The sequence below is a fragment of the Ascaphus truei genome, chromosome 13, assembly GCF_040206685.1.
Source record: "Ascaphus truei isolate aAscTru1 chromosome 13, aAscTru1.hap1, whole genome shotgun sequence".
In the NCBI taxonomy this organism is placed as follows: Eukaryota; Metazoa; Chordata; class Amphibia; order Anura; family Ascaphidae; genus Ascaphus; species Ascaphus truei.
In genome coordinates this window covers 49,168,083-49,312,261 of record NC_134495.1, presented here as the reverse complement: position 1 = coordinate 49,312,261, position 144,179 = coordinate 49,168,083, and the positions used below count along the sequence as shown (strand labels likewise).

The 144,179-nt window shown below is 48.7% G+C and overlaps 1 protein-coding gene and 1 long non-coding RNA gene across 6 annotated transcripts; one reads left to right on the top strand and one right to left on the bottom strand.

The window, feature by feature from the left end:
- Positions 1–66,293: 66,293 nt before the first annotated feature.
- LOC142465177 (Fc receptor-like protein 5) lies at positions 66,294–114,112 on the top strand. Of its 5 annotated transcripts, none has more exons than XM_075569146.1 (11): positions 66,294–66,582; positions 68,741–68,781; positions 69,051–69,086; positions 101,744–102,022; positions 102,172–102,456; positions 104,985–105,266; positions 106,819–107,103; positions 111,196–111,483; positions 112,830–112,892; positions 113,192–113,282; positions 113,797–114,112. In XM_075569146.1, exons 2-11 carry the CDS (start codon positions 68,754–68,756, stop codon positions 113,828–113,830), a joined length of 1,671 nt encoding a protein of 556 aa, XP_075425261.1. In that variant the 5' UTR covers positions 66,294–66,582; positions 68,741–68,753; the 3' UTR covers positions 113,831–114,112. The 5 variants fall into 5 exon arrangements, with proteins under 5 accessions (XP_075425261.1, XP_075425260.1, XP_075425262.1 ...); XM_075569145.1 differs by having other exon boundaries at positions 66,295–66,582; positions 101,741–102,022; XM_075569147.1 differs by lacking the exons at positions 66,294–66,582; positions 68,741–68,781; positions 69,051–69,086 and adding an exon at positions 92,849–93,938 and having other exon boundaries at positions 101,741–102,022.
- A 12,153-nt stretch (positions 114,113–126,265) lies between these two features.
- On the bottom strand, positions 126,266–129,363 carry LOC142464554 (uncharacterized). The gene is made up of 3 exons (XR_012787687.1): positions 129,240–129,363; positions 128,615–128,681; positions 126,266–128,527 (listed from the first exon to the last, which is right to left on the bottom strand). It is a non-coding gene; the product is annotated as an uncharacterized LOC142464554 (long non-coding RNA).
- Positions 129,364–144,179: the final 14,816 nt, after the last annotated feature.

Here is a 144,179-nt window from a genome sequence, read left to right as displayed (position 1 = left end):
TTAATATATATATATATATATTTCATTACAGTATATATTATTAAATAATATTCTCATAAATGTGCATTAGTCATGTTTCCCCATGTTTTACAAATGTTTTCTAAATGTTTATCCAATTTCAATCTGCCAGAAGAACTTAATAAAGACTGCATTATGTATTATTCATGATTATTTTTATATTTGTATTTTTTGGTTCCTGATAAAATAAAATAAATATTTATTTACATTCCTGCTAATCATAATCATTGACAACACCCACCCCCCCTCCCACACCAACAGTACACCAATGAATAAGAATGAATGACAAAACAACATGAATCAGGTAATGTTTTTTTTAACTCTCAATTCTCACAATGCTGTGCAAATCAGATTTACATTTCAAATTCGAGAAGGGATTTTCCAAAGCGTTACCGTAAACAAAGCCTCAAAGGGTTGGGGGGGGGGGGTGGGCTGAGTCATGTGCAGTAATCAGCTAGCTCCCATCTCAAAGAGGATTACACGCAGGCGCAGTGAGGTTTTGTAGCTCGGCTATGGACGGATTAAGAATACAATGTCAAGTTCAGAAAATGAACGACTCTGTGGAGAGGGGGGGGTTGGGTGACTCATGCGCAGTAAGCAGCAAGCTCCCATCTCAAAGAGGATTTGAGTACACGCAGGCGCAGTGAGGCGATTGACGCTCGGCTAGGGACGGATTAAAAACACAATGACTAACTTCAGAAATTTTATGACTCTGTGGAGGTGTCTGTCGATAAGAGTTTGTGTGTGCGTGGGGGAGGGATGAAGGATTAGTTGTGCATCAGTTCAAAGAAATTACATAGTGTGTAGTACAGTACAGTAATTTCAAAAGGCAGTTCATCATAGTACTGTAATTTGATCCCTACACCCCCAAATACAGTACATAAAAAGCACACAAATCAACCATGTGCAGGCAAACGCACAGATTGAATATCGTAATATCAAGATTGTTTTTGCAGGCTTGTGGATATAACAGTTAAAAAATCATAATTAAAAAAAATATTTGGGGGCACTCAAGCAAGCAGTGGTGAGTGAAGTTACAGGCGCATGAGCAGGAATCAACTAGCTCCCCATCCAAAAGAGGATTACACACAGTCGCATAGAGAGGTGATGCTCTGTGCAAATCAAATTCGAGAAGGGATTTTCCAAAGCGTTGCCGTAAACAAAGCCTCAAAGTTCCCATCTCAAAGAGAATTACACTCAGGCGCAGTGAGGCTTTGTAGCTTGGCTATGGACGGATTAAGAACACAATGTCAAGATTCAGAAAATGAACGACTCTGTGGAGAGGGGGGGGGGTTGGGTGAATCATGCGCAGTAAGCAGTTAGCTCCCATCTCAAAAAGGATTACACGCAGGCGCAGTGAGGCTTTGTAGCTCGGCTATGGACGGATTAAGAACACAATTTCAAGATTCAGAAAATTAACGACTCCGTGGAATTTCAAATCTTTGAGCTAGCCTTGTGTGTGTTTGTGGGGGAGAGGGGCTACAGGGTACAGCTGCAGGAAGTTCAAAGATAAAGACATACTTTAATTTCAAAAGACAGTTCATCATAATAATACACCCCCAAATACAGTATGTAAAAAGCACACAAATCAACCATGTGCAGTCAAACGCACAGGGTCGCAATCAAAAGCTACAGCACAGATTGAATATCGTAATACAGTAAGATGGTTTTTGCAGGCTTGTGGAGAAAAAAAAATTACAATAAAAAAAATTTTAACATTTTTTTTTGGTCACTCACTTAAGCAAGCAAGCAGTGGTGGGCGAAGTAACAGACGCATGCGTAGTAATCACCTGCTATCAAGCAGGAATGTGATTGAAACCAGACACACGTACAAAGGAATGGTGTGGGAGAGATGTACTGCATTGTAGAGAAGATAAGAAGTTGAAATACCCTGCAGTGCAGTTAATTATCCTGAGCAAGGGGAGAGCGCTGTATATGCCGAAATGTGACACTGTTACAGTACTGTACACGCCTATGCGTTTCAACAACTTTCAATGAGACATACTGTACAGCAGCACAGCACTGCAAATGAATGTATACTTTAAATATGCAAATTTACAATTACTGCGCGCGCACACACAGACTGTGTACTGACGTAGGTTGAACCGCGAAGGTATTAGACTTCCAAGACAACAGCTCGCAAACGCCCCCCTGAGTTTTTACACGGCATTGCAGTATTGCAGACGGTGAGAATAAAATGCTAAAATCATGAGCGCTAAAATAACGCAGTTCACTCCGGGCGAAACAAACAGAAAACCGCACTTAACCGGGATAATCTGAGAGCCGCGGATCTAGCCGACTTAGGCTCAGGTCGGCCGCCACTGTAGAACACTTTATTTTTTTTTTATTATTATTATCATTAATCTTCCAACGTTTTAGCTAATAGATACCCATTAAAGGAATGCAATTAAGCATTATTAGAAATATACAGTTAATATCTAGTGTTTATTAAATTGTACATGTATTTTTATTTAGTATTATTTTTATCCATATTTATATGCTGTTTAGATTGGTATTGCAATGGTTAAATTAATTTGGTTTATAGTTTAATATTACTATTGTTATCATCAAAGTATTATTTTAAATTAGTTTGTTTATGGTAATCTATTCATATTTGTCATATTTGTTATGTATTTTGTATGAAATGTTTATAGTGAGCATTTTAAGCAGTATTCATTACATGATAACATTGAACAAGCAGCAGGTAGTTTTTGTCGAATCAGCATTCAGCTTATTCCATTGACTGAAGTTACTTTTACCTGGAGGCTCTACTATTTAACTAGCCACTTTGCATAGACCAAATCTCTCCTGATGAAGTCACTAAGCGTGACGAAACTCGCAGAGACATGGTGACGTCATAGCATGCGGACGTGAGAGAGGTGTCTCCGAGTCTCCTGCAGTTCCAGCCAGCTGATCCTCCCACCGTTGGTATCTAACTTCACACGGAGAAAAAACAGTGAGGCATTTTGAGACGCTGAGATGCTGTGACTCCTGGCAGGAACTGTATGCTGCATTAACTGATGACCAGATGCTCTGTATCTATCTGGGACACCGTCCATGTTGATGACTCCCCATAGAGATTTCTCTCCCACATATGTGTTTTTTAAACATCCTGTAAGTGCAATTCCTTGGGACAGTTTGTTTTAATAAATATACCTTATTTTTATACAGTTACCCGCTATGGAGCTTGCGTTTCTTTTTGTTTTTTATCTATAGGTTCATTAGTGGGAGGCTACACCACTTTTTTTTTAAGCTGCACAGTACTCCTAGGATGTGATTGCTGGGATACCTTTTGGACTTCTCTGGAATATCTTCCTAGTTACAGTTACATAGTAGATGAGGTTGAAAAATGACATACGTCCATCAAGTTCAACCTATGCTAAAATTAGACAACAGATATTTTATCCTATATCTATACTTACTTATTGATCCAGAGGAAGGCAAACAAAAAACCCCAGTGACATATCATCCAATGATATCTCAAAAGGGGAAAAATAAATTCTTTCCTGACTCCAAGAATTGGCAATCGGATTAATCCCTGGATCAACATCCTTCCCATGTATACTTATTTGGTATACCCCTGTATACCTTTCCCATCTAAAAAGATGTCCAACCTTTTTTTGAACAAATCTGTTGTATCTGCCATCACAGTCTCCATGGGTAATGAATTCCACATTTTAATTGCCCTTACTGTAAAGAACCCTTTCCTTTATTGCTGTGAAATCTCCTTTCCTCCAACCTTAAGGGATGGCCCAGAGTCCTTTGTACTGCCTGTGGGATGAATAGTTCTTTTGAAAGCTCCTTGTACTGTCCCCGAATATATTTGTATATAGTTATCATATCCTCTCTTAGATGCCTCTTTTCTAATGTAAATAAATCTAAATTAGCTAGCCTATCCTCATAAATTAGATTGTCCATCCCCTTTATTAATTTGGTGGCTCTTCTCTGCACTCTCTCTAGTTCCATAATGTCTTTTCTTAGGATTGGTGCCCAAAATTGTACTCCATATTCAAGGTGTGATCTTACTAATGCTTTGTAAAGGGGCATAATTATGTTTACTTCCCTTCCATCCATTGCCTGTTTGATGCAAGATAGGATCTTGTTTGCCTTTGCAGCTACTGCATGACTTTGGGCACTATTGCAAAGCTGTGACGACTCAGGAGATTCCTTCCCCTTCTTCTCCCTCTCTCCCGTCTCCCGTTATTCTTCCTGCTCCTCTCTCCTCTCCTTCACCGTCTAACTCTTCCCCCTTGCCACAGCGCGTTCCCCGCAGGTCTCGCGTACCCACGCGTTCCCACAGTCCCTGCCATAATCCTCCCTGCTCCCCCGCGGTAGCTCCCTTACCTTCCCCTGTAGTGCCTTCCATCCCGTTGTCTCCTCCGCCTGCAGTGCCTGCAGCGCGGCATTCCGCACGCCTAGTGACGCGTCCGGTGCGCATGCCCCCTCTGCCCATGGGGGACGCACGTGCATCGGCTCTCCTCTTACTGGCCATCGCGCGGGTGCAGTCCTCGCCTGCCTTTCCCTGCTCCGTGCGGGCCGCACTTGTGTTACAGTCTGTGCGCGCGCATCCCCAGTTTACAGGGGACGCGCGCACAGACTCTCCATATCAGGATTTCCCTGTCTCCGCCTCCCAAGCTGATCAGGTTATTCCCAGGACTTCCCCTTCTGTCTCCTCCTCTTCTCTCCTTGACCTATCTCTTGCTTCTCCCACTTCTCTCTCTACTCCTCCCCTCTCAACCATTGGTGCACCTCCCATTATAATCCCTGTCTTTCCACCTCTTCCTCGCTCTGCATAGTTCCTGTTTCCCTGTGTGTTACCTTTCCTATGCTGTGCTCCCTCTGTACTCCTGTGAATACCTGCTCCTGTGTTATTTGGATTTCCCTGGCTTTGACCCCTGCTCTCCCTGGATTACTCTGCTCTCTGGTAACCCCTTGAACCCTGCTACGCATACGACTTTGCTGACCTCTGGCTACCTAGGACCTGGCTTGCTCACCGACGACTCTACTCTCTGGATCCCCTGAACATTGGCTAACAGACACGACGATTCTTACGGACACTCCCAAGCGTTGCAAGTATAAACTTAACAACTCTCTCTACAGGCCCAGCAACGCTATACCACACTCCAGGCTTGCTCCCACTGCTGTGGGTGTGTGGTACAGAGGCGACCAACTTTATTCTAACTCGGCTAGTTCCGCGAATTTCAGAATATCCCGGTGATGTGCGGTTTTGTGTCGTTTTCGCCCGGAGTGTATTGCGTTATTTTCCCAGCTGTGATTTAAGCATTTTATTCCCGCTGGCTGCAATACTGCAAGGCCGTGTAAAAACGCATGGGGGCGTTTGCGACCTGTTGTCTTTGAAGCCGTCCCCTATAACCCCTAACATACAGTACTGTACACATACAGTACTGTATATGCACATCAATGATACTATGGGCCGGCGGGGGCGAGATGTGTTTGCAGCAGAGAGAGATCCACTGCTCTCTCTGCGCAAACATCGGCACATTAAAAATTATTTTAAATACATTTTTATTCATAGTGTACATGTGCAGGGGGTCTCCGGAGCTGAACCGCGTTGGTTTCAGATCCGGGGACCCCCTGCTTCCCGAGATACAGCCCCCTTTATGAGGTGCCGGTATCCCTCTGCATTTAAAGGTCCCGATCACCTGACCGCGGCCTGTAAACCAAGCAGAGGGATACCGGCACCCCCTAAAGGGGCCTGTATCTCGGGGAGCAGGGGGGCCCCAGACCTAAAACCACAGCGGTTCAGCTCCAGAGACCCTCTGCACATCTACAGTATGAATAAAACACATATATAAATAAACACTCGTTCCTTACCTTTGCGGCTATGTGCTATGGTAATGAAGCAGCATTTCTGTATTTTTAATAATATTGTACAGTGAGCAGGGGGTTCCCTGAGCCAGAAATCAAAACTCAGGGGACCCCCTGCTCCTGCACAATATTATTAAAAATACAGAAATACTGCTTCATTACCATAGCTGATAGCCGCTAAGGCAATGAAGGGTTAAGGCACAATAGCATGTTTATTGGGGACATTTGCCCCCAATAAACATTGCAATAAACAACATACAGTACACCCCTGTGTATTTAAAATACATAAACAATAAATACATTAAATACATATTTTTAATGTGTGTATTAAACCTCTCTGCCTTGACTGTAATCTATGTGAAACCCCCTCCCCCTATTGTGTGTGTTAAACCTCCCTGCCTTGACTGTAATCTATGTAAAAAACCCTCCCTCTATTGTGTCTGTTAAGCTTCCCTGCCTTGACTAATCTGTGTAAGCCCCCCTCCCCCTATTGTGTCGGTTAAATCTCCCTGCCTGTGTTTCTGTGAGTGCAGTGTATGTAAATGTGGGGAGGGGGAGGGGGATCCCGTGTAAATAACCACACCCACACCCACTACCCACTACCCACCTGCCCATGGCCCCTCCGCTGCTGTAAAACAGAGATAAAAATTAAAACATCCAAAGTAATGTCCCCTAACCCCTTAATCACCATAGTGGTTATTAACCGCTACAGTCATTAAGGGGTTAACCCATCCTCACCCACCACTCGGGATGCCTACATACCCTCCCACACTAACCCCCCACCCCTTCAGGCCTACCCACCCTCACCCACTAACCACAAGGGAGGCCTACCCACACACCGTTGGGAAAACCCCTCCCCCACCCCCAGTACCCACAATAAAAACAATACACGGGCCCACAATAAACATCATTATATTTATTAAATACATTACCCACCCCCTGTGCCCCCCCATAAATACAAGATTTATCCTTTTACAAACAGGGTTCATAACGCAGCCCCACGCGAGTCCCCGGTGGGCTGGCGGGGCACCTGACAGACCTACAGGGTACCAGCAGCCCTTTTCAAACAGGTTCTGGAGGCCTGCTGGTGGGTCCCACCAGCACCATGGCCCCCAGGTGGTCTCCTTGGGTCACCGTGGGCCACAATTGGGTCCCCACAGTAGGCCCGCGGATGTCTGGGAGCCCCGGGTCAGACCCACAGGTGTCTGCGTGGCCTCGGGTGGTTCCCATGGGGGTCTGGGGAACTCACGAGTGCTCACTACGGGTCCGCGGTGCCCCCACAGAAGTGGGACCACACATCATCATCCTCGCACCTACGGGTCGGCGGTGCCCCCACAGAAGTGGGACCACACAGCTTCATCCCCGCAGGCTATGGGTCGGCAGTGCCCCCACAGATGTGAGGCCACCGCTTCATCCCCTCATGTGTCACCCGTGGAACCACCAGCATGATACCCGTGGGATACCCGAGGAGATCCACAGGTGGTCTCCAGAGGTCCCACGCAGAACCACGGAACAAACCCTGAATGTAAAAAAAATAAACCTGGCCTATACATTCAATACATACACCCCCCTCCCCCCCCCCCCAACACCTACAGTACAATAATGTGCAAAATAACTATTATCCAGATATGGATAATAGATTAATTGCCCATTATTAAAAACATTAACTAGCATATTCAAATAAATAAAGTACTACTGACCTCATCAATACGAAGTGTCCGTCGCCAGCGACATCCTTGTCTTGCCCACAAAATACATAGCAAATACAAAGCCAATACATTGCAAGTACATTCAGATATCAATTAACCCCTTAAACACCTTATCAGATAATAACCGCAAAGGTAATTAAGGGGTTAAGCCACACTGGCCCGATACCCACCCTTCACCCATGAATTTGTACAGTGGCTTCATCATGCAACTATATATACAGTATATATATATATATATATATATATATATATATATACAGAGATAGAGATATATATATATATATATATATATATATATATATATATATATATATATATACAGTATATACTGTACACACACATGATGAACCAATATACAAATAAATGTAGAAGGGTTATCAAAACCATACTGTCCTACAAATAACACTTCTCCATACAGACACACTACATTACAATGAATTTCCTTTAATAATCCTAACTGATCTTACAATCTAAATCATCAAATGCCAATGAAAAACCTCACATTCCAATCAATACATAGCATTTACATTGTATAAATGATGCATAAAATCTATGCACCATATACATTCTGCAAATGAATGTTAACAATATCATTGCAAGCAAAATACAAATACCTCCAAAAAAGTAAACTATTTTAACCAATCAAGTAAACAAAAATCAATTAGCAATCATTATTAACTGCTACGGTCGTGAAGGGGTTAAGTGCACCCGCAACCCCCCCGCAAGTCCTAAACTCACACCAAGGCCAAATACCACCTTCACCCACCCCCGCTACCCACAATGAAGCGGGCACGGTGGGTTAACCCCTTCATTGCCTTAGCGGCTATCAGCTATGGTAATGAAGCAACATTTCTGTATTTTTAATAATATTGTGCAGGAGCAGGGGGTCCCCTGAGCATTGATTTCTGGCTCAGGGAACCCCCTGCTCACTGTACAATATTATTAAAAATACAGAAATGCTGCTTCGTTACCATAGCACATAGCTGCAAAGGTAAGGAATGAGTGTTTATTTCTATATGTGTTTTATTCATACTGTAGATGTGCAGGGGGTCTCCAGAGCTGAACCGCTGTGGTTTTAGGTCCAGGGCCCCCCTGCTCCCCGAGATACAGGCCCCCTTAGGGGGCGCCGGTATCCCTCTGCTTGGTTTACAGGCCGCGGTCACGTGATCGGGACCTTTAAATGCAGAGGGATACCGGCACCTCATAAAAGGGGCTGTATCTCGGGGAGCAGGGGGTCCCCGGACCTGAAACCAACGCGGTTCAGCTCCGGAGACCCCCTGCACATGTACACTATGAATAAAAATGTATTTTAAATAATTTTTAATGTGCCGATGTTTGCGCAGAGAGAGCAGCGGATCTCTCTCTGCTGCAAACACATCTCGCCCCCGCCGGCCCATAGTATCATTGATGTGCATATACAGTACTGTATGTGTACAGTACTGTATGTTAGGTGTTGTAGGGGTTGTTGTTATACAGTATATATATATATATATATATATATATATATATATATATATATATACACTGCATTACAATTCATGAATTTATGCCATCTGGCGGACACGCGAAGCATTGCAGCCTATTAAATCCTGAACCATTATCAATTAACACATCAACCGCGCGTCAGCCAGGCATGACCCGTGGCTGGGAACACAAAAGGAATGCGGCATGCTCCAGGTGAACAGCGTCGCATTCCAGGAACCAACCAGGGACAAACAGGTGATTTGTTAGAATAAAGTCTGCCGCAGCAGTATCATACCGTTCCCACCTCAGTACTGGGGTCTGGCTTGGTCTGCGGGCATACAGGCGTGACATAAGCCTGCTGTCTACAAGCACTCCTAAATCCTTCTCCATCAAGGATTCCCCCAATATATCTCCATTTAATTTGTATGTCGCCTTTTTATTCTTGCATCCCAAATGCATAACCTTACATTTATCTGTATTAAACCTCATCTGCCATTTACCTGCCCATGTTTCCAGTCTCTCCAAGTCCTTCTGAAGAGAAATTACATCCTGCTCTGATTCTATTACCTAACACAATTTAGTATCATCAGCAAAGATGGAGGCTTTGCTCTCGATCCCCACCTCAAGGTTATTAATAAACAAGTTAAAAAGCAGGGGTCCCAGTACCGATCCTTGAGGTACTCCACGCACGACTTTAGCCCAACCTGAAAAAGTTCCATTTATGACAACCCTCTGTTGTCTGTCCTTTAACCAGTTTTCAATCCAGGTGCATATATTATTACTGAGTCCAATTTTCTTTATTTTGTACACCAACCTCTTGTGTGAAACCGTATCAAAAGCCTTTGCAAAATCTAAGTAGACCACATCAACTGCATAACCCTGGTCTAAATTCCTACTTACCTCCTCAAAGAAACAAATAAGGTTAGTTTGGCATGATCTATCTTTCATAAATACATGCTGACTATTACTAATAATTTTGTTTTCCATTAGGTATTCCTGAATATTATCCCGTATTAAACCTTCAAGTAGTTTCCCTACTATTGAAGTCAGGCTTACAGGTCTGTAATTTCCCGGTTGTGACCTAGCTCCCTTTTTAAATATAGGCACCACATCTGCTTTACGCCAATCTTGTGGTACTGAGCCTGTGGAAATAGAGATCTTGAATATTAAATATAATGGTTTGGCTATTACTGAGCTTAACTCCTTGAGAACTCTTGGATGTATGCCATCAGGGCCAGGTGCCTTATTTACTTTAATTTTTTCAAGTCGCTTATGAACTTCTTCCTCAGTTAACCAATTGTTCATTACTATGGAGGTTGTGGCTTCCGCCTGCGGCACTACTATTGAACTTGATTCTTCCCTGGTAAACACAGAGGCAAAGAATTTGTTTAATACCTCTACTTTTTCCTTATCTCCAATAATCTGCCTACCCATCTCACACTGAAAGGGTTCTATATTTTCTTTTTTCATTTTTTTGTTATTAAGGTACTTAAAGAACTTTTTTGGGTTGACCTTACTTTCTATGGCAATCCTTTTTTCATTATCCATTTTTGCTAATTTGATTGCCCTATTGCAATTTTTGTTACATTCCTTATAATTGTGATACGATGTCTCCGTCCCTTCTGACTTAAAGAATCTAAACGCCTTCCTCTTCTTGTCCATTTCCTCCCCTACCTGTTTATTTAGCCACATTGGTTTTGACTTATTTCTTTTATACTTATTACCCAAGGGTATACCCTGATAAGTGTGCTTTTCTAACAATGTTTTAAAGACTGCCCATTTATCTTCTACATTTTTCCCTGCAAAAACATCATCCCATTGTATTACTACTAGATTATTAAAATCTGTATCTCAGTTTATTAAAATCTGCCTTTCTAAAATTTAAGGTCTTTGTTGAACCCAAGTAATCTGTTTTTTGATACTTTATTTCAAATGAGACCATGTTATGATACATCCATGCCTCATTGCCCATTTGTTTTTGGTGCTTTCTTTGGGAGACGAGCATAGGAACTAGGGAAGTACCATTAGAAACCCTGTGTCTTTAGGGAATGGGCCTGAAGAAAGGGTTCATACCCCCCTTTTCCCTTATACTTGAACCCAAGTAATCTGTTTTTTGATAATTTATTTCAAATGAGACCATGTTATGATCACTGTTACCCAAATGTTCCAGGACTTGAATATTTGTTATTACTTCTACATTGTTTGATATGACCAAATCCAGAACTGCCCCTCTCCTTTTTGGTTCCTCAATAATTTGGGTCATAAAATTGTCTTTAAGCACCCCCAAAAACCTGTTTCCTTTTGTTGTAATGCTAATCTCATTGCCCCAGTCTATATCTGGATAATTAAAATCCCCCATTATGCAAACATGACCCAGTTTTGATGCCTCCTCCATTTGCAAAAGTATTTTAGCTTCCTCAATCTCGCAACAGATTGCTCTATCTACCTTTTTAATAATGGAGTCCTCTACCACCACAATCTTTCTTTGTATCTGAGCATCCTGAGTCCCCACTGTGCTGGAGGAACTATTCCCCTGGCTGCTAGAGGAATTAGTCTCCCCCAGCCTTGCCATTTCTGCCCCGATATTCCCAATATCTTCACTCAACATGGCAAATCTATTGGGATATGTCAGCTCAGAAACGACCTGCCTCTCCCTATTGCCCCTGCTTCCCCTTCTAACTGTCACACAGCTACCTACCTGCTCCTCACTAACAGCAACCAAGCAACCTACCTGCTCCTCACTAACAGCAACCAAGCTACCTATCTGCTCCTCACTAACAGCGCCACCATCTGCACAACCAGCTGAAGCAAGGGCCTGCTCAGTAAGCTCTAAACCCCTTTCAAGATTGCCAATGTCCCCCAATATTGCAAGTTGCCTCTCCTGATCAGCAATCTCTGACTCTAAAGAGACCACCCGCTCACACTTCCCACAGCGGTATGCTCCTTGGAACAGCTGCTCCAAGTGCACATACATGTGGCAAGATGTGCATTGAGTGGCATTTTCAATCCTGCTCATTCTATCAGCTATGAAGTTTATAAGCACTAACAGTAAACTGTACTTCAATATACTAAACCTTGTTTAACCGCGTCCTTGTTCAAACTGCTTCTGGTTCTAACTGCACACACTTTAAACAACCAGCACTTCAAATCAACCACACAGATCAGTCAGTACATGCAAGCTCAAGTTGAATCAATTGGACTTTATCCTTTTTGGAGATTATAACACTGTTTTCACATTTTCATTGTGTGGTTTACACGTGTACAGGCAGTCCTCGGTTATCCGACACAATGCGTTACTCAAAATGGCGTTGTAAAGCGAAACGTTGTAAAGCGAAACACGTTTTCCCATAGGAACACTGTTTAAATGAAAGGTTCCGTTCCTCAAGGCATTTTTAACACTAAAATACACCAAATATTTTATGCAGGCAATAAGATATGCAGCACACACATAAATTATACAGTGTACATACTGTATTATATAATATAACATAATAAATAATATATTATATAGTATAATATAATATTATATAGTATAATATTATATATATATATACGCTCTTACGACGCTTTGCAACGTTGTTTATGTGAATGTGTATATTATATACACATACACAACGTTGCAAAGCGTCGTAAGAGCGTTGGATAAGCCATTTTGGCGTTGTAAAAATGAATATAGGTATGCATTGCATAGCGTTGGATAAGCCATTCGTTGTAAAGCGAAGCGTTGTAAAACGAGGACTGCCTGTATATATATATCAATTAATTTTTATGAGTATAAGTTCACTAGTAATATATTATTTAGTCAATAGTACATTTTACACAATATATATTTTATTTTCACCTATCACTTAACTAATTAGCGCTACTTTTGTGTGTTTTTTATATTATATGTATGAATGTGGATATATGATTAGCAGATGTTCTCGGCTCTGAGAATCCATCTACTATTTTTATTATTTTTATTAGTTTTAAGTTCCTTTGTCTCTCCCATCACCCGCATACCTCACTGTATATATTGGGTGATTCATAGATATATTCATGTAGAATAGGTCATCTTTTGATTACTGTTTGTTTATTTTATTTGCTGCGTTTCTTAGGTTTTAGTATGCCGTTTACTGGCTTGGATACTATCAGTTTTGTATATGCTACTTTGGGTGGATCTTACCTGTTATACACCATTGATTGACAGAAGAAGATGACACGTTTATGGACCACTACAGATGAAAACCGAAGATCAGCTAATCTCCCCTTCACTTTCAGGATTGCAGGTAGAATGACTCATGCATGCGCAATGACTGACATGTAGTCTGCACTTTATGCGTTCTAAAAGGACAAGGGATGAAGAGGATCGATCGGACAGCCACCGCGCATGCGCGGACTTGAAACGCACGAGTTGAGACAACGTGCTTGAGCAGTGCAGGACCCGGATGCGTTCCAACTGCTGAAGACCCAGATTGATGACGTCAACAAGATGGATGCCGGACAACACGGAAGTGGGGAGGATTTGAACACCACGATGAACAGAGGAACACTAACAGCTGTTGCGGATCACCTACCCAAGGATACAGACTGGACATTGGCTAAAGGGGCTGATTCAGCACATGGATACCATCACCGCAAATTGAACAGGTTGCATTGTGGGGGTTTGGGTCACTATTTATACATTGTTAGAAGGGATTGTGTTTATGCCATTGTCACTTGATAAAGACCACCATGGTCGAAACGTTGTGTTGGCGCAATAAATGAGTTTGGATATGCTAAATCTGTTGTGCCCTAGGTTCCTTTGTTCATCTATCCAGGACTGATTGCATTTCTAACACTGGAGCACCGGTAACTGTATCATTATTTTTTCTACTTTGAGGTGTGCAGCATTTCTCTCAATTGTCTGGACTGTTACTACCTGTATTTATGCTTGCACCCACCCGATTGCTTTTATTAGCATAATTGTTTATCTTACTGATTAGCTTTTTAGCTTTAGGTCAGTATCTATCTGGTTATTACCTCATCTTCTTACACCTGTTGCTACACAGGAGCTTTGATCCGCATTTGGATATATTTTTTTGCTAGTGGCAAGTGGCGAAGAATTTTAATATATGGAAGGTTTGGATAATTTGTCAAGTGGATTGTCTAATAGAGCAGAAATAAAGACTTTTAATGACGAAGAAATTAGTAAAATTTTGTTTAAATCAACCCCACAGGAGGCTTTTGGGCCGGATAGACCCACAGATCATATCAAAGATCTAGAAAGGCTTAAGAAAAAAGAAATGGAACTTTACTCTCATGGAAATACATTAACAGAGCACTACAAACAGAAACTCATCCCTAGGGGGTTTTGTATAAAAAATCGCCCCACAATTGGAATTGACAGTAATGTTTTTTGTGACAATTGGTGCAAAATTTTGAATAAAGCATCACTTGATTTAATACTACAGGTGATAGAAGAAGTGGGTCAGCAACTCACTACTGTGAGGCATGAAATTCTAAAAATAGACATTGTTATTGAGCAGACACATCAAAATGATATTACTGTCCAATCATTAGATGAGCTTAAAACAAGCTACATAAATTTAAGGATGATTTAATCCATTTAAAAAAACAAAAGTTTAAGAAGGTAGTGACAGATTATAAAGATAATAATGTCTATTTTTGGAAAAAAGCAGATAGACGGTCAAAAAATTTAATGAAATCAAAGAAAGCGGCTAAAAAAGCCACAGGCTTCACAAGTGACTCTGATACCCCTTCATCAGCGGAAGGTGCAGTAACCCAAACCCCAGGGAGGTCTTTTTTAGACAAGGGAAGAGGACAGACATCAAGGGCCAAAGACGCAAGACAATGAGGGGCCGCAGAAGTGCAAAGAGCACCTCCAGTTCTTCGTCCACTACCAATATGAGTAAGCATTATTTGATCATCAACTTGTCTTCTCATGAATTAACTGAAATGGATATCTGTGTTTTATCCAAAGGTCCCTCATTCGCCCCTACCACAAGACCCGACCCCTTTGAATTAGAGGTTGAACTGTTTCAATTTGAAAGAAATTTGAATTTAAAATCGTTTTTTTCTAGACCCACAGATCAGCAAGATCAGCAGTGGCAGCAACAAGAGCAGGTAAACCCTAATCGGTGTAGATTAAAATCAAGGTTTATTGCACCCTGCAAAAGTACAGGTGTGAATGTATTCATGCGCCTTATAAAACATGATGTCAAACAATATTTTAAAAAGCATCATTACACAAACTACAATCTGACAATTGCACAAAAGGAGGCTTTAAAAACACTCAGGGAGAACAGTAACATCATTTTTTAAAAAGCGGACAAGGTAGGAGCACTTGTAGTGCAGGACTACAGTGTGTATAAAACAGAGGTCTTGAGGCAACTGGAGAATCAAGAGTGTTATATTAAATTGACATGGATCCGACTTTAAGGTATCAAACAGAAATCAAGGGGATATTACAATTAGGATTAAACAATTTATGGATTAATGAGGAGATAGTAAACTTTCTTACTATGAAAAACCCAAGGCGCCCAGTCCTTTACTTATTGCCAAAGATCCACAAAAGTTTACAAAATCCCCCAGGTAGACCCATAATATCAGCCACATGTTCCATCAACCAACCACTAGCAATTTTTATTGATATCTTTCTTCAACCTTTGGTAACTAAAAGTAAATCTTACATACAGGATACCTTTGATTTTCTTAAAAAAAATACATACAGTACCTCTGAGTGGAAAAACCATCACCATGGTAACTATGGATGTAACTAATTTATACACCATAATTCCTCACGACAGTGGTTTAGATATCATTCGACAAAACCTTATCAATTCTCATAAATCAAATCCACCTGTGGATTATATCATGCTCCTCCTACACTTTGTCCTATATAAAAATTATTTTAAGTTCGAGCAGACCTTTTATTTACAAACAGCAGGGACGGCTATGGGCAGCAATGTGGCCCCGTCCTATGCTAATTTATATATGACTGACTTTGAGGAGAAATTTATTTATCCCACAGAGCATTACAATAAGATGTTATTTTATTGTAGATATATTGACGATCTGCTATTTCTGTGGAAGGGTACAGTTTCTGAATATCTCTACAATATCATCCTAGATGGCCCTACGCCGACTTAACATGGCAAAAACAGAGCGCCTCATACTTCTTACCAAACCTGGCCCTACTACCTCCTTCCACATTACTGTTGGTAGCATTATCATTCACCGAGTAGCCCAAGCACGCTGCATACGGGTCACACTCGACTTCTCTCTCACATTCAATACGTTTCTAAAACCTGTCACTTTTTCTTCCGCAATATTACAAAGATACACCCATTCCTCTGTTCCTCGACTGCTAAAACTCTGACTCAGGCCCTCATTCTCTCCCGTCTCGAATTATTGTAACCTCCTGCTGTCCGGCCTTGCTGCCTCTCAACTGTCTCCCCTACAATCTATCCTAAACGCTGCTGCCAGAATCACTCTACTCTTTCCTAAATCTGTCTCAGCGTCTCCCCTGCTGAAATCCCTCTCCTGGCTTCCGATCAAATCCCGTATCACACACTCAATTTTCCTCCTCACTTTTAAAGCTTTACACTCTTCTGCTCCTCCTTACATGTCAGCCCTAATTTCTCGCTATGCACCATCCCGACTCTTGCATTCTGCTCAAGGATGTCTTCTCTCTACCCCCTTTGTATCTAAAGCCCTCTTCTGCCATAAATCTTTCTCACTGACTGCCCCGCACCTCTGGGATGGCCTTCCCCTCTATACCCAACTAGCACCCTCACTATCCACCTTTAAGACCTAACTGCGTAAGGAAGCATATGAGTAGCACTGTGATTTTATTTGTTGAAATACATGCAACATAAACAATACAGAAACAGACTAAACATTACATATTTACATCGGGAGGGGAAAAAATACAAATAAAACAATAGAACACAAAATCAGTGCAATTATTTCAAATATTTACATTTCTCCACAGTTTTTCCCACTGTTTCTGTTCTAATCTGCTTTCTTCCCTCTGTTTCTGCCCTCTGATCTGAGCAACCATCCCTTGCAATGTTTCATCCTCAGAAAGTTCTTTATTATTTACTGACACAAGAACCCTTGATATCCAAAGGTGATACAAAATGGTGGCATTGATCACTCTCAGGGTGCTGGTGTTAACACCCAGATATGTAAAAGCAAACCCAAACACTATCTCTGCATATGTCTGTGTATGCAAATGTGTCATTCCCAGTCTGTGCGAGGCTTTTTCCCAAACTGCCTGTGAGAAGCTACAATCCTTTATAAGATGCTCTACGGTCTCCAAATGGCCAACACACCTCTCCCTGGGACAATCCTTGGTCCCATTCTTCTGGTGCCTCAGATTTGAACCGACATTGGTCTTCCCATGACTTGTCAACCACAAAACATCTCTCATTTTCCAAGGAATTTGCTTCTCCCTGAAAACCCCCCTTGCCTCCTGAGCTCTGACTGACGGACAGTGGAAAAACCCAACTGGCGTAAAGAAGGACCTACCTACAGTAAGACCAATTTGTATAACACTTTCCTGGGAGTGTGCATTAGTTCTTTCGCAGTTAAATTCCAACCTCTTATTTGTCTAGCAACTCTCCTTATGTAAACTGGAGGATTATATATTTTAGCTATTATTTTTCTTACCGGGCCCTCTGTCAACCAGTCTCTTAGCGTCCAAAACCTTGTTTTCAGCATTGATGGCCACAAGAGTGTCTGTGTTGCCGACTACTGGAACTATATTCTGGTATAGAAAATGTAGACCAAAAAACAATTCTGCATTCACCATGTTTTTACCCCCTTGTTCAACTCCTAAGGAAACCCACCAGCTAACTGGAAATCAGGATCAGGAGACCCTACCCAACAGGAGACACATTTCTCATGATTTATCCTTGAATTTGACACAATTCCATATTTATCAATAAAAGTTCTCATTTCCTCCACTTCTTAAGAACTGGTTACAAATATTGTAACAGCATCTGCATAGGCAAGACATTTTATTTTTTCCTGAGAAGGGACTGGTAACAAAAACCCTTTAATGTTCATATTGCCCTCCAAAAGTCTTAGTAAAGGATCTATTGCAAAAACATATAACAGGGGACTTAAAGGACATCCTTGCCTAACGCCAGATTTTATATAAAACCGCTCTCCTTGACACCCATTCACTATTGGAATTCCTGATGCTCCATTATACAAAGTCTTAAGCCACATTATAAATGTATTGGGGATCCCATACCTTTTTAGGACAGAAAATAGAAACGTATGATTAACTCTATCAAAGACTTTGCTTTGATCTATACTTAGTACATATCCCTTCATAGAGCCTGTCCTGCTGTAATCAAAGATTTATCTTACCAATAACAGGTTATTCACTATCTTTCTCCCTTTCACTGCACAGCCCTGCCGTTCACTAATCCGCGTACCTGACACGCTACTTAACCTAATAAACAGAATCTTAGCTAAAATCTTGTGATCAACATTTAATAATGCTTTAGGCCTCCTATTTTTTTAAATCATACTGTAGTCCTGTGTAATTTTGGGTCTACATACCTCTCTCATTCTGTGCAGTAATCCCTGTTAAGAGGGCAGGTTTGCCAGAAGTCATCATGGAGGTTTGCCCTCAACCCTTGTGATGTGTAAGGTGTAGCAAAGGAAGTGACAGTATGCTCTGTGTCCACTACTAGTGACACAGGGGTGGGCCTTCTGGAAGCTATATATTACGCATCACTTCCTAAAGTAAGTGGTTCAAGTCTGCTCTGTCTGGAATCAAGTCTGTGAAGTTCAAGTGTCAGTAGTGACAGGGTGACAAGCTGACCCACACTGTGTCCAGGGCTCTGGCACAGCTGGTGGCCCTCCCTTAGGGGAGAGGTGGCAGAAATATCCCTGTCTCTATTACACAGTCAGGAGGGAACTTCCTTGAGGTGTGCAGCTATATGATGTGCGGCTAAGTACCGGCTGCTATGATGGGCAGTCTACCATGTAAGATCACAATAAAGATGCCCTTGATTCAAAGACCCTTCTTGCCTGTGACTGGAGTTAATCAGGAAGAAGATGCACCCAGGAGTTCTCTTCCAGAGACTCCTCCCTGCTATCGTGAAGATCTGGAAGGGATGGAGGCACTGTACCAACTGTGAGTAGAACTCAGCACTACCTCATATGCCTGTCATGGTGAAATCCCCACTACCAACGAGTGGGAGACTCAGGAGTCCTGTGAGCCAGCAGGTGCACCACACTGCACTGACATGTAATGGGGGGCAGTTTCCACACCTAGGGGCACAGATGAGATTGGGTAGGGGTCGAACCGTTACATTTTTGGAGGCGCTGCTGAGATGCATCAGGACAGGCTTTTGCTAGGCTACTAGGAAACAGGGAATGTATGCTGCCAGGAAGTGCTGTGGAATGGAAGGGAGGCTAGGGGTAGTCAGGGGTGGGATGCCTTCTCGCAAAGCACACCCTAGGGCCTGAAATGGAGTTAAGTAGGTCTGGAGACAGGGCTATAGCTGTTCTAGTCACCTTGAGGCAGCTAGTCGTAGGATGCCTTAGGGGGTATCCTGGTTAACGTGGGCCAGGAACTCCTGGGTGTGTCTGCACTAGGTGTAGCCAACAGTAGGTGATGCCCTAGTACTGCATGAGAGAAGCCAGAGTACTATAGCCAGTAACCAGACTACTTACCACAGAGCACATACTGGAGGATAGTGTGTACAGCATACAGAGAGAGAGTTAGCCTAGCCTGAGGTAGTGCATACATCTGAGAGACACACATGAGATACATGTAAAGGTGCACTGGCATTCTTTATTGCATCAGAAATGGCGGATGCCCAGCAGAGAGGAGCACCGTGTGCGATTACAGCAGAGGTGAAAAGATGGCGATCGCAAGTAATGATGTCCTGCGCGGTGCGGAGAGTCCAAGAAGACGGCTCGCGCCTGATGGAGAAAGCGCACGTGGTGTGTGTACCACGGAGGAACAAACTACAGAAGTGACTTTTGCTAGTTTGCTGTGGAGTGGTGCTAAAGCAGTGGCTGCACCATTCTTGTCCTGCCTAGGTTCCTGGGGTGTCACCCTGGAGGAAAGTTGCATTGTAATTATGTGCGGAAATAATGGAGTATCTGGTTGCCAGACGGTGATCACTACGGAAGTAACCCCTGCTGCTAATGTGGATTGCAGCGTGATCCAAAATAGCGGCTCCCGCTTCCCTGGGAGACCGCGTGGGATGTGTGCAAACAGTGATGTTGCAAGAAGTTGGCCGGGAGAGGCGTGAAAGAGAGAACCCCACCCTGCTGGGGAAAGTGGCGCGAAAGCTGTGGCCGCTCCCTCCTGGACTGTGACAGGCTCAGAGCCAATTCTGGGTCATGATGTGCAGCTGTGGGACCCTCCTCTAATATCCACCAGAGGAAGGGGTCCTTGTATCTGCCAATGGCGAACGGAGCTGATTGAGGGAGAAGCTGGATGTGCGCTTCCTGTCCCTCAGTTCCGAGGAGCTGGTGAACAGGAGAGACTGCTGTGCCGTGTGTGTCCGTTGCTAAAACCACTACCAATTGTGCCATGGACATTGCCATACACCCCTACCAACTGCCAGGAGGCTTCCTGGAAGTGAAGGCGGGTGGAAAAGAGACCTTGTGGTGCCTGTGCATGCAGTGCCGGCTGCCGGGCGGAGAAGCCAGCACCACGGCGAGATGCCAGCAATGCGGTATACACTACTTGTGGGCCGTGGAGTCGTTCGTGCCTGGGCACGTCGCGGAGGCGGGAGAAGAGACAGCCAAGCTGACGGCTGGAGCCTCGCCCAGAGTGAAGAGAGAGAAGGTCAATCCCGGAGAATGGGGATCGCTGCTGATGACAGTACCTGACAAGAGTGGAACTGGGGCCTGCAACCGCAGCGAGAACCCGGAACCTTGCTGTCAGTCCCCTGAGGAGGTACCCTTACTGGCATCGGAGTCTGCCTTGTTGGACGACGAGCAGGGAAGTCCTACGTCGGTGGTGATGCGCCTACCGGCGGGCCACTACAGCGGCGCTGAAAGCAAAGACAAGCGACTTACCGGTGGTCTCGAGGAGCTGAGCCTCGAGATTCTGCGACAACCTGCGCTGGTGCGGCCGGAGCAGCGGAAGAGTCCCACGGCCATGGCGACTCCCAGCGTGAAAGGAGAAGAGGACCTCATCGCAAGCCAGCAGAGTGGTGAGATACCCTCTTACCTCCCACAGGCTCCGATGGAGGCGGCAGAGAAGAAAGGCCCTGCCAAGGCCCAAGCGGAGCGAACCATCGTATCCGGCACCGGATGTTGAAATGGAGGAAGAAGTTCCGGTGGGGTACCCTACCCAAAATGGCGCCTCATCCTGCGAGACCGATGACGTCACTTCCGGTGGCCTCAGCGGAGCCGACCGGAAGCAGCCATCGCCGCCAATGATCAGCATCAGCCTGTCCAAAGAAGATATGGACAGATACCGGGAGGTAGTGAAGAGTGCCAGAAGACAGGTGAGCCTGATCTGCCCAGCGTTGCCACCGGCCAGGGCATCGCCAAATTGCGGATCATAATACCACAGCGTAAGAACAGTTCCCCCTTCCCTTTGCCCAAGGCCACTGCCCAAACCCCTGCCCCTGTCACGTCTTCCTCTGGGTCCCAATCTAGCCAAGGGTGGTCTGGGGAGTCACGGGACACGTCTGAAGAAAGGACTGGGTCAGCTATGGACTGGGGTGAATGCTTTACTTCTAATGAGCGGTCGGGGAGGGAGATGATTCCTGCTAGGACATCCCCGAGAATGAATCCTACTGGTTATAATACTACTGAGAGGGAGAGGCCTAAGCGTTATGGGTCGGCCTCTAGGTCAACTAATACATCAGGTGTCTCTTCTGGGGGAGAGACTGAGGAGAGTGAGACAGCAATGGCAGTAAAAGAGCATGCTGTGGAGCCAATCACCAAGTGGTGGGCTCCCCTGTTTGAAGGATAGGAAGCCTGGCTAGATCGCACCCGATTCATATTAATGAGAGGAGAGGTGGTTGACCACTGGTGGGATGTGGGCGAATACTCTGAGGAGGAACGCCAGGAAGAGTTAGTCAGAAGAGTTAGTACGAAATACAGAAGGGACTAGCCATTCCAAGGGGATCCTCTATACTGTATGATGTAATTGCCCCTGAAGAGCCCCTATCTTGGGTTCTGCCAGGCAAGGCAGGCAATAAGAAACTGATTAGAATCAGCAGGGCTGAGAGAGCCATAGTTGCACGCTATAAGCGGTCCCATGGATTAGAATACCCCTATGTCCCAGAACCCCTTATGTAGGAAATAGAGGACAATAGGGATGCTTGGTTAAGGGAGTCTGTGGAGGACTACATCAAGTCTAAGTCTAGTCATGTGGAGCAAAGGATAGAGGCTAGAATTTGCTACCTAATGAGAATCTGGAGTATTGGGCGCAACATCTATATGCACAAGATGGAGTACCGGCCAGAGAACGGGCAGCCTAGATGCTATAGCATAGCAGTGTTAGATGCTAATGGGAGGGAGGTAAAGAAGCCTGATCCGAGACATTACTACTGAGGTTTAGATTCTCCTAAGGAGTAGTCCATAAAGTGTAATTCTGGATGCCATAATGTCTTATGTTGATTATGTACAGTGTGGGAAGATGTATTCCTGTATTGATATTCTAGTTTATATTTTACAGTTGCCCTTTTGAAGGAAGGTTCCGCAAATTTAGGTCCAAGCGGGGTCGTTGGATTCCACCAGGGGGAGATTGTAGCCCTGTATAATTTTGGGTCTACATACCTCTCTCATTCTGTGCAGTAATCCCTGTTAAGAGGGCAGGTTTGCCAGAAGTCATCATGGAGGTTTGCCCTCAACCCCTGTGATTTGTAAGGTGTAGCAAAGGAAGTGACAGCATGCTCTGTGTCCACTACTAGTGACACAGGGGTGGGCCTTCTGGAAGCTATATATTACGTATCACTTCCTAAAGTTAGTGGTTCAAGTCTGCTCTGTCTGGAATCAAGCCTGTGAAGTTCAAGTGTCAGTAGTGACAGAGTGACAAGCTGACCCACACTGTGTCCAGGGCTCTGGCACAGCTGGTGACCCTCCCTTAGGGGAGAGGTGGCAGAAATATCCCTGTCTCTATTACAGAGTCAGGAGGGAACTTCCTTGAGGTGTGCAGTTATATGATGTGCGGCTTCAAACTCTCAGTGCCAGTGCAGGGGAGCCTGGTTCAATTCCCAGTGTCGGCTCCTTGTGACCTTGGGCAAGTCACTTTATCTCCCAGTGCCTCGGGCACAAAAAACATAGATTGTAAGCTGCACGGAGCAGGGACCTGTGCCTGCAAAATGTCTCTGTAAAGCACTGCGTAGAACTAGCAGCGCTATACAAGAACATGCTATTATTATTATTATTTACCGTAGAATCTTGAGACTAGATCTAATATCTCCCTATTTGTCTGCATCACTACACCTGAATCTCATCCTGGGAGTACCCCTATAGCCCCACCCCCTCCCAACATTGCCCACAATTTTCAATTTGGCCCAGTATTCGAAGAGGAGATTACACAAGCGCTTCTCAAATTAAAACTAAGCAGCCAATGTGGACCTGAATTACTACAATCTAGGTTCCTAAGACTTGGTGCCCCAGCAATTTCCAAACCAATTGCTTCCATTGTCAACTCTATCCTGTCTGCAGGCCATGTCCCTAAGACCTGGAAAGCTGCCAGAGTTGTCCCAATCTTCAAAAGTGGGGACAAAAACACTGTCTCAAACTACAGACCAATCTCCCTTCTCCCAATTCTATCCAAAGTCATGGAAAAATGTGTCCACTCCGAATGAAGCGATTACTATAACAAGACAAATTTCCTTAGCCAATTTCAATCTGGGTTTCGCCCCAAACACTCTACCGTAACTACCCTGCTAAAAGTTTGCAATGAAATCCAGTTTGGAATGGAACGGGGTCAACTCACTGGTGCAGTATTCCTAGATTTTGCAAAGGCTTTTGATACTGTTGATCATACTATCCTGCTCAACAAACTCCAGAGCTCTGGAATAGGGAAGCATGCTTTAAACTGGTTTCAGTCCTACCTATCAGGTAGATCCCAACATGTGTCCATCTCTGGCTCTAACTCTAACCCCCTGGATATCACCTGTGGCGTCCCGCAAGGCTCTGTTCTGGGGCCCCTACTCTTCTCAGTGTTCATCAATGATCTTCCCACAGCTTGTCAGGAAGCCTCAATACACATGTATGCAGATGACACAATCCTATACGCACACAGCCATAGCCTCTCTGACCTTCAACACATACTTCAGTCTGACTTTTTCAGACTCGAAAACTGGATTTCCCAAAACAAACTGTTTTTAAACACTGACAAAACTGTAACAATGGTGTTTGGGACCAAGACTGAATTTTTAAAGCTTCCAGCACTTCCAACACTAACACCACCCTAACTCCTGTTACTAGTTTTAAATACCTGGGCATATGGTTTGACACTCACTTAACATTCGGGATGCACATTGATACCCTGACAACCAAGACCTATGCCAAACTAGGGGTACTTTACAGGAACAAATCCTCCCTAAGTCTCCTGGTCAGAAAACGTATCACACAGCAGATGCTAATGCCAATTATTGACTATGGAGACATAGTATATGGCTCGGCACCTCAAACCCACCTTAGCAAACTTAGCACCGTCTACAATTCAATTTGTCGTTTTGTTCTCCTATGCAACTATAACACACATCACTGCGAAATGCTCAAAGAACTAGATTGGTCATCACTCGAGTCTAGGCGCAAAGTTCACCTTTCCTGTCTTGCCATCAAATACTTTCTGGGCAAGCTACCCAGCTACCTGAACAAGCTCCTCACCCCTACCACATGCAGCACCTATCACCTGAGATCAGACTCCAAAAGACTGTTCATGGTCCCAAGCCTCAACAAAGTATCCGGCCGTTCCTCCTTCTCTTACCGTGCACCCAAAAACTGGAACAACCTACCAGAGACTCTCACATCCACCACCAGTTTAAGCTCTTTCAAATCTAAGGCTGTCACACATTTTAATCTGGTCTGTAACTGTTTCATTCGCCCATAATATAAATTATCTTTAACTGTGCATGCTATGTCTTGTATATAATGTATACCCTGCTCATTATGTAACTGTATTTGTAAACATGTATTATTTGTCTTAACTCTGTGCCCAGGACATACTTGAAAACGAGAGGTAACTCTCAATGTATTACTTCCTGGTAAAATATTTTATAAATAAATAAATAATTTAGTAGACCTGGAATTATTTTCCTCTCTCTCTCCTCCCCTTACATGCCTCAAAGGGGTCTGGAGAAGAGGAAAACTGGTTCCCAAAACTGCTTTCCTCCTGTAGGGTTTTATACCTGTTATACTGAAACTCCAGCACTTTCTTCCTTGTTTCTGCTATCTCCTTTCCCAAGCCTTCTCTCCCCAGTTGTAGTTCTGAATTCAGTTTTGTCAGTTTATTTCTCAACTGAATATACTTCTGCTGTGCATTTAAACCAACCCTCGCTTCTTTTTTGAAGAACATTTTTATATCTGATTTAACATTTTCCCACCATTCTGCATAGTCTGAAAACAAAAACTGTGTAGAAATCCTATTTATCAGAAAGGTTTCAAATTGCTGCCTTAAGGATTCCTGCTCTAACAGTTTAGAGTTTAATTTCCAAACTCCTCTACCAATACGTATGGCTTCGTTAAGATTAATAGTGGCCTCTAATAAGAGGTGGTCAGTAAATGCTGCTGGTTTTAAAACAATTGAACCAATTTCAACAGCGCTGGTTACATAAATTCTATCCAGACGACTGCTGTGTTCCCCCAACTATAGGTATACCCAGGCTTGCCTGGAAACATCACCTTATATCCATCCTTAAGGTTGGCATCTCTACACATTTGATTTAAAAAAAACTCCATCACTTGTTATTTTTCCTTTTCCCCCTGACCTATCCTGAATACATGTTACACAATTGAAATCTCCAGCTAATAGCACTGTTTTACTTGTAAATAAATACAGCTTTATTTGTTCAAATAAGAGTTTCCTCATACTTAGTTTTTGGGGTCCATAAACATTAAGGGGGCTATGCACTAAGCAGTGATAAGTCGTTTTAAGAGCGCAAAGTGCTTTTAGAACGTGAAGTTCCGCCGAGCGCTATGCACTAAGCCGCGCAAACAGGCACTTTGCGCTCTAAAACGGGCTTTTCCTTGAAATTTTTTCTAAGTCCAACTTTGATCGTATGATCAGCTGTTTGCACTGAATCCTGCCCTTCTTCACTAAGCAACGCAAACTGATCGTACGTTAAAGTTGCGCTGAATAAAGCTCACCAGCTAAAGGCTGGTGATAAAAAAAGCTGGACTTAGAATAAATTATTTGTTTACCTTTTTGCATGCGCAACACCAATACAACAGGCCGGCGGGTGTCCCCGGCTGACCCCACAGGGGTCCCGAGGGAGGCCGAGGGTCGCGCTGGTGTCCCCGGCTGACCCCGCGGCCGTCCCGTGTCCCCGCGGGAGTCCTGGGGTACCCACGGGCCTGCGGTACCAATGTTGTGCCAACAAAAATACTAAACATTATTTCTAACTAAATACACCGCCCTAACACATACAGTAAAATAATGTGCAAAATAACTATTATCCAGATATGGATAATAGATTATTTGCCCATTATTAAACACTGCATTAGCATACCTAAATAAAGTCAATAAAAACAGCAGCCAGCTAATCCAATCAATACAAGCAGTAACAACATCAACAATTATTTAATTAAACCATTAACCAATGAAACCAATTAATTCCTAAACCAACTCAAAATGAATAGTAACACTAACCATTCAAACCAATTAATTACAACAACATTAATGAATGTAAACATTAAAATACAAATAAATACATTCAAACAATCTCTGAAAGAACCATAAAACGCATTAGCCAACATAGTACAACATTAACTACAAACGAACACCAATCGCAAACATTTTATTACATTAAGCAGGAAAAATACAAACAATGACATCCATATAAGAAACTGACATAAAAAAAAAACAACAGAGAGGTGCATGCTGGGAAGCAAGGAGCATGGAAGCTTAACCTGATAGCTCTGTGCCTCACTCCCTGTTTTTCTAAAGAAAAGAACAACAAAAAAATATTTTTTAACTACTGTAAGCCTTACAGTTCCAAGATACACAACATCTTGGGTTTTACAGTTTGAGCTAATAACATGGCTTCACTAGAAATTTCCTGTCCATATAGATATATATGCTTCCAAATTTCACTGGCAAATTATGCTAAAAGAGCATACTTTATTACATGGTGTCTCTGCATATACAGTACCCAGGAAAGGGAACAGAGTAGCCCACACAAGAGGGGATCCACAAGGGAACTAGACCGGCAAGACGGCGATCACCGCCAGAGGTGGAGGGTCCTAGAGAGTGGTGGTCCACACGCAGTCACACCGGAGGAGGCGGGTGAGCCTGGAGCTAACCATTTTCTCTCCTCAATCACAATCATTGTGATACATGCTTTAACCACTTGTTTTTATTGTAAGTGTTCATTTTTACCCTATAAAGTTGAGTTTTTTACTGTTACTGGTCTGCACTATGGTTATCATTTCTTTTACATACACACTGCTGCTGAGCTGAAAGCCGGAGATCCCACTACCTGGTTGAGAAATCCTCCTAGCAGAGACCATTGTGTGTCAAAACCGCTTGTTTTTGACTTACATCCTGTAAGTAGGCAACACATATGAGCCAAGAGAGGACACAGAATTTATACACCAATTTAAAAACTGTCTGCACTTAGATAGTTTTTTTTGTCTTTTGTTCTATTTCCCTTTATGCTCCCCCTGGATTACAGTTGGAGAATACTTGAATAAAAACACCACATTATAACAACTAAACATCCAGGATGTCCAAGAAGATAGCTAAAACCCCTAAGAAAAAGGGGCTCCCAGAGTATTTTGGCGGAGGTAAACCGAGCAGAGCCATGGCAGCAATGGCAGCAATGGCACCCACCTCCCGCACTGGATCAGAATCGGAGGAGGAGGGGGATACCGGGGATGATCAGGGTCTGCTACCTGTAAAACGCTGTGATTTTGAAAGGCTATACACGGACTTAAAATCCATGCTGCAGGCTGAAATCAGAGCCCTGGGAAAGGAGGTAGGGAGCCTGGGGGCCAGAACGCAGGAGCTCGAAGTAAAGGTGGATGCTAACGCTAAGGTGGGCCTGCGCAATACAAAAAAAACGGCAGACCTGCAGGCACAAATGAATGAATTAAAGGACAAACAAGAAGACGCGGAAAACCGCGACCGACGAAATAATGTCCGCTTACGAGGAGTCCCAGAAAATGTGGGGGACTGTGAGGAGTTCGTGGCGCGGTGGCTCACCCATATATTTCCAGATTCCCCGCAAAATAAATTGGGGATGGATAAGTGCCATCGGGCGCTCCGGTCCAAGCCGCAACCGACAGAACAACCGCGAGACATTATAGTGCGGCTCCATCACTATAAGACCCGGGAAGCGGTGCTGCAGCACGCGAGGAATGCACCCCTTAGAGAATTTGAGGGCACTAAAATAGCGGTGTACCAGGACATAGCCCCAACTACTATAGCCCGGCGAAGAGAGCTGTGGCCCATAACTAAATGCCTCAGGGATAAGGCAATCCGATACCGCTGGGCATTTCCTTTCGGGCTGATAGTGATCAAAAATGGACGCCCAATCAGCATGAAAGCCCCAGGATAAGGTGAGGCGTTCCTGAAGAAATTGGGGCTGCGGCTGACCCCCACGAGCGCCGAGACAGAAGAACCGGCCCCGGGCCCATCCTGGACCACAGTCGGAAGCACAGCTGATGAAGGGGCCACTCAAGGATGAGGAAACATATAATTATCATGTTTCACCACAGTTTGTACTTTATTAAAGTTGAAAGTTTGATGTTCGAAAAGTTAGGAAATATACACCTTTGCCCTGGACTAATGTACCTCGCCCCCCCCCCCTCCTACCGGAGCGGGTGTATGCCGCATACCCGGGATGTCAGGCACCTGTTAAAAAACTCTTTTGGACTTACCTCGTGGAGATGGCATGGCACCCAAGATGGCGGAGACAGCACAGGCAGCATGGAACGCAGAACCAGGAAGGCGGGAAGATCGAGGTGAGCGGGAAGCCATGTAGATGATGCGTCTGCCTCGGTGAGTTGTCAAATCCAAAATGGCGTCCAGAGGAAATACGTCACCGGAAGGGGCAGGACCCGAAGCGGCCATCTTGGAGGTGGCGAGGAGCAGAGGAGACCCTGACCGCGACGTCATCCTGATGAGCCGGAAGTAACAGCGCCGGCGAGTGAGGGAACGGACATCAAGAGGAAGGGACCACCTGGAGCAGCAGTGACCCCAGACACCTGCACACAGACCAGGAAGCCGGAAAGTGACGGCGACGGAGCACCACGCGGGGATCGACATGGACGGCACCGGCGGACAATAAAATAAACTTTTGTAGACGTGATTCATTACGGAGCTGAGGGGGGCAGGGGGGGAGAGAGCTCAGACAGCCGGAGAAACAGATAAGAGGGGTACGGGTAGCGCAGATAGAGTGGGTAATATAGGGGAGAGGGGGGAAAGTGAGGTGGAAAGGAAGGAAGGGGACGGGTAATAGGGCAAGAAAGGATGGGGTAAGTAGATTAAGTAGGTGGTTTAGGGTAAGTGGTTAGAAGGAGAGAAGTAGTAGGTAGATGGGTTGGAGGAGGGAGAGGGGAGGAGTAGGGAGGTGAAGCAGCGAGAAGTAGGTAGGTTATTGGGAAAGGAGGGGGATGTGAAATATTGGAAGGTAAGAGTAGGTTAGCTTAAGAGAAGGATTTATGGAAGTGATGGAGAGAGATAAGGGATGGGGAAGTGATTAAATTAGAGAAAGATAGAGGTTGAGAAGGCAATACACACACGGGAAGTTAGATGGGAGGGAGCGGGAACAAAAAGGAGATCAAAAGGCCCCAGATAACCGATTTATGCTTGATTCCGGTGCAGTCGGTTCATTTCTGTATAGGGTGGTCCCGATCATTGAGGTCAACAGCCACAGAAAGTGGAGGGATAGATGGGACCAGGCCAAGCAAAGGCCGGAGGCGCCACATAGAGACACAGAGGCGTGATTATTAGCTCCAATTAGGGGTACAAGGATAATGTAGTACAAGGGGGAGAGGCAGGGTACCGTAAAGTGGAGTACGTAGAGCATAGGAATGATCCTAGGAAAGCATTGTTTGCTAGTTGTTGTTTGAAGATTTTGTAGGAGGGAGGCCGGACAGCAGGGTTTGAGCCTGCTTCTGTTCCTGCATGGGCCGACCACCGGAGCGGGAAAAGACATCAACCCCATTGGCCGGCAAAGTCCCTTGGGAGGGGATTTCAGTGGGGGAGGGAGGAGGGCTGGGGGAATGGGAGTACCTGACCGCCTACACTGAGTGCCCAAGGGCGTTGGTCTCACAGCCAGGGTACTGGTACCGAGGCTCTGAGATCACTGTTTATATGTTTTGTTTATGTTTGTCTAGTTGTTTCCCCCCCCCCTCTCGTCTCTCCACCCCCCATAGTACACCAACCTACAGGAAGAGGGAGACCTGCAGATACCCAGCAGCAGATGGAGTTTGTGGACCAACAAAAGGCCCAGATCACCTTGCTATCGGAGCGCACCATTCCCGCAGACAAGATGAGTAATGAGCTAATAATGATCACACATAATGTTAAAGGGTTTAACAGCCCGGTTAAACGTAGAATCGCATTCAAAGATTATAACCGACTGAAAGCCGATATAATTTTTCTACAAGAAACCCACTTTTCCCGCTCCAATCACCCGAAATATTTAGACAAAAATTACAGAACATTTTATCTTGCCTCAACCAAGGCAAAGAAAAGAGGGGTGGCTATCTTAGTACACAATAACCTAGCGCTAGATATAAACAAACACTATGCGGACCCAGAAGGTCGGTATATCATCCTTACGAGGATGATACGAAGCCAACCTCTGACATTAGTGTCAGTATACGCCCCATGCGAGATGAGTTCTGCATTCTTTACGCAGTTCTTTAATAAATTACACACGGTCGCGAAGGGACATATCTTTTTAGCAGGCGATCTTAACCGCACATTAGACCCTGACCTGGACAGATGTACAAGACCTAACCCATCCCACAAACAGGACGTACTAAATATACATAAGGGCATGCAAGACTGTCAGTTGATAGATATCTGGCGGGAACAACATCCCAACGCACGGGAATATACCTTTTTTTCCCACCCACACAATCGTTACAGTCGGATAGATTACCTTCTGGTATCCAATAGAGTGGTTCCAGTGGTGGGGCACACAGAGATGCATGGAATCTCGTGGTCCGACCAGGCACCGGTAGAGCTGCGGTGCACATTAGACGCCTTAGGCAGACCTGGAGCAAACTGGAAGCTCAACGAGCTCCTCCTTAAATGCCCCATAACTGCAAAAGAAATTGGTGAGCGAATCAAAGAATATTTTCGGGACAACACAGGCAGTGTGACGGCTCAGTCCACGCTCTGGGAGGCCCATAAGGCTACCATGAGGGGGGTGTTGTTGAACATAGCAGGTAAAAGAAAGAGAGCGAAGGAGGCGAAAGTAAAAGAGCTACGGGAGAAATTGGCACATCTCACTGCTCAACACAAAATTCATAAGGATAGGTTGGTTTGGAAAGAACTGAGCGACACTAAAATTAAACTTAACCTGGTGCTGTCCTCTCAGGCCAAGAAGGAGTTGGCATGGTCAAAGCGCAGATTCTACGAGAAAGCTAACAAGCCAGATACCTTATTAGCCAATAAGCTCCGAAACAAGCTTCCAAATTTCCGCATAGCATCCATCAAAACTCAGGGGGGGGACCTTACCTCTGATCCTAGACAAATAGTGGAGGTGTTTAAGAATTATTACGCCACACTATATGACGGAGATAAGGTCAGCCACACACAAAAGACCGCAGCAGCTCTGAACAAATTTCTAAAAGAGGCAAATCTACCTACCTTGAGCAGGGAGGATAGGGAGGCACTCCAGGGTGACTTCACCCTTGAGGAAGTAACAGAGGTAATGAAGTCCCTTAAACCCGCTAAAGCCCCTGGTCCAGACGGATTTTCAAATTTATATTATAAAAAATTCGTCAAGATTCTGGCTCCCCACTTGCTGTCCCTATTTAATGGGATTCTAGCAGGAGAGCCCCTCCAGGCGCAGATGCTCCAGGCGTCTATCTCTGTGATCCACAAACCCGGTAAGGACCCGGCAGACGTCAAGAGCTACCGGCCAATATCCCTGATCAATTCAGACACTAAAATCTTCTCAAAATTATTAGCTAACAGGGTGGGCATTGTCCTTCCGGAGCTGATTCACCCAGATCAAGTAGGCTTTATTGGGGGCAGGCAGGCGGCAGACAATACTAGGCGGATTGTAGATTTGATTGATCTGGCAAAAAAGAAAAATATTCCGTCTATGTTATTGAGTCTGGACGCCGAAAAGGCCTTTGATAGGATTGATTGGCCCTTCCTCAGGGAGACGCTGGGGGCGCTTGGGTTCGGGGGGCGCCTCCTAGAGGCAATACTAGCCCTTTACAATGGTCCCACTGCAAGGGTGCGACACCAAGGGTTCCCCTCGGAGGTATTTAACATCCGTAGCGGGACAAGACAAGGATGCCCACTTTCACCGTTACTATTTGCTCTCTGCATAGAACCGCTAGCGGCTCATATCAGAGCAAGCCCAGATATAACAGGGATAGATTTATGGGAGCAGAAACATAAAGTAGCGTTATACTGCTGCGGCCAAGTTTATTCGAGCATTTGCCCGTTCTTGGCCGCAGCAGTAGCCTGGCGCGCGCCCGAGTGTGATGGGCGCGCGCCGAAGCAGCGGAAGAGCGCCCTCCGATCGGGGCGCTCTCCCTACCGCTGCCGGGTCCGCCGGGTCCCCCGGAACCCCCTGCCGCCGTCCCGCAGATCGCGGGACACCAGGGCTCCCTCGGGGAGCCCTGGACGCGCGTGCAGGGGGCGCAGGCTCCCGAAGACGCGTGACCGCGCGCCTATGACGCGCGGCACGCCGAGGGGCAGCCACAAGCAAGCCGGGAAATATCCCGGCTTGCGGTACCGACCACACTGCAATAAAGTGTGTCGGTACTGTACGCAGACGATGTAATCTTGACATTGTCAAAACCCCTCACCTCCTTGCCCAACGTCTTGGCGATCTTGGGAACTTTCAGCTTGGTGTCGGGGTTTAAAATTAACCAGGCCAAGTCGGAAGCGCTTAACATCAATCTACCCAAGCCGGTCGAAAAATTGATAGAGCTCAACTTCAATTTTAAATGGCAACCCTCCGCTATCAAATATTTAGGGGTATATATCACAAAGGACTACAACACACTATACAAAGCAAATTTCCCCAGAATGATGAAGAAACTGAAGGAGGATCTCAGGGTTTGGGCGGGCTATGGCATATCATGGTTTGGGTGGATCAACAGCGTAAAAATGAACCTGTTGCCTAAATTGTTATATCTGTTTCAAGCCCTCCCAATACCTCTTGTTAGGACTGAGGTCCTCACGCTGCAGGCTCACATTATTCAATTTATTTGGAATAAAAAAAGCCCACGAATTGCGAAAAACATACTGACAAAGCCAGTAACAAGAGGAGGGTTATCGGTGCCTTGCTTGTTGGCATACTACAAGGCGGCACAATTATGCCAAATTGTCCAGTGGCACTCGAACCCAGCAAAAAGAAGATGGGTGGCCCTAGAAACAGAATGCTGCGCACCAGTAAAACTACATGATCTGATTTGGCTTCCAAAACAGTGCAAGAAATCAATAGGGTCGCCACTCTGTGCAATTGCGAACTCGCTAGCGGTCTGGGAGTCATCTAAATTTAAAGCTAAATTGACCACACGACAGTCTTTGATGACCCCCCTGGTGGGAAATCCGGATTTTGCTCCAGGGCTGTTAGGTGACAAATTTGTAAAATGGACGCAAGCGGGATATTTATGATTAAAGGACCTGGAAGGAAGTAAATATATCAAGACGTTCGATATGATTAAGGATGAGAAAAAGCTACCCAACACAGAATTATTTAGATTCCTCCAGGTCAGGGCATTCTATAATAAATTCCCGGTTCGCCCAGCACGAACCAATTTCGAACAGTTGTGTTCCAGAGAGACAGACACAAGGGGACTAACTTCTCGGATGTATAGGGAGGTGATCTGTCAGAAGACTTCCGACGCCCCCCGACTGAAATACATGCGACAGTGGGAGACAGATTTAGGGGAGACGCTAGAGGACGAGGAATGGGAGCAAATATTACAGGCAGCAACCAAAAGCTCAATATGTGCTACGTTAAAGGAGAACGCATATAAAGTCCTAATGCGGTGGTACCATACCCCATTGAAATTATCTAAATTTAACGAGGGCTATTCCCCGCTCTGCCCAAAACAGTGCGGGGAAACTGCTGATTTAAAACATATGCTGTGGTCTTGCCCGAACGTGGTCCCTATTTGGGAATCTTTTAGGGAATGGCTAGAAAGGATCCTCAACTTGGAGGTCCTCCTGGACCCGTGGCTGTTCCTCGTGGGCAGACGGCCTCAGGGCGTGTCCAACGCGACACTCAAATTGGTTGCACATTTCGCAACCGCCACGAGGTGTGAGATCACAGCAGTATGGAGACAACAGGGATTACCCACTATATCCAAAATCAGGAACAGAATTTGGCATGTCTGCCAGATGGAACAGTTGACGAGTTGGATCAACGACTCTGGCCCCAAATTTCTAAACGTATGGGCCCCATGGCTGGCCCAAACAGACATCCCGGGGGTGGACGCCGCCACAATTTTGCACTAATATATATAAATGCGCTCTCCTTGGACAGAGCAGACCCGACGTGACGTTGACATAGCGACAGAGAACGTAGAACTATTGAGACATCCACAATACACCCTAGCGTACACACAGAGCAAAAAGCAGTTCCTCCGCTCCGATGCAGCAGCTCCAGGTGTCTCCCCCCCCCCCACCCTACTGTGTCCCACCCCAGTTTTGTTCGTCCTGTCTGTCTTAGTGATGTGGTTTACGCGTGGTTCGTTACGTCTGTCTAATGTCCTTTCTAAGTGTCACTGTTTGGATGATAAAATTGTGTATTCTGTAACGTATGCCAATAGGTGGTGATATTATGTAAGCACTGTAATACCAAATAAAAATGAGAGTTATAAAAAAAAAACAACAGCAATTCCAAGCCACAAATGCCCCCCCAAATATTGTAATAATAATATATTAATTTGTACCCTAAAGTGGTACACATTAATATATTATCAGTCAATGTGCCTCCCCCAAAAAATAAAAAATCACATCCAATGAAAAAACCTGTAAAAAGAGACATTTACAAACATTGAATATATTACTTACCATTAGAAGCGCTGGCCCTCCGACTCCCGGGGTAACAGGAAGCTCACGTACCTTGAAGGCCTCCAACAGCATCCGATGCCATCCGCCATGAAGATCCAGCAAAGGTACCCAAATCTTCTTTTTTCTTTCTTTACTCACCGTCTTCTATCTTCATCTGTCTTGTTCTTCTTTATCTTCTTTCTTCATCTGTGAATCCAAAATACCCCATGTTAAATCCCAGCCGATGCTGTCTCGTCGGCTTCTTGGGCTCAAATGAGGCGTGACGGCTTTAAATATGGCTTGTGACGTCACATTTAGCCTCAAAATGGTGAACAGCCACCTGATTGGCTGTTCAAACCATGTTCCGACTTTAATTTTTTTTTTTACATGACGTCACTTAAAGGGAATGATGCCAGCCAATCAGAATGGCTGTGCTTCATTTGCCTTTAAGATGACGTCACGAAGCCGGCGTCACATGGTATTTCAGCCAATCAAATCGTGGGAAACAATTCCACACTCTAATTGGCTGAAATACCATGTGACGATGGCCATCTTGGATTTCGTGACGTCATATTAAAGGCAAATGAAGCACAGCCATTCTGATTGGCTGGCATCATTCCCTTTAAGTGACGTCATGTAAAAAAAAAATTAAAGTCGGAACATGGTTTGAACAGCCAATATTTAATGATTCAAGAACAAACAAATTTCTATTAAAAACTAACACAAGGAGCGCATGTTTGTCTCAGCGAGGTATGGAGTGCTAACTACAAGCCTATTCCCGGATATGAACACTGTAATAGTGATTCAGGCAAAAGGCTAGGTAGTGAGGACCTGGTGGTGATAATAGTGGAGAGTGGTATCTGCACAGGTAAGTATGGAAACTATCATCACGTATGTTTGCACTTAGTCAAAAAATGAGACAGGTGCACAGAGCCAGATATGGTGCTGGTGTGCCACTTTCCCCTCAAGGAAAGAGGGGGGGGGGCTATTTTTGGCCTTTGTGCAGCTCTGTTCAAATGAAGGGCAGGATATTAAGTGGGTTTGGCTGACGTTATAGCCGTTGTGATGCTGTAATCTGTTGCCTATTAGTAGTGTAACCATGCTGTAAAATGGCTGCAGTCATCTCTCCTGCTGACAGTAAGGCCTGGTAAGTTATGGGCATGCCAGCAGTTATCATGGAGGTTTGCCCTCACACCCTGGTGAGGTGTCATATGTCCCATAGGAAGTGACAACATGCTGTGTGTCCACGGTTAGTGACATCAGAGATGTGCCTGTTCCTAGGTGATATGACACAGCACTGTCTAAAGTTAGTTGAGTTCCTGTTGCTGTGCTGCCTCTGTTCAGTAAGAGGCACATGGAGGTCTGCAACATTGTTGCAGTAGTCTGATGCAGAGCTGTGAGGCTAAGGCCCCGGTCACGGCGCTCTAATGCGCGCCCGCGCTTTCGGCTGCGCGTTCCGGCGATTCCCCGGTCTGCAGCTCACTGCAGGAGCAGAGACCGGGGGGGCGTGCCGGAGGAGTGACGGGGGCGCGGCCATGACGTCACCCGGCAGGTTCGCACTCATTGGCTGAACCGCCGGGGGGCGTGCCTAGCCGCTCGACGCGAGTTCCTGCTCTCAATTCTATTGAGAGCAGGAGTAGCTCTCGCGCGAGCGCTGCGGCCCCCCCTCGCAGCGGGCCCGGCGCCGTTGCGGGGAGGGCTCTGGTGAGCGCAGCGTCCGCTGTGGCGGACGCTGTAGCATGCAGCGGGGGCAAGGCCTGAGTCTGGCAGCACAAGGCAGACAGAGAAAAGCTGTTGGAGTGTTATGTAAGAGCTATGAGACAAGGAGCAAGTCTGAGTGCAGGCTTGGGAGGAGACAGCTTATAAGACTGTGACCAGGGACCTGGCACAGGGACTATCTCCCTATAGGGGAGATAGGGAACCCACCAATTAAGGGAAGAGATACCTTTCAAAGGGAAGTGCGGTGAACAATGGAGGGCTGAATACACCCCATTGTGGAGGGCAGCTGGCCCACCGTACTAATAAAGATGATCCTGATTAAAGACACTCTCGTGTGCAAGTGTGGAATCATTGCACAGAGAGAAGCACCACAGAGGAGTTCCTCATCAGAATCATCCCCCAGCGGACGCCGGGATCCTGATGAGGTGGAGGCGCTGCACTGGATCTAGGTAGGACTCAAGCACACTACCTCAGCTGCCTGTCTGGGTTGGCAAATCCCCACACACCATCATGCGGGAGACTCAGGAGTCCTGTTGCCAACAGGTGCACCACCAGACATCACACCGTAATGGGGGCTGGTTAGACCACAGGGGCCAATGTGAGATTGGGTGGGTCAGGCCAGTCCAGAAAACGCATTACATTTGGAGGCGCTGCTGAGAGATAGACCTGTCAACAGGACAGGCTTTTGCTAGGTCACTTGGAAACAGGGAGAAGTGTCTGCTGCCACTTTGTGCTGCGTTGGGACGGACCTAGGGGTGGTCAAGGGGGCTGATGGCGTGTGTCAGTTCGCAGGGACGACCTAGGGGCCTGAAAGGAGTTGGGGGGTTGGAGCCGGGCTATAGCTGTCCTAGTCACCTTGAGGTAGTGCTAGTTGGTAGGATGCCAGAAGGGATAGCCTGTTAACGTGGTCAGCAATCCTGGAGAGGGTCTGCGCTAGGCTAACCAAGACAGGTAGACGCCCAAGTACTGCATGGAAGCCCCAGAGTACTCTAGCCCATTCCAGACCACTCACCGAAGGGAGCACAGACTGGGAGGAAGGAGATACAGCAGACACTGAGAGAGTGAGCCTAGCCTGAGGTAGTGCAACATGAGTCCAGCCTACATTAGGTACACAAGGTGGTGCATCAGGGCAATCTTTATTGTACCGGTATGGCAGCTGCCCCGCAGAGAGGAGCTCCATATACAATCAGAACAAACACCGCAACGCAAGATGGCGACGGCGTTGGAGTCAGTAGTAAGGCTCAATCAGTCCGTTGTGTGTAAAGAGGACATGGGACAATTGATGAAGAGGTACTACAGTCTTCATCAGAAAGACGGAGAGGAGCTATCTGAGTTCCTCCTGCGGATTGGAGCAGTCTTGTGGGAGATGCGGAGAAGGGATCATATTACGGCCACCGAAGTGGATGTGTTCTGTTGTGATCAATTTCTGAGAGGAGCGATACCTGACCATCCTGTTGTGGTCATGATGAGGTGCTCTTGGATGCGGGGTGACCCCCTTTCCTGGAAGTGGCTAGTGGAGAAGATAGAGAAACACGAAGTTACAACTGCTGCTAATATGGATAGCAGAGCGACCCAAAATGGCGGTTCCCGCTTCCCTGGGAGACCGCGTGAGCCAGTTGCAGAAAATGCTGCAAATGCTAAAATTGCAGAAACTTCTCCGGGATTGGCGGGAAAACCTAAACTCCACCCCCGCCAGCCGAGTGACGCCGTGCAGAGCCAGAGTCACTCCTTGAAAGAGTGTGCCGCCCCTCCTTTAAATTCCACCAGGGGGAGCGAGAGTTTTGAGCAGTCATCAGCCATTTCTGTTCACCAGGAGGAGGAGCCGGGACTCTATATCACTATGAGTCCTGCTGAAGTTCAGGCTGTCTTCAGGGAGAAGTTACTTAGTGCTTCCCATGACCAACACCCAGCTGTGGTGATGCCCCAGCCGGCGGACCACACCAGTGAAGCTGGAGATAAGGAATCACCTGCCCCGTTATCTATGGAACAGGAGAGACCACTGTGCAAAGTGTCTCCCGTAACCAGCACAACAAAGAGCGAGATAGACATTGGGGTATATCCCTATTTATTGCCAGGAGGCTCCCTGGTAGTCAAGGCGGGAGCGGACACAGCCATGCTGACGGCTGAAACCCCGCGTGTGGCCTGCACCGAACCAGTTGATCCCGGAGAATGGGGATCGCTCCTAATGATCACTACTGAGCCTAGAAAGAAAGGGGTCTACAACCGCGGTGAGAACCCGGAACCTCACCGTCGGTCCCCTGCGGAAATGCCACTACTAGCGTCGGAGTCTGCTTCATCGGACGAGGAGCAGGCAAGCCCGACATCGGTGGTGATGCGCCTACCGGCGGACCACTACAGCGGTGCTGCAAAAGAACCAGCACTTACCTGTGTCGCAGCGGAGCGGAGTCTCGAGGTGCCGAGATCGCCTGTGCGGAGACAACCGGAGCGGCAGAGTCCCACGGCCGTGGTGACTTACAGCGCGGAAGGAGGAGAAGATTCCATCCCGAGCAGACGGAGCGGTGAGATACATCCTTACCCTCCCCAGGCGCCGGTGGTGGCAGCGGCGGAGGAAGGCCTAGCCCAGGCCCGAGCGGAGCAGAGAGCAGAACCATCACTTCCGGCGGCGGATGTCGTTGTGGAGGAAGAGATCCCGCATGGGGATCCATCGCAAGATGGCGGAGTATCCGGTTCCGGTGATGACGTCACTTCCGGCGGAGGTAGCGGAATGACCAGAGAGAGAACCACAACGCCTCGGCGATCGGGCAGTGCTTCCCGATCACCTGTGACAACAAAGAGCTGGCAGGCAGCGAGGAGAGCCGAGAAGGGTGAGGCTCAGCCAGCGGAGAGTCCTCGCAATGATACGGGACTATCCGAAAGCAGAGAGCGGGTCGGAACCCCGCGGATGCCCATTTCCTGTCCCTATGCCCAACCCCATGCCCTAGGCAATGCCCCTGTCCCTGTCACCTTTTCCTGTGGGTCCACATCTAGTTTGGGAGTGTCGGAAGGGTCCCAGGGAATCGGTGAGGAACGGACTGGGGAGAGACTGAACAGCTATGCCTCTGATGGTGGGTCGAGGGGTGGAGGGCAGTTGGGAAAAGTATCCGAGTCCCGATGGGTACCCAGTGTGGCCGTAGTTAAGTCTGAGGATAGCTCCAAACAAGAGAGGTGGTCTAGGCCTCTTTCATCAAGGACCTCTGGGGTATCTTCTTGGGGGGATACAGAGGAGGGGGACTCACTGGAGTGGGGGTCTGAGGAACGTAAGGAGACCCGATGGTGGGCTCCCTTATTTGAGGGATACGTGGGGTGGATGGACCGCACACGGTTCTTACTACAGAAAGAGGACGTAGTGGACTATTGGTGGGCGGTGGGGGAATTTACACCGGCCCAGAGGAAGAGGGAGATGCAGGAACGATGGTTTCAGATATGTCAGCATAATATAGAGCCTATGGGGCCTGGGATATTATCTGACCCCGTGGACACAGATAAGCCCCTGTCATGGGTGTTGCCAGGGAGGGCAGGGAACGCAGAGCTGACTAGGAGCAGCCGGGCCGAGAGGGCTATTATAGCCAAGTACAAACACTCGCATGACCTGGAATACCCATACGTCCCTGAGCCCCTCATGGAGGGAGAAATTGAGTTTGAAATGAGTTCTACTGATGAGGATAGGGGATATGGCACTGATGAGGAGGAAGGATCAGGGGAAGAAGATTGGGATCCTGGCGGGTTACATGAGAAGTGTCACCCAGAGGGTTACAGCATTGCTGCTCTAAGCCCAGTGGACCATGCTTTGCTCAAGCCACCTTAAGAGGGTATGGGGGGTACCAGTAATGGATACTCCAGCAGGGAGTAATCCTGGTTGTGACACATCTACGTTAGGATGTATCTGTTACTATGTATGATGAAGATATGTACTGTAATGTTGTGACTAATTATGTGTGCTTTCCATTTTACAGTGCTTCCTGAAGAAAGGTACTTCAAATTTAGGTCCCAGCCGGGGACAGTGGGATTCACCAGGGGGAGAATGTAACCATGCTGTAAAATGGCTGCAGTCATCTCTCCTGCTGACAGTAAGGCCTGGTAAGTTATGGGCATGCCAGCAGTTATCATGGAGGTTTGCCCTCACACCCTGGTGAGGTGTCATATGTCCCATAGGAAGTGACAACATGCTGTGTGTCCACGGTTAGTGACATCAGAGATGTGCCTGTTCCTAGGTGATATAAGACACAGCACTGTCTAAAGTTAGTTGAGTTCCTGTTGCTGTGCTGCCTCTGTTCAGTAAGAGGCACATGGAGGTCTGCAACATTGTTGCAGTAGACTGATGCAGAGCTGTGAGTCTGGCAGCACAAGGCAGACAGAGAAAATCTGTTGGAGTGTTATGTAAGAGCTATGAGACAAGGAGCAAGTCTGAGTGCAGGCTTGGGAGGAGACAGCTTATAAGACTGTGACCAGGGACCTGGCACAGGGACTATCTCCCTAAAGGGGAGATAGGGAACCCACCAATTAAGGGAAGAGATACCTTTCAAAGGGAAGTGCGGTGAACAATGGAGGGCTGAATACACCCCATTGTGGAGGGCAGCTGGCCCACCGTACTAATAAAGATGATCCTGATTAAAGACACTCTCGTGTGCAAGTGTGGAATCATTGCACAGAGAGAAGCACCACAGAGGAGTTCCTGATCAGAATCATCGCCCAGCGGACGCCGGGATCCTGATGAGGTGGAGGCGCTGCACTGGATCTAGGTAGGACTCAAGCACACTACCTCAGCTGCCTGTCTGGGTTGGCAAATCCCCACACACCATCATGCGGGAGACTCAGGAGTCCTGTTGCCAACAGGTGCACCACCAGACATCATACTGTAATGGGGACTGGTTAGACCACATGGGGCCAATATGAGATTGGGTGGGTCAGACCGGTTCAGAAACACCGTTACAGTAGTTTAGGCGGCTGATTCTGCTGCATACAGGTCAGACAAGGTTAAGAGAGCTCCCACTATTTTCCAGTGCCCTCGTGGGAAATAACACTGACCATAAAGGCCGCGGTTAGACAGAGGCAGTTGGTCATATAACCCCTCATACCCCAGGACGTATCATTGGCAGAGAACCTGAAAATGCTGTGTAGTTTCCACCGAAATCCTTCACCAGGTGGTAACGCAGATAGTGCTGTATCTAACTAGTGGGATCCGCATTTGGCCCACATCAAATTTAGCTACAGTACAATATTGCACTCCACGCTGTGATTACAAACTGACCGGACTACTACCTAGTCGGTCGCGCTGATGACGTCACACGGGACGTCGCACCCGACACGTGTTTCGTTCCTTGCTATGGAACTTCTTCGGGGGTGGGCGGACCCTGGAATGTGCTGACCCTAGATCCAGTATTGAAACCACACATCATTTTGGGTCCCAACGTTGTGTATAAACGAGCCAAAACTTTGTCCAATAGCCTGTCCCCAAGTCTCTTTGAATCTAATGATAAAAAAAAGCAGTCCCCAATTTACCCCTCGGTACATACTCTTGTACACATTGCAAGGTATGTTCAAATATGGAAAATGGCAAACAATTTTGCTCATTTAATTCTGGTTTAAATTACAATATAAAATCTTTCATAAATTGTAACTCCACATTTGTAATTTACCTTCTGCAATGTGGATGTGGGCGACAATATGTCGGGAGAACAACAAGATGTCTAAAAGTCAGAATTTTAGAGCACTTACGTCTTATACGGATGGGTGATCAGAATCACCCAGTGTCTAACCATTTCCATAATTGCTCACTAGGTAATACTAACTCCTTTTCATTTCAAGGAATTGAAAAAATACCTATCCTCCCAAGAGGTGGTGACAGGACTAAGTATCTAGACAGACGTGAATCCTATTGGATTTTCACCCTAAAGACCAGAACACCCCTGGGTATGAACACAGAGTGGGATCTAAGTCATTTTTTATGATTAATTTTATGAATATATCATAATAATTGATCTTAATCCCCCCCTTTTTTGATTAACAAATGTATTTACCAATTCAAAAATTAATATTAATAAGTTAACAATTCTGATTGATTATACCTGTATTTTATTAATTTTTTCTTTAATAGATCATTTTCTAACTAATCAAAAAAAATTTTTTATTAATCCCAATTTTATAAATATTTTTTATATTGATTTTGTATATACATGTTGTTATAAAATGGGCCCTCATTGATTATAGTTATATTAAATATTGTTTGGTATTGCCTAATATTAGTTATGCAATCCCAGTCTGTGTTCATGTCGTAATTAAAGTATATAAGACACATAATAGGTATCATATTTCTCCTCTTTTAGATGTATTATAAATTCAAATGTATATTGTACTTCAAGTTTTCCATTTCAACAAACTGTTTTTGATTATGATGTAATAGTACTATATATACATCTGTTTTGCAAGCCTCCATGAACTAGCAAGGTTCTATTTCGGTCCCAGGAATGGGTATGGTATTGTAATTGTATCTGTTTATTATTATAATATATTATTCAATGAAAGTATATAGATTAAATCTTTACAATAATATATATTATACCTAGACTGGGAGTCTGTGACTTAATGTTCTAATGAGTCTCTTGGTAAAACTCAGTTTGTGAAATTATATTAACCAGCCATTGATTTGGTTTTTTACTGTTTGTTTATATATTATGTTTCACTAATAAAGTTTTGTGTTGTAAAAAAACTATTAGGATCACGTGACATATCCCGAACTAATGGAGATGGACGCTGCGTCAGCGTGATTAGCCTACGTGCCGCACGCTGATGACGTCATCCCTATGATGCGACGGAGGTCACGTGGCAGCCCCTGTGTACTGCCCGATACACCCTGATCCCTGTGAATGCGCGTCACTCTGCCGCGACTGCTTGCAGCTGTCGGCGCATGACGCCGCAACCCAGTTGATTAGAAGTGTTTAAGGTGGGTATAAATAGGCTGTTATTTTACTCTTGCTTCACCTTGATAAAGTACTATTGTACGAAACGCGTAGGTGCGTTCTATTTGTTCTATTTTTGTTCCCTGTATGTGTTTGCTGGCTTAATACACTTTTTGATAATACTACTGCGGAGTGGCCTGGTTTTGTTTCCCCTGCTTCACATTGCAGGGCGTCTGCAGCTGTGCTCTATCTACACCAACTACCCTCCTGGACTTCCTATCTGATAGACTGCACGCTACTGATTCTGAGAGTGCCCCCCCGGATGCGCAGGTAAAGTGCCAATGTGCCTTATCTAAACCCTGCTATTCAATGGACATAGTTCTTTCCTTTATATACTGTTAGGGTGATTATTGTGTACATCACAGTGGCTGTCCCAACTGACTCCACTTGTCACTTCCCCTACAGTTATTACGCATTATTGCTTTATTGAGGGGCACTCCGTCGTCGCCAGACCACCAAGCCTATGGTCTCAATTACAATTATGTTACAGAAGTTACCGGTCTGATTCTGAGCACCACACATACCATATCTCCTTGAATTTACCTCTAAGTGGTCGCTCATTGGACTTGTATCAATTATATGTGCCAGACCACTCCTTACTCATCCCAGAGTATTATAACAGGTCAATGGTTGACATTGCTGCACACATACAGGGGATTACCCCCCCCTTTTTTTTGTTCCATCTGGGGAAGACACATGATATAAGTTTTTTTCAAATTTTTCAATTTTTGATTTATTATTAATTTTTGAATATCATTTTTTGAATTTTGTTTGAAAATTCGTTTATCAATCAACAAAGATTTGCATATCTACATTCTTATATTCCTTATATCTGTGTAATGGACATGGAGGAATTAGAGGAGACTGATACCCCCAATATCACCAGTGATTATGTTTCCAATTACTTGGACAATACTCAAAGATCAAAAAAAGCAAAACGTATGTTTGAAAATTTACCAAATCCAGATTGTGAGGACTCATCGGATCTTCATGATCTGTTCCTAAAATTTGGTAAATTACTTATTACTGATACTCGAATCTATTGGGACCTCATATTTTTGGAAAACTATCTACTGTTGAAAAGAATCCCCAGGGGGTTACGGGTGAAAAAGTCCCCTACATTTGGCTTTATCAATCAGGATTTTGAGAGAGAGTGGAAAATGATTCTCAATGATTGCTCCTCCAAATTAATATCCCTGATTGTTAAGGCCAAGTCTAAGGAAAAACTAGACTTGGAAAAAGAGATTAAGCTATCACAAAAACATCTAGCCAAGTTCTCCAAAATGGAGGGTTTCAGAGCATTGGACACTAATTTGGCAAAGTCTGTTAAAGATTTTGAAAAGGACATTTTAGAAAAGAAACAACAAAAATTTGAACGAGATAAGCTTGACTACGAGCGCAACCAAGTGTACTTATGGGAAAGGTCTACACCCAATAGAAGGTCCAGCCGCACGACACACCCTACTCACTCTACACCAGAGGACAAAATTAATAACCCTTGGGCAAAAAAATCTATCCTGAAATCTAAAGCAGACTCTGATACCTCAGATACAGAATATCTGGGTCACACAGTCTCCTTCTTTAATGCACATGAAGAGGAGAACATACAGTCTGAGGCAGAAGCACCTAAGGAACAACGCCCTTTCTGGGAACGTAAACAAAGGGATAGATCTTCAGATTACAAACCGCGTCCATCTACCTCATCTGAACCTACAAACCACACAACAGCTTCAAAAAACTCAAAAGAACAAGACGGGGCAAGAAAACCAAAAGCTCAATACAAGGGAGCACCCTCCAAAAGAAAGAAGAATTTTTAGGAGAAGAAAGTGCAGTTATCAATATTTCCAATGTAACGTTAACAAAAGATGAACTATCATTACTTAATAAGGGTATGGGTTTTGTACCAGATACCAACTTTGACCTTTTTCAAACAATGGTTGATTTAAACAAATTTATCAGAAAATGTACACTGAAAAAGTTTTTTAGTGATAAGATTATCAACAAGGCTGAGGATCAATTTGTTAACACTGTATCAGTTGAACCTGAATGTATTACTACTAATGTTGATACACATTTTTCAGATGTTACAATGCATGATTCTAATTGTATTCAATCTAACATTTTCTCATTTAAGGAACAATGTCTTATCCGGGACTTAGAAGACCTAGATACTAACCCTATATCTGACTCTGAATATCATTACAATTTCTTGGGAAGATCTAGCTCGGGTCTTAAGAAACAATCATTATTCTATCCCACCTTTGTCAAAGGCAAACATCTTTCCACTTTTGAAAACCTTGTGGAAAGAGACTTAAGATTATTACAGAAAGGTTTTTCTTTCAATACAGGTTACTGTGATACAAAAAACAGTAATCTCAGTTATGATGAATCTATAGCTCTTAATAATCTAAAATGTAATAAATCCTTAATAATAAAAAATGCCGACAAAGGAGGAGCAGTGGTAGTGCAGCATAGGGATGACTACCTTAAGGAGGCATTGCGCCAACTTCGGGATGTGTCTTCCTATGCTGTACTACCATCTGATCCTACCATAAGATACCAGAGGGAACTCAGACACTTGTTAGACTTGGGTTCAATGCTAGGAGTCCTGAACGATAATGACATTGATTATCTGTACAAACCCTTCCCTGTCACACCCGTGTTTCACCATCTCCCGAAGATTCATAAGACATTGGTCTCCCCAACTGGGAGGCCAATTGTCTCCAGTATTGATTCTTTGGGAGATGGTGTCTCACGGTATGTGAATCACTTTCTCCAGCCCATGGTACAAGAGCTCCCGTCCTATATTAGAGACAGTACTCATTTAATAAATACACTGGAAGACTTCAAATGGAAAAGCAATCTACTCTGGGTGACATTAGACGTTACGTCTTTATACACCGTGATATCCCACGAACATGGTTTGACAGCTGTGGATTATTTCTTAAATAAATCGGATTTATCACCAGCACAAAACACTTTTATTTTGGATGCAATTCACTTTCTACTCACTCACAATTTCTTTTTGTTCAATGGGGTTCATTATCTCCAGACACGTGGAACGGCGATGGGGACAAGCTTTGCCCCCTCTTACGCCAACCTTTTCATGGGTTGGTGGGAGCGGTTCCACGTGTTTGGAGACCTGAACATTTATAGGGAGCACATTTTATTTTATAAGAGGTATATCGATGATTTGTTGTTTGTTTGGGAGGGTGACGTCACCACTTTACACAAATTCATTTCATTATTAAACACTAATAGCTTTAATCTCACTTTCACCTATTCGTTTCATATACAACACATTAATTACTTAGATCTCTGCTTATATGTGGACACAACTTTAAATATTCAAACTACACTATATCGGAAACCCAACTCCAGAAATACTTTTTTGAGACCCAGCAGCTGTCATCCTTCAAACATGTTCCGGGGAATACCCAAGAGTCAATTCATCAGAGCTCGGAGAAATTGCTCGAGTGAGTCTGACTATAATCATCAAGTAAATGACCTATATTCAAGGTTCCTCAAGAGAGGTTACAAAAAAGCGGATCTGGACAGATCATTAAAGGAAGTATCCAACTTAGACAGAAGTTTATTGTTGAGGAAAGAACAAAGACCGAATAGGGACAATGTTAGCCCCTCATTTATTACCCCGTATTGCAAACAAGCACCAATAATTAAAAATATTCTAAAAAAACACTGGAATGTGCTGACCCTAGATCCAGTATTGAAACCACACATCATTTTGGGTCCCAACGTTGTGTATAAACGAGCCAAAACTTTGTCCAATAGCCTGTCCCCAAGTCTCTTTGAATCTAATGATAAAAAAAAGCAGTCCCCAATTTACCCCTCGGTACATACTCTTGTACACATTGCAAGGCCCCTGTGTACTGCCCGATACACCCTGATCCCTGTGAATGCGCGTCACTCTGCCGCGACTGCTTGCAGCTGTCGGCGCATGACGCCGCAACCCAGTTGATTAGAAGTGTTTAAGGTGGGTATAAATAGGCTGTTATTTTACTCTTGCTTCACCTTGATAAAGTACTATTGTACGAAACGCGTAGGTGCGTTCTATTTGTTCTATTTTTGTTCCCTGTATGTGTTTGCTGGCTTAATACACTTTTTGATAATACTACTGCGGAGTGGCCTGGTTTTGTTTTCCCTGCTTCACATTGCAGGGCGTCTGCAGCTGTGCTCTATCTACACCAACTACCCTCCTATCTGCGTTACCACCTGGTGAAGGATTTCTGTGGAAACTACTCAGCATTTTCAGGTACTCTGCCAGTGATACGTCCTGGGGTATGAGGGGTTGTATGACCAACTGCCCACCTGCATGCAGCAGAATCAGCCGCCTAAACTACTGTAACGGGTATTCCCTCTATCCCAATCACAGATACAGTGTGTGTGGGTGGAAACCTATGTGTTACCAGGTGTGGTGCATATACCTGTAGGTTCACAAGAGGCCTGAGCCTCCGCTTGTTGGGAACCTGGGGTGAGTCCGTCAGCTCGATCTGATTTACAGCGCCTCCACCTGTGCAGGGTTCTAGAAATGTAGAAGGTTGCCTACACCGGACCCACATATACAATAAGTACATACTGTACACGAGGATGTATATAACCAGTTTATATATATGCAGCAAGTAACACACTCTTAATAACATACACTACTAACACTCCCCCTAGGGGGTAACTCCACCATGTAACTCAGTCCTCACAGTGTCTCTCAATCCACTAGGAGTGTACCTACCCGCCACCGTGTATCCCCACACCATGTCCATAGCTTAACCCCTTTGTCCCGTGGTCAGCGCTGCCACTATGTGTAAGGATAATGAGTATGGTATACGTTGGTGCACTTATGGGGGTACCTGCCGAGCGCTCCTGCACTCGGGCCTGCAAGCAACTTCGCAAAGGATCTGTCGCTTGGTGATTCCGTCTGATCCTGTGTTTCCTCGCACAGGGTCCGCCAGGGGCGATCCCACCCTGGAGATAGTCTCTGTCTCTGGGGCACAGACTTGAGCCCAAGTCTCTTTTCAGGAAGCGCAGCGTCCGCTGTGTCCCTATCTATCACTGGTACTACTGTGACAGGGTCCCTAACCTAGGGCCTGTCCCTGTAGCACCACAAGCTGGGGTGAGTGAGAACCTATCTGGGGCCTAGGGGGTTATCTGGCCTAATGCAGTGGGTCACAGACCCCTGCACTCACCTCCTTCCCCTAGCTCTCCTGGTTCAGCACTGACTAGCATGGGCTCAGCGCGCGAAATGTATCAAGTAAGCCTCTCTGCAGGGAGATCCTAAGCCCTATTGGCTCCGTGGGGTGCACAGAGGCTCATGGGACTCGTAGTCCCTGCTTAGAGCCTTCCCTGGTAGGTTAGGGTTTCGCGGGCTCTCCTCGCGCTTTCCTCGCACATGCGCAACTCGTCCGGCCGCTTGAGCACTCACTGCGCATGCGCGAACTCATTCGCAATGGCGGCGCCCTGCACGGGAGCTGCCGGGAACCTCCAGAGCGCCGAAGCACTCCCTGCATGGCCCCCACCCTTCGGAAGTGCTGGCGGGTGTGCCGAATGACCCCCGGCAGCGGAGGTAACGAGGAGGGGGGTCGCGGGACACAGGGGACCTGGCTACATCCTCCCCCTGGTAAAAAAACCCCAACGCCCTCGCTTGGGATACAACTGAATATAACTATGTACAGAAGTTATATAATGAAAATATGCATGGCACCATTATATAATAAAAATTTCAACAATAAATGCGATCTTAACTTATCATCTCTAGATCAGATTGCACATTTCAGTGAACATCACAATGACGGACTGCATTCTGCTGCGAGCCCACTGCTGAGCCTCATAATGGGGTGTCCCAATTTGATCATAGGTTACCCGGTTGGGAGGGTACCTTATTCTTTGTCTTCTGTGGAGCTGTTCTTCCGCAACTCCCTCTGGGGAGTAATAAGTATAGTCCTGAGGCTCAGCCTCTTTCCTTGAGGGGAGAAATGTCTCTGAAAAGTCTCTGTTTGGCACAAAGCACGGGCTCTGTGGATCCAAAGGCTGGTCTGTTGGTGTCACCATAGTAGGCGTTGGCCTACGGGGCCCTTTACCCATAGCTCCTCTGGGAGATGCCCCTCCATTGGGAGAATCCCTTTGAGAGGGTCCTTCCATGGGATCTTCCAGAGTCTCAAGATTGGTAGGATCAGGTACAGTCTCTTGGCCAATCTCTGAGGAATCGGACTCACCGTTGAGCGGTGTGGCCAGTATCTCTGCTTCCTCATTTCCCACTTGTGGAATGGGGAGAAGATGATTACGGTGCCATACCTTTACCCGGCCGTCAGTGTCTTTGATGCGATAGACCGGGAGGCCAGGCATTTGAGATTCTATTTCATATACCCCGTCTCTCCATCGGTCAGCCAATTTATGCTTGCCCGGAACACCCAGATTGCGAAGCAACACAGCGTCTCCAGGACGAAGTTCCTGATATTTGACCTTATGGTCATATCGCCTATTATTGTCAGCATTCAGCTTAGCTGGATTTCTCAGCCTGTTGGTACGCATGTTGTTAGCTGTCTTTGAGTCGTTGCACATATTTGAAATGGGTAGCGTTGTGTATCCCATACGTCGATACTCTAAGACATACATCCACGGGCAGTCTCGCCTCTCGCCCAAACATGAGGAAGTATGGGGAGAATCCAGTTGACTCGTGTCGGGTACAATTGTATGCATGCACCAGGGCCTCCACGTGTCGACTCCATTCAGTCTTCTGAGCACTCTGTAGCGTACCGAGCATGTCCAGTAAGGTTCGATTAAATCGTTCTGGCAGCGCATCTCCTTCGGGGTGATACGGGGTTGTTCGTGATTAGACAATGTTCAGCATTTTGAGCAGTTCTCGGATCAAAGTGCTCTCAAAATTCCGACCTTGATCTGAGTGAAGGCGGTTTGGAAGACCGTAGTGCACAAAGTACTTCTCCCATAATATTTTTGCCACCGTGATGGCTTTCTGATCTTTAGTGGGGAAGGCCTGGGCATACCGGGTGTAATGGTCCGTGATGACCAGCACGTTGTATATTCCTCGACTATCAGGCTCAATGCACAGAAAATCCATACACACAAGGTCAATGGGGCCAGAACTTTTCAGATGGCCCATAGGTGCTACTCAAGTAGGCAGGGTCTTGCGTTGGACACACCGAGTACAACGGCAACAGTGTTGTTCTACGGCCTCTCGCATCTTGGGCCAGAAAAGCGGTCTCTGACCAACCCAAAGGTCTTCTCTACACCGAGATGTCCATGCTCATCATGTAGCGACTTCAACACCATGTATTGCAAGTTCTTAGGGAGGACTAGTTGTCGTCTATCAGGGTGGTTGTGGTATTGCACCACCCGATAGAGTAAGCAGTTGGCTATTTCAAATTTGTCCGCTTCCCACATGAGCAACGCGACCAAGTCCTTGGGAGCACGCTTCAAGAGAGCTGGATTCCTCTTTTCAACTGCTTGCCTAATAATACTAACTACAGGATCCTGTATTTGGTAGTCCACTAGATCTTTCCACCGCAGCACTTTGTCATGAGTTATATTCATTCCTTTCGGGTCGCAGTAGGCTGTGGGGACGGCCTGCGACTGGCCTCCCAAGGAATCTGCAACCCGTAATTCGGAGAAGGCCACTAGGTCATTGATGATGGCGGCAGTGCTACACATAGCTCGCACCCCTGGCCCTGGGAGTTCTTCCCATTCCTCATCATCTGGAGTAGCACTTAGCCCTGGTCTTCGAGATAGGGCGTCAGCTCCTACATTCAAAGGCCCCGGCTTATACTTCAGGGAGAATTGGTAATTGTTTAGAGCTGCCAACCATCGGTGCCCTGCTGCATCCAATTTGGCCGTGGTATTGATGTACGTGAGGGGATTGCTATCCGTCCTTACCTCAAACATAACACCGTACAGGTAGTCGTGGAGTTTTTCCGTGATGGCCCATTTGGGAGCCAGGAATTCTAACTTGTGGACAAGGTATTTCTGTTCACTGGGTGTCAGACTGTGACTGATGTAAGCCACAGGGCGAAGGCCCTCGGGGTGCTTCTGGTGCAAGACGGCGCCCAAACCATTTAGACTGGCATCCACATGCAGAACATATGGTTGTTCTGGGTCAGCATACGCAAGCACCGGCGCTTCGGTCAGACTTTTCTTCAACTTCAGGAAGGCCCGTTCACACTCAGGCGTCCATTTATCGCCAAACGGTTGACGGGCCGACGTGGCCTTTCTTCCTGTATCTTCGGGGTATATCTTCAACAGATTGTTCTGGGGTTTAGCTCGACTAGAGTACCCGTCCACGAAGCGACGGTAATACCTGCAGAAACCCAAGAAGGATCGCAGCTCCGCTACATTCTCGGGACGAGGCCAGTTCACGACCGCTTCGACTTTGACTGGGTCAGTGGCGATTCCTTGAGCTGACACGATGTGTCCCAAGTAAGTCACTGAGGTGTGACAGAAGCGACACTTGTCAAGGGACAATTTCAACCCTTCTTTCCCAAGACGGTCTATCACTTTCAGCAATCTCTCTTCGTGCTCTTCCAGAGTTCTTCCGAAGACAATGATGTCGTCCAGGTAGACTAGACACTCCCGAGGGTTCATGTCTCCGATAGTCTTCTCCATTAGTCGTTGGAAGGTAGCAGGAGCCCCACATATACCTTGGGGCATACGCGTGAATTGGTAGAACCCCAAGGGACAGACGAAGGCTGTTTTCTCCTGTTCCTCTGCGTTCATGGGTACCTGATAGTACCCGGATCGTAGATCAAGCACGCTGAACCACTGGCTTCCGTTTAGAGCATTCAGAATCTCTTCAATGCGAGGAAGGTTGTACTGGTCCGGGATCGTACGGTTGTTCAGAGTCCGATAGTCGACACACAGCCTTACGGACCCATTCTTCTTCCTCACCATCACTATGGGAGAGGTGTAAGGGCTCCGAGACTCCGTCAATATCCCAGCGATCCCCATTTCTTGAAAGACGTTCCTTACATCGTCCACATCCCTAGGGGCGATGCGACGAGAGCGTTCACGGAACGGAGTGGAGTCATTCAGTCTAATGGTATGTTGCGCGCTGCGACTGCACACCACATCCATCTCACTCGTTGAGAACACCATCCTTCATTTATTCAACTGGGCTGTCAGCCGCTCTTTCCACTCAGTGGGCAATGTCGACTCACCGAAGTTGAAGTCCAAATCGACTAACCGCTCACTCGCTGCCGCCGCATTCACCTGGGGAGTGGTTTCCACAGGGCTGACCGGATATATGCTACCTAGACTCTGTCCAGCATCAAGTTCCATCGGGAATGGAGAGATGTTCTGCACATACTCGTAAGTTCGTGGAGGAATTTTAGTCGTCCATTCCCTCACTTCGGGTAGTACCCTATACCCTCTCTGAACTCCTTCCTCAGGGGTACTCTCCAGAGAGAAGAGCTGATCGTCCTCCTCTCGTTCGGGGTAACAGCACCAGATGGCCATTCTTTGCACTCCCCCTGGTAATATGGTCGTCAGTCCACGTTGACGATTGTAGAGATCCCCGTGACGCTCCAAGGCATATACCCGGTTACACTCCTCTCATAGGACGGGATCTAGGAGCGAATTGGCCAGCGGTAACTCGTTGGTCTCTTTCAGGTATGCTCTGATTACAGCTTGTACTATATCAGTGTTGGTTCCCAAGATGATCGGATACTTGCACTGGTCTTGTGGCTCCGGGCATAACATTGCTGCCACATGCATGGGGCGTTTCTTGCCGGTGTTCAGTTGGAGTATTTCCAGTTGAACCCTTACAATCCCATCGATGGGGTAGTCTTCATTACTTAACCCCCTAACCTTCATATGTTCGGCCGACCTCAGGGGGCAGTGTCTAAAGTGCTGGTCATAGAACTTGAGGTATATTATGGTCACTTGTGACCCCGTGTCCAGTAGGATGTGTAGATCCCTTCCAGTACAACAGGCACGATGGCCGCAGGGCCTACTTGACTGTAAGCTTCCCTTGGTGAGGCATCATCACTGGGGCCGGAGTCAGAAGGGGCATCTTCGGTTCCAGGAGAAGGGGGTTCTGGGTCAGATTCCGCCATGTGTATGCGGCAGACCATTGACCGGGCTGATTTCCCTCTATCGGGAGGGTTTTCCTCTGGATGGCCCTCCATTTCTGGACAGTTACTGGTGAAGTGACCCTTCTTACCGCAGTTATAGCACACAACCTCGCGCCTTTCCGGACGAACCTTAGACGGGGAAGGTGGTCTGTCGGTGGGTCTTGGCTTGGACGGGGGCAGCAGACTTCCTTCTTCTCCATAGAGCCCTTTCCCTTTGAGACGGAGGGGCTCTTAGGTTTTGTGGTAGAGTGTAGCATAGCATGTGCTTCCTGCATTTTCACTTGGCGCAGCAACTCGGTGAACGTAGAGGGACCCCCGTCCATTATTTTGCTGCGGAGCATATTGGCTATGGGGTGAGTGGGGCTTGATCCCCTTAGGTACTGCTTATGAAGCGCTTCATCCATCCCAGAGGCAGGAATCAGCTTACGATTGAGTAGGATTCCCAAGACCAGCTGCAGGCGGTGTATAAAGGCCGACAAGTCCTCTCCCTCCTTCTGATAAAGATTGAAGTACTTCGTCCAGATCGCTCCTTCATCTTCTGCTAGTCCGTACGCTTCCAATAGGAACTCCACCATCTCCAATGCCGTCAACTCTGGGTGTTGGTCCCTGTGGTTGGTTACAATGGTAGAAGCAGGAGGCCTGAGACACTCCATGATACGCTGCGTTTTTACAGTGTCAGTGCACGACCATTAATCCACGACTTTTAATGCATTCTCCCTCCAAAGGTCTATTCCTTCCTCCCCCTGTGGTGTTGGAAGTACTCCCGAGAAAGCTTTGAGTTTCCGGTAGCTTTGGGACTGTGCGGCCATGGTGATGGCTTCTACGAATTGAGGGAGTGTCACCCCCATTACGGAACCTTCATTAATTACCGTACTGTCTCTGATAGGCCGTGAGTTCACCTCACGTAGGCAGGGTGTGGGTGAGGGGGGTGGACTGTCAGCCCAACTAGTGGCTCGCGTGAGAGCGCTTGGGGTAAAGGAGACTTTGGGTGGGGCAGGGTCTACCCGGTTTGGAGTACTTAACACTGGTGTAGTTAGTGGCCAAGTACTGGCGGATGGTTCATCGGGAACCTGAGTGGGACCCCTTGATGAAAACATTTCCCGTATGACTGGTAATTCCGAGTATATAAGGGGGTAACCTTCTGGTGGGCACTCAGGGGCTACGAGAGTGTTCGTGGCCGTTTCTTGGCATAAGTCCCGCCCCACAGTGAATAATATGGCGCTCCTATTACAAGTAGAGTCGTACACCCTGCCCGGCGCCATACTTTATCTGGTCCCAAGAGCTTACTCAGCGAGTCCTGGATGTCAGTTTCCGCCACTAACGCTGGGACATTCCCTACGGCCACGACGTGACTAGGTGGTTCCTCGACTGAGGTGGCCCACGCATGGACCTCTTGACGTGAGGGAATTACCATGTTGCTGATCTCTTATGATACTGTTTTGAATAGGGCACCCCAGGTCTGAATCTCAGCAGCGCCTCCAAATGTAACGGGTATTCCCTCTATCCCAATCACAGATACAGTGTGTGTGGGTGGAAACCTATGTGTTACCAGGTGTGGTGCATATACCTGTAGGTTCACAAGAGGCCTGAGCCTCTGCTTGGTGGGAACCTGGGGTGAGTCCGTCAGCTCGATCTGATTTACAGCGCCTCCACCTGTGCAGGGTTTTAGAAATGTAGAAGGTTGCCTACACAGGACCCACATGTACAATAAGTACATACACGAGGATGTATATAACCAGTTTATATATATGCAGCAAGTAACACACTCTTAATAACATACACTACTAACACTCCCCCTAGGGGGTAACTCCACCATGTAACTCAGTCCTCACAGTGTCTCTCACTCCACTAGGAGTGTACCTACCCCCCATCGTGTATCCCCACACCGTGTCCAGAGCTTAACCCCTTTGTCCCGTGGTCAGCGCTGCCACTATGTGTAAGGATAATGAGTATGGTATACGTTGGTGCACTTATGGGGGTACCTGCCGAGCGCTCCTGCACACGGGCCTGCAAGCAACTTCGCAAAGGATCTGTCGCTTGGTGATTCCGTCTGATCCTGTGTTTCCTCGCACAGGGTCCGTCAGGGGCGATCCCACCCTGGAGATAGTCTCTGTCTCTGGGGCACAGACTTGAGCCCAAGTCTCTTTTCAGGAAGCGCAGTGTCCGCTGTGTCCCTATCTATCACTGGTACTACTGTGACAGGGTCCCTAACCTAGGGCCTGTCCCTGTAGCACCACAAGCTGGGGTGAGTGAGAACCTATCTGGGGCCTAGGGGGTTATCTGGCCTAATGCAGTGGGTCACATACCCCTGCACTCACCTCCTTCCCCTAGCTCTCCTGGTTCAGCACTGACTAGCGTGGGCTCAGCGCACGAAATGTATCAAGTAAGCCTCTCTGCAGGGAGATCCTAAGCCATGTTGGCTCCCTGGCGTCACGTGGGGTGCACAGAGGCTCATGGGACGCGTAGTCCCTGCTTAGAGCCTTCCCTGGTAGGCTAGGGTTTCGCGGGCTCTCCTCGCGCTTTCCTCGCGCATGCGCAACTCGTCCGGCCGCCCAAGCACTCACTGCGCATGCGCGAACTCATTCGCAATGGCGGCGCCCTGCACGGGAGCCGCCGGGAACCTCCAGAGCGCCGAAGCACTCCCTGCATGGCCCCCACCCTCCAGAAGTGCCGGCGGGTCTGCCGAGTGACCCCCGGCAGCGAAGGTAACGAGAAGGGGGGTCGCGGGACAGAGGGGACCTGGCTACACTACTAATAGGCAACAGATTACAGCATCACTACGGCTATAACGTCAGCCAAACCCACTTAATATCCTGCCCTCCATTTGAACAGAGCTGCACAAAGGCCAAAAATAACCCCCCCCCTCTTTCCTTGAGGGGAAAGTGGCACACCAGCACCATATCTGCCTCTGTGCACCTGTCCCATTTTTTGACTAAGTGCAAACATACGTGATGATAGTTTCCATACTTACCTGTGCAGATACCACTCTCCACTATTATCACCACCAGGTCCTCACTACCTAGCCTTTTGCCTGGATCACTATTACAGTGTTCATATCCGGGAATAGGCTTGTAGTTAGCACTCCATACCTCGCTGAGACAAACATGCGCTCCGTGTTTTAGGTTTTAATAGAAATTTGTTTGTTCTTGATATCATTAATATGTATTTATTTTGAGTTCCATTCCCAGTGAGTGCATCCTTTGGGATTCTTTCCCCTGTTCTCCCGTAACTACAGTATCTGTCTGTCCACTGAGCTAACCAGCCATAGAGGTGCCAGATATACTGTATATCAGTGGGCCACCCTAACCTCACGGTACTATCTATGCACCTTTCTCTAATGGTCTCACTCATCCACCCCAAAATACAGCAGTATTAACTCGTCCTACATATAGTCCTTCTATATAGGACGATATTACAGTATACTGCAGTATTTTTAATTCCAAGTAAGTTGTATGCACATGAAATATACTTTTTTAACTCCCATGACGGGTGTATGCAACCGCCCGTCTATGTATTGTAGAAGCTCAGGAGCGAACTTGACTCGATGTGAGGGCACACACTGTGCGTCATCACATACAACTTGGGAGAGACTATGGGAGGCACTAGTTCCATGGACTACAGAAGAATCGGCGGAGAGCAGGCGCTCTACTTTAACAACAAGCCTTCAACAATGAGGGCGCAACCTGCAGTCGTCACAACAAGCGCCACCCGCAGGATGCGCACGCATCCCACAAGATGGCGGCTCTCCGTCGCGCAGGAAGATGAAGTCTTAATTGGGAATCACAGAGGACCGGCCTGGGTCTATTTAAGGAGACAAAAACTCAGCCATTCTACTTTCCACGAGCCTGAGGAAGCCCTGTTCAGGGCGAAACGCGTAGCTCTTCATTAACAACAGCATGCAGCGTGCAGCAATCAGAGAGGAACCAGAGGTGCTGTGGGAACTCTTCATCGGGACGTGGAGACAAGAGACTTTTGTCCACTAACCACCAATTGATTCCCTATGCTGCTAGTTTTCCCCCCCTAGAAGCAGTAGCTGCTTCTTGGTTTTTAATCTTTAAAAATCTTTCTTATACGTTTTTTATCCATTTGTCATAGTACCTGTTATTAGTGTATGCCAGTTTGTTCAATAAAGACATAACCACCCTAGTGCAGAGTGTCCCATAGTCCATCTATTACTGGATCAAGCCCCTAGGGGTTCTTAATCATTTCTTTTGGAGTTCCAAAGATACCACTACGAGTGTGCGCTCACACTGGCCCGTGTGAGTATTTTGATATATCAATCCACTTACCCTTCACCATTGTCATACATTGAACCTCTGGTCTGTGTTTGCTTATTTACCTGAAGACCTGTTATCTATACAGGTTCTCAAAAGATACGGATATAGGAGATCACTCACATTAGGCCGTGTGAGTGGATAATTATCATATATATGCAATAAGATATTGCTTTACCTCCTTCCCTTGTATCGCAGCCGATCTATGTATACATGTGTCTAATTGCCTTTTCATTTATGTTTACATCTACATGAGAGGCGAATTACTGTGAAGAATCCATTCATCAGAAGACAAACATTAAGGACGAAGAAAGAGGAAAGGACAGGAAGAGAGGATCAGAAAGAAAGATGAACCACCTCCTATAAGAAAGATACGAATGCAAAAGAAACCTTGATGGGATACAACTTACACAAGGCCGTGTAAGTTATCCTTTTATTTATTTATTTTATATAGCGAACATAGACACACTTATCCATATACGTTAACTCCCCATCCAAGGGGTATCCCATCTCACTTTGAGGGTTCATTGAAGGTGTGAGCACCCCATTGACCATCAACAAGATAAAACATACTCCACCCCCATCTTTCCTCACGTTGTGCTCCCCATCTCTTCTTGTGTTCCGTATTTATCAAGGGTCCTGGATAGACCCTAGTGGGGTCTTTTGAGTCACACGAGGACATCTCAAGCAAATTCTAACAAGGTTGTATTACACCTTTCTCATTTTTATAAGAGATTGAGATCTAACACAAACCACGGTCAGAGTTAGCGCCCGGGTAATACACTATAGCTCCTATTCCTAAACTATACAGCAGTTTATTGACTGGTCTTCCGAATGTCTTCAAACACTGGACAGGATATGCTATGAATGAGAGTGGTAAAAGCAGCACAATGCTCTGCATTTTCACCTATGTTGCAGCTTGAAACGTTGACAGTTATAATCCAAACAATGATTTTATTTCGCCTTCAAATACTTTGAAGTAGGTTTATAGAGACCCTGCAGTGCGTACAAAATACATATTCTCAATAAACCTGGTGTTCAAATCCACCTGTGGCTCAGTGTTCCAGGTGTGGATCCGTGTTCCAGGTGTAGATCCGTGTTCCAGGTGTGGATCCGTGTTCCAGGTGGGGCTCCGCGTTCCAGGTGGGGCTCAGTGTTCCAGGTGGGGCTCCATGTTCCAGGTGGGGCTCAGCGTTCCAGGTGGGGCTCAGCGTTCCTGGTGGGGCTCAGTGTTCCAGGTGTGGATCCGTGTTCCAGGTGGGGCTCAGTGTTCCAGGTGGGGCTCAGCGTTCCTGGTGGGGCTCAGTGTTCCAGGTAGGGCTCAGTGTTCCAGGTGGGGCTCAGTGTTCCAGGTGGGGCTCAGTGTTCCAGGTGGGGCTCAGCATTCCAGGTGGGGCTCAGCGTTCCAGGTGGGGCTCAGCGTTCCAGGTGGGGCTCAGCGTTCCAGGTGGGGCTCAGTGTTCCAGGTGGGGCTTAGTGTTCCAGGTGGGGCTCAGTGTTCCAGGTGGGGCTCAGTGTTCCAGGTGGGGCTTAGTGTTCCAGGTGGGGCTCAGTGTTCCAGGTGGGGCTTAGTGTTCCAGGTGGGGCTTAGTGTTCCAGGTGGGGCTTAGTGTTCCAGGTGGGGCTCAGTGTTCCAGGTGGGGCTTAGTGTTCCAGGTGGGGCTCAGTGTTCCAGGTGGGGCTCAGTGTTCCAGGTGGGGCTTAGTGTTCCAGGTGGGGCTTAGTGTTCCAGGGGGGCTCAGTAATCCAGGTGGGGCTTAGTGTTCCAGGTGGGGCTTAGTGTTCCAGGTGTGGCTCCCTGTTCCAGGTGGGGCTTAGTGTTCCAGGTGTGGCTTAGTGTTCCAGGTGTTGCTCCCTGTTCCAGGCGGGGCTCTGTGTTCCAAGTACCATAGAAGTAAATAAGGGGACACGCACAGGAAAAACCTGTTGCTAAATTGCTTCTGTATTCAGGTCGTATCGGGAGCAGGTATACAAATAGTGACGTTTTGGAGTCGCAGTTGCTGCTTCAGACAAACACGTGGGGGTGTGTGTGGGGGTGTGAGTAGTATTTGTTCTGCATACTGTGACAAACGGCTTACTCCGGGGCTCCGCCGTCTGTCCGGGACTGTTAGAACACGGTCTTTTAGGGTAGGTTAAATGATGAGACGTCACGTACTGTTCCTTTAAACAGGCTATGCCTGGTTTATTCAGTCCCAGGCACTGGGACTGCTACAGTGTAAACAGAAAACAAAGCCAAACAAAAAGCTGCTCGTCTGAGCGATAACTTAAAACTTAGATGTCCCTGACTCAGAGTTGGAAGTGGCTTGTCCACTTCCACCAACAAAATAAGTACCTTTGCAGTCTTTAGACAAACTAACAGAATGATTGAAGCGATTTGGGAAAGAGGCTTTCTCACCCCTCTGCAGTTCAGCAGCCTCCCAGGCTCTTGGGCGGGGCCCAGAGGAAACAGGAAACAGGTCTTATATACCTGAACTCTAATCAGCATGACAGGTGACAGAAAACAGGCAGCAGACAAACTGTGGAATGGAGTGCCTGTACTACGAGGCTGCCCTGTTCAGCTTAGACAGGACAGAAACTGTTCAGTATCCTGGGAGCCCTGTATATGGAGTTTATTACCAACCCCTGGTTTCTGTCACATATCCTCCCCCCCAGCTCAGACCTCGAGGGGTGAGCGACCATGGATATTAGGGAGTGCATCCTTGACAACCCGTCGGCATTGCCATGTTTGTGCCCCGACCTGTGTTCCACAGAAAATTTAAAGGGCTGTAGGCTTAGGAACCACCTGGTCACCCTAGCGTTCTTCTCCCTATTTTGACACATCCAGGTAAGGGGTGCATGATCTGTGACCAATCGGAACTTTCTCCCCAACAGATAATACTTGAGTGTCTCTACAGCCCACTTTATTGCGAGACACTCTTTCTCGACTATGGAGTAATTTTTCTCCTGGGGATTTAGTTTCCTACTTAAATAAAGGATGGGGTGCTCCTCCCCTTGAGACTCCTGGGAGAGTACCGCCCCCAGCCCTACCTCAGATGCGTCGGTTTGGACTACGAACTCTTTGGAGAAGTCAGGTGTGACCAACACTGGTTGGGCACAGAGAGCTTCTTTCAGGCTTCTAAAGGCCTGTTCGGCTTCGGGGGACCACTTTACCATTAGCGGTCCTCTTGCTTTTGTGAGGTCGGTTAGTGGGGTTGCCTTAGTTGCAAAATTGGGAATAAACCTCCTATAGTAGCCAATTAACCCCAAAAAGGTCCTTACTTGTTTTTTTGTGACTGGCCTTGGCCAATTTTGTATCGCCTCTACTTTGAGTGTTTGTGGTTTGAGTAACCCTCTACCAATAGAATACCCCAGATACTTGGCCTCCTCCAGACCAATAGTGCATTTAGCGGGGTTAGCAGTTAGTCCAGCAGACCGAACTGCGTCGAGCACAGCTTGGACCTTTGGAAGGTGGGACTGCCAATCTTCACTATGGATTACCACATCATCCAGGTAGGCGGCAGCATACCGAACATGTGGTTTTAAAATTTTATCCATCATTCTTTGGAATGTGGCGGGAGCTCCATGTAAGCCAAAAGGCAGCACCTTATATTGAAAGAGGCCGTCTGGGGTTGAGAAGGCTGTTTTTTCTTTTGCCCTTTCTGTGAGGGGAACCTGCCAGTACCCTTTTGTTAGGTCTAGGGTTGTGAGATATCGGGCTTTGCCCAGTCTCTCTACAAGTTCATCCACCCTGGGCATAGGATAAGTATCAAATTTTGACACCGCATTTAGTTTCCGGTAGTCATTACAAAACCTTGTTGTACCGTCTGGCTTTGGGACTAAAACTATAGGGCTGTTCCACCCACTTTGGGATTCCTCAATTACGCCTAGTTTTAGCATTTTTTTAACCTCTAAACTTATAGCCTCTCTCTTGGCCTCTGGGATTCGGTACGGTTTAAGGTTAACTCGGACCCCCGGTTCAGAGACTATGTCATGTTTAATTACGTTAGTTTTACCTGGCTGTGTAGAGAAGATTTCTTTGTTCCTTCTCACTAAACTCTGGACCTCTCGTTTCTGATGCACGGACAGTGTTTCAGCTATGCTAACCTCTGGGTCAGTTTCTTGATTCTCTGACGGACCTGGGGGTACTAGGGTTAACAAGACCTCTCTATCTTTCCAGGGCTTGAGTAGGTTTATATGGTAAATTTGCTCAGGTTTCCTCCTACCTGGCTGCCTTACCCTATAATTTACTTCTCCCACTCTTTCCAAGACCTCATATGGCCCATGCCATTTAGCAAGGAATTTACTCTCCACGGTGGGAACCAGAACTAGTACCCTATCACCTGGAAAAAAAATTCTGACCCTAGCACCCTTATTATACGTATTCCTTTGTGCTTCTTGAGCTTTCTCCATGTGTTCCCTCACTATGGGTAGGACTGCAGCAATGCGGTCCTGCATCTGGGCAACATGCTCTATTACACTTCTGTAAGGGGTAACCTCGTGTTCCCAAGTTTCTTTGGCTATATCCAGTAAGCCCCTTGGATGTCGGCCATACAATAGTTCAAACGGGGAGAAGCCTGTGGATGACTGGGGAACTTCCCTAATGGCAAATAACAGGTATGGTAACAAACAGTCCCAGTTTTTCCCATCCTTATCGACCGCCCGGCGTAACATGCTCTTTAAGGTTTTATTGAACCTTTCCACTAAACCATCTGTTTGTGGATGATAGACTGAGGTTCTGAGATGCTTGATTTTTAGGAGTTTACATAGCTCTTTTGTTACTTGGGACATAAATGGTGTTCCCTGGTCAGATAAGATCTCTTTAGGAATTCCGACCCGGGAAAACAGAAGTACTAACTCTTTTGCTATGTTTTTAGCAGAGGTGCTACGTAGGGGAACTGCCTCCGGATATCGGGTAGCATAATCTAATATTACCAATATATGCTGATGTCCCCTAGCAGACTTTATTAGGGGTCCTACTAGATCCATAGCAATCCGGTCAAATGGTACCTCTATTATGGGAAGGGGTACCAATGGGCTGCGGTATGCTTTGAACGGGGCGGTGATCTGACATTCTGGGCATGAGGAACAATAGTTTGTAATTTCTGCCAGAACCCCAGGCCAATAAAAGCTTCGGAGAACCTTTTCTTTTGTCTTTTCCACCCCTAGGTGTCCCCCCAATGGATGACTATGTGCGAGGTGTAATACTACGTTACGGAATGTCCGTGGTACCAACAATTGTTTAGTTGTAACTGATTTTCTTTTATCAACCCGATATACTAGGTCGTTCTCTACCTCGAAGTAGGGGTAAGCAAGTGACCTATCTGGTTGGCCATGAGTACTATTCTGGTCCCGTATATTTCCCCTTGCTACCGCTAATGTGGGGTCCTCCCACTGGGCCTTCTTAAAACTCCCAGGACTGACCTCTAGGTCAGCGAGGGTCTTATCCTGTACTGGGGTGGTAAGTGCCTGATCAACATCTTGATTTGGGGTATTCCCTACCAAAGTAGTGATGGGGAAGGGAATTTCACAGCACTCCTCCTTTTCCCCCTTCTTATTTGGGCCCTCGTCAACATCCATTTCTGAAAAAGGGAAAGGATTTGTTTCTTCTAACACTTCGTTATGGTCCGCTATTGAACTCTGGGCGCTATTCTGAGCTGGGGACCACATTTTTAGAAAATGGGGAAAGTCGGTCCCTATTAACACATCATGTGCCAGTTTGGGTACAATACCCACCTTGAAATCTAAAGAACCAAATTCTGTTTCAAAAAAAACATCAACAGTGGAATATTCATGATTATCCCCATGTATACAACAAATTGCCACTCTTTGTGAACTGTTTACCTGTTTCTTCTTAATGGGCAATAGGTATTCGGACACTAGTGTGACCATGCTCCCAGAGTCAAGAAGTGCCCGAACCCTCTTACCATTAACCTTTACAAATGCCCACAGATGGTTATTCAAGGGGTCCTCTGGGCTAGGGCCCATACATTGGGACAACAGCGAATAAGGTTCCACGCTGTTGCATTGCATGGGCTCATCATTTAGTGGGCAGATTTTTGCTGTGTGGCCCCTCTCATGACAATTTACACATTTAGGTACATAGTCTGTGTCCCACTTAGAGCCTTTTCCCGGCTCCCCATGTTGGCTATTGCCCTTAGTGTGCGAACCACTGTTGCTGGAGCGGCGTGAAGGTGGTCGCCGCTCTTCAGCGCCCCTTAACCCCGGTACCCTTTTACCGTCTCTGGAAGAGTCCTGGAACCTCGGGTAGTGGGGTTGCTCCACGACTGTGGGTTGCGGGTGCTCTTCTGCTGCACTGTACCTTTCTACAAGGGCCACAAGCTCATCCGCATTGTGGGGGTCACTCCGACTGACCCAACGACGTAAGGCAGAGGGAAGTTTCCTCAAGAACTGGTCCATGACCAACCGTTCCACGATGTGGCTTGCTGAGTTGATCTCGGGTTGTAGCCACTTCCGGGCGAGGTGGATGAGGTCATACATCTGGCTTCGGGTGGCTTTATCCATCGTGAAGGACCATGCGTTAAACCTTTGGGCACGAACAGCCGTGGTTACGCCAAGGCGGGCGAGGATCTCGAACTTCAACTTTGCATAGACGTTAGCTTCGGCTGGCTCTAGATCAAAGTAAGCCTTCTGGGGTTCGCCGCTTAGGAAGGGTGCGATTAGACCAGCCCACTCAGCTTCTGGCCATCCCTCTCTCTGTGCCGTGCGTTCAAACGTGAGAAGATAGGCTTCCACATCATCCAAGGGTCCCATCTTCTGAAGGTAGTGGCTTGCCCTGGTCATTTTCGGAACTGGGGCTGCCGCTGCCAGTGGAAGGTTACGGATAGTCCCCCTCAGGATCTCGAGTTCCTGCTGTAAGCCCTGAGCGAACCGCTGTTGCTCCTCTCTCAGCAAGCGGTTTGTCTCTTGCTGGTGTGCATTCGCGTTTTGCAGGGCTTCATTCGTCTGTTGCTGGTTTGCATTCGTCTGTTGCTGGTTTGCATTCGCCTGTTGCTGGTTGGCATTAATCTCTTGCTGGGCTATTAGCAGCTGTTGCTGGGCTGCATTCGTCTGCTGCTGGTTTGCATTAGTTTCTTGCTGGGCTATTAATAGCTGTTGCTGGGTTTCATTCGCGTCTTTCTGGGCAGCGACATTGCGTACCAGCGCACCCACCACGTCTTCCATCTTGTTTGCAGAGGATGAAAAAAACTTTTTTTTTTTTTTTCTTCAAAGTTCTTCAACCCGCAGACCCCCTAGTGCTCTGCCCGCATTCTCCACCATATGTGACAAACGGCTTACTCCGGGGCTCCGCCGTCTGTCCGGGACTGTTAGAACACGGTCTTTTAGGGTAGGTTAAATGATGAGACGTCACGTACTGTTCCTTTAAACAGGCTATGCCTGGTTTATTCAGTCCCAGGCACTGGGACTGCTACAGTGTAAACAGAAAACAAAGCCAAACAAAAAGCTGCTCGTCTGAGCGATAACTTAAAACTTAGATGTCCCTGACTCAGAGTTGGAAGTGGCTTGTCCACTTCCACCAACAAAATAAGTACCTTTGCAGTCTTTAGACAAACTAACAGAATGATTGAAGCGATTTGGGAAAGAGGCTTTCTCACCCCTCTGCAGTTCAGCAGCCTCCCAGGCTCTTGGGCGGGGCCCAGAGGAAACAGGAAACAGGTCTTATATACCTGAACTCTAATCAGCATGACAGGTGACAGAAAACAGGCAGCAGACAAACTGTGGAATGGAGTGCCTGTACTACGAGGCTGCCCTGTTCAGCTTAGACAGGACAGAAACTGTTCAGTATCCTGGGAGCCCTGTATATGGAGTTTATTACCAACCCCTGGTTTCTGTCACAATACTGAAAGCCTTTATATTTTCACACATATACAGTATTTCTCCCCTGGAATATCTTCTCATGACCTTCATCTGCTACCATGAAAATGGGCAAATCATTACAGAGATCTGGAAGACCATCTGCCCCTGCCCAGGACACACATGTTCCTGTCAACTCAGTGTAGGGTTAATTCCACATTACACGTGGGGGAGGGGGTTAATCACATGGAAGGAATAGGGAACTTGTGTCACCTCTTGGATATTTTCCACACAAGACAGACTCCAGAAGAGAGGAGAAGCGACCGTGCAGAGAGAAGGGACATCTTAGATACAGAGAACTAAACAAAGGTAGGAAGGTACCAAATTACCACTATTGATGCAAAGCTCTGCCGATACGCAGTGATCATTAATCTGATAAAGATACACACTGCTCTGCGTGTTACAGATACACACTGCTCTGCGTGTTACAGATGCACACTGCTCTGCATGTTACAGATGCACACTGCTCTGCATGTTACAGATACCCACTGCTCTGCGTGTTACTGATACACACTGCTCTGCGTGTTACAGATGCACACTGCTCTGCGTGTTACAGATACACAATGCTCTGCGTGTTACAGATGCACACTGCTCTGCATGTTACAGATACGCACTGCTCTGCGTGCAACACATACACACTGCTCTTTGTGTTACAGATACGCACTGCTCTGCATGTTACAGATACACACTGCTCTGCGTGGTACAGATACGCACTGCTCTGTGTGTTACAGATACGCACTGCTCTGCGTGTTACAGATACAAAAAACTCAAAAATAGGAGCGCATGAAATGAAACCAAGAAAACCCCAAATTAATACATATACTTTATATCATAGAAAGAAAATTGATCATATAAACACACATATACAAAAACATAGTAAATCAAAAACTGTCTAAAATGACACTAATAGTAAGTACATATAGAGCCCAAGCAACGTGGAGTGATGGGGTTAACACCTTAAATCACAAATGTCCTAGTTGTAACAGGAAGGGAGAATGTGCTGGGATTGCTAGATGGAAAAACACAGACCTTAAACACTCTAATTCTCCTGTGAACTCCTCCTGGTATAGCTGAGCTCTGCAACAACACCAACAGACCATTGTCACGTTTGTGTTACAGATACACACTGCTCTGCATGTTAGATACACACCGCTCTGTGTGTTACAGATACGCACTGCTCTGCGTGTTACAGATACACACTGCTCTGCATGTTATACACACTGCTCTGCATGTTACAGATACACACTGCTCTGCGTGCTACGGATACACACTGCTCTGTGTGTTACAGATACGCACTGCTCTGCGTGTTACAGATACACACTGCTCTGCATGTTATACACACTGCTCTGCATGTTACAGATACACACTGCTCTGCGTGCTACGGATACACACTGCTCTGTGTGTTACAGATACGCATTGCTGTACGTGTTACAGATACACATTGCTCTGCGTGTTACAGATACACACTGCTCTGTGTGTTACTGATACGCATTGCTCTGCGTGTTACAGATACACACTGCTCTGTGTGTTACAGATACGCATTGCTCTGTGTGTTACAGATACGCACTGCTCTGTGTGTTACAGATACGCATTGCTCTGCGTGTTACAGATACGCATTGCTCTGCATGTTACAGATACACATTGCTCTGTGTGTTACAGATACGCACTGCTCTGTGTGTTACAGATACGCATTGCTCTGCATGTTACAGATACACATTGCTCTGTGTGTTACAGATACGCAATGCTCTACGTGTTACAGATACACATTGCTCTGCGTGTTACAGATACACACTGCTCTGTGTGTTACAGATACGCATTGCTCTGCGTGTTACAGATACACACTGCTCTGCGTGTTACAGATACGCACTGCTCTGTGTGTTACAGATACGCATTGCTCTGCATGTTACAGATACACATTGCTCTGTGTGTTACAGATACGCAATGCTCTACGTGTTACAGATACACATTGCTCTGCGTGTTACAGATACACACTGCTCTGTGTGTTACAGATACGCATTGCTCTGTGTGTTACAGATACGCACTGCTCTGTGTGTTACAGATACGCATTGCTCTGCGTGTTACAGATACGCATTGCTCTGCATGTTACAGATACACATTGCTCTGTGTGTTACAGATACGCACTGCTCTGTGTGTTACAGATACGCATTGCTCTGTGTGTTACACATACACACTGCTGCTCTGTGTGTTACAGATACGCATTGCTCTGTGTGTTACAGATACACATTGCTCTGTGTGTTACACATACACACTGCTGCTCTGTGTGTTACAGATACGCACTGCTCTGCATGTTACAGACACATATTGTTCTGCGAGGCAGGTTATATAAGTGATGGTCTTCAGGTTTCTATTGGGAAATGTTCATGAGGAAGTGAGATGGTTACAGTTACTGTTCCAAACAGTAGGACTGAGGTTTTCCCAACTGTCTCTCTCTTCCTCTCACCCACAGGGTCCTCCTCACCATGCTGGAACACCCCACCGCTGCGACCAGTAAGTCCCTGCCCGAAGCTCCCTCAAAACAATGAGGTCCAGATCCTCCTCCTACATTACAATCTCCAGCACTAATTGTCACCTTTAATGAAACCGCCTATTCTGATTTAATCACAGTAAAGACGTGTCGCCCCAAGAACTTACATTCTTTTTTCTCTGATCTCTGGAAGGTGCAGACACTTCTGCTGGGACACAGCCATGCAACCGGGAGACAGTGGCAGAAAGCTGGTGTCTCTGACTGACGTCTCTCTGTTTATCTTGTTTTGCAGTGGTTTTCTTCGGTATGCTGTCTGCGACTCTAGCAGGTAACATACGCTCTACATTTTAAGGGAGATTGAAATGTCCCTAGTGCAAGAAATGGCATCATAGGGACTAAGTACTACTCTCCTCATAAGAGCACCTACATGAGCATTAAACCTGGTTTGCTTGTGGTCCTGTCAAATGTAAAAGAATTGAAAGCAGTGAAATTTGTAAACTGTGAAAGAAACTTTGAGTGAGATTTACACTTCGCCTCTTCCTCTTTTATCAGTTGTTTTTTCCTTCTTTTTTTTTTTTAAACAGGAACAGGATTAGGATATTGTGCAACATATCTTAAGCAATGTGATGAACAGACAAAGCCGTAATGTTAACCCCCTCAGTGTGCTTGTAGGAAGATGTTCTGTGTCCCAATCCTTGCCACTCCCAAACTCCAGGAGGTGTTGCAGGCAGGGCCGCCAACAGAAATCATGGGGCCCAGGACAAATTAAAGGAGCAGGCTCCCCCCCCCCCCAACCCATAGCGCACTTCCCCCCAAAACCCATAGCACACCTACCACGAAAAAAACATTACAATGCAATCTGTTTATTTTTATATTTTCAACAAAAGACAAAGATACCCAATGCTACATCCAATGTGACAAAAGGCCTGGGGGAATTCAGTATGAGCCTGGGGGGAGGGGGGTTAAGTATGGGCCGGGGGGGGGGTTAAGTATGGGCCTGGGGGGTTAAGTATGGGCCTGGGGGGGTTAAGACTGACTGCCTGGGTGCGTGGGTAGGTGACTGGCTGACTGCCTGGGAGACTGCGTGGATGGGTGACTGCCTGGGTACCTGCCTGCCTATGTGCCTGCCTGGGTGGGTGACTGACTGCCTGCCAGGTGATTGGGTGACTGAAGGACTGACTGACTGGGTGACTGACTGGGTGACTGAATGACTGACTGGGTGACTGAATGACTGACTGGGTGACTGACTGGGTGACTGAAAGATACCCAATGCTACATCCAATGTGACAAAAGGCCTGGGGGGATTCAGTATGAGCCTGGGGGGAGGGGGGTTAAGAATGGGTTGGGGGGGGGTTAAGTATGGGCCTGGGGGGTTAAGTATGGGCCTGGGGGGTTAAGTATGTGTGACTGACTGCCTGGGTGCGTGGGTGGGTGACTGGCTGACTGCCTGGGAGACTGCGTGGATGGGTGACTGATTGCCTGGGTGGGTGACTGCCTGACTGCCTGGGTGGGTGACCGACTGCCTGCCTTGACTGACTGCTTTGACTGACTGCCTGGGTGGGTGACTGACTGCCTGGGTGGGTGGGTGACTGACTGTCAGGGTGCGTGACTGACTGACTGCATGCGTGGGTGGGTGCGTGACTGACTGCCTGGGTGGGTGGGATTCAGTATGAGCCTGGGGGGAGGGGGGGTTAAGTATGGGCCAGGGGGGGGTTAAGTATGGGCTTGGGGGGGTTAAGTATGTGTGACTGACTGCCTGGGTGCGTGGGTGGGTGACTGCCTGACTGCCTGAGTACCTGCTTGCCTGGGTGCCTGCCTGGGTGGGTGACTGACTGCCTGCCTGGGTGGGTGGGTGACCGACTGCCTGCCTTGACTGACTGCTTTAACTGACTGCCTGGGTGGGTGACTGACTGACTGGGTGGGTGGGTGACTGACTGTCAGGGTGCGTGACTGACTGCCTGGGTGGGTGGGTGATTGCCTGCCTGGGTGACTGCCTTCCTTGGTGGGTCACTGCCTGCCTGGGTGACTGCCTGCCTGCCTAGGTCAGTGGGTGGGTGACTGACTGCCTGCCTTGGTGGGTGGGTGACTTACTAACTGCCTGCCTGGGTGGCTGACTGCCTGCCTATGTGACTGACTGATTGACTGCCTGGGTGGGTGACTGACTGCCTGGGTGTTTGACTGACTGTCAAGGTGCGTGACTGACTGACTGCGTGCGTGGGTGCGTGACTGACTGCCTGGGTGGGTGACTGACTGCCTGCCTGGGTGACTGCCTTCCTGGGTGGGTGACTGCCTGCCTGCATGGGTGGGTTACTGATTGCCTGCCTGGGTCAGTGGGTGGGTGACTGACTGCCTGCCTGCCTTGGTGAGTGGGTGACTGACTAACTGCCTGCCTGGGTGACTGACTGCCTGCCTATGTGACTGACTGACTGACTGCCTGGTTGGTGGGTGACTGACTGGGTGACTGACTGCCTGGTTGACTGGGTGACTGACTGACTGGGTGACTGACTGACTGGGTGACTGAAAGATACCCAATGCTACATCCAATGTGACAAAATGCCTAGGGGGATTCAGTATGAGCCTGGGGGGAGGGGGGTTAAGTATGGGTCGCGGGGGGGTTAAGTATGGGCCTGGGGGGGTTAAGTATGTGTGACTGACTGCCTGTGTGCGTGGGTGGGTGACTGCCTGACTGCCTGGGTACCTGCTTGCCTGGGTGCCTGCCTGGGTGGGTGACTGACTGACTGCCTGCCTGGGTGGGTGGGTGACCGACTGCCTGCCTTGACTGACTGCTTTGACTGACTGCCTGGGTGGGTGACTGACTGCCTGGGTGGGTGACTGACTGCCTGGGTGGGTGACTGACTGCCTGGATGGGTGGATGACTGCCTGGGTGGGTGACTGACTGACTGGGTGGGTAACTGATTGATCGCCTGGGTGGGTGACTGACCAACTGGGTGGGTGACTGACCAACTGGGTGGGTGGGTGACTGACTGCCTGGGTGGGTGACTGACTGCCAGGGTGTGTGGGTGACTGACTGGCTGCGTGCGTGGGTGGCTGACTGCCTTTTACTGACTGCCTGGTTTGGTGACTGACTGCCTGGGTGAGTGACTGGCCATCTGGGTAGGTGGGTGACTGACCGCCTGGGTGGGTGACTGAATGCCAGGGTGCGTGGGTGACTGACTGCGTGGGTGGGTGACTGACTGCCTGGGTGGGTGCGTGACCGACTGCCTGCCTTGACTGACTGCCTGGGTGGGTGACTGCCTGGGTTTGACTGACTGTCAGGGTGCGTGACTGACTGCGTGCGTGGGTGCGTGACTGACTGCCTGGGTGGGTGATTGCCTGCCTGGGTGACTGCCTTCCTGGGTGGGTGACTGCCTGCCTGCCTGGGTGGGTGACTGACTGCCTGCCAGGTGATTGGGTGACTGAATGACTGACTGGGTGACTGACTGGGTGACTGAATGACTGACTGGGTGACTGAATGACTGACTGGGTGACTGACTGGGTGACTGAAAGATACCCAATGCTACATCCAATGTGACAAAAGGCCTGGGGGGATTCAGTATGAGCCTGGGGGGAGGGGGGTTAAGAATGGGTTGGGGGGGGTTAAGTATGGGCCTGGGGGGTTAAGTATGGGCCTGGGGGGTTAAGTATGTGTGACTGACTGCCTGGGTGCGTGGGTGGGTGACTGGCTGACTGCCTGGGAGACTGCGTGGATGGGTGACTGATTGCCTGACTGCCTGGGTGGGTGGGTGACCGACTGCCTGCCTTGACTGACTGCTTTGACTGGCTGCCTGGGTGGGTGGGTGACTGACTGTCAGGGTGCGTGACTGACTGACTGCATGCGTGGGTGGGTGCGTGACTGACTGCCTGGGTGGGTGCATGACTGACTGCCTGGGTGGGTGATTGCCTGCCTTGGTGACTGCCTTCCTGGGTGGGTGACTGCCTACCTGGGTGGGTGACTGACAGCCTGCCTGGGTGACTGCCTGCCTGCCTATGTGACTGACTGACTGCCTGCCTGGGTGACTGCCTGTCTGCGTGGGTGGGTGGGTGACTGATTGCCTGCCTATGTGACTGACTGACTGCCTGCCTGGTTGACTGGGTGACTGACTGACTGACTGGGTGACAGACTGACTGGTTGACTGAATGACTGACTGGGTGACTGAAAGATACCCAATGCTACATCCAATGTGACAAAAGGCCTGGGGGGATTCAGTATGAGCCTGGGGGGAGGGGGGGTTAAGTATGAGCCAGGGGGGGTTAAGTATGGGCTTGGGGGGTTAAGTATGTGTGACTGACTGCCTGGGTGCGTGGGTGGGTGACTGCCTGACTGCCTGAGTACCTGCTTGCCTGGGTGCCTGCCTGGGTGGGTGGGTGACCGACTGCTTGCCTTGACTGACTGCTTTAACTGACTGCCTGGGTGGGTGACTGACTGACTGGGTGGGTGGGTGACTGACTGTCAGGGTGCGTGACTGACTGCCTGGGTGGGTGATTGCCTGCCTGGGTGACTGCCTTCCTTGGTCAGTGGGTGGGTGACTGACTGCCTGCCTTGGTGGGTGGGTGACTTACTAACTGCCTGCCTGGGTGACTGAAAGATACCCAATGCTACATCCAATGTGACAAAAGGCCTGGGGGGATTCAGTATGAGCCTGGGGGGAGGGGGTTAAGAATGGGTTGGGGGGGGGTTAAGTATGGGCCTGGGGGGTTAAGTATGGGCCTGGGGGGTTAAGTATGTGTGACTGACTGCCTGGGTGCGTGGGTGGGTAACTGCCTGACTGCCTGAGTACCTGCTTGCCTGGGTGCCTGCCTGGGTGGGTGACTGACTGCCTGCCTGGGTGGGTGGGTGACCGACTGCTTGCCTTGACTGACTGCTTTAACTGCCTGCCTGGGTGGGTGACTGACTGACTGGGTGGGTGGGTGATTGCCTGCCTGGGTGACTGCCTTCCATGGTGGGTGACTGCCTGCCTGGGTGACTGCCTGCCTGCCTGCCTGCCTAGGTCAGTGGGTGGGTGACTGACTGCCTGCCTTGGTGGGTGGGTGACTTACTAACTGCCTGCCTGGGTGACTGACTGCCTGCCTATGTGACTGACTGATTGACTGCCTGGATGGGTGACTGACTGCCTTGGTGGGTGACTGACTGTCAAGGTGCGTGACTGACTGACTGCGTGCGTGGGTGCGTGACTGACTGCCTGGGTGGGTGACTGCCTGCCTGGGTGACTGCCTTCCTGGGTGGGTGCCTGCCTGCCTGCCTGCCTGGGTGGGTGACTGACAGCCTGCCTGGGTGACTGCCTGCCTGCATGGGTGGGTGACTGATTGCCTGCCTGGGTCAGTGGGTGGGTGACTGACTGCCTGCCTTGGTGAGTGGGTGACTGACTAACTGCCTGCCTGGGTGACTGACTGCCTGCCTATGTGACTGACTGACTGACTGCCTGGTTGGTGGGTGACTGACTGGGTGACTGACTGCCTGGTTGACTGGGTGACTGACTGACTGGGTGACTGACTGACTGACTGGGTGACTGAAAGATACCCAATGCTACATCCAATGTGACAAAAGACCTAGGGGGATTCAGTATGAGCCTGGGGGGAGGGGGGTTAAGTATGGGTCGCGCGGGGGGTTAAGTATGGGCCTGGGGGGGTTAAGTATGTATGACTGACTGCCTGGGTGCGTGGGTGGGTGACTGCCTGACTGCCTGGGTACCTGCTTGCCTGGGTGCCTGCCTGGGTGGGTGACTGACTGCCTGCCTGGGTGGGTGGGTGACCGACTGCCTGCCTTGACTGACTGCTTTGACTGACTGCCTGGGTGGGTGACTGACTGCCTGGGTGGGTGACTGACTGCCTGGGTGCGTGGGTAGGTGACTGGCTGACTGCCTGGGAGACTGCGTGGATGGGTGACTGACTGCCTGGGTGGGTGACTGCCTGGGTACCTGCCTGCCTATGTGCCTGCCTGGGTGGGTGACTGACTGCCTGCCAGGTGATTGGGTGACTGAAGGACTGACTGACTGGGTGACTGACTGGGTGACTGAATGACTGACTGGGTGACTGAATGACTGACTGGGTGACTGACTGGGTGACTGAAAGATACCCAATGCTACATCCAATGTGACAAAAGGCCTGGGGGGATTCAGTATGAGCCTGGGGGGAGGGGGGTTAAGAATGGGTTGGGGGGGGGGTTAAGTATGGGCCTGGGGGGTTAAGTATGGGCCTGGGGGGTTAAGTATGTGTGACTGACTGCCTGGGTGCGTGGGTGGGTGACTGGCTGACTGCCTGGGAGACTGCGTGGATGGGTGACTGATTGCCTGGGTGGGTGACTGCCTGACTGCCTGGGTGGGTGACCGACTGCCTGCCTTGACTGACTGCTTTGACTGACTGCCTGGGTGGGTGACTGACTGCCTGGGTGGGTGGGTGACTGACTGTCAGGGTGCGTGACTGACTGACTGCATGCGTGGGTGGGTGCGTGACTGACTGCCTGGGTGGGTGCATGACTGACTGCCTGGGTGGGTGATTGCCTGCCTTGGTGACTGCCTTCCTGGGTGGGTGACTGCCTGCCTGGGTGCGTGACTGACAGCCTGCCTTGGTGACTGCCTGCCTGCCTGGGTGACTGCCTGTCTGCGTGGGTGGGTGACTGCCTGTCTGCGTGGGTGGGTGGGTGACTGATTGCCTGCCTATGTGACTGACTGACTGCCTGCCTGGTTGACTGGGTGACTGACTGGGTGACTGACTGACTGACTGGGTGACAGACTGACTGGTTGACTGAATGACTGACCGGGTGACTGAAAGATACCCAATGCTACATCCAATGTGACAAAAGGCCTGGGGGGATTCAGTGTGAGCCTGGGGGGAGGGGGGGTTAAGTATGGGCCAGGGGGGGTTAAGTATGGGCTTGGGGGGGTTAAGTATGTGTGACTGACTGCCTGGGTGCGTGGGTGGGTGACTGCCTGACTGCCTGAGTACCTGCTTGCCTGGGTGCCTGCCTGGGTGGGTGACTGACTGCCTGCCTGGGTGGGTGGGTGACCGACTGCCTGCCTTGACTGACTGCTTTAACTGACTGCCTGGGTGGGTGACTGACTGACTGGGTGGGTGGGTGACTGACTGTCAGGGTGCGTGACTGACTGCCTGGGTGGGTGGGTGATTGCCTGCCTGGGTGACTGCCTTCCTTGGTGGGTGACTGCCTGCCTGCCTAGGTCAGTGGGTGGGTGACTTACTAACTGCCTGCCTGGGTGGCTGACTGCCTGCCTATGTGACTGACTGATTGACTGCCTGGGTGGGTGACTGACTGCCTGGGTGTTTGACTGACTGTCAAGGTGCGTGACTGACTGACTGCGTGCGTGGGTGCGTGACTGACTGCCTGGGTGGGTGACTGACTGCCTGCCTGGGTGACTGCCTTCCTGGGTGGGTGACTGCCTGCCTGCATGGGTGGGTTACTGATTGCCTGCCTGGGTCAGTGGGTGGGTGACTGACTGCCTGCCTGCCTTGGTGAGTGGGTGACTGACTAACTGCCTGCCTGGGTGACTGACTGCCTGCCTATGTGACTGACTGACTGACTGCCTGGTTGGTGGGTGACTGACTGGGTGACTGACTGCCTGGTTGACTGGGTGACTGACTGACTGGGTGACTGACTGACTGGGTGACTGAAAGATACCCAATGCTACATCCAATGTGACAAAATGCCTAGGGGGATTCAGTATGAGCCTGGGGGGAGGGGGGTTAAGTATGGGTCGCGGGGGGGTTAAGTATGGGCCTGGGGGGGTTAAGTATGTGTGACTGACTGCCTGTGTGCGTGGGTGGGTGACTGCCTGACTGCCTGGGTACCTGCTTGCCTGGGTGCCTGCCTGGGTGGGTGACTGACTGACTGCCTGCCTGGGTGGGTGGGTGACCGACTGCCTGCCTTGACTGACTGCTTTGACTGACTGCCTGGGTGGGTGACTGACTGCCTGGGTGGGTGACTGACTGCCTGGGTGGGTGACTGACTGCCTGGATGGGTGGATGACTGCCTGGGTGGGTGACTGACTGACTGGGTGGGTAACTGATTGATCGCCTGGGTGGGTGACTGACCAACTGGGTGGGTGACTGACCAACTGGGTGGGTGGGTGACTGACTGCCTGGGTGGGTGACTGACTGCCAGGGTGTGTGGGTGACTGACTGGCTGCGTGCGTGGGTGGCTGACTGCCTTTTACTGACTGCCTGGTTTGGTGACTGACTGCCTGGGTGAGTGACTGGCCATCTGGGTAGGTGGGTGACTGACCGCCTGGGTGGGTGACTGAATGCCAGGGTGCGTGGGTGACTGACTGCGTGGGTGGGTGACTGACTGCCTGGGTGGGTGCGTGACCGACTGCCTGCCTTGACTGACTGCCTGGGTGGGTGACTGCCTGGGTTTGACTGACTGTCAGGGTGCGTGACTGACTGCGTGCGTGGGTGCGTGACTGACTGCCTGGGTGGGTGATTGCCTGCCTGGGTGACTGCCTTCCTGGGTGGGTGACTGCCTGCCTGCCTGGGTGGGTGACTGACTGCCTGCCAGGTGATTGGGTGACTGAATGACTGACTGGGTGACTGACTGGGTGACTGAATGACTGACTGGGTGACTGAATGACTGACTGGGTGACTGAATGACTGACTGGGTGACTGACTGGGTGACTGAAAGATACCCAATGCTACATCCAATGTGACAAAAGGCCTGGGGGGATTCAGTATGAGCCTGGGGGGAGGGGGGTTAAGAATGGGTTGGGGGGGGTTAAGTATGGGCCTGGGGGGTTAAGTATGGGCCTGGGGGGTTAAGTATGTGTGACTGACTGCCTGGGTGCGTGGGTGGGTGACTGGCTGACTGCCTGGGAGACTGCGTGGATGGGTGACTGATTGCCTGGGTGGGTGACTGCCTGACTGCCTGGGTGGGTGGGTGACCGACTGCCTGCCTTGACTGACTGCTTTGACTGGCTGCCTGGGTGGGTGGGTGACTGACTGTCAGGGTGCGTGACTGACTGACTGCATGCGTGGGTGGGTGCGTGACTGACTGCCTGGGTGGGTGCATGACTGACTGCCTGGGTGGGTGATTGCCTGCCTTGGTGACTGCCTTCCTGGGTGGGTGACTGCCTACCTGGGTGGGTGACTGACAGCCTGCCTGGGTGACTGCCTGCCTGCCTATGTGACTGACTGACTGCCTGCCTGGGTGACTGCCTGTCTGCGTGGGTGGGTGGGTGACTGATTGCCTGCCTATGTGACTGACTGACTGCCTGCCTGGTTGACTGGGTGACTGACTGACTGACTGGGTGACAGACTGACTGGTTGACTGAATGACTGACTGGGTGACTGAAAGATACCCAATGCTACATCCAATGTGACAAAAGGCCTGGGGGGATTCAGTGTGAGCCTGGGGGGAGGGGGGGTTAAGTATGGGCCAGGGGGGGTTAAGTATGGGCTTGGGGGGGTTAAGTATGTGTGACTGACTGCCTGGGTGCGTGGGTGGGTGACTGCCTGACTGCCTGAGTACCTGCTTGCCTGGGTGCCTGCCTGGGTGGGTGACTGACTGCCTGCCTGGGTGGGTGGGTGACCGACTGCCTGCCTTGACTGACTGCTTTAACTGACTGCCTGGGTGGGTGACTGACTGACTGGGTGGGTGGGTGACTGACTGTCAGGGTGCGTGACTGACTGCCTGGGTGGGTGGGTGATTGCCTGCCTGGGTGACTGCCTTCCTTGGTGGGTGACTGCCTGCCTGCCTAGGTCAGTGGGTGGGTGACTTACTAACTGCCTGCCTGGGTGGCTGACTGCCTGCCTATGTGACTGACTGATTGACTGCCTGGGTGGGTGACTGACTGCCTGGGTGTTTGACTGACTGTCAAGGTGCGTGACTGACTGACTGCGTGCGTGGGTGCGTGACTGACTGCCTGGGTGGGTGACTGACTGCCTGCCTGGGTGACTGCCTTCCTGGGTGGGTGACTGCCTGCCTGCATGGGTGGGTTACTGATTGCCTGCCTGGGTCAGTGGGTGGGTGACTGACTGCCTGCCTGCCTTGGTGAGTGGGTGACTGACTAACTGCCTGCCTGGGTGACTGACTGCCTGCCTATGTGACTGACTGACTGACTGCCTGGTTGGTGGGTGACTGACTGGGTGACTGACTGCCTGGTTGACTGGGTGACTGACTGACTGGGTGACTGACTGACTGGGTGACTGAAAGATACCCAATGCTACATCCAATGTGACAAAATGCCTAGGGGGATTCAGTATGAGCCTGGGGGGAGGGGGGTTAAGTATGGGTCGCGGGGGGGTTAAGTATGGGCCTGGGGGGGTTAAGTATGTGTGACTGACTGCCTGTGTGCGTGGGTGGGTGACTGCCTGACTGCCTGGGTACCTGCTTGCCTGGGTGCCTGCCTGGGTGGGTGACTGACTGACTGCCTGCCTGGGTGGGTGGGTGACCGACTGCCTGCCTTGACTGACTGCTTTGACTGACTGCCTGGGTGGGTGACTGACTGCCTGGGTGGGTGACTGACTGCCTGGGTGGGTGACTGACTGCCTGGATGGGTGGATGACTGCCTGGGTGGGTGACTGACTGACTGGGTGGGTAACTGATTGATCGCCTGGGTGGGTGACTGACCAACTGGGTGGGTGACTGACCAACTGGGTGGGTGGGTGACTGACTGCCTGGGTGGGTGACTGACTGCCAGGGTGTGTGGGTGACTGACTGGCTGCGTGCGTGGGTGGCTGACTGCCTTTTACTGACTGCCTGGTTTGGTGACTGACTGCCTGGGTGAGTGACTGGCCATCTGGGTAGGTGGGTGACTGACCGCCTGGGTGGGTGACTGAATGCCAGGGTGCGTGGGTGACTGACTGCGTGGGTGGGTGACTGACTGCCTGGGTGGGTGCGTGACCGACTGCCTGCCTTGACTGACTGCCTGGGTGGGTGACTGCCTGGGTTTGACTGACTGTCAGGGTGCGTGACTGACTGCGTGCGTGGGTGCGTGACTGACTGCCTGGGTGGGTGATTGCCTGCCTGGGTGACTGCCTTCCTGGGTGGGTGACTGCCTGCCTGCCTGGGTGGGTGACTGACTGCCTGCCAGGTGATTGGGTGACTGAATGACTGACTGGGTGACTGACTGGGTGACTGAATGACTGACTGGGTGACTGAATGACTGACTGGGTGACTGAATGACTGACTGGGTGACTGACTGGGTGACTGAAAGATACCCAATGCTACATCCAATGTGACAAAAGGCCTGGGGGGATTCAGTATGAGCCTGGGGGGAGGGGGGTTAAGAATGGGTTGGGGGGGGTTAAGTATGGGCCTGGGGGGTTAAGTATGGGCCTGGGGGGTTAAGTATGTGTGACTGACTGCCTGGGTGCGTGGGTGGGTGACTGGCTGACTGCCTGGGAGACTGCGTGGATGGGTGACTGATTGCCTGGGTGGGTGACTGCCTGACTGCCTGGGTGGGTGGGTGACCGACTGCCTGCCTTGACTGACTGCTTTGACTGGCTGCCTGGGTGGGTGGGTGACTGACTGTCAGGGTGCGTGACTGACTGACTGCATGCGTGGGTGGGTGCGTGACTGACTGCCTGGGTGGGTGCATGACTGACTGCCTGGGTGGGTGATTGCCTGCCTTGGTGACTGCCTTCCTGGGTGGGTGACTGCCTACCTGGGTGGGTGACTGACAGCCTGCCTGGGTGACTGCCTGCCTGCCTATGTGACTGACTGACTGCCTGCCTGGGTGACTGCCTGTCTGCGTGGGTGGGTGGGTGACTGATTGCCTGCCTATGTGACTGACTGACTGCCTGCCTGGTTGACTGGGTGACTGACTGACTGACTGGGTGACAGACTGACTGGTTGACTGAATGACTGACTGGGTGACTGAAAGATACCCAATGCTACATCCAATGTGACAAAAGGCCTGGGGGGATTCAGTATGAGCCTGGGGGGAGGGGGGGTTAAGTATGAGCCAGGGGGGGTTAAGTATGGGCTTGGGGGGTTAAGTATGTGTGACTGACTGCCTGGGTGCGTGGGTGGGTGACTGCCTGACTGCCTGAGTACCTGCTTGCCTGGGTGCCTGCCTGGGTGGGTGGGTGACCGACTGCTTGCCTTGACTGACTGCTTTAACTGACTGCCTGGGTGGGTGACTGACTGACTGGGTGGGTGGGTGACTGACTGTCAGGGTGCGTGACTGACTGCCTGGGTGGGTGATTGCCTGCCTGGGTGACTGCCTTCCTTGGTCAGTGGGTGGGTGACTGACTGCCTGCCTTGGTGGGTGGGTGACTTACTAACTGCCTGCCTGGGTGACTGAAAGATACCCAATGCTACATCCAATGTGACAAAAGGCCTGGGGGGATTCAGTATGAGCCTGGGGGGAGGGGGTTAAGAATGGGTTGGGGGGGGGTTAAGTATGGGCCTGGGGGGTTAAGTATGGGCCTGGGGGGTTAAGTATGTGTGACTGACTGCCTGGGTGCGTGGGTGGGTAACTGCCTGACTGCCTGAGTACCTGCTTGCCTGGGTGCCTGCCTGGGTGGGTGACTGACTGCCTGCCTGGGTGGGTGGGTGACCGACTGCTTGCCTTGACTGACTGCTTTAACTGCCTGCCTGGGTGGGTGACTGACTGACTGGGTGGGTGGGTGATTGCCTGCCTGGGTGACTGCCTTCCATGGTGGGTGACTGCCTGCCTGGGTGACTGCCTGCCTGCCTGCCTGCCTGCCTAGGTCAGTGGGTGGGTGACTGACTGCCTGCCTTGGTGGGTGGGTGACTTACTAACTGCCTGCCTGGGTGACTGACTGCCTGCCTATGTGACTGACTGATTGACTGCCTGGATGGGTGACTGACTGCCTTGGTGGGTGACTGACTGTCAAGGTGCGTGACTGACTGACTGCGTGCGTGGGTGCGTGACTGACTGCCTGGGTGGGTGACTGCCTGCCTGGGTGACTGCCTTCCTGGGTGGGTGCCTGCCTGCCTGCCTGCCTGGGTGGGTGACTGACAGCCTGCCTGGGTGACTGCCTGCCTGCATGGGTGGGTGACTGATTGCCTGCCTGGGTCAGTGGGTGGGTGACTGACTGCCTGCCTTGGTGAGTGGGTGACTGACTAACTGCCTGCCTGGGTGACTGACTGCCTGCCTATGTGACTGACTGACTGACTGCCTGGTTGGTGGGTGACTGACTGGGTGACTGACTGCCTGGTTGACTGGGTGACTGACTGACTGGGTGACTGACTGACTGACTGGGTGACTGAAAGATACCCAATGCTACATCCAATGTGACAAAAGACCTAGGGGGATTCAGTATGAGCCTGGGGGGAGGGGGGTTAAGTATGGGTCGCGCGGGGGGTTAAGTATGGGCCTGGGGGGGTTAAGTATGTATGACTGACTGCCTGGGTGCGTGGGTGGGTGACTGCCTGACTGCCTGGGTACCTGCTTGCCTGGGTGCCTGCCTGGGTGGGTGACTGACTGCCTGCCTGGGTGGGTGGGTGACCGACTGCCTGCCTTGACTGACTGCTTTGACTGACTGCCTGGGTGGGTGACTGACTGCCTGGGTGGGTGACTGAGTGCCTGGGTGGGTGACTGACTGCCTGGATGGGTGGATCACTGCCTGGGTGGGTGACTGACTGACTGGGTGGGTAACTGATTGATCGCCTGGGTGGGTGACTGACCAACTGGGTGGGTGGGTGACTGACTGCCTGGGTGGGTGACTGACTGACTGCCTGGGTGGGTGACTGACTGCCAGGGTGTGTGGGTGACTGACTGGCTGCGTGCGTGGGTGGCTGACTGCCTTTTACTGACTGCCTGGTTGGGTGACTGACTGCCTGGGTGGGTGACTGGCCATCTGGGTAGGTGGGTGACTGACCGCCTGGGTGGGTGACTGAATGCCAGGGTGCGTGGGTGACTGACTGCGTGGGTGGGTGACTGACTGCCTGGGTGGGTGCGTGACCGACTGCCTGCCTTGACTGACTGCCTGGGTGGGTGACTGCCTGGGTTTGACTGACTGTCAGGGTGCGTGACTGACTGCGTGCGTGGGTGCGTGACTGACTGCCTGGGTGGGTGATTGCCTGCCTGGGTGACTGCCTTCCTGGGTGGGTGACTGCCTGCCTGCCTGGGTGGGTGACTGACTGCCTGCCAGGTGATTGGGTGACTGAATGACTGACTGGGTGACTGACTGGGTGACTGAATGACTGACTGGGTGACTGAATGACTGACTGGGTGACTGAATGACTGACTGGGTGACTGACTGGGTGACTGAAAGATACCCAATGCTACATCCAATGTGACAAAAGGCCTGGGGGGATTCAGTATGAGCCTGGGGGGAGGGGGGTTAAGAATGGGTTGGGGGGGGTTAAGTATGGGCCTGGGGGGTTAAGTATGGGCCTGGGGGGTTAAGTATGTGTGACTGACTGCCTGGTTGCGTGGGTGGGTGACTGGCTGACTGCCTGGGAGACTGCGTGGATGGGTGACTGATTGCCTGGGTGGGTGACTGCCTGACTGCCTGGGTGGGTGGGTGACCGACTGCCTGCCTTGACTGACTGCTTTGACTGGCTGCCTGGGTGGGTGGGTGACTGACTGTCAGGGTGCGTGACTGACTGACTGCATGCGTGGGTGGGTGCGTGACTGACTGCCTGGGTGGGTGCATGACTGACTGCCTGGGTGGGTGATTGCCTGCCTTGGTGACTGCCTTCCTGGGTGGGTGACTGCCTACCTGCCTGGGTGACTGCCTGCCTGCCTATGTGACTGACTGACTGCCTGCCTGGGTGACTGCCTGTCTGCGTGGGTGGGTGGGTGACTGATTGCCTGCCTATGTGACTGACTGACTGCCTGCCTGGTTGACTGGGTGACTGACTGACTGCCTATGTGACTGACTGACTGCCTGCCTGGGTGACTGCCTGTCTGCGTGGGTGGGTGGGTGACTGATTGCCTGCCTATGTGACTGACTGACTGCCTGCCTGGTTGACTGGGTGACTGACTGACTGACTGGGTGACAGACTGACTGGTTGACTGAATGACTGACTGGGTGACTGAAAGATACCCAATGCTACATCCAATGTGACAAAAGGCCTGGGGGGATTCAGTATGAGCCTGGGGGGAGGGGGGGTTAAGTATGAGCCAGGGGGGGTTAAGTATGGGCTTGGGGGGGTTAAGTATGTGTGACTGACTGCCTGGGTGCGTGGGTGGGTGACTGCCTGACTGCCTGAGTACCTGCTTGCCTGGGTGCCTGCCTGGGTGGGTGGGTGACCGACTGCTTGCCTTGACTGACTGCTTTAACTGACTGCCTGGGTGACTGACTGACTGGGTGGGTGGGTGACTGACTGTCAGGGTGCGTGACTGACTGCCTGGGTGGGTGATTGCCTGCCTGGGTGACTGCCTTCCTTGGTCAGTGGGTGGGTGACTGACTGCCTGCCTTGGTGGGTGGGTGACTTACTAACTGCCTGCCTGGGTGACTGAAAGATACCCAATGCTACATCCAATGTGACAAAAGGCCTGGTGGGATTCAGTATGAGCCTGGGGGGAGGGGGGTTAAGAATGGGTTGGGGGGGTTAAGTATGGGCCTGGGGGGTTAAGTATGGGCCTGGGGGGTTAAGTATGTGTGACTGACTGCCTGGGTGCGTGGGTGGGTAACTGCCTGACTGCCTGAGTACCTGCTTGCCTGGGTGCCTGCCTGGGTGGGTGACTGACTGCCTGCCTGGGTGGGTGGGTGACCGACTGCTTGCCTTGACTGACTGCTTTAACTGCCTGCCTGGGTGGGTGACTGCCTGCCTGGGTGACTGCCTGCCTGCCTGCCTGCCTGCCTGCCTAGGTCAGTGGGTGGGTGACTGACTGCCTGCCTTGGTGGGTGGGTGACTTACTAACTGCCTGCCTGGGTGACTGACTGCCTGCCTATGTGACTGACTGATTGACTGCCTGGGTGGGTGACTGACTGCCTTGGTGGGTGACTGACTGTCAAGGTGCGTGACTGACTGACTGCGTGCGTGGGTGCGTGACTGACTGCCTGGGTGGGTGACTGCCTGCCTGGGTGACTGCCTTCCTGGGTGGGTGCCTGCCTGCCTGCCTGCCTGGGTGGGTGACTGACAGCCTGCCTCGGTGACTGCCTGCCTGCATGGGTGGGTGACTGATTGCCTGCCTGGGTCAGTGGGTGGGTGACTGACTGCCTGCCTTGGTGAGTGGGTGACTGACTAACTGCCTGCCTGGGTGACTGACTGCCTGCCTATGTGACTGACTGACTGACTGCCTGGTTGGTGGGTGACTGACTGGGTGACTGACTGCCTGGTTGACTGGGTGACTGACTGACTGGGTGACTGACTGACTGACTGGGTGACTGAAAGATACCCAATGCTACATCCAATGTGACAAAAGACCTAGGGGGATTCAGTATGAGCCTGGGGGGAGGGGGGTTAAGTATGGGTCGCGCGGGGGGGTTAAGTATGGGCCTGGGGGGGTTAAGTATGTATGACTGACTGCGTGGGTGCGTGGGTGGGTGACTGCCTGACTGCCTGGGTACCTGCTTGCCTGGGTGCCTGCCTGGGTGGGTGACTGACTGCCTGCCTGGGTGGGTGGGTGACCGACTGCCTGCCTTGACTGACTGCTTTGACTGACTGCCTGGGTGGGTGACTGACTGCCTGGGTGGGTGACTGACTGCCTGGGTGGATGACTGCCTGGGTGGGTGACTGACTGCCAGGGTGTGTGGGTGACTGACTGGCTGCGTGCGTGGGTGGCTGACTGCCTTTTACTGACTGCCTGGTTGGGTAACTGACTGCCTGGGTGGGTGACTGGCCATCTGGGTAGGTGGGTGACTGACCGCCTGGGTGGGTGACTGAATGCCAGGGTGGGTGGGTGACTGACTGCCTGGGTGGGTGCCTGATTGACTGCCTGGGTGGGTGACTGCCTGCCTGGGTGACTGCCTTCCTGGGTGGGTGACTGCCTGCCTGGGTGGGTGGGTGACTGACTTCCTGCCTGGGTGACTGCCTGCGTGGGTGAGTGACTGATTGCCTGCCTTGGTCAGTCGGTGGGTGACTGACTGCCTGCCTTGGTGGGTGGGTGACTGACTAACTGCCTGCCTGGGTGACTGACTGACTGCCTGCCTATGTGACTGACTGACTGACTGACTGCCTGCCTGGTTGACTGGGTGACTGACTGACTCGGTGACTGACTGACTGGATGACTGACTGACTGGGTGACTGACTGACTGGGTGACTGACTGACTGGGTGACTGACTGACTGGGTGACTAACTGACTGGGTGACTGAATGACTGACTGGGTGACTGACTGACTGGGTGACTAACTGACTGGGTGACTGAATGACTGACTAGGTGACTGACTGGGTGACTGACTGGGTGGGGGACTGACTGCCTGGGTGACTGACCATGTGACTGCCTGGGTGGGTGGCCGAGTGACTGACTGCCTGGGTGGGTGGGTGACTGACTGCCAGGGTGGGTGGGTGAGTGACTGCCTGAGTGGGTGACTGCCTGGGTGGGGTGTGAGCTCGAGGCGCGCGGGGTGTGAGCTCGTGTAGCGCCCTGAAAACCTGCTTTGTGTCAACCGACGTTCTGAGCAGAGTCACCACCCTCCGGGGTGCGTGACAGGACCAGGAGCCGCCATGCACTCCTCCAGGTCTGGGTGAGTGGGTGACTGACTTCCATCCAGGGTGGGTGACTGACTGCCTGGGTGGATGACTGCCTGGGTGGGTGACTGACTGCCAGGGTGTGTGGGAGACTGACTGGCTGCGTGCGTGGGTGGCTGACTGCCTTTTACTGACTGCCTGGTTGGGTGACTGACTGCCTGGGTGGGTGACTGGCCATCTGGGTAGGTGGGTGACTGACCGCCTGGGTGGGTGACTGAATGCCAGGGTGCGTGGGTGACTGACTGCGTGGGTGGGTGACTGACTGCCTGGGTGGGTGACTGCCTGCCTGGGTGACTGCCTTCCTGGGTGGGTGACTGCCTGCCTGGGTGGGTGGGTGACTGACTTCCTGCCTGGGTGACTGCCTGGGTGGGTGAGTGACTGATTGCCTGCCTTGGTCAGTCGGTGGGTGACTGACTGCCTGCCTTGGTGGGTGGGTGACTGACTAACTGCCTGCCTGGGTGACTGACTGACTGCCTGCCTATGTGACTGACTGACTGACTGCCTGCCTGGTTGACTGGGTGACTGACTGACTGGGTGACTGACTGACTGGGTGACTGACTGACTGGGTGACTAACTGACTGGGTGACTGAATGACTGACTGGGTGACTGACTGACTGGGTGACTGACTGACTGGGTGACTAACTGACTGGGTGACTGAATGACTGACTAGGTGACTGACTGGGTGACTGACTGGGTGGGGGACTGACTGCCTGGGTGACTGACCATATGACTGCCTGGGTGGGTGGCCGAGTGACTGACTGCCTGGGTGGGTGGGTGACTGACTGCCAGGGTGGGTGGGTGAGTGACTGACTGGGTGACTGACTGACTGGGTGACTAACTGACTGGGTGACTAACTGACTGGGTGACTGAATGACTGACTAGGTGACTGACTGGGTGACTGACTGGGTGGGGGACTGACTGCCTGGGTGACTGACCATGTGACTGCCTGGGTGGGTGGCCGAGTGACTGACTGCCTGGGTGGGTGGGTGACTGACTGCCAGGGTGGGTGGGTGAGTGACTGCCTGAGTGGGTGACTGCCTGGGTGGGGTGTGAGCTCGAGGCGCGCGGGGTGTGAGCTCGTGTAGCGCCCTGAAAACCTGCTTTGTGTCAACCGACGTTCTGAGCAGAGTCACCACCCTCCGGGGTGCGTGACAGGACCAGGAGCCGCCATGCACTCCTCCAGGTCTGGGTGAGTGGGTGACTGACTTCCATCCAGGGTGGGTGACTGACTGCCTGGGTGGATGACTGCCTGGGTGGGTGACTGACTGCCAGGGTGTGTGGAAGACTGACTGGCTGCGTGCGTGGGTGGCTGACTGCCTGGGTGGGTGGCCGAGTGACTGACTGCCTGGGTGGGTGGGTGACTGACTGACTGCCTGGGTGGGTGGGTGACTGACTGCCAGTGTGGGTGGGTGAGTGACTGCCTGACTGACTGGGTGACTGACTGACTAGGTGACTGACTGACTGGGTGACTAACTAACTGGGTGAATGAATGACTGACTGGGTGACTGACTGACTGGGTGACTAACTGACTGGGTGACTGAATGACTGACTAGGTGACTGACTGGGTGACTGACTGGGTGGGGGACTGACTGCCTGGGTGACTGACCATGTGACTGCCTGGGTGGGTGGCCGAGTGACTGACTGCCTGGGTGGGTGGGTGACTGACTGCCAGGGTGGGTGGGTGAGTGACTGCCTGAGTGGGTGACTGCCTGGGTGGGGTGTGAGCTCGAGGCGCGCGGGGTGTGAGCTCGTGTAGCGCCCTGAAAACCTGCTTTGTGTCAACCGACGTTCTGAGCAGAGTCACCACCCTCCGGGGTGCGTGACAGGACCAGGAGCCGCCATGCACTCCTCCAGGTCTGGGTGAGTGGGTGACTGACTTCCATCCAGGGTGGGTGACTGACTGCCTGGGTGGATGACTGCCTGGGTGGGAGCTCGTGTAGCGCCCTGAAAACCTGCTTTGTGTCAACCGACGTTCTGAGCAGAGTCACCACCCTCCGGGGTGCGTGACAGGACCAGGAGCCGCCATGCACTCCTCCAGGTCTGGGTGAGTGGGTGACTGACTTCCATCCAGGGTGGGTGACTGACTGCCTGGGTGGATGACTGCCTGGGTGGGTGACTGACTGCCTGGGTGGGTGCCTGATTGACTGCCTGGGTGGGTGACTGCCTGCCTGGGTGACTGCCTTCCTGGGTGGGTGACTGCCTGCCTGGGTGGGTGGGTGACTGACTTCCTGCCTGGGTGACTGCCTGCGTGGGTGAGTGACTGATTGCCTGCCTTGGTCAGTCGGTGGGTGACTGACTGCCTGCCTTGGTGGGTGGGTGACTGACTAACTGCCTGCCTGGGTGACTGACTGACTGCCTGCCTATGTGACTGACTGACTGACTGCCTGCCTGGTTGACTGGGTGACTGACTGACTCGGTGACTGACTGACTGGGTGACTGACTGACTGGGTGACTGACTGACTGGGTGACTGACTGACTGGGTGACTAACTGACTGGGTGACTGAATGACTGACTGGGTGACTGACTGACTGGGTGACTAACTGACTGGGTGACTGAATGACTGACTAGGTGACTGACTGGGTGACTGACTGGGTGGGGGACTGACTGCCTGGGTGACTGACCATGTGACTGCCTGGGTGGGTGGCCGAGTGACTGACTGCCTGGGTGGGTGGGTGACTGACTGCCAGGGTGGGTGGGTGAGTGACTGCCTGAGTGGGTGACTGCCTGGGTGGGGTGTGAGCTGGAGGCGCGCGGGGTGTGAGCTCGTGTAGCGCCCTGAAAACCTGCTTTGTGTCAACCGACATTCTGAGCAGAGTCACCACCCTCCGGGGTGCGTGACAGGACCAGGAGCCGCCATGCACTCCTCCAGGTCTGGGTGAGTGGGTGACTGACTTCCATCCAGGGTGGGTGACTGACTGCCTGGGTGGATGACTGCCTGGGTTGGTGATTGACTGCCAGGGTGTGTGGGAGACTGACTGGCTGCGTGCGTGCGTGGGTGGCTGACTGCCTTTTACTGACTGCCTGGTTGGGTGACTGACTGCCTGGGTGGGTGACTGGCCATCTGGGTAGGTGGGTGACTGACCGCCTGGGTGGGTGACTGAATGCCAGGGTTCGTGGGTGACTGACTGCGTGGGTGGGTGACTGACTGCCTGGGTGGGTGACTGCCTGCCTGGGTGACTGCCTTCCTGGGTGGGTGACTGCCTGCCTGGGTGGGTGGGTGACTGACTTCCTGCCTGGGTGACTGCCTGCGTGGGTGAGTGACTGATTGCCTGCCTTGGTCAGTCAGGGGGTGACTGACTGCCTGCCTTGGTGGGTGGGTGACTGACTAACTGCCTGCCTGGGTTACTGACTGACTGCCTGCCTATGTGACTGACTGACTGACTGCCTGCCTGGTTGACTGGGTGACTGACTGACTGGGTGACTGACTGGGTGACTAACTGACTGGGTGACTGAATGACTGACTGGGTGACTGACTGACTGGGTGACTAACTGACTGGGTGACTGAATGACTGACTGGGTGACTGACTGGGTGACTGACTGGGTGGGGGACTGACTGCCTGGGTGACTGACCATGTGACTGCCTGGGTGGGTGGCCGAGTGACTGACTGCCTGGGTGGGTGGGTGGGTGACTGACTGCCAGGGTGGGTGGGTGAGTGACTGCCTGAGTGGGTGACTGCCTGGGTGGGGTGTGAGCTCGAGGCGCGCGGGGTGTGAGCTCGTGTAGCGCCCTGAAAACCTGCTTTGTGTCAACCGACGTTCTGAGCAGAGTAACCACCCTCCGGGGTGCGTGACAGGACCAGGAGCCGCCTTGCACTCCTCCAGGTCTGCCCCCTCTTCCTATTCGCCAGCCGCACTATTTAATGCCTGTCTTGCCATTCCCACATTGCTCGACATAGTCGGACTTCACTATCTGGCTCTGGATCCCGGCTCCCACTTGACCTCGCTGCTTCTCACGCCCCTCGACCTCAGCTTGGACCCCGACCTTCCGGATCTCTCCTGTCACTGACCTTGGCTAACGGCAACGTCTACGTCTCTTCTTTTACCGGTACCGGCAAGTATTGCTACAGCTATTACCTCCTGGCCTGGCAACGCCAAAACACCACACTCCGGACACGCTCCTTCTGCTGCGGGTGCGTGCACATATACGTTCCCACCTCAGTATAAGAACGGGTCTGGTCTGCGGGCAGCACCGGCGTAACAGGTGGGTGCTGAGTGCTGCTTCCTGCTTCCCTGCAACGGGTGGCAGGCTGTGGGGGGTGAGACTGGTGGGCTAATTCCCGAGGGAGCATTTCCCCCCTGGCCCCTGGTCCCCGCAGGCGGTTGCTGCCTGTTACAGGTGGCTGGCGTGTGGGTTGCTGGGTTGGCGGGCATGGGCTCGCACGTCACTTCCCCTCCTCCGAAGCAGGCCCACAGGCAGCCGGACATCTGGCTCCCTGCTCATGCGTGCCGAGACCTCCACCGTGCGCATGCGCATGGGGATCGCCGGCAGTTTTTCTTTCTCCCTTTTTAAAAAAAATTAAACAGGCCTAGGGGGGGGGGATGACCGGGCCCCCTGACTCACTGGGCCCAGGACACCAATGCCGGCAGACCCCACCCTGTTGGGGACCTGGGGCCGGGGGGGGGGAAATGCTCCTGTGGGAATTAGCCCACCAGTCTCACGCCCCCAAGCCTGCCTACCGCCCTCTCATCCCTCTCCCGAGCCCACCTCACCCCGGGCAGCGGGGATCGGGCGCAGGGGGGAAGCATGTGGCATTGCAGGGAAGCAGGAAGCAGCACCCAGCACCCACCTGGTCAAGGTCAGTCACCCACTTAGGCACCCACCCAGGCAGTCACCCACCCAGGCAGTCAAGGGCACCCACCCAGGCAGTCACCCACTCAGGCAGTCAACCGCTCACACACCCCAGGAGGTCACCCACCCAGGCAGTCAAGGGCACCCACCCAGGCAGTCAACCGCCCACACACCCCAGGCAGTCACCTACCCAGGCAGTCATCCACCCACCCACGCACCCAGGCAGTCATCCAAACCCACCCACCCAGGCAGTCATCCACGCACCCAGGCAGTCACCTCCCTTCCCCTCAGGCAGTCACTCATCCACCCAGGCAGTCAGTCACTCACCGACCCACCCACCCAGGCAGTCAGTCAGTCACCCTCCCAGGCAGTCAGTCACCCAGGCAGTCACTCAGTCAAGGCAGTCACTCAGTCACCCACCCAGGCAGTCACTCAGTCACCCACCCAGGCAGTCATTCAGTCACCCACCCACCCAGGCAGTCACTCAGTCACCCACTTACCAAGGCAGTCACTCAGTCAGGGCAGTCACTCAGTCACCCACCCAGGCAGTCAGTCAGTCACCCACCCAGGCAATGATCCACCCACCCAGGCAGTCACCCACCCCCCAGGCAGTTACTCACCCACCCAGGCAGTCACTCAGTCACCCACCCACCCAGGCAGTCACACAGTCACCGACCCACCCAGGCAGTCACTCAGTCACTCACTTTCCAAGGCAGTCACTCACCCAGGCAGTCACTCAGTCACCCACCCAGGCAGTCACTCAGTCACCCACCCAGGCAGTCACTCAGTCACCCATCCAGGCAGTCACTCAGTCACCCGCCCACCCAGGCAGTCACTCAGTCACCCACCAGCCCAGGCACTCACCCAACCAGGCAGTCACTCAGTCACCCACCCACCCAGGCAGTCACACAGCCACCGACCCACCCAGGCAGTCACTCAGTCACCCACTTACCAAGGCAGTCACTCACCCAGGCAGTCACTCAGTCACCCACCGAGGCAGTCACTCAGTCACCCACCCAGGCAGTCACTCAGTCACCCACCCATCCAGGCAGTCACTCAGTCACCCACCAGCCCAGGCAGTCACCCACCCAGGAAGTCACTCAGTCACCCGCCCACCCAGGCAGTCACTCAGTCACCCACCAGCCCAGGCAGTCACCCACCCAGGCAGTCATTCAATCACTCCCCCCCCCCCCAAGCTCATACTGAATCCCAGTAAATATCCATATAGAGAAAGGCGCACAGCAAAAGGAGAGAGTGGGTCAAAGCTACTAAAACATAACCTTTATTGGACCATAAAAGAAAGAGAGGATGGTACAAAAACCCTCCTACATGTTTCGTGCACCAAGCACTTTATCAAGGAGTATCCAAATACAGTACAATTGCCCCTTATAAGCCCCTTACCTGTAGCTCCGTTTAGGCGCCAAAAACGTGGTGATGTCACTGTGCGCACCCATCGCGCACACGCAGTGACGCGGCAGGACTGAGAGGGATGTGTTGCCAGTACTTGGCTGCCCTTTTTTCAGCCCCCACGTCTCTCCTGTGCATGCGCGAACAGGCAGCGCCCCCACGACGCGACCAACGTGATGCGCCCGCATCAAGCTGGCAGCCGAGGGAACTGAATAGGCATGATGTTATTGCCCTCAGTTCCCCCAAAGTATCACAGCAGCGCGCGCGCTTGATAAAGTGCTTGGTGCACGAAACATGTAGGAGGGTTTTTGTACCTCCCTCTCTCTTTTATGGACCAATAAAGGTTATTTTTTAGTAGTGTAGCCCCCTGTTAACAGCACAGGCTATACCTATCTCCCTTCTACTGTGGTAAGTCCTGTTAAGATCAGGCAACAGTAGTCATCATGGGTTTTCCCCCTTCATAGCCCTGCCTTGAGTGGTAGATGCAGGCCTGGACTCTGCTGCAGGCGTGAGCAAGAGGGGAGGTTCTGCTGACATCACGATAGGTGGGGCTAGCTCTATATTTAGCAGCCAACTCCTGTTGTTAGAGTTAGTATGCCGAGAGTCTGCAGTGGGACATGTCTGAGTAGTGAGTCCTGCGGATCGGTCCAAGGAGTTGGAGGAGACTGCGGTCTCACCTGCGCAGCCGTGCAGGAGCAGAGAGAGGAGTAGAGAGATAAGCCTCTTAGTAGAGCTGATAGAGTTGTAGACCTGGTGGACCAATGCCCCTCACCCCACTGCCTGGGGTGATGGGGAGAAGTCAAGCCCCACCGCGAGGATAAGCTCGGAGGTGGGCCGCGGGGTATTGAAGCCGCAGCCCAGACCATCCTGTCGAGGAGAGACTGGGAGGGAAGGAGAGGAGGGGATATCTGTGTGGGAGGAGAGCGGAGTATATAGCAAAGCTTTACGGTTGTTGTTGTTGCTGCTGCTGGACGTCCTTACCTTTGGGAGTTGCTGATCTGCCAATAAAGAGACTATCCTTTGTACAAAAGACTCTGTGTGAGTTGGAGGCTATTACCCTGGGACCGAAGGGGTTCTTCTATACAGGTCCTGTCCCATATTCCTGGGAGTATAGAAGATGGAGGCGCTGCACCACTAAGATATCATGGAGGCTACCACCCCAGAAGCACGGTCCTGGCTCCCCCATAACATCGCGGGAAGCTCAGGCCCTCCTGTTCCTCACAGGTATGCACCACACCGCATGTAATCTGCCCTCATGCACCCTAGACACCACCGTAGAGTCTGGGGGAAGGGGGGAAGCAGGGTTACAGTAGCTTTGACCCACTCTCTTTTTTTGCTGTGCGCCTTTCTCTATATGGATATTTACTTGGATCTTCTACAAGCTGCAGCACGCTTCACACACCAGCTGGATGGGGAGACTCCAATACTGTGAGTAACAGACTTTATTCAATCTGATATACACTTGTGACATATGAGTGTTCCAGGGCCCATCCCAATGAGGTTCTGTGCAGGGATTATTCCCTTTACCCAGCCCCTTCAGGGAATATAGGTCCCCATTAAGGAAACCATACCACAGGATCAGTGTCATCATTTACTTATTACCCCCTATGGTGTTGTGGATTTATTATGGATGAATATAAGGTCATACCTAACGGACTCGGCATTGAAGCGCAGGTTCCACATTGAGAATTCATACTGAATCCCCCCAGGCCTTTTTTTTTCCAACTTAAATTTTTTATTGGAAATTACAAATACAACCAATGTGACACAACCCGATGTATCGATTCCAATGGTAAACAAACACATGTATAGTCACCTCTAACACACATCTACAGACGACATTACAGAAAGGACGAGACGAACCTGACAAGGGGACTGGGGTGGGGGGAGGAAGAGGGGGAAGGAGAGGGGGGAGGGTGAGAGGCGGATGCTTCATGCTTCTGTCCTCGTTGCTGACCGTAGGGCACCGTGCCAGGTGCCGACTGGGGTGGCTTTCTGGGGCGGGCTCTTCCTATGTGTCCTCTTTCCAAATCTAAACCTGTGGGGCTGTCTGCTATCAGTAGGTCTCTACGTCGCGTCGCCTGCTCTGCCCTCAAAGGAGAACACACCTATATATATTAGTGCAAAATCGTGGCGGCATCCACTCCTGGGATGTCTAACTGGGCCAACCATGGTTCCCAGACTTTTAGGTAATTTGTGCCGGAGTCATTAACCAAACTTGTTAATTGTTCCATCCGGCAGACGTGCCAAATCCTGTTTCTCATATTAGGGATAATAGGGATTTCTTGTTGCTTCCATAATGCTGCAATCTCGCATCTCGTGGCTGTTGCAAAATGCGCGATCAATTTATGCACTGCATTTGACAGACCCTGGATCCGCCTGCCCAGAAGGAACAGCCACGGGTCCAGGGGGATCTCCAAACTGAGAATCCGCTGAATCCAATCTCTAATCTGTTCCCAAATAGGGGCCACCTTTGCGCAAGATCACAGCATGTGTCGCAGATCTGCTTCTTCCCCGCATTGTTTAGGACAGAGCGGGGAGTAGCCTCCCACAAATTTAGCTAAGCGGGTTGGAGTGTAATACCACCGCATAAGGACTTTATATGCGTTCTCCTTTAATGTGGTGCAGGCCCCCCAGGCCTTTTGTCACATTGGATGTAGCATTGGGTATCTTTGTCTTTTGTTGAAATTATTAAAATAAACAGATTGCATTGTAATGTTTTTTTCCGTATTACAATAAGAAAACAGTTAAGTAAAAGTTGCACAAATTTATTTTTTGGGTGGTAGGTGCGCTATGGGTTGGGGGTGGGGGGCCCTGCTCCTTTCATTTGTCCTGGGCCCCATCATTTCTGATGGCAACCCTGGTTAGACCTGAAAGAGGCCGTAAGAGATTTGTTGAAATGTAGAAGGGTAGGTAGACAACACTGAATGGAAACCAGGGGAGGTGAGGAATAGGAGGATAATTATAGTGATGGGGGGAGGGGCCTACCGTCTCCCCACCAATCACAGGCTTTGGTCTTAGAATTATTATGTGTCCAGATTTAGGGGCCTATTCAGTAAACTCAGATAAGTGACTTATCGACATTTAAGAGCACTTGTCAAATGAGTTTGCATGTGCAGCTTTTCAGAGAGCTCAGATAACACGACAAACTCGCTTGAAAACGTCTTCTTCCCAATCGCTAGCACTCTCGCGCAGACAAACCGAGCGCTAGATCCAAAAATGCCCAATCTCGCTTTTAAAAAAACTGCTATTCAGGTAACTCCGAACCGCAGCTGCAACTCGCAGATTCCAATCTCAGATTTGAATCGTGATGTGCATATGAAGGAGAAACATTTATTATTACATCAGATTGATGCCGGGGTCTCCTGTGCTGACCCGCATTGTATTGTATGTCTTTATTTATATATAGCGCCATTAATGTACATAGCGCTTAATTAATTAATTAATTTCTGCTAGGGAGACCCCCTTCTTCAAACCTATGTAATACAAATACATTTACAGCCCAGCTTCATTACCTTAGTGCCTAACTGCTAAGGTAATGAAGGGGTTAAATAGCAGTGCCCGGTTTGTTGCTGGTAAAGGGGGTAGTTGCCCCAGGGAGGATGGTCAGGCCTCGCAGTGGGGGTTAACCCCTTCATTACCTTTGCGATTAGCTACTAAGGTAATGTTGCCCTGTTTTTATTTAAATTGTAATAACATATTATTGAAGCATTGGGTCTTTGGACCTGAACCACATTAATTTCAGGCCCAGGACCCCCTGCATCCCTAGTTACAGGCCCCATAATGGTATGTCCATGACCAGGGCATTTAAACTTGCAGGAGATACCGGCACCCCATACCGGGCCCTGTAACTTGGGAAGCAGGGGGTCCCAGAGGCTGAAATTAATGCTCCGGATACCCCCTGCTTCAATAAAATGTCAATAAAATGTCAATAAAAACGGGGCAATATTGGTGGGATATCGCAAGGGCAAAATCTTTGATAAAAAAACTGCAAACTTGATCGGTATGACATTTTTCTACCACACAGTGTGGCGCTTGTTATAAATATTTCTGAATACTGTGATAACACAAATTTATTTATTTATAAAATGTTTTACAAGGAAGTAATACATTGAGTTACCTCTCGTTTTCAAGTATGTCCTGGACATACAGTAGAGTTAAGATGACAAATAATACATGGTTACAAATAGTCACATAAATGAACAGGGTATACAAATACAGTTACAGTATATAATGAGCAGGGTATACAGTATACACAAGACATTGCATGCACAGTTAAAGATAATATATATTATAGGCGTATGTAACAGTTACAGACCAGATTAAAATGTGAGACAGCCTTAGATTTGAAAGAACTTAGACTGGTGGTGGCTTATTCCAGTTTTGGGGTGTACGGTAAGAGAAGGAGGCGCGGCCAGATACTTTGCTGAAACTTGGGACCATGAACAGTCTTTTGGAGTCAGATCTCGGATGATAAGTGCTGCATCTGGTAGGGGTGAGGAGCTTGTTCAGATACATGGGTAACTTGCCCAGAAAGTATTTGAAGGCAAGACAGGAGAGATGAACTTTGCGCCTAAACTCTGTGATGACCAATGTAGTTCTTTTAGCATTTTGCAGTGATGTGTGTTATAGTTGCATTGGAGAACAAAATGGCATATTAAATTGTAGAGGGTATCAAGTTTGCTAAGATGGGTTTGTGGTGCCAAGCTGTATACTATGTCCCCATAGTCGATAATTGGCATTAGCATCTGCTGTGCGATACATTTTCTGACCAGCAGACTTAGATAGGATTTGGTCCTGTAAAATACACCTAGTTTGGCATAGGATTTGGATGTCAGGGTATCAATGTGCATCCCGAATGTTAAATGGCAGTCAATCCATATGCCCAAGTATTTAAACTAGTAACAGAAGATAGGGTGGTATTAGCGTTGGTTCTGATCTGGAGCTCAGGCATTGGAAGCTTCAAAATGTTAACCTTGGTCCCAAATACCATTGTTACAGTCTTGTCAGTGTTGAAAATTGGATCTCACAAAATAAATGTTTTTAAAGTCTCAAAAAGTCAGATTGAACTACGTGTTCAAGGTCAGAGAGGCTATGGCTGTGTGCATATACGATTGGGTCATCTGCATACATGTCATACCGGGAGGTAGGATCGCTGCCATAATTTGGCATATTCCTATCGGAGCTACCTGAATAGGCCCCTCGGAGCAGCATTTGAGTTAGGATAACTGATTGCCTTTGCCTTTCTCATTCCCACAATGTATATGAGAGCTGGGAAAGCCAATACTAGGTAAGGCTAAGGCCCCGCTCCCAGAGTCAGCGCACCCGCACTGCTGACAGGCGGTGCGCTGAGATACACAGACCGCGATATGCGGTCTGTAGGGAGCGGGAGCCGGAGCGGGAGGTGGGCGGGAGTGGGAGGTTTGACAGGGAGGGGGGGCGTGGCTTGAGCGGAGGGACCCGCTACTCTCCCCCCCCTCCCTCCACAGACTGCAGGAGGGAGCTGCTACTCACCCCCCCCCTCCCTCCACGGGCTGCAGGAGGGACCCGCTACTCTCCCCCCCCCTCCCTCCACGGGCTGCAGGAGGGAGCTGCTACTCTCCCCCCCCCTCCCTCCCTCCACGGACTCGGGCTGGAGCTGCTACACACACACACGCAGGCACTCATACATACACACATACACACATACACACACACACGCAGGCACTCACGCACTCATACACACACACGCGTGCACACACAGGCAGGCACTCACGCACTCACACACACATACACACACAGACACAGACAGGCACTCACGCACTCAGACACACACACAGACAGGCACTCACCTGCTTTCACTCCACACTCCTCCCCGCTCCCCGAAGCCTCTCCTCCTCCCGAAGCCTCCCCTCCCCATTGGCTCACAGCCACACCACGTGACGCGTCAACGCTAGGAAACACCATTCTCTTGTGTCTCCTAGCGGCTGACGCGCCACAGTGTGTAGTCAGCTGTGCCGCCAGGGGGGACCGGCTCGCGAGGATTCCCCTGCTGGTGGGGAACTCGCGATATAGCCGCCCGCGCCAACGAGCGCAGCGGGACCGAGGCCTAAGATATGTGCCAGATACGCTGAAGGGAATGGTGGGTTCCACAAGGTCTCAGGGGAGGACTGGTAGTTGTTTTCAATCTAAGCAGCCTGAATTATTGCCCATTCCAATGACCACAAGTGAGGGGTATTTATTTAATGTTAAAACAAAAAATAAAAATCAATTGTTTCTAAAACTCCAGCGCAACCATAAACCTTATCTACACTCATCTGTACAAAGAGCTGGAAGGAATAGAGGTATTGTCCTGGAACAGGATTGTTTATTTTCTGTTCCCCCTTGCAGCTCTGGCTGCCAGTTCTCCCTTATTCAGTCGCATGCTCTCCCTGCTCTGAAACAACCAGTGCCTGTGTAAACTGCAACATTATTGTTACATATCTCCTCCTTACACAGCCACTAGTTGGTTGCCATGGAAACCTCCCAATCCTCATTGCCATGAGATTGGTTTAGCCTGTTGTTCTCCTGCCCGTTTCTGTTTATTGGAATGGTCCTCAGCCTGTTCCTGTCTGTCACAAGGAAGTGTGCTTCCTTTCCTACCAAGCTGCCTAAGTGAGTACACTCTTCCTCCATTCACTCCTTTTGCAAGGCAATCCTTTTTTACCTCCCCCCTTCCCCATAACAAGGCACCTTCATATCAGAGAAGCACTCTCTCACTGAAGAACACCTTCACGGCTATAGGTCATTCTCCTGACAAGAGAATTCTGCCAATAACATCATTTGCAAGTACCTTTTATTTCTGTAACTCCCCCAATAAATTTGAAGAAAATAGAAGGACTTTGTGTGCTTTCAAAAGAGGACGAGTTAAGCCATCTGGCCTCATTCATATCCTATATGTGATCCTGGTTCCAGAATAGGAAAGGTGTAGAAATAATCCTACATTTTTCTTTGTCATATTGAGGTAAGGGCAAGATTAGAACAGGAAAGGGTTCTTTAGAGTAAGGGCATTTAAAATGTGGAATTCATTACCCATGGAGACTGTAATGGCAGATACAATAGATTTGTTCAAAAAAAAAGGTTGGACGTCTTTTTAGAAAGGGAAGGAATACAGGGATATTCCAAATACGCAAACATGGGAAGGATGTTGAGCCAGGGAATAATCCGATTGCCAATTCTTGGATTCAGGAAGGAATTTATTTTTCCCCTTACGAGATATCATTGGATGATATGTCACTGAGGTTTTTTGTTTGTCTTCCTCTGGATCAATAAGGAAGTAAAGATATAGGATAAAGTATCTGTTGTCTAAATTTAGCATAGGTTGAACTTGATGGGCATATGTCTTTTTTCAACCTCTACTATGTAACTATGGGAGGTGGTGGGAGAGAAAAAACCCCAGCAATGCTAAGCAGAAAAAAATCCATATAGATGTATATTCAATATAAGAAACATATAAACTCTCAGACAGTATAATGAACCCGGTAGCAATGTCCCACGTAGTCAGTGATGTTCCCTGTGTCTTGTAATCCAAACAAGTTTTGAAAACACCAACCTATAGGCGTGCTCAATTGCCTTGTAAATAAGGTCTTATATGAGTATGCAATGTAAGGCTGAGTCCATAGAGACTGCAGCCGTGCGGAGGCGCGCTGAGGGAAAGCGGTGCTTTCCCTGGCCTTAGTTCAAGCGCCGTCCAGGGGTGTGTCGGGGGGCGGGCCAGTGACGTCACGGAGCTGGTTCGCCCTCATTGGGCGAACCGCTCACGTGACAGGCCCTGCGCTCCCATGAGCGCGAAAAACTAAAATTGAATTGTCGGCTATGCTTCCGCACGCCTGCAGAAGCGTGCGCGAGCCCCTGCTAAAACCGCTCTCAATGCGGCTGCAGGGGCTCACTGCCGAGCGTAAGCGCGACTCAGCACGGCGCTGACCCTGGACTCAGCCTAAGCTTTGTAGCCGGTTGTTTAAATAATGCAGTAAGTATATGCAGGTGAAAGAATTACTCACTCGATATACCGTGGGTTTCCGGGTACTGTCGGCTTGCGCCTACCAGGCAAGATCAACAGAGAAATGGAGTAATGAGGCGGTGCAGCTGTCTTGGAAAAAAGTGTAAACCGCACTGCTCTCTTGTCGTATAAAAAAATACTTTAATGGCGCATAAAAACAGCAAGAGAAACCTCTTACGCGTTTCACACGGCTAACCGCGCTTTATCAAAGATAAAGATCAAAGATAAAGATCAAAGATAAAGATCAAAGATAAAGCACGGTTTGCCACGTGAAACGTGTAAGAGGTTATTCTTGCTGTTTTTATGTGCTATTAAAGTATTTTTGTACGAGAAGAGAGCAGTCCGGTTCACACTTTTTTCCAAGGCAGCTGCACCGCCTCATTACTCCATTTCTCTACTATCTTAATATATAAAATCGAAAGGTTGGTACTAGCTGCGGTGAATCTGATTGGTCCTCAGCCTCTGGCCAATCAGATTGGTGGCTCTATGACGTCACCCGGCTCTATGATGTCACCCAACTCTCTCTCTCCCTCTCCCTACCCCCTCCGGCTCCCGGATGGAGGGGAAGCGCGGCGCGGCCCTCCTGCCCCAGCCGCCAATGCTCACTTCCCTCCCCGGCGGGGGGACAGGCAGTGGGCAGGCAGCCTCCGGAAGGGCTCCCTTCCTCCTGCAGATGCCCCCGGTAAGATGGCGGCGCACAGCGGACAGGCGGGGGGTGGTATTCAGTCAGGAGGGGGGGGAGTTAGTCAGGAGACAGGGGGAGAGGGAGTCAGGAGAGAGGGGGGGAGAGGGAGTCAGGAGAGAGGGGGGGGAGAGGGAGTCAGGAGAGAGGGGGGGAGAGGGAGTCAGGAGAGAGGGGGGGGAGAGAGGGAGTCAGGAGAGAAGGGGGGGAAGCCTGAAAGGCTTGGGGGGGAAGGGAGTTGAGAGGGAGGATGGGGGAGGCAGAACATTACATCACGGGCAACGCCGGGTATATCAGCTAGTGTAACTATATGTAAGAACCCAGCTTTGCACTGCAACGCCGGGTATATCAGCTAGTGTAACTATATGTAAGAACCCAGCTTTGCACTGCTCTGTGATTTTTGATATTTAGCTTTAATAGGAATAAAGTTCTCAGCTCGATAGGTAACCCAGCATTTTGCATACAGCTCACACTCTGTGAAACTGGCAGGGTTTGCAGGGGCTGTATCTGAGTTTTGTGTCCCTCTCCCAGCAGCCCCTGTGATTCTCTTTGAGCCGGAGCAGACCGTGTTCATTGTGGGAGAAGCAGTGACGCTGAGATGTGTGGCTGACAATCCATCTACCATCAGTCAGTACAGTTTCTACAAAGATGGGGCAGTGATCTCTGTGTCCCAGGACCGTGCCAAAAATATTCTGATCCACTCTTCTCTCAGCACAAAGGATGCTGGGAGATATTTCTGTACCTACATCAGGGAGGCGTCTGAGGGTGGGAACAAAACCTATGAAAGTAAAACGATACAGCTCATTGTAAATGGTGAGTGAGAATATTGTATTAGGAGCTTACATTTGTATCCCTGCAATGATCAAACCATGTTACCCAATACATTCTCTAAGTATTGATTTCTGTATAACAGATTCTGTGCATCCATCCAACTCACACTCATTGGCCTTTTCTCTTTCCAGAGCGCCCCAGTGCCCCGACAATCTCTGCGGACCCAGAGCTCTCCATCTATTATACAGGGCAGTCGGTAACATTGCACTGCCTATTACAGAGCAGCATTGGGGTAGAAGGGAAATTTCTGTACAAGGACGGGTTGGAAGTGACTGAGTCTGTCGTTAATGGAGTCCTAATGTTAAAGGATATCAGAGAAAGCAATGCAGGGAAGTACTCCTGTGTGTATACGATTCGTGTAAACGGACGTGTGGTCCACTCGCCACAAAGTGAATCCAAGACTCTGCTGGTGACACGTACGTGTGACATTTCAATCAAAAAATCAAAAGGTCACAAAGTCAACCTGAGGTAGAGTTGGGGTCACACTGACATAAGAAGGAGTACGCTCACCAGCTCTCTGGTTAAAATAGTGCCATATAAGTAGAAGGGGATGGTGGGTTCCACAAGGTCACAAAGGAGGACAATGGGATCTGGTTTTAATATAAGCAGCGTGAATGAGTGCATATTCCAATGATTGCAAGTGAAGGGTATTTATTCCTCCTCAGTAATGTTGACCCTTCCGTCCCCCCCCCCCCCCCCCCAAAAAAAATTAATTGCCTCTAAAAAGTCAGCACAACAAAACCCTTCTCTACTTTCACCTGCGCACAGAGTTGAAGGGAAGAGATGTTTGGTGTAGAAATAACCCTGCATTTTCCTTTATCATAGCGAGAGATACGGAAAAGATAAGGACACCTTCGCACCACTGTGTGCAGGGAGGGGCTAGGATAAAGTCCGATGAGTTTGATATTTGATATTTTAGCTTAAAACAGTGTAACCCCTCTATTTCCACAGCCTGTATGTGCTGGGGGGGGGGGGGTGATCCTTTTCTCCCTTATTAAACCATAATTGGACCCCTTGAGTAAAACTAGACAAGACTTGTGGTTATATAAACCAGTACTTTATGACGCCTGGCCAAGCATAACACGACGGCTCTTATTTTTAAAGATATCAAAAAAAACCGCACTATACTTAATACAGAATAATATATACTGTATATATATGTACATTATCAATCAATTAGGACGGTGCACTATTATCCTTGATACTATTCCCATGGTCCAATGTCCCTTAGGCTAATTTAATTGCCAGCACTGTGATGGAGCTCTTATCAAAATGGCGTGTTCTTGCATTGCAGGCCTTTTAAGGGTGACACATTTTGAGGTGTGTGTGTGTAATACACAAAAGGACACTCAATAGTTGCAGGAAAGGCTTCCCAGATGTCAGTTATCCGGTCGCTCTCGTTACTAAGGCCTCTTCTCCTTTTCACACTTTTGTTTGTGTGTAGGAGATGTTTCTGCAGCTCTCTCTTCCACGTGGGCTATCTCTCGGTGTGCCTGTCAGCCTGGCACTTCCTATATCTGTGTCTGGTCTCAGACTGTCCTTAGCTGTCCCTCAGACTGTCCTTAGCTGTCCCTCAGACTGTCCTTAGCTGTCCCTCAGACTGTCCTTAGCTGGGTCTCTGTGTATCTCTCTCAGAAATGGCCGTTGAACTCTTTCTGAACATTCCATCCAATCCCATCTCTCCTGTCATGTGATCCTATCCCAGCAGGGAGTGGTAGTCCTGCTGCATTAGGCTACGGCCCCGCTGTCTGCGCTGCACGCGCGTCTGCCAGGCTGGTGGCGCGTGCAGCCAAGTTCCCCGGTCTGCAGTGAGCTGCAGGAGGAAAGACAGGGGGGGCGTAATGGAGGAGTGACGAGGGCATGGCCATGACGTCACCCAGCAGGTTCGCCCTCATTGGCTGAACCGCTGAGGGGCGTGGTTTAGCGCTCCGTCACTACTACTAATCCCAATTTTCCTGTCTGCAGGAAGAACGCGCAGCGCGGCGGCCCCCCCTTACAGCGGGCCCAGCCCCATTGAGGGCAGCTCTTGCCCCAGCAGCGCCCGCCATAGCGCGCTGCAGTAGCCAGCAGGGACCAAGCCTTAGGCTAAGGCCCCGCTCCCAGAGTCAGCGCACCCGCACTGCAGACAGGTGGTGCGCTGACATACACAGGCCGCGATATGCGGTCTGTAGGGAGCGGGAGCGGGAGGTGGGCGTTAGTGGGAGGCTTGACAGGGAGGCGGGCGTGGCTTGAGCGGAGGGACCCGCTACTCTCCCCCCCCCTCCCTCCACGGACTCGGGCTGGAGCTGCTGAGGGTAAGTTTAAACACACACACGCAGGCACTCATACATATACACACACACACACACACAGGCAGGCAGGCACTCACACACTCATACACACACACACACACACACACACACACACACAGACAGAGGCAGGCACTCAGGCACACACATACACACACAGACAGGCACGCACGCACTCAGACACACACACAGACAGGCACTCACCTGCTTTCACTCCACACTCCTCCCCGCTCCCCGAAGCCTCTCCTCCTCCCGAAGCCTCCCCTCCCCATTGGCTCACAGCCACACCACGTGACGCGTCAACGCTAGGAAACACCATTCTCTTGTGTCTCCTAGCGGCTGACGCGCCACAGCGTGTAGTCAGCTGTGCCGCCATGGGGGACAGAGACCGGCTCGCGAGGATTCCCCTGCTGGTGGGGAACTCGCGACATGGCCGCCCGCGCCAACGAGCGCAGCGGGACCGAGGCCTTACTGTGTGTGCACAGATGCTCTGACCATCTGCATTGGCCACAGTGTGAATACTTTTGTAGCAGGGGTTACAATATGAATAGAGATCTCAGCTCGATAGGTAACCCAGTGTTTTGCATACAGCTCACACTCTGTGAAACTGGCAGGGTTTGCAGGGGCTGTATCTGAGTTTTGTGTCCCTCTCCCAGCAGCCCCTGTGATTCGCTTTGAGCCGGAGCAGACCGTGTTCATTGTGGGAGAAGCAGTGACGCTGAGATGTGTGGCTGATAATCCATCTACCATCAGTCAGTACAGTTTCTACAAAGATGGGGCAGTGATCTCTGTGTCCCAGGACCGTGCCAAAAATATTCTGATCCACTCTTCTCTCAGCACAAAGGATGCTGGGAGATATTTCTGTACCTACGTCAGGGAGGCGTCTGAGGGTGGGAACAAAACCTATGAAAGTAAAACGATTCAGCTCATTGTAAATGGTGAGTGAGAATATTGTATTAGGAGCTTACATTTGTATCCCTGCAATGATCAAGCCATTTTATCCAATACATTTTCTAAGTATGTTCTCTTGTTTCTTTGAGGAAGTAAGTAGGAATTTAGATCAGGGTAATGCAGTTGGTCTACTTAGATTTTGCAAAGGCTTTGATACGGTTTCACACAAGAGGTTGGTGTACAAAATAAAGAAAATTGGACTCAGTAATAATATATGCACCTGGATTGAAAACTGGTTAAAGGACAGACAACAGAGGGTTGTCATAAATGGAACTTTTTCAGCTTGGGCTTAAGTCGTGAGTGGAGTACCTCAGGGATCGGTACTGGGACCCCTGCTTTTTAACTTGTTTATTAATGACCTTGAGGTTGGGATCGAGAGCAAAGTCTCCATCTTTGCTGATGATACTAAATTGTGTAAGGTAATAGAATCAGAGCAGGATGTAATTTCTCTTCAGAAGGACTTGGAGAGACTGGAAACGTGGGCAGTTAAATGGCAGAGGAGGTTTAATACAGATAAATGTAAGGTTATGCATTTGGGATGCAAGAATAAAAAGGAGACTTACAAATTAAATAGAGATATATTGGGGGAATCCTTGATGGAGAAGGATTTAGGAGTGCTTGTAGACAGCAGGCTTAGCAATAGTGCCCAAAGTCATGCAGTAGCTGCAAAGGCAAACAAGATCTTATCTTGCATCAAACAGGCAATGGATTGAAGGGAAGTAAACATAATTATGCCCCTTTACAAAGCATTAGTAAGACCACACCTTGAATATGGAGTATAATTTTGGGCACCAATCCTAAGAAAAGACATTATGGAACTAGAGAGAGTGCAGAGAAGAGCCACCAAATTAATAAAGGGGATGGACAATCTAACTTATGAGGAGAAGCTAGCTAAATTAGATTTATTTACATTAGAAAAGAGGCGTCTAAGTGGGGATATGATAACTATATACAAATATATTCGGGGACAATACAAGGAGCTTTCAAAAGAACTGTTCATCTCACGGGCAGTACAAAGGACTCAGGGCCATCCCTTAAGGTTGGAGGAAAGGAAATTTCACCAGCAACAAAGGAAAGGGTTCTTTACAGTAAGGGCAGTTAAAATGTGGAATTCATTACCCATGGAGACTGTGATGGCAGATACAATAGATTTATTCAAAAAAAGGTTGGACATCTTTTTAGATGGGAAAGGCATATAGGGATATACCAATTAAGTATACATGGGAAGGATGTTGATCCAGGGATTAATCCGATTGCCAATTCTTGGAGTCAGGAAAGAATTTATTTTTCCCCTTATGAGATATCATTGGATGATATGTCACTGGGGTTTTTTGTTTGCCTTCCTCTGGATCAATGAGTAAGTATAGATATAGGATAAAGTATCTGTTGTCTAAATTTAGCATAGGTTGAACTTGATCGATGGACGGAAGTCTTTTTTAACCTCATCTACTATGTAACTATGTAACTATGTATTGATTTCTGTATAACAGATTCTGTGCATCCATCCAACTCACACTCATTGGCCTTTTCTCTTTCCAGAGCGCCCCAGTGCCCCGACAATCTCTGCGGACCCAGAGCTCTCCATCTATTATACAGGGCAGTCGGTAACATTGCACTGCCTATTACAGAGCAGCATTGGGGTAGAAGGGAAATTTCTGTACAAGGACGGGTTGGAAGTGACTGAGTCTGCCGTTAATGGAGTCCTAATGTTAAAGGATATCAGAGAAAGCAATGCAGGGAAGTACTCCTGTGTGTATACAATTAATAAATCGGGACGTGAGGTGCAGTCTCAATCCAGTGAACCCAAGACTCTGCTGGTGACACGTATGTGTGACATTTCAATAAAAAATCATGATACTTTAAGACCACATAGCTGGTCCGAGGCAGAGTTGGGGTCACACTAATATACTGTAAGGCAGGGACGGATTACCCATAAGGCACAGAAGGTCCACATTAGGACCCCTAACCTTGGGCGACCCAACAGAGTGTAGGAGAGATCAGGAGATCAGAACTTGCCCTGCTGTGAGATCAGAGCTGCAGGCTGACATGCTCCTCTCCCTCCTCCTAGTGGACAGTGCTCCTCATTGCAGGCAGGGGGAGCATCTGGCAGCTCTGTGTCTCGGAGCAGGAATGCAGCATGTCCGGCAACTACCCCTCCACTAAGCCGCGCTTATAGTGCCGGCGACGCGACCGATGCCGTCACCATTTGCAAAAGTTATAATTGAGTTTCAGGCTGTGGTCCCAGTGCATTCTACAGCGCACACTTTGGCGTGCGCTGTGCGCACAAGCACCACCCCCCAATCAGACCGGGCCCAGTACCTACCTTGGCGCGCATTTGGCAGCTGCGCTGTACTGCAAGTTTTCACAAATACAAAAAAATGGTATTTGGAACTTGTGACAGAGGGGTGGCCATGCCCCCGCCTTCAGTTCAGCCAATGAGGGCCGTGTGAGGTAATGAACACGCGCCCGCAAAAACCCCACCACGCCCCCTCTCATCGCAATCGCTCCATCTCTTCCTAGACGTGCGTGCTACAGTGCACACTGGGACCGCAGCCCAAGGCAACGTCGCTGGCTGCAATTCCAGCGACGTCATAAAAGGGGAGGGCAGAGGCACGGAGAAGCTCCTGATTGGCCGCAAGGGGAGACCGTCGCCGAAAAAAATCAAATAACAGTGACTACCAGATTTCTGGTAGCACTGTCGCTCCGTCACTTTGTCGCCGTCACTACAAGCGCAGCCTAACTCTAAACCCCTTTGCTCACCCTCCCTGTGGGGCTTAACCCCTTCCCTGCTTGCCACTGATATCCCCATCCCTGTCTAACTCTGTTAACCCCCTGTCTAACTCTGTTAACCCCCTGCCTGCCATGTTAACCTCCTCCCTCCAAGTTCCCAACTCTTCTCCTTAACTGCTCTAGCCCTTACCTTTTAACCATTTTGTCCTCCTACCTTTTATTAATCCTTTCACTACCAAAGAGGCAGCAGGGCCTTTCAGGGAGATTTGATACAAATCCCTCCTGTATCAAAAGGATTAATCACTTCATTCCTAACCCTTTCCATGTCTGTGCTTCACCTTTTCTCACCTACACTGCTCCCATCTCCATCATCCATTCACCACTCGTCCCATCTCTTGCCCTTAGATATTCCCTCCATTTCAAAATACATTTGATTTATAAGATGTTAAAAATACATAAAACCTATTATGTATTTTGTACATTTTATAAATGAAATGTGTTTTTAAATGGAGGGAATATCTAAGGCTGAGAGTGATGGGAAGAGGGGTTAATGGATGAGGTGAATGTTAGGGAGATGGGAGCAGTGTGGGTGAGTGATGGGATGAGGTGAATGTTAGGGAGATGGGAGCAGTGTAGGTGAGTGATGGGAGCAGGGTAGGTGAGAGGGATGGGATGATGGGTTAAGGGATGAGGGGAATGTTAGGGGGATGTGAGCAGTGTAGTTGACAGTGATGGGATGAGGGGGTAATTAGGATTATGGGAGCAGTGTAGGTGACAGTGATGGGATGAGGGGGTTGTTAGGATTATGGGAGCAGTGTAGGAGACAGTGAAGGGATGAGAGTGTAACGCTTGTGCTCACCGGCACTGAGGTGGGAAAGTAGAAGATTGTGCACCCACAGCAGCAGAGGCACGCCTGGAGGGTGGATGTTTAGCGTAGCCAGGTCTGGGGTGGTGGTATAGGGTAAATCCAGATACTTGCCGGATTCCAGGGACGAAGCCAGAAGAATGGTTAGTGTCCGTTGTGCGGTGGTCTGGGGTTGGAGCCGGGAGAATCATAGCATGTCCAAAACGCTGTGGTCAGTGCTGGAGAGGTGCGGGTAGTCAGGGGCAAGCCGAGTTCGTTATCCAGAGGGGGTCCAATAGTCAAGCCGGGTCGGTACACGAGTAAGCAGCAAGAGAGAACACAGCAAGGCACAGGGCAAGGCAGAACTAAATGAGGGAACACGAGGCTATACAGGTTATGCTCAGCAACGAGGAAGTGAAAGTGAAAGGCTTATAAAGGAAACAGGAACCAATGAGGCAGGGGACGGAGCGGAGGCGTGGCCCCTGCGGAGGCAGGGATAGGCTGCAGGAGACAAGTGGACACTTAGAACTGTTGACATGCAGCTGGGGAGCGGTGCACGCCGTCACGTGCACGCGCTGTGCGAGACAACCGGGGGGCGGAGCCAAGCTCCGTGGCACGGAGTGAAGAGCTGCAGGTGCGCTCGCGCTCTGTAAACAGAGCGGGGAGGTGCGCTGCAGCAGGTAAGGAGGAAACACGCCATGGAGGACGTGTTCCCTGATTCCTTACAGAGGGAAATGTTAGGGAGATGGGAGCAGTCTAGGTGAGATTGATGGGATGAGGGGGATGTTAGGGTGATGGGATAAGTGTAGGTGAGAGTGATGGGATGAGGGGGATGTTAGGGGGATGGGAGCAGTGTAGGTAAGTGATAGGATGACGGGGATGTTAGGGTGATGGGAGCAGTGTAGGTGAGAGTGATGGGATGAGGGGGATGTTAGGGTGATGGGATAAGTGTAGGTGAGAGTGATGGGATGAGGGGGATGTTAGGGAGATGGGAGCAGTGTAGGTAAGTGATAGGATGAGGGGGATGTTAGGGTGATGGGAGCAGTGTAGGTGAGAGTGATGGGATGAGGGGGTTGTTGGGGTGATGGGAGCAGTGTAGATGAGAGTGATGGGATGAGGGTGATGTTAGGGTGATGGGAGCAGTGTAGATGAGAGTGATGGGATGAGGGGGATGTTAGGGTGATGGGAGCAGTGTACAGATGTAACCGGATGGTTTCTTCTAGCCCCGGAAAAATCTAGGAACATTTGGGGATATCTCTATTAATTTCTGTGAGATGTTTCTGCTATTTGAATGCAGACTAATGGCCCATCAGATTAACACAGCAGGAGGCTCTGCTATTTGAATGGACCACATGGCCCCCCTGTGTTAATCCAGTGGCCATTAGTCTGCATTCAAATAGCAGAAAAATCTATTGCAACATTTCTGTGAGATAGCCACACATTTTCCTAGATTTTTCCTGTGCTAGCAGAAGAAACCATCCGGCTACATCTGTAAGTGAGAGTGATGGGAACAGTGTAGGTGAGTGATGGGATTAGGGGGATGTTAGGGGGATGGGAGCAGTGTATATAAATTATGTGTTGAGGGGGATGTTAGGGGGATGAGAGCAGTGTTGGTGAGAGTGATGGGATGAGGGGAATGTAGGGAAATGTAGGTGAAAGTGATGGGATGAGGGGATGTTGGGGAGATGGGAGCAGTGTATGTAAATTATGTGTTGAGGGGGATGTTAGGGCGATAAGAGCAGTATTGGTGAGAGTGATCGGATGAGGGGGATGTTAGGGCAATGGGGGAAATGTAGGTGAGAGTGATGGGATGAGTGGATGAGGGGGATGTTAGGGAGATGGGAGCAGTGTAGGTGAGTGATGGGATGAGTGGATGTAGGAGAATGGGAGCAGTGTAGGTGAGTGATGGGATGAGTGGATGAGGGGGATGTTAGGGAGATGGGAACAGTGTAGGTGAGAAAAGGTAAAGTGCAGACATGGAAATGGTTTGGGAATGAAGGGACCTTAACTAGTAAATCTAAAGAAAATGTATTTCTTTTGAACACTTTTTTTTAGATTTACTAGAACATTTTCGGGTTTAAAAAAAAATGAAAACATAACCATAACCCTAATCAGAAATGACCCCCATTTCCAGGTGCATCAATCTGACCTTTAAACAGTGACTTCATGCAGGGACAGTTCACCTCCCATCTGTAGTCTCATGTAGATTCTTCTACTGATGTCTTTGTGACCCTTAATAACATAAAACATTCATAAAACATATCTACATACAGTTTACTGTGAGGTGGGATCTCTCTGTGGGAAGCAGTGCAGAGCACTTCTAATTATTTCTTCTTTTTCAGGACCCCCCCCAACCCCAAACCTAAGATTTCACCCAAAGAACCCTCAAGTCCAAGATGAACAAGTACAGCTGATCTGTGAGGCTTCTTTCCCATCATCCATTAACAGATACCGTTTCTACAAAAATGGAAAGGACCTGACAGATCGTTCAGGCCACAAGGAGAATGTCTTCACCATCTCTAATTACACCATGGCCTTTGAGGGCTGTTACTTCTGTCAGACCATCAGAATGGAATTTGAACAGGAGATTACATCCCCAGAGAGCTCCATGCAATTCCTGTCCTCGAAAGGTTAGATGTTCAAATGTAAAAATGTATAAGGAAATAATTCCCAAACTGTCCATGATATTGGATGAGCATTTTTCTGTCGCACCTTGCACAGCACCCACATCCAAGCATTCCTAGCCACTGCAGTACCATGGACAGAGACCCCTTCCTCATTGGATGCCAACACAGGCTCATGATTGGTGGGAGATTGAGACTCCTTGCATAAAAGTTGAATATCATCTCCTGCCTGTATAGACTCCCTACCCCTTATGCATGCATCATCAAGAAGCCTAGCTGTGCTCCTGATCCTTGACAAGAGGTTATATGCATATAATTTGCTCTGTGAACCAGCACATCTTCTGTCTCAGTATGTTTATGGTGCTTAGTGGCTGGGTGCCCTCTCTTTAATTCCGGAATATTAAAGCAATAAGGCATTTCTGGAGTTGAATTGTTATCACAGGATATCCCAACCAATACATTGTGTCACATATTATGGACTACAGAGAAGTGTCATTAAGAAGTAGTGGTACTAAAGAGACCACAATACTTTTAAACAGTGAATAAATGCATACTTTGTAAATGACTTATGTAGCAAGCAGCAATGTTTGTTTTCACATCTTGAGCACTGGGTTCTGGACATTCTGGGTGTGTCTTTTACACTGGCGACACACTTTATTCGAGCTTGGCTAGTTCCACGAATTCGGGTATACCCGGGTGTATTGAGGTTTGTGACTGTTTTCTGCCCGAGTACATTGAGTTATTTTCCAAGCAGGGATTGAAGCATTTTATTCCCGCTGGCTGCAATACTGCACAGTATATATATATAAACTGCATTACAATTCATGAATTTATGCCATCTGGTAGACACGCGAAGCATTGCAGCCTATTAAATCCTAATCATTATCATTTAACAGATCAGCCGCCCATCAGCCAGGCATGAACCCAGGCTGGGAAGGCAAATGCAACGGGGCTTGTCAGAGGTTAGGAGCGGCGCATTCCAGGTATCTGCCAGGTACATACCGGGTATTTGCTCGAATAAAGTGTGTCGGTGCAGTACCTATTCTTGGTAACTTAGACACTACATTGATGACATTTGCAATGTTTGACACAGTACCAAATGCCAGCAACAAAAGTGCATCAATTTTATACCGTTGTTAAAAGATGGATATTATTTATATATATGATCAATGTCCCGGGAGTGAGAAGTATTTTCTGGAGATGCACCATGGCCTTTAATCACATGATGCCAGTTTAGAGAGTGAACTGGTGTTAGACGTAATAGAATGATTGTTGTGAAGTGTGAGGTGAGCTGCACAAAGGGACTTTAATTGTAACCTGCTTATAAATCAGAATTTCTCTCTTATCTATAGAGACAGGTGGACGAGAATGTCAAAACCTGGATGGAGAAAGTGACAAATTTTTATCTCATCAAGGTACAAAGAATCAGAAAGTATTGACCTATTACCTACTGAGACATTTTCTCTACTGCAGAGTTTGAAATGGAGAAGAGACAGTGACAGATATGGCCTATTACTCTCCACTGCAGGGTGACATGGTGACAAATTAGACAAATGCACACTGAATGTGCCCCACTGCATGCATGGTGACATTGTGACCGCATTTCCGACTGCAGGCTAGTCAATGTAACACGGTTATATAAAAAAGAAAGGGTTATTATATAGGGCTCTGTGACAGTAACCTGAGTGTACCTCTTCCCTGACCTCCCATGCAGGAATCCTGCTGTACGGAAGTGTCCTTATTGGTAAAATCCTCGTCTTGATCTCTGTGCTGCTCATCTTTGGGATCCACATCATGCTGATGAGGTACCTACACACTCTCCATGCAGTGCCTTGCTCCCTTCTCCTTCTGCAGAGTATTACTCACTGACCCTTCCCTTTATGCAGAGCACCACTACCTGACCCTCTCCCTTCTGCAGATCATTACTCAATGAACCTGCAGAGGGGGTGAGAGTGACCCCACTCAATGAATCCTGCAGAGGATTACTCCCTTGCCTTGGCCTATCTGCAGAGCTCATTACTCCCTGAAACTGGCCCTCCCACAGAGCATTACTTTCTGGCCCTAAATACCAAACTATCTTCGCACTCCTGTTTGTAGACCATCACCCTTTAACATTTCCCACTTCTGCAGAGCAGGCGCCACTGTCTCTAATCTCCCCTTAACCTCTCCACTTGTTCAACACAATGCTCATACTGTAATTCACCCACAAAGCTGATATATTGACACATAATTATTATAATTGCACTATACACTTCAAACCTTTCTTGCACCCTGGGGATAGCTGGGAGTCATCTGCTCTTATATTCTTTTTTTCTGCAGAAAAATAAGCATTCCTGAGGCAGAAACTCAATGATGTAAATGTATGAAGGACAATCGTCTCATAACCCTACCACATGAAGTGCCACATGAGTCATCCTTAAGTACAGATTCCGACTGGGGCTGGTCTTTAATAATCACAGAGACATTCAGGACTGAAGGGCCCAATGCCTTTCCCCTTAACAAGATCCAGTGACTGGATATTTCAGTCTCCTCCTCTCACCTTGTGACCAAGTGTCCTTCTGAAAAATGCCAACCTCTGTTACTGAACTTTTATCTTCAATAAAGTGCCCAGAGGAAATGGGCTTCTCTATACATACTGTACGTGTGCAGCATCTGCTTTATTATTATGAAGACCCTTGTCTTTGCTAACCAGACCTGGAGGTATCAGCTCTGCTCCAGAGATTCCAGAGATATCTAACCCTACACTGCTCAGTGATATACTGTAACCCTAAGATCAATCCTAGAGGTACCAGACTCTATACAGCTATGCAAAACTGTACATAAGACTGCTCTCCTCCCTATAGAAGTTTGCTGCTGGTAAAAAGATAGGTCTTGTAACGGGAGACCAGCACTTTTAACACATTAATACCCGGATCCTTTGATTGAGCAAGGAGAAGAGGTAAAATAAATTGTGATTTATTTACAGAATTAACACACCCACACATTGATTTACAATTACACTCACACTCAAAACACACTTACTGGGACGGGGCAAATGAAAAATCTTGTTCCCAAAACGAAATCTTTGGAAATAGTCTCTGGGCACAATTTCCCAGGAGTGGGAGTTGTGCGCAAATAGAGCTGAAAACAGTCTTTGGACAGTGGCGCCTCTCGCAAACCGCTGTTACTCCGCCGGTGCTGCTTCCTTCGTTCTGCCGCTGTAGTATTGGATCTGGAACACTTAGGGCTTCATGCAGTAAGCACCGATAAGCCGTTTTTCGCAATTTTTTCGCCAAAATGCCTCTCCGATTCAATAAGCGCCGATAAACTGCCGAAACCCCCAAAAAATCAGCATTTTTTCTTGCCGAAAAAAATCTTTCGGCAGCCGGGTGCCGATAAGCCACTTTTCGGCACTTATCAGCACTTTTTGAAACGCGCTCAATTCTAGTAGCCCTGATCAGCTTTTCGCTGCTGATCGGCACTCTAGAATTGAGATTGTTACGCCAATCCGTCCCGCCAACTAAAGTTGGCAAGTTGCTGGTGGAGAAGCATCGGCAAGGGCGACACTTAGAAAAAAATAGCCTTTTTCCTGCCTGGGATTGATGCCGGGGGTCTCCGGAGCTGATACCTATTAATACCAGCACCGGACCCCCCCGGCATGCATCCGAGGAAGAAAAATGCATTTACAGCCCACTTCATTACCTTAGCGGCAAACAGCTGAGGCAATGAAAGGGTTAACCAGCCGTGCCAGGTTTATTGTGGGTTGCGGGGGTGGGCGAAGGGGGTATTTGGCCCTTGCCCTTGGTGGGTGTTTAGGGCTTGCGGGGGGGTTGTGGGTGGACTGAACCCCTTCATTACCTTAGAGGTTAATACCGCTACAGTCATGAAGGGGTTAACCCCTCCCGCAAAGCACCCGCAAGCCCTAAACACACACCGTTGGGGCTAATACCCACTTCACCCACCCCCGCTACCCACAAAAAAAAATACACACATAACAGCCCCACAATAAATAAATCAATATATATATATATTACATTACACCAACAACCCCTATACCCCCTAACATACAGTACATATATGAAATGTATGGGATGCACAGCAATGATACTATAGGCCAGCGGTGGCCCTCGGGTATTCCCCGCGGGCCTGCAGTACTAATTCTGTGGCCCCCATAAATAATTTAAAAAACACATAAATACTTATAAATAAATACCCCCCCCCCACCCCGTAACACATACAGTATAGTAATGGGCAAAATTGCTATTATCCACATACAGTGGCGGCCGAGCTGACTCTAATGCGGCTGCCCCTGCAGTTTAAAAATAGCGCGGGCGGCGCGCGGCTGTCTTCGGCCGAAAACCGCCATTAGAATAAGCTTAGCCGGGACAGTATGGATAATAGTGCATTTTCCCATTTAAAATACATAAAGCACAATAAATACAATAAATAAATATTGCACTCACCCTTGTCCGGCTGCCACGATGAAGGCCACCCTAATCTGCATCACCGTCCATGCCATCCTCCGATGCTGCAAAACATAAACAAGAATAACAAAAGCCAATGTAATGTACCCTAACCCCTTAATCACCTTAGCGGTCATTAACTGCTATAGTCATTAAGGGGTTAACCCACCCTCACCCACCACTCGGGAGGGCTATACACCCTCCCCACTAGCCCCCACGCGTGAGGCCTAACCACCCTCAACCACTACCCACCGGGAGGCCTACCCAACCTGGCTTGGGGACAATACCCCCTTCCCCCACCCCCGCTAGCCACAACAATCATTACTATATTTAATAAACAATACATAACCCACCCCCTGTGCCCCCCCATAAATACCTGATTTATTCTTTTACATACAGGGTTAATACCCCAGGCCCACGGGAGACCCCGGTGGCACTGCCGGGTGTCTGTAAGCCTCACAGTGGCCCAGCAAAAGGTTTCAAACAGGGTCTGGAGGCCTACGGGTGGTCCCCGGCAGGCACTGTGGTCCTCCAGTTGGTCTCCGCGGGTCACCATGGGCCCCAAATGGGGTCTCCACGGGTAGACCCGCAGGAGTCTGGGGGCTCCGGGTCAGCCCCACAGGTGTTTGAGGGTCCTCGGGTGGTTCCCACGGGGGTCTGGGGGCCCTTGGGTGGTCCTTACGGGTCCGCGGTGCCCCCACAGATGTGGGGCCACCGGTTCTTCCCCGCAGGTGTCCCCCGTGAAACTGGCAGCCTTGTACCCATGGAAAGTCTGAGGAGATCTCAGGTGGTCTCCAGAGGTCCCAGCAGACCTAAGGAACCAACTCTGTATTTAAAATAAATAAACCTCGTTCTATACATTTAAATAAATAAATACCCCCCCCCCCCCATCCCCCAAACACATACAGTACAGTAATGTGCAAAATAACCATTATCCAGATATGAGGGGGCAAAGTCCAATTCTTATCGGGTAGCAGTCCCGCCCGCTGGGGCTATCTCCGTTGCAGTCACTGCAATAACACCTCCGCTTGTGTCGGCGTGGTAAGTAGCTCAAAAGCACATGTGTGGAAATAAAGCCCCTTATAGCCGTCCGTCGATGCCAGTTCGTTTGAGGGATTGCAGACCGGAATGGATACACTTAGTGTATGCCAGCCACCAGGATTAAGGTAGGCTGGTTCCACAATTCGCAAATTATTTCCACACGTGCACTTGAGCTACTAACCACGCCGACACAAGCGGAGGTGTTATTGTAGTGACTGCAACGGAGACAGCCCCAGCGCGCGGTACTGCTACCCGATAAGAATTGGACTTTGTCCTCTTGCCTGATCTAATTTGAAGCCAGGAGACGAGGATATCGCTCAAGCCTGGATATGAATTAAGTTTTACTATATGTAAGTTTTTTTTTATTATTGTTGTCATATTATACCATCATACGCTTACCTCGGTGCGCACTTGTGCTTTTTGTCTTGGTTGCCTGGATCCACCAACGGAGTCTTCCGCCAGGGTCCTTCTTGGAGTGGGGGGAGACACTCCAAATCACAGGAGCAGCAAGAGGAAGGAGAGAAATTACTTTTCTGCATTCATAGGAAGCAAGAGCGCGGACTGAACACTTTGACTATTATCCAGATATGGATAATAGATTATTTGCCCATTATTAAACACATAAAACAGCATCAATCAATTAAATAAATGGACTTCTACTTACCCCCTGGCAATGAGATGCAGTCCGGTCATCAAACGGCTCAGTTGGCAAAAGAATACATTGACAATACTTTCAAAGAGACTTCCGATGACGTCAGCCAGCATGGTTGCTTGAGGGAAGAGCTCCCGAGACTCCCTGCCTAAAAGCAATTAAAACTAGCAAAAAAAACACTAAAGAGCTATAACAACCCCCAGAAGGAGGGAAAAAAATCGAAGAAATAACGGAAGAAACCTACCAGGAATAAGAACACGAACACCAGCATCCCCGAACTGTTCCGTCTGGTCTGTTCCCTGCGGCACCTGGAGGGATGAAGCTACGAGAAATACCCAGACACCATCACCACAGCCCTGGGTCGGCCGGACCTGAGAGCCACACGAGCACTCCTGATACCCAGCTATTCGTCTCCCCCCCGGCTGGAGGGGAGAGGTTCCCTCCACTTGGTTTGCTCCTGGCCTGTCCTCCCTGCTGCGGGCTCCCCTGATGCTCTCCCCGCCCTACCCCTCTACTACTAGACCTCTGGAGTCCGCTCCGGTCGGGAGAGCACCCTCGGTGGCCCTCCCCCCCTGCATTCGGGTCACGATCACCCAGCCATCCCTGCCCCTGGCCTTTGCTATCTCCCCCTTCCCCCCTCCCCCCCTGCCTGGCCCCCTACCTTGTCCATCGAAGCCCCGCTTCTCTCCCCGAGTCTAGAGAGTGGAGCCTGGGGGATACCGCTCTCCGAGCGGGCACCGGGCGTTCGGGGCTTCCAGGGGGGGGGTGTGGAGGGGTGTGCCTGAGGGGGCGATCTTACCTCCGACATCGGTCGGGAGGAACGCCGGAGAGAAACCAGATGCGCTATGTGTCCTCTCCGAGGGCGCAGACGGAAGAGCTTTCCCCATGGACCTCCGGGCGGTTCGGATGGCCCCAAGTAGAGGCCCCGCCCAATTTACAAGGAGGGGGAGATATCCTATCACCAGAGGCATGGACACCAATTCCGACCCTTAACTGTCAGGTCTGTTCCCCACTTAATACCACTCTGAGGGTTCATGTTTGCCGGGAAAAGAATCTCGGGGGCCTGCTGTTTTTTCCCCGGAGGTTGTTCCCGTCATTGTCCCCCCCCACCCCCCCTCTCCCCGGCTCTCAACCATTTTGTTTTCCCTGCGCCAGAGGGGAACAAGGTTCCTCTCATGGACAAACAATATCCAAGTGGAGATCGAGGCTTTTGGGAGAGGCCCTCTGTGGGAGGGAGGTAAATATAGGATATGGGAATATGGACTTAAACTTCATGTTTGTATATAGTTTTTACTGTTGCTGTTCCTAAAGTTTCCAATGATCCTGGCCCAGGCTGTCTTACATAATTAAAGGCTGTTTATTTGTATATATCCTTTTCTGATGTAAAACTAAAGCTAGAAAGGTATCTGTTGCAGAACGACATAACTGAACATAACTGACATGGCCCCTCTCCTCCCCTTCCTTCCCCCCCCCCCCCCCCCACACCCCACTGTCCCACCAAACCACTATAAAGGTTGAGATCCAAGAGATGAAAATACTCACTCTTCTTAAGAAAACCTAAATGGTTTTACTCACTATATAAATACGCAGGGGGTCAGGGACGTCTCCCTTGACCCATACCTGTGCGGACCACCTAGGAAGCTCTCACATGGGCAATAGGCCCAAACACCTTCTCACTAGAGTGAAGGAGGATACCAACACTGGGTTCATAAGGAACCCACTTTCCTCCCCTCACCCCCAGGCAACCATATCTATCACTAGAAGGACTCTAAAAACACAAAATAAAAACCGACATAAAAAGGGAACTAAGAAAAACGAGCCTCCACTCTGGGAAAGTGGATAAGCCCAAACGTGCTCACAAACACAGACATACATGGCGTCCCTAGATTCAATAAAATTAATATCTATGAATGTCAAGGGGCTCAACTCACACAGGAAAAGGAAACTAGCCCTTCAGGAGCTGAAAAAAACCAGGGGGATATACTTTTCCTCCAAGAAACACACGTTAACTCAAATTCCCCCCCAAACTCATTCAAACATTTATATCCCCAAGCATATTATGCTTCCTACTCCGTGAAAAAAAGAGGAGTAGCTATCCTGCTCAAAAATAATACTCCCTTTATAATGGAAAAAATAGTCAGAGACCCGGGAGGCAGGTTCCTTGTGATTCAGGGTTCCCTCTCAGGATCTCCTGTAACCCTATGTAATATATATGCCCCGAATGACCACCAACCTGAATTTTTGAAAGAGGTCCTGGAGGCTTTTGAACCGTCATCCCTCTCCTCATTGATTGTAGCAGGAGATTTCAATATGTCAAGTATCCCGGAATTGGATAAATCAGACCCACGGGAGCTGGACACTCCAAGACTATCCTCAAAGAAGCGAAGAAGTTTAAAGAAATAATGCAAAGTTTCTCGCTGATGGACATATGGAGAGCCCAGCACCCAGGTCAGCGGGACTATACGTTCTTCTTGGCCCCTCATCAGTCCTATTCGGGGATTGATTATTTCTTAGGTACTAAAAATATTCTCCAGGCATCCGTCCAGTCAAACATAGGATCTATATCCTGGTCAGACCATGCCTCTATCGAATTAGCGCTCTCCCTGCCCTTTAGCAAAAACGGTTAATATCCCTGGAAATTAAATGACTCTCTGTTAAATTCGCAAGAAACAGAGAGTGTAATTAAACAAAAACTCAAAGAATATTTCCGATTAAACAAAGTCTCAGTGTCTTCCCCGGCAACGCTCTGGGAGGCACACAAGGCCTCAATTAGAGGGGACCTCATCTCTATCGCTGCATATAAAAAAAAAGAAAAAAACAAACAATATAAAGAGGCAGCGGACAATTTGTCCAATATCGAACAAAAGCACAAACAGAATCCCTCAAAAAAACTATATAAACTATTAGAAAAAGCTCAACTGGAACTCAAAAAAATACAAATAGATGAGGTAGAGAGAGCGCTAAGGTGGACAAACCAACAGTTCTACGATAAGGGCAATAAGGCTGACAGACTTCTCGCCAACAAATTAAGAGGTCTGAGAGTTGAATCTCAAATCCCAGCAATCCGTACCAAAACAGGAGCAACAACATATAAAGATAAAGAAATAGCGGGAAAAAAATCAAATTTCTATACTAAACTTTACAAGAATCTAACGTACAGGGTCTGAGGCAATATCCAAATATCTTGCACAATGCAATCTTCCAAAGCTCTCAGAGGCAGGCACGCAGACATTAAATAAAAGAATCTGTCAGGAAGAACTTGCAGAAGTAATAAGCCAACTTAAAACTAATAAAACACCAGGCCCAGGCGGCTTTTCCAACCTGTACTACAAAAAGTTCAGAGCGGTGCTGTCCCCGTTTATCCTTGAGATGTTTAACACTTTTCTGGAAGGTGAGGAAATTCCGACCTCACTCTCAATGACCAACCTAGCGATTATCCCTAAAGAGGGCAGAGATCCTCTTCAATGTGGGAGTTATAGACCTATATCACTGTTAAACTCAGATTTGAAAATCTTCAGCAAAATTTTAGCGAATAGACTAACCCCAATCCTCCCTAAACTCATACATTCGGACCAAGTGGGCTTTGTCTCGGGCAGACAAGCCTCGGACAATACCCAATAGGTTATAGATATTGTGGACCATGTGCACCTGACCGGAACGAAGGCGATTCTATTAAGCTTAGACACTGAAAAAGCATTTGATAGAATAAAGTGGGCATTTTTAGATCAGACAATGTTAAAATTTGGTTTCTCAGACCCATTCCTGGAGGGCGTTAGAGCCCTCTACAGGACGCCCACTGCCTATGTTAAACTTCCAGGAGGAGACTCGGACCCCATCAAAATTAAAAATGGTACTAGACAAGGATGCCCACTGTCCCCCTTCCTCTTCGCATTATTGATCGAACCCCTGGCGGCAATAATCAGAGATGATATAAATATCCAGGGTATCCAGATAGGAGAAACAAACTGCAAGATCTTACTATTTGCAGACGATATAATACTATCGCTAGCCAAGCCACTGATATCTCTACCAAATTTGCAATCTCGACTAGACCAATTTGGACAGGTCTCAGGATAGAAAATAAACAATGACAAATCTGAAGCTCTAAATTTATCGCTCCCCGCCCAAGAGGTTAAGCTCTTACAAGCAAACTATCCTGGATCGGAAGGATAACAGCAGTAAAAATGAATATCTCACCTAGTAAAAGTAAGATGATAGGTGGTCACTACGAAATGGAACTTGGCCAAACTTGAAATACTAAAATCAGCTTTATTAGATCCACATGCTGCACATCACAGAAGAAAAAGCACTCTGACGCGGGGGGAGAATGCTAAAAAGGTTGGAGGAGATTTTAAAATAGGATGGAGGGGGGAGGGGAATGAAACAGATAATGAACTAAATGGAATAGAGGAGGATACAAGGTGGGGCAAGTACGAGATTGACAAGCAGTGAGACACCCATAGTAAATACAGATAATACTAGAAAACTTCTAAAGACTAAACCAAGTGGGCGCAGAAAGGAAGGAGCAGATAAGATAATAGTACAGGCTGAAAAAAAACTTAAATGCATGCTTGCTAATGCAGGAAGCCTGACATATAAAATGGGGGAGCTTGAATTAATAGCTGCAAGGGAGCAGTATGATATCATAGGCATTACTGAAACATGGTGGGATGAAACTCATGACTGGACATTTAATTTAGAGGGTTATTCTCTTTTTCGGAAGGATCGAACAAATAGAAGGGGAGGTGGAGTATGTCTATATGTTAAACCAGATCTAAAACCTATTATAAGGGATGATGTTTATGAAGGGAATGATGAAAATGTAGAGACCTTGTGGATAGAAATTAGCAGTGGAGGTAAAAGTATAAAGAAAATGTTTGTGGGAATATGCTATAAACCACCAAATATCTGTGAGATTGAGGAAGCTAAAATACTTTTGCAAATGGAGAAGGCATCAAAACTGGGTCATGTTTGCATAATGGGGGATTTTAATTATCCAGACATAGACTGGGGCAATGAGATTAGCGTTACAACAAAAGGAAACAGGTTTTTGGGGGTGCTTAAAGATAATTATATGACCAAAATAATTACGGAACCAACCAGGAGAGGGGCAATACTGGATTTGGTCATATCAAACAATATAGAAGTAATAACAAATATTCAAGTCCTGGAACATTTGGGTAACCGTGATCATAATATGGTCTCATTTGAAATAAATTATCAAAAAATAGATTTCTTGGGTTCAACAAAGACCTTAAACTTTAGTAAGGCAGATTTTAATAAACTGAGGTCTAATCTAGTAGTAATACAATGGGATGATGTTTTTGCAGGGAAAAATGTAGAAGATAAATGGGCAGTCTTTAAAACATTGTTAGAAAAGCACACTTATCAGTGTATACCCTTGGGTAATAAGTATAAAAGAAATAAGTCAAAACCAATGTGGCTAAATAAACAGGTAGGGGAGGAAATGGACAAGAAGAGGAAGGCGTTCAGATTCTTTAAGTCAGAAGGGACAGAGACATTGTATCAGAATGATAAGGAATGTAACAAAAATTGCAAAAGGGCAATCAAATTAGCATAAATGGATAATGAAAAAAGGATTGCAATAGAAAGTAAGGTCAACCCTAAAAAGTTCTTTAAGTACCTTAATAACAAAAAAATGAGAAAATAAAATATAGGACCCTTTCAGTGTGAGATAGGCAGGCAGATTATTGGAGATAAGGAAAAAGCAGAGGTATTAAACAAATTCTTTGCCTCTGTGTTTACCAGGGAAGAATCAAGTTCAATAGTAGTGCCGCAGGAGGAAGTCACAACCTCCATACTAATGAACAATTGGTTAACTGAGGAAGAATTTTATAAGCGACTTGAAAAAATTAAAGTAAATAAGGCACCTGGCCCCGATGGTATATATCCAAGAGTTCTCAAGGAGTTAAGCTCAGTAATAGCAAAACCATTATATTTAATATTCAAGGACTCCATTTCCACAAGCTCAGTACCACAAGATTGGCATAAAGCAGATGTGGTGCCTATATTTAAAAAGGGAGCTAGATCACAACCGGGAAATTACAGACCTGTAAGCCTGACTTCAATAGTAAGGAAACTACTTGAAGGTTTAATACGGGATAACATTCAGGAATACTTAATGGAAAACAAAATTATTAGTAATAGTCAGCATGGATTTATGAAGGATAGATCTTGCCAAACTAACCTTATTTGTTTCTTTGAGGAGGTAAGTAGGAATTTAGACCAGGGTAATGCTGTTGATGTGGTCTACTTAGATTTTACAAAGGCTTTTAATACGGTTTCACACAAGAGGTTGGTGTACAAAATAAAGAAAATTGGACTCAGTAATAATATATGCACCTGGATTGAAAACTGGTTAAAGGACTGACAACAGAGGGTTGTCATAAATGGAACTTTTTCAGGTTGGGCTAAAGTCGTGAGTGGAGTACCTCAGGGATCGGTAGTGGGACCCCTGCTTTTTAACTTGTTTATTAATGACCTTGAGGTTGGGATCGAGAGCAAAGTCTCCATCTTTGCTGATGATACTAAATTGTGTAAGGTAATAGAATCAGAGCAGGATGTAATTTCTCTTCAGAAGGACTTGGAGACTGGAAACGTGGGCAGGTAAATGGCAAATGAGGTTTAAACAGACAAATGTGTCACGGTTGTGCTCGCCACAAACCTGGGTCGGACTGCGTGGCTGAGGTGGGGTTGTAAAAGCACCGACCTTAGACCTCGCAGGCTGATCCGAATTGCGCAGTTCATAGTCGTACGCAGCAGGGTCGGGACTGGAGAAGGCAGCATCGTCAGTGTACAAGCCATGGTCAGGATCGGAGACATCAGGGTAAACATTGTTCAAGCAGGAGTTCGGCAACATGTAGTCAGGAGTTCCCCGCTTCAGCTTAGGAGCGTGAGCGCGGGAGTAGCCTCTGCGCATGCGGCGACCATGGCCCATGGTACTGGTCTCAGGAAAGGATAGGCAGACTAGAGAGGGCACACCGCCTGGCTGTACTGGTAAACCAGTGCTTCAGCGCAAGAGTCCTGAGCGGGCTGGAGAATCCTCCGCTTCAGCACAGGAAAAGACCTCTGCGTGAAAATAGCAGCAGGCCTCAGGAAAGCAGGCCTCTACGAGAGAGTAGTAACTGGCCTCAGGAAACCAGGAAGCTGAAGTATGCTGGGAATGAATGCTTCAGCACAGGAACAAGAACTAGGACAAAACAGAGTAGTAACGAGATAACAAGCCAGGGGCTTGTGGCAGAACACTCGGTGACATCCAGGAAGGACTATGCTCGGCAGAGAATGATTGTGGGGGATGCAGTACTTAAAGGCCAGTGGGCCAATCCCCGGAGGAGAGTGTGAAGGCACTGCTCCAATGAGTGAGTACAAGGCTAGGTTGCAGTGATAGCTTGCACAGCTGCAGTAGATACCAGAGGGAGTGTTCCAGGACTGCACAGGTCTGTGAGGCAAGGTAAGCAGTAAACTGAGCTGTGGATTCCTTACAAAATGTAAGGTTATGCATTTGGGATGCAAGAATAAAAAGGCGACTTACAAATTAAATGGAGATTTATTGGGGGAATCCTTGATGGAGAAGGATTTAGGAGTGCTTGTAGACTGCAGGCTTAGCAATAGTGCCCAATGTCATGCAGTAGCTGCAAAGGCAAACAAGATCTTATCTTGCATCAAACGGGCAATGGATGGAAGGGAAGTAGACATAATTATGCCCCTTTACAAAGCATTAGTAAGACCACACCTTGAATATGGAGTACAATTTTGGGCACCAATCCTAAGAAAAGACATTATGGAACTAGAGAGAGTGCAGAGAAGAGCCCCCAAATTAATAAAGGGGATGGACAATCTAACTTATGAGGAGAGGCTAGCTAAATTAGATTTATTTACATTAGAAAAGAGGCGTCTAAGAGGGGATATAACCCTGGTCCCTAGACTAAAATACTTATAAAACTGGAAAAATTCCTTCAAAAAACTTATAAATGCCAAGTAGACAGACACCGACCCCCCCCCCCATCCCCCCCTCTTAGACTCAAGATTGGTTCACAAAACTGCCATAGTTCTCGATCTGTACTTAGTTCAGTTCCCCTGCAGCAAGGGATTCTGAGAAATTACATGCAAATGTGGGTGGGTTTTCTGGCTCTGCATCTTAACCTTGGCTGTGCTCAAAGATGTGACCATACAGCAAGCTTAAGCCTATAGGGAACTATGTTAAAAATGGGTTTGAAGCAAAAGGTGACACTGTGTGCCCATTTGCATGTCATTTCCCAGAATCCCTTGCTGCAGTGGAAGTGCTGTGTGCTGGGTGATAATGGTGAAAGGCGGGGTTGCAGACCTGTCTAAGACATGCACATGAGCATACAGTAATATTTCCATTTGCTATATGCTTTGCTGTGGAAGGCTTTTGTCACTTTTTTTACCCACCATAACTTAACTAAGTGTATATATATATATATATATATATATATATACAGTGTTCGACAAATCACCCAAAAATCTACTCGCCCACCCAAAAAATCTACTCGCCCATAGCCAGGCCCCTAGCCCCACCCCTAGCTCCGCCCCTAGCTCCGCCCCTAGCTCCGCCCCATTACAAATTTAATAAATTCAGAACTAATAAGATTAGTTTTTGACATACGTTTATTTTATTTATACAGAAACAGAAAGAAGTGGAATTATTTTTGTACAGTCAACATAAATTAAGTTGCGCTATGTGCATGGCCCTTCACATGACGCTTTTTGCTTGAAAAATACCAGTTATCAATGGCACAGTCTGGTTGGAACAAATCAATTGGTGGTCCATTAATTGATATTGTCAAGAGATCACCTAAACTTGAAGTCTGTAGTTTGGATCTTTTTTTGGATTTAATTGAATTCATGACGCTGAAACCCCTTTCGCATGATGCTGTTGATGTGGGAAGGACTGCAATAATAGAAAGCAACTTAATGAATAACGGAAACCTGTCCTTTTGTGATTGTGTTGATTTCAGAATATCCTCTAGCTTCAAATGCTTACATAAAACTTTAATTTCATACCATTCAGAAAGAATAGCTTCTGTTACATTTGCTAGGGGATCTTCAGATATCAAATGATGAAAGTGAATAGTGAGCACCTTCATCTCAGATTCACCATAATGTATTAGATCAGTACCAGACGGCCACGAAACCGGATCAAAAATGGAACAGGCACCATATACTTTGCAGCAATTGTCCAAAAATCTTTCCTTTAAACATTTTCTGCCTGCTTTAATTAATGCATTTCTGTCTTGTTCATACTCCAACTTTCCCTGCGGTACAGTAGGTCATATAATTCAACTTCTTGAAATTTTCCAGACATAGATATATTGTCTAGAAATGTTTTCTCTACCTCACCTACCGTATGTCCCAATTTCTCTAGTGAAAACAATGTTTGCTCTACATGCAATTTAACATTGCTCAGTAGCAGACTCTCTCGCTGGAAAATTAGGGACAACTTTTTCAAAATTGGAAGAAAATCAAGTAAGAAATGTACGGTTACTAAGAACCTAAATTTTTGGAGCATCTTCAGAAATCCCTTGCACTGGTTGGATTCCACTGTATTTCGAGATTGTACAATAGCTTTCATATGAAGAACACATGACTTCCAATCAGCAACAAAAGATTTGAGAGCTCCAATTTTGCTTGCGACCCATCGAATTTGATTAATATGTTTAACTTTTAAAATTGTAGCAGACAAAGATGTAGCAACTTTTTCAAGTTCATTTTGCCTTTTGGGCGAACTTCCATAAAATTTAAAAAGCCCAATCAGAACATCGTCTACTTTGGAAATGTAAGTAGCATCTTTCACAGATTTCAGCACACATAACTGTAATTTATGAGCTACACAGTGCACAGAAATCAAATGTTTCACATCATGTTTCACTTTTGCTGCAAGTCCATTAACACTGCCTAACATGCTTGCAGCTCCATCTGTCCCTAAGCCTACCAACTGCTCACTGTTTCGCCAGTGAAGACCATATTTAAGTAACTCTTCTTGAAGTGCATCAAAATATCCTTGGCCAGTACCAATTTGTAATGGAACTATGCTTAAATTTTTTTCCTTAATGCAGCCGTCCTTACAATATTTCATATACATTATAAGTTGTTCTGTTGTTGATTTATCAGTGGAACCATCCAGTAATACACTGAAGAATGAACTACTTTTAACTTCAGCAACAATGTCATTTCTTATTGTTTCGGCAATAAATTTGATAAATTCTGCACACCGCTTATCGTTACTATATTGTTCGAGAACATGAACGCCAAGCTTGCGTGTATAATTTAACAGATCTTTTATGTCGCTGAATGGTTTATTGGTTTTAGCTATATAATAAGCAGAATTGAAAACAACACACATTTGTTGAAACATTTCCTTCTCCATCTTTTTTACACATAGCCCCATTGGTGTGCTTTCTGGATTTTTTTGTGCACTCCAAATTTTGGCAAACTTGATACAGTATGTAAAGAAGACTTTCCATGATATTTGAAAGTTTCTAATTTAAATGGTGCATTGAAAATGTGTCGTATGTGTGTAGGCGGAGATACGTCAGTCTTATGAGCAACATTCGAACAGATAATACATGATGCAACATCTGATTCCTTGTTATATTCTAACCATGTGAAATCTTTGAGCCAACTGTCTTGAAAAATTCTTCTTTTGTGGATTAACTTTGTTGCTATCGGAGTGTCTTGATCTGGAGGAGTATCTTCTACAGTCTCTGTATGGTTAACACGCTGTGATGGTCCCTGGTTTTTATCTCCAAAAAACATGAGGAGTGAAGTCTGTCTTGTCTTGTTGCTCATCTTTGCAGATGTTGGTTCCAGGCAGACAGTGGGTGCTGGAAGGCAGATGTTGGGTCCAGGCTGATTGGTGCGACCAGGCTGATACCTAAAATGTAAAAAAAGATCTTTCAATTTGTAAAGATGGAATGATTGGCAAACAGTGTGAAGTCAGTATACTGTATGGAACACTTACGTGAAGCCAAAATCAGTGCAGGCAGAGGATGGGCGTTGGAAGGCAGATGGTGGGTCCAGGCTGATATCTAAAATGTGGATCAGAACACAGCAACTATTTGCCTCCTTCCCCCTCCAGAGTACAGTACTAGATCGGCATGTAACAGCACGGACTGTGAAGCTTGCTAACATGCAATATAAATGACAGTAAACTCTCACAAACCACCCCACTCCTCCACCCAGAGATAAAGAAATCAAAACACTTAGTGAAGGCATTTTAAATCTTTATAGCAAAGGCGTGTGTGTGATCAGATGATACGGCGCAGTGGGTGAAGTCTCCCACCCCCCTCCGCACAGATTATTCACAGTATGGTCACGTGATAAATTGTCTCTACAAGCGCTGGGCTTCGGTGAGTGTCGCACAAGCATAGCCTTCATTATTTGCTTTCATTACATAGCACGCTCAGCGGCACTGTTCCCGCAGCGTTAAGATCAGGGAGGGGTGGTGGGTGTGTGAGCTGCACCACAGTGAAGCCAATTCTTGGATAATGGGAAACTATTGTGCTTCTTCGTATTAACCAAATGCAGACAGGTTTGCGAATATAAGTGACTATCAGCAAATACACACAAATGCAGCCGTTCCCTACCTGTCTTCTGAGTTAGGGGGGATTCTGAGTATCTTGGTAGAAGCTTTCTAATCAGATCTGGAACAAAGAAAGTTAGAAATTATTTTAAAACCTCAATACATTCTTATGTGTAGACCGCTGACTACTTGTTTGACTGGGTGACTGACTGAGTGACAGGGTGAGTGATTGACAGGGTGAGTGACTGACTGGGTAACTGACTGAATGGGTGAGTGGGTGAGTGACTGACTGACTGGGTTACTGACTGGGTGAGTGACTGACTGGGTGAGTGAGTGACTGACTGAGTGACTGGGTGTGTGTGACTGGCTGACTGGGTGAGTGACTGGGTGTGTGTGACTGGGTAACTGGCTGAGTGACTGAATTGGTGACTGACTGAGTGACAGGGTGAGTGACTGACTGGGTAACTGACTGACTGGGTGAGTGACTGACTGGGTGAGTGACTGACTGGGTGAGTGAGTGACTGACTGGGTGAGTGAGTGACTGACTGGGTGACTGGGTGTGTGTGACTGGCTGGGTGTGTGTGACTGGGTAACTGGCTGAGTGACTGAATGGGTGACTGACTGAGTGACAGGGTGAGTGACTGACTGGGTAACTGACTGACTGGGTGAGTGACTGAATGGGTGAGTGGGTGAGTGACTGAATGGGTGAGTGGGTGAGTGACTGACTGAGTGACAGGGTGAGTGACTGACTGAGTGACAGGGTGAGTGACTGAGTGACAGGGCGAGTGACTGACTGAGTGACAGGGTGAGTGACTGACTGGGTGACAGGGTTTCTGACTGACTGGGTGAGTGGCTGACTGAGTGACAGGGTGAGTGACTGACTAGGTTACTGACTGTGACTGGGTGAGTGACTGACTGACTGAGTGACTGACTGAGTGACTGACTGAGTGACTGACTGACTGAGTGACTGACTGACTGAGTGACTGACTGAGTGACTGACTGAGTGACTGGGTTACTGACTGACTGGGTTACTGACTGACTGGGTTACTGACTGACTGGGTTACTGACTGACTGACTGGGTGTAGAATGGGACAAATACATTAGGAATAACTGTAGACAGCATAAGAAATTGTTACAATCAACCAAAACAATGTTTTATTTAGCAGTGTATGCGGCCGGGAGCACCACCCCTTTGGCACCTCCCGTCCGGCGGCCCCCCTCCCCCAAAGACCCTCTTTATAGTTTTAATTATAACCTGCCTTTTTATTTTTTGGGTGGGCTAAAATCCTAACTGAGAAAGGCTGGGCAGGCCGGCATTTCCCCCCCCCCCCCCCCCCCCCACCCCATACCTCACTCGGGCGTCGTGGAAGCTTTGTGGAGGTGGCAGGGTGGGTGGGAGTCACGTCCCCAGCGGGCTCCCCATGGGACAGTCAGCCCCGCCATGGGCACCACTGCCCTGTTCCCCTCGGCGGAAGCTAGTGGTCGGGGGTGCAGACCGGCATATCCCTCCCCCCCCCCCCCCCCACACCTCATGCGGCGGCTGCGCCATCATGAAGATAGCTGGGCTTAGTGTAATCTTTGGGGAGGCGGCAGGGTGGGGGGGAGGCACACTGTCCCATGCACACACACCCATGCATACACACACACCCATGCATACACAAACACCCATACACACACACACACACCCACACAACCATGCACACACACACACACACACACACCCTTGCACACACACCCATGCCCACACCCATGCACACACACACACACACACACACACACACACATGCCCACACGCATGCCCACACACACATACACCCATGCATACACAAACACACACACACCCATGCACACACACACACACAAACACATGCCCACAACCATAAACACACACATATACACACACACACACCCGTGCATACACAAACACCCATACACACACACAACCATGCACACACACACACACACACACACACACACACACACACACACACACACACACACACACACACACACACCCTTGCACACACACACACACACACACACCCATGCCCACAGACACACAGACACACCCATGCACACACACACCCATGCACACACACACATGCCCACACCCATGCACACACACACCCATGCACACACACACATACACCCATGCATACACAAACACACACCCATGCACACACACACACACACACCAATGCATACACACACGGGACGCCGTGACAGGCCGAGAAGGGGGGACACCCCCACTGCAATCTGCTGGCCCGCGGACCACGTGACAGGCCGAGAAGGGGGGACACCCCCACTGCAATCTGCTGGCCTGCGGACCACGTGACAGGCCGAGAAGGGGGGACACCCCCACGACACTCTGCTGGCCAGCGCGACAGGCCGAGAAGGGGGGACATCCCCACGACCATCTGCTGCCCCACGCAGGACGCCGGGACATGCCGAGAAGGGGGGGACACACCCAACGACAATCTGCTGCCCCGCGCGGGACGCCGGGACATGCCGAGAAGGGGGGGACACCCCCACGACACTCTGCTGCCCCGCGCGGGACGCCGGGACATGCCGAGAAGGGGGACACACCCCCACGACAATCTGCTGCCCCGCGTGGGACGCCGGGACATGCCAAGAAGGGGGGACACCCCCACGACAATCTGCTGCCCCGCGCGGGATGCCGGTACATGCCGAGAAGGGGGGACACCCCCACTGCAATCTGCTCGCCCGCGGACCACGTGACAGGCCGAGAAGGGGGGACACCCCCACTGCAATCTGCTGGCCTGCGGACCACGTGACAGGCCGAGAAGGGGGGACACCCCCACGACACTCTGCTGGCCCACGCGACAGGCCGAGAAGGGGGGACACCCCCACGACAATCTGCTGGGCAAGTTAAGCGGGGACAGGGAGAGAAGGGGGAACAGGGAGAACAGGGAGAGAAGGGGGAACAGGGAGAGAAGGGGGAACAGGGAGAGAAGGGGGAACACGGAGAGTAAGGGGGCTTGAAGGGAAGCAGCAGAGGGGCCGCAAGACGGAGTATTGGAGAGTACTTACTTACTTACTCTCCAAGAGATCTCCGGCCGGAAAGAATGGCTGCTCGTTGGGGGCGGGCTCATATAGAGCCTGGCCGCGCGCCCCCAAAGCCTGGGAGCGCGCACCAATCAGCAGTCAGGTAGGGGAGGTTTTTTTTTTGTTTTTTTTTAGCGCAAGCAGGGAAATTTCAGCGCGAACGGGGAAATTTAAAAAAAAACACGTGTGCTGCTTGGGCCAATATTTACACGCCCGGGGGTTAAATCCACCCGCCCCGGGCGAGTAAATGTATAGGATTGTCGAACACTGTATATATATATATATATATGAAAGAAAAAGAGAAAAAAAACAGGCGCACACCTAGTGCATTAAAGTAAAACAAACAGTTTATGGAACATTAAAAAAGACAAATGCCCACTCACAAGTCAAACGGTAAAATAAAGCAGTTATGAGATTGGCTCTCATATGCCAGTAGTAGCGTCCGGATCAGCAATGGAGACCTGTCCTACACACGCGTGGCGCAGTCTCCTTCACCGGAAGTGACGTCCTCCCGGTCGTGTGCCCCGCAAAAGGAAATCGTAGTAGTCCGTGATACACTGTATTCAGTGGGACATATCTTTACCATTCCTGGTAGTGCAGCAGCCAGAAGTAAGCAAGCTAAGGCTATGGCTGTGGTTCCTGTGGTTCCCGGAGGGATTTCCTTTTGCGGGGCACACGACCGGGAGGACGTCACTTCCGGTGAAGGAGACTGCGCCACGCGTGTGTAGGACAGGTCTCCATTGCTGATCCGGACGCTACTACTGGCATATGAGAGCCAATCTCATAACTGCTTTATTTTACCGTTTGACTTGTGAGTGGGCATTTGTCTTTTTTAATGTTCCATAAACTGTTTGTTTTACTTTAATGCACTAGGTGTGCGCCTGTTTTTTTTCTCTTTTTCTTTCATAGGTATCTACAAGGGAGTTGTGATCCCTTTCAAACGGGCTGCCATTACCTGGATGCACTTTATTGGAACTGGACTCTATGTTTTTTAAGGTTTTGGTATTTTCTCAATATTTTTTATGAATTTTTTATATTTAAATATATTTTTTCCATTTTTTATAGTAATTTTTATTAAAGTCGTTTATATAATATATGTGTTATCTTAACAACATAGGATCTATTTTATATTTAATACCCCCTCTGGCCACCCCATAGGTTGTTTCTACCCAGTAGCTAACTTACTCACAGTTAGGCAGGTTGTAATAGTAGGCGCTCCTTAATATTTTTGTTTTGTTGTGATATATATATATATATATATATATATATATATATATATCTCATGACGAAGTCGTCGCAGTGTGACGAAACGCTGTGACGTCATCACGTTCGTGTTGGTGTATTTGGAGTCCCTGGCTTCCCTGCGCTCCGGCTGGTGATAATTTTAAGTGCTAGCAACCATTGTATGAGAGGGAACAAAGGACGTGCAGGCATTGGATGCCTTTTTATCTTGCTGCCAATTTGGGATAGGAGTTCATGGTGAACCTGGGCTGTTTACATCCACTCTGCAAACCTGGGACTCACCCTACCACCGCAGATGACCACAATAGAGATTTCTCTCCCACGAATGGTTCTGTTTAAAATCCTCTAAGTGCACATTCTTATGGGTTGCTGATTTTTTAAAATAAATGTACCTTATTTTTTACTCAGTTACGTGCTATGGAGCTTGCGCTTTTGTTTGTTTTTTGTTCATCGATTCCAAAAGTGGTTGGCTATACCACTCCCCCTAAAGCTGCAAAGACACTCCCTGGATCTTCTATTGGGACTATATTTCTCTCTGGATTTTTTGGTTGAGTGGAACATTCATTTTGGATTTTTCCCTTTTTTTTTTTTCACTATCACGTTATGGTTTGTAGATATTATTAGGTTAAATTGTGGTAATTTTAATTTATTTCAATATTTTAAATATGTTATTATAATTGATCATTTTTTTAGGGTTATTTCACATCCTCTTTAGCGCTACTTAATTTTTGTGTTGTCTTTGATATATATATATATATATATAAATGTATATATGTATATATATTGGTGTATATATATATATATATATATATATATATATATATATATATATATATATATATAGCACACTGTACAAATGAATGGATGAAGGGTTGGTATTGGTGAAGGATGGGTTAACCCCTAATTATTTTGACAGTTATTAACCGCTAAGGTGATTAAGGGGTTAACTGGCATTTGAAAGTATTTTCAATGTATTCTTTTGCCAACGGAGCCCGTTTGATGACGGACTGCATCTCATTGCCAGGGGGTAAGTAGAAGTCTATTTATTTCATTGATTGATGCTGTTTTATGTGTTTAATAATGGGCAAATAATCTATTATCCATATCTGGATAATAGTTATTTTGCACATTACTGTACTGTATGTGTTTAGGGGGGGGGGGGGTATTTATTTAAATGTATAGGACGAGGTTTATTTATTTTAAATACAGGGTTGGTTCCTTAGGTCTGCGGGGACCTCTGGAGACCACCTGAGATCTCCTCAGACTTTCCACGGGCACAAGGCTGCCGGGTTCACGGGGGACACCTGCGGGGAAGAACCGGTGGCCCCACATCTGTGGGGGCACCGCGGACCCGTAAGGACCACCCGAGGGCCCCCAGACCCCCGTGGGAACCACCCGAGGACCCTCAGACACCTGTGGGGCTGACCCGGAGCCCCCCGGACACCGCAGGCCTACCCGTGGAGACCCCATTTGGGGCCCACGGTGACCCACGGAGACCACTTGGAGGACCACGGCGCCTGCCGGGGACCACCCGTAGGCCTCCAGACCCTGTTTGAAACCTTTTGCTGGGCCACTGTGAGGCTTACAGACACCCGGCAGTGCCACCGGGGTCTCCCGTGGGCCTGGGGTATTAACCCTGTATGTAAAAGAATAAATCAGGTATTTATGGGGGGGCACAGGGGGTGGGTTATGTATTGTTTATTAAATATAGTTATGATTATTGTGGCTAGCGGGGGTGGGGGAAGGGGGTATTGTCCCCAAGCCAGGTTGGGTAGGCCTCCCGGTGGGTAGTGGTTGAGGGTGGTTAGGCCTCACGCGTGGGGGCTAGTGGGGAGGGTGTATAGCCCTCCCGAGTGGTGGGTGAGGGTGGGTTAACCCCTTAATGACTATAGCAGTTAATGACCGCTAAGGTGATTAAGGGGTTAGGGGACATTACATTGGCTTTTGTTATTCTTGTTTATGTTTTGCAGCATCGGAGGAGGGCATGGACGTGAATGAAGATGAGGATGGCCTTCATCATGGCAGCCGGACAAGGGTGAGTGCAATATGTATTTATTGTATTTATTATTCTTTATGTATTTTAAATGGGCAAATGCACTATTATCCATATGTGGATAATAGCAATTTTGGCCATTACTATACTGTATGTGTTGGGGGGGGGGGGATTTATTTATAAGTATTTGTGTTTTTTAATTATTTTTGGGGGGCACAGAATTGGTACTGCAAGCCCGCGGGGAACACCCGAGGGCCACCGCCGGCCTATATTATCATTGCTGTGCATCCCTAAACTGCAATATGTGTACTGTATGTTAGTGGGTATAGGGGTTGTTGGGGGCACAGGGGGTGTATGTTGTTTATTGCAATGTTTATTGGGGGCAATGGTCCCCAATAAACATGCTATTATGTCTTAACCCCTTCGTTGCCTTAGCGGATAGCCGCTATGGTAATGAAGCAGCATTAATATATTTTAATAATATTGTGCCTGAGCAGGGGGTCTCCTGAGCTGAATCGCATTGATTTCTGGCTCAGGGACCCCCTGATTCCCGAGTTACAGGCCCTGTTTTGGGGCATCGGTGCCAGTGTCGCCGCCATCTTTATAGCGGGCACGTCGTGTATGGGATGCTATAAAGATGGCAGCGACACTGGCACCCGATGCCCCATACCGGGGCCTGTTACTCGGGAAGCAGGGGGTCCCTGAGCCAGAAATCAATGCGGTTCAGCTCAGGGGACCCCCTGCTCCCATACACTATTATTAAAAATACATTAATGCTGCTTCATTACCATGGCAGGTAACCGCTACGGTAAGGAATTATTCTTTATTGATATGTGTGTTTTACTCATATTATAGATGTGCAGGGGGTCTCTGGAGGTTAACCGCTTTGGTTTTAGGTCCGGGGACCCCCTGCTTCCAGAGAAACAGGCCCCTTTATTGTGTGCCGGTATCCCTCTGCTTTGTTTACATTCCGCGGTCACGTGATCGGGACAATTAAATGCAGAGGGATACCGGCACCTCATAAAGGGGCATGTACCTCAAGAAGCAGGGGTCCCCGGACCTGAAACCAATGCTGTTCAGCTCCGGAGACCCCCTGCACATGTACACTATGAATAAAAATTGATTGCAAATATTTTTTATTTTGCCGATGTTTGCACCGAGAGATTGGCGGATCTCTCTCTGCTGCAGGCTGATCTCAGTAGGGGACGGTTTATCGGTAGGCAGACTGTCTCGCCACTGGCTTCTTGGCGTGTTGCTCTCGCAGGGATTCGCCAGGGATTCAGCCCTTCCTGCATACTGCGATGGCAACACGCCAAAATCATGCCGATATTGAACCCCTGCCGAGAGTGCTTTTTCGGCGCTTACTGAATGAGGCCCTTAGTTCTTACGAACTCTTGACTTTGGTTACGATGGTATAAAGTTTTAAAATGAAGCTTAGTTGATTCTTGGATGAATCTGGTTCCCGATGGGCTGCAGGGTTTCTTATACACTAAACAGTCCTATTCTTAACCCGTGCAGCCAATCTACTCCGTGGGAATAATATTCCCCACCTATCCCGGAGTTGCCAATACTTTGCAAGGTCTGGCAGAAGGGCTTCTTAGTTTGCAAAGGGCATGCGCGAACCTCACACCTTTGCCGCTTAGCATACCAGACCCGGCCCCCTTACCTGGCGACATTTTGTCTGAGCAGGCCGGACATCTGGCCCATTTGCCTAAGATGGGGATACTCTAAGATTCACTAAGATGGGGATACTTGTGTTACACCTCCCCACTTGACACCTTAGTATATTGGCGCCTTTCAACTCCGGACATTTTCAGACATCCTGGCAGCAAGCCAACGGGGTGTCTTAGAAGTGCAGGGCTGAATATGCGCTGTTACCTTTGCAGGAATTTCCTGCCATACATTTCTAACGACAGTGATTATAAATAAAGCATTTCCTCTGGCGTGTTACATGAAAATCCCAATATGCCTAACATGTTGGTACAATTAAAATAGGGGGATTTTAATTCATCAATTTTTATATAACTATAAAAATTGCGCGATATGATATTTCTTGATTTTACCCGAACAGCGCTCACAGCAAATCTCAGCGCTCTAGGAGCTTGCTAGCGAAAGTTAGCTAAAAGCCGCCTGCTATGCTGCTAGGTGCTGGGTTTTAAAACCATTTTCCTTTGCGCGGTTACAGGAAAACACTGCCACAGTAACACCTTTTACATTTAGAAATCACATTAGTCTCACCACCTTATACCTGGTGGGAGACACACTTACATTTATATTGAAGTTACAGTGTTCATGCCATTACTGGGTTGCAGAGCTGACAATCTACAATCCCCCAATATGGCTCAGGGTCACCCAGCCAGGCATAATACCTTTATTATTGGCCTGGGTATCCCTTCACCATCACACGTCCCCACATCAAAGTGTTGGCACTGTTACAACCGCCTCATCCGGTGGTTTAACGGGCCGGACAAATCTTGAGGTTAAATGTTCAACAGGACTGTCCTTGTGGCATAGTCCATCCGCATTGCCATGCTCGCTGCCCTTTTTGTGCTGGATTATAAAGTCAAACTCTTGCAGGGCAAGACTCCAGCACAGCAGCTGATCCATGATCATGTTGAATGGGCAACCGTATAGATAGGGCTGCAATTAGCAGAGTGCCCATACGATCACCAAACACTCCTTTTCAATAGTGGCATAAGCCACTTCCCTGGGCAACAGTTTGCCACTATTGGAGTCAAATTGTGGACCTGTCCACCCCTGGGATATCTGTTTGGTCTAGCCACGGTGTCCAGACTTTTAGGTAATTTTTGCCAGTGTCGTCTAGGAGAATTGTCAGTTTCTCCATCTGGTATGTATGCCCAATTCTGTTCCAAATTTTGGGGATTACTGGAATTTCATTTTGTTTCCATCATGCTGCGATCTCGCACCTCGTGGCCAATGCAAAATGTGCAATCAGTTTCATGTCTGTTTTAGCTATCCCCGGTGTAAGAGAAACTGCCCTGTCAATTGGAGAAGGGCTGGAGGCCTGTGACTGGACACACACACAACACTGCACCTTGCAGACTTTCCCGGGAAGATTTTAGCACGTCCTGACACTGCCGCTCTGATCAGATAACATGTACGAGCCCGGAAAACCAAAGAAATGAAACGAAACACAAGCCAGGTTTCAAATCCTTTGTCTCATTTATTAAGTATAGGGTTATGATTTTTATACTGGAAAACAGAGGGGTTTGATTAGAGGCGTAACATAGGTATAACCTGGGTGTTGCTTGTTCGTAGCTTTGATTAGAGGCGTGATTTAGGGGAAGGACATATTAGTGGCATGATTTTGGGACGTGTTTCTCCCAATACAGGCACTGTCTGAATACATAGCTTATTCATTGTCTGTTATCAAAAGAGACCTTGAATCTCTAGCAACTAAGTTATACGATTTTGCCTCTTTCAGAGAACCAGTCTATTGTATATTGACTAAAAGAGCAGGAAACTGACAATACAAAACGTATCTTAGCAATATCCTGAGCAGGGAGAAAGGAAATGTAATTTGGCAGAAACTGAATTATATTTCAGCAAAAGGCTGACTACAGAATCTTAACTGGTTATGAGCAGAAAAAATGGATGCTTAACACAAGTGCAGATTCTGGCCTGACCTACTGGTCCTAACAGCTTTGGACTCTACTACGCTGCTCTCTGGAACTCTTTGGATTTGGCTTTGGACTTCCTACCCTGCAGACTTCTATACTCCCTGGACACGGCTTACGGACGATCTACTACGCCTCTCTCTCCACTCCACGACCCAGGCTTACGGACACTCAACTACGCTGCTCTCTCAATTCCACGACCATTGGCTTACGGACTTTACCTTTCTTCGCTGGAGTTGTCAAGTACGGTACCATTTCTATTTTTGTTACTCGGACCATCTACGCTACTTCCACACTCCGGCCATGCCTCCGTTTACTGTTAGGTGTGTGGTATTACTCCTTTCCACCTCAGTCCTGGGGTCTCGTCTGGCTTGTGGGCAGGCCGAGCGTTACAGTGTGTGTGTGTGTGTGTGTGTGTGTGTGCTGTCTGTCTGTCTGTCTATGTGTGTGTCTCCTGTCTGTCTGTGTGTGTCCTGTCTGTCTGTCTGTGTGTGTCCTGTCTGTCTGTGTGTGTCCTGTCTGTCTGTGTGTGTCATAGGATGAGGGAGGGAGAGGTATGAGGAGGGGGGGAGATATGAGGAGCTGAGGGGAAGGTATGAGGAAGGGGAGATATGAGGAGCTGAGGGGGAGATATGAGGAGCTGAGGGGAAGGTATGAGGAGCTGAGGGGAAGGTATGAGGGGAAGGTATGAGGAGCTGAGGGGAAGGTATGGGGAGGGATGGGGAAGGGATGGGGAAGGTATGGGGAGGGATGGGGAGGGATGGGGAAGGTATGAGATGGGGAAGGTATGAGGAGGGATGGGGACGGTATGGGGAGGGAAGGGGAAGGTATGAGGAGGGATGGGGAAGGTATGAGGAGGGATGGGGAAGGTATGAGGAGGGATGGGGCAGGTATGGTCAGGTATGGAGAGGGATGGGGAAGGTATGAGGAGGGATGGGGCAGGTATGAGGAGGGATGGGGCAGGTATGGACAGGTATGGGGAGGGATGGGGCAGGTATGAGGACGGATGGGGAAAGTATGAGGAGGGATGGGGAAGGTATGAGGAGAGGAGGGGGAAGGTATGAGGAGAGGAGGGGGAAGGTATGAGGAGAGGAGGGGGATGTATGAGGAGGGGAGGGGCTGTGTGTGTTTGTCACTGTGTGTGTGTGTGTGTGTGTGTGTGTGTGTGTGTGTGTGTGTGTGTGTGTGCACGTATATTGGGGAGGGAGGTTGAGTGTGGGGAGGGGAGAAAAATACATGGGGGTGGGGGTGTAAGAGAGAGAGGGGGGGAAGGAATGGGTGAGAGGGGGGGAAGGAATGGGTGAGAGGGGGGGAAGAAATGGGTAACTGGGGAGTGTGAGGTGGGGTGAGAGTGAGGAGGTGTGTGAGAAGGGGGGGTTCTCGCAAGGCCGCCGAAACGTGGGTGGAGGGCCCAGGTGAAAACGTTCTTCCTGGGCCCCAGGAAAGCTGTCTGCGGCCCTGCATGGCAGTGATGTCACTGACTGCCACGAGGAGAGCGAGAGACCCTATTGTGCAAAGTGTAAGGTCAGGAAGGTCATATTTTTAAAGGTCTTAATTTTAATTAATGCCTAATTTTTTTTATTTAATTTTAATTTATGTCAATTAATTATTTATTTAATTTTAATTTGTTAATTATTTTAATTTTAATTAATGTCTTCATTACTTATATACACACAAACACACACTTCAGGGCCCACCTCCTATACACACAGACACACACTGCAGCCCCCACCAACGGGACGCATTATGGTGCCGAGGCATTACGTGATGCCACATTGTCATGGCAACATGTCACCACCTGACGTCAGTCTCGTTGTCATAGCAACGGTGTGCATCACGTGATGTAATTTGTTTTATAAATAATTTGTTATTGTGTCCCAGTTTTTCATTTTGAAAATCTGGTCACCCTATCTATAAGCAGCTCACATCATAATTGCCCTTCGAATAGCCCCTATACCCCTGTTCTTCCTCATGAACGCTGGCACTATTTTGTGAAGCTGCTGTATATTAGGATTTATCAAACAGATAGCATGCGCCGGCAACCGCGGTTACCCAGAATTCCCCAGGTGCTGTGACGTTTGCAGACTCGATTTTATCAGTTTACAGCAACATTTCCACCTTGTAATTTTCCCCAAATAAAGCGATTCTCTGGCTGCTATACATTACGTTGTGCTTATATATGTTAATTACGTCCATGCATAGCCAGGTAATGTCCTGTCCTTCGGGGATTATTACTATTATAATTTCATATTGTTTCTATTTGTTATCATTTAAAGTTAACAACAAAATGTCTATCGTGCAGAACCTCCTCCTTATCCTCTAATGGGGAGAGAGAGGGGATGGGGGAGAGAGCGGAGAGGAGGGGGAGAAAGAGAGAAGGGTGGGAGGGGAGAGTTGAAATTGAGGGGTGGTGGAGAGAGGAGGGGAGAGAGGGGGGGGGGAAAGGAGCCCACTGCTTACCTACTGCCCTGGAGGATTGAGGGGTCCTGCAGAGCTGCCCACAGAGGTGCCTGTCAGGGGAGGCTCCCTCCTCAGACAGGCAGCTCTAAAGACAGCCTCCAGCAGGCCCCCTCTGTAGCACCTTCCAGGAGGCCCCCTCTGCACCAGGACTGGAGTCCCAGCTGTCCCCCCCCCCTGGGCCGTGGGATCATATTTATATATACTTTCTTACTGTAATTCCAGTAAGTTAGGCTGTCATTATATGTGTATATACATAAATACATACACGGACATATACACCCAATGAGTGTTATTCATTATACTGCAATAGTGCCGATTGGGTCACTATCACACAGAGACTTCCGATTTTTTCCTTGCCACAGAGTCCTGAACAGAACTAGCACAGTTTAAGGACATAGCCTCAATGACACATGCGCAGATTCATCAAGCACCGGTACAGGGTCAGCGCACCCGATCCATTAACTCCTATTCAAGTCAAAGAGAATTAACACCAGACTGGGTGCACTGACCCTGTACCGGTGCTGGGTGCATCTGCCCCGTGATTATAGGTCTATGTATATATCTGTGTGTGCGCTTGTGTCATTGAGGCTGTGTCCTTAACTGCGATATGATAAAAGAAGGGGCAGACATTTTTGTTTGGCAAGGGTGTATTTTATTTATATAATGCCAGCAATGTACGTAGTACTTTACACATGTAACAATATACTTTAATACAGTGGATTATAACACAATACAAGAAACATACATAAGATCAGACACTAGGGATGACGCCCCAAACCCTGACACGGCTGACAGATCGCTTATTGGGGCTTATGGCCGAGGGCGACTATTCCTAATGTCTGATCTTATGTTTAATGCTGTGCAAGATAAAAATATCCATACATCCCCAAATATAAAAAATATACCTCTATATCTGTGAGACACGTTTCTGAATGTCTCTCCGCTATATCATCCTGGGTGGCCCTCCGCCGACTTAAACTTAACATGGCAAAAACAGAGCTCCTCATACTTCCTCCCAAACCTGGCCCTACTACCTCCTTCCACATTACTGTTGGAACTACGATCATTCACCCAGTAGCCCAAGCACGCTGCCTAGGGGTCACACTCGACTCCACTCTCACATTCGCCCCTCACATTCAAAACATTTCTAAAACCTGTTGCTTTTTCCTCCGCAATATAACTAAGATACGCCCTTTCCTCTGTTGCTCGACTGCTAGAACTCTGACACAGGCCCTTATTTGTCCCCGTCTTGATTACTGTAACCTCCTGCTGTCCGGCCTTCCTGCCCTCTCACCTGTCTCCCTTATAATCTATCCTAAACGCTGCTGCCAGAATCACTCTACTCTTTCTTTCTTTTTTCTTCTTTTTTTATAACTTCAATTTTATTTGTTTTTCAGAGTCAAAACTGTGACATTGGCGTGATAAACATTCAGGCATTGTATCGTGGCAATATCATACATGTGTCCAGATTAACAATTGCTCCAAATGATATCTCATCTAGAAGGTATATGAAAGTAAAATTGAATTACTATAAAGGCAAAGAACCACTAACCAACTAAGAACAAATTAAGTAACGCGGGTAAAAGAGGGAGGGAAGGGGATGGGTGAGAGTCCTGGTCTGCTCTACCGCAGGGGATGTCCTCACTTGAGAATCAATCCCTTATAAACCTCGCAGATGCAGGGGATGGGACGGCTGTGGCCTGGTTATGCCTCTTGCTATCCTCAACAGGATTTCTCTGCATAATTCCTCCGCTTTAGGCTGTGATACAACTAACAAGATAACGCATCTGGAACTATTAATGCCAAATCGTGCTTACCTCAACCCCGGGGATATCTGTCTGGGCCAGCCAAGGCGTCCAGACTTTTAGGAAATGTTTGCCAGTGTCATTAACCAGACTTGTTAACTTTTCCATCTGGCAGACAAACCAAATTCTGTTCTGAATCTTTGGGATAGATGGAATTTCCGGTTGTTTCCATAGTGCTGCGATCTCGCATCTCATTGCTGTTGCAAAGTGTGCAATCAGTTTATTACCTGCTTTGGATAAACCCGGCAATGGTCTGTTCAATAAGAACAACCAAGGGTCCGGGGGAATTGTGAGGTCAAAAATCCTCTTGATCCAATTTCTAATTTCCTCCCATTTATGGGAGATCTGAGGGCAGGACCACAGCATACTGTATGTAACAGATTCGCCGCTTCTCCACATTGTCTAGGGCACGAGATAATTTATATCACCTCATCAGGACTTTATATGCGTTCTCCTTTAATGTAGTGCAAATCGATGTTTTGGTCACCGCCATAACTATTGCCGTCCAAGTTTTTCCCTCTAACTCTTCCCCTAAGTCCGCCTCCCATTGCTTCATGTAATTTAGCTTTGGGTGTTCTCCTGGCCCAGAACCGATCACTTCTCTGTATACCTGTGATGTGAGTCCCTGTGTGTTGGTTTTTTTGACACAGAGCTTCTGAAAAGTAGTCAAGGAGGAGTGGGGGGCTAATTTGTTATAAAATGCTCTTATCTGGAGGTATGTAAAGAATTCTTAGTGGGGGGCAATTTTGTCTGATCTAATTTGGTCGAATGATTTAATAACCTTTCTACTCTCCAGATCT

Bases quoted from the DNA above. Each gene is read 5' to 3' on its own strand.
- LOC142465177 (XM_075569143.1), top strand. From the start codon at position 101,014: ATGACGTCACCCGGCTCTATGATGTCACCCAACTCTCTCTCTCCCTCT. The intron at 101,210-101,740 runs GTAAGATGGCGG...TCCCTCTCCCAG, and splicing joins TCCTCCTGCAGATGCCCCCG to CAGCCCCTGTGATTCTCTTT. The intron at 111,484-112,829 runs GTTAGATGTTCA...TCTTATCTATAG, and splicing joins GCAATTCCTGTCCTCGAAAG to AGACAGGTGGACGAGAATGT.